At 35.6% G+C, this 144,179-nt stretch overlaps 1 long non-coding RNA gene and 1 pseudogene across 1 annotated transcript; both read left to right on the forward strand.

The window, feature by feature from the left end:
* Positions 1 to 882: 882 nt before the first annotated feature.
* On the forward strand, positions 883 to 96,920 carry LOC109246968 (uncharacterized). Its single transcript, XR_002071525.2, has 4 exons — positions 883 to 1,519; positions 56,868 to 57,109; positions 75,160 to 75,387; positions 96,675 to 96,920. It is a non-coding gene; the product is annotated as an uncharacterized LOC109246968 (long non-coding RNA).
* A 10,879-nt stretch (positions 96,921 to 107,799) lies between these two features.
* LOC109246704 (nucleoporin p58/p45-like) lies at positions 107,800 to 117,048 on the forward strand (annotated as a pseudogene).
* Positions 117,049 to 144,179: the final 27,131 nt, after the last annotated feature.

Consider the following 144,179-nt stretch of genomic DNA (forward strand, 5'->3'; position numbering starts at 1 on the left):
GTCTATAATTTCTGAATGAGAAGGGGATCTATAACCTGTTGTAACAAAGATGAAAAGCTTCCAGAATCTCTTGTGTTAAAAATACGCAATCAAACAAGTAAACAAATAGTACTTCAAAGTGTGAAATTCGCCTCAAAACAAATAAGACCACATATGTTATTTTTGATCCATGAAATTAGAGGAAGAAATGCCAGTAGACACAGAAATCATGTTTGAAAGACAAATATTGCCTAAGATTTCACAAGGATTAAAAATAAAAACAAAAATAAGAAAGACCAGACAGGAAAGGGAGTGGGTTGTCTGAAATGGCACAGCTGTCTCCAGAGAAGTTGCAAGTTTTTCATTATCACACAGTCTTTAACAGCCAAAATGTGCATCTCAACATGAAAATCACACAGCCCTCTAAATACAGGATGGGAAGCAATTTCTCACTCCAAAACTCTGCCTTTGAAAAGCTACCTATTAAACAATTTGAGTTCTAGAAATAGAGAATGTGTGTTTGTTGTTGGCTCAGGCTCTGCTTTATTTCTCCAAGGTCAGACTTTAAAAAAAAAAAAAAAAAGGATTAAAGGGACACTGAGGTGACTCAGTTAAGCATCGTACTCTTGATTTTGGCTCAGGTCACAATCTCAGGTTTCGTGAGTTTGAGCCCCACATCAGGCTCTCTGCTGTCAGCAACAGAACCTGCTTCAGATCCTCTGTCCCCCGTTCTCTCTCCACCCCTCTCTGGCTCATGCTGTCTCTCTGTCTTCCTCTCTCTCTCTCTCAAAAATAAACAAACATTTAACAAATAAAATTTTTAAAAGGCATTAAAATCAACATTACAGCCATGGAACTTGAAAATCTGTTACTATAAGAAAGTAGTATGCATGAAAGAGAATCCTCATGTATAAATCCATATTAATTCTATTAAAATATGTACATAATTACATGGAACATAATTTTACAAGTTGTTTTAGAACCTATTTTATCTTTGTCTGGTAATTAATTCTTTGGAAGTACCACAGTCAGAGTTTTTTCCTCAATAAGAAAAGCTTCATCCATACATACTTACCACCTTTTCATTCTCATGGTTCCAGGTGACTATAAAAATCACATATGGCTGGTATCCTAGGATTAGAATATAAAGGGGTAGATACAATTTCCTTAGCCACATGGCTAATGAAAACTCCTTCCTCAAAATGAAATTATACTCCTCTTCCTCCAGTCTTAAAGTATTTACTTGTTCAGTTGGTGTGAGTATCAACCACTAAAAGGCAAATGGGAGTGGAGGCAAACGGGAGTGGAAAAGGAGAAATTTTGAAGAGAAAGAATAAAGGAAAAGGAAGAAATAAAAAATGGAGGGGAATATTTGCCTCCATTGTGACAAACGTCAACTAACAAGACTCTTCCCTTTAGGATTACTAACAACTACTCTTCATTTTTATTTTAGATGCTGTTTATTACTTGCATCCTGGTAACATGGTAATCCTAAAACTTCAAGAAATATTCTCCAAAATGCTGAATATGTCTGGAATTAGTAAGTAAAACCAAATGTTATAAATGTGTAGCTCATTATCATATAATTTGCGTGATAGTGAAGATCAAATCTGATGACATGTATCCACATACCATTAAAATCTGCTATGATTAGCTTAACTATTACAGTTTTAGTATCATTTCATGCCTATGGCACTATAAAGATGACCATAACATATAAATATACTCTATTCATTTGAATGCCCTAATCAGAATAATGAAAACAACCCAAACTCAGTAGATTTATAGTGGGGGATAGGAGAGAATACTAAAAACTCTCAAGCAATAATGATGCATCTTAGTTTTTGAACGTTTTATTAAGATACAATTTATGTACCATAATATTCACCCACTTAGCTGAACAATTCTATGGCTTTTATGTATATTTACAGAGCTGCACACCATAACCATAATCTAATATTAAAACATTTTATTTATAACACAAAGAAATCTCATAACCATTTAGCTGCTGCCCCATTTCTACCCCTACAGAAACCCCAGGAAAGGACTAATATACTCTCTGTCTTTATAGATTTGTCTATTCTGGACATAGGATCATATAATAGATAGTTTCCCATCAGCTGCTTCCACTTAGCATTGTTTTTGGAGGTTTATCTATGTTGTAGACTGTATGTGCACTGTATTTTTTATTACTATATTCTTTATTATTATTATTAATATTATAAATTGTTACTAAACATCCTTCCCTATCTATTTATGTGGATTATTTTCACTTTTTTAGCTATTATGCATAATCCTGAATAACAGTTACCTTGAAGAATGAAACAATAGTAAATTGATAAATAGACATATGCTGGCCATCCTGGAACAGAAGCTTGTTTCCCAAGAAAACTGTTCCAAAGACACAAATCAAGGTTATATTAAGATATAGTTGAACTTTCTCTTGATATGATCCAGTTTCTCCTTTTATAAAGCATATGGACATAATGTTATTTGTCAAAGTCTTTATTTGTTACCAATTATTTGGTGTTACACTGGACATCTGAGAATTTAACTTTTAGGCTAGAATCTAATATTTTTCTGAATCCTTGATTCTATTAATAGTGTCAAAGTATAATTTTCAAAAGTTAAAGACGTTAAACTCATACAAATATAAAACCTGTGTGTGTCAAAGTTGTACTTTACTCATGAATGAGGGAACAATAAAATAGTAAAAGTGGTTCTAAGGGCATTTTAGAAACATAATTTATAGGCATTAGAAAAAGAAGAATGTTAGAATTAGGATTCTGTCAGACACTAAGCTAAGGGCAATAAAATCATAACCTTGGGGATTGTTACTTTTTTTCCACGACAAAAATCTTTAGGTTAACAAAACAAATCTGTTATCTTGACTTTAATCAGCATGTAAATAAAAAGTCAAACACTGGTAAATTTTCCTGTAGAATAAAATAATCCATGAAAATGCCACTGTAGGACATTAAAAAAACATCCTGACACATTTTCCACCCTTATCTATTTTCTGACTTTTGGAAAAATTTTCTTAATAACACTGTGCTACAGGAAGTTGGTAGATGTAGCTAATGTGAAAAACTTTGTTATTACTGAAAATATTTTTCATCTTTGTGTCGTATGTGTTTTGGTAATCACTGAAAGAGTAATATTGGGGCACCTGGGTGGCTAAGTTGGTTAAGTGACCAACTCTTGATTTCTGCTCAGGTCATGATCTCACTGTTCCTGGGATGGAAACCCACATCTGGATCCACCCTGGGTGTTGAGCCTGCTTAAGGTTCTCTCATTCTCTCTCTCTCTTTCTCTCTCTCTCTCTCTCTCTCTCTCTCTCCCTCTCCCTCTCCCCCCCCCCGACCACCCGTTTTCACACATGCTTATATGCTTACACACGCTCTCACTCTCTCTCTCTCAAAAAAAAAGAGTAATACCATATTACCTTGAGGGAAGCACAATTTTATTTGCTAAGTTTCCATGACTTTTTTATTTTCTAACTTTGTGTGTTTGAAAATGTTCCTTTTAATAGTTAAATTTAGTTAATATAATAGAAGGTTTGTCTTATCTATAGCTAAGCAACAAATCTTAGCATAAAAACAAACACATGAAACTATTGAATAAATTGGAGCATGGCATGGGAAAACCTCTCTATATGTTTTAATTGATCTCTCCATTATCCAGGGCATTATTAAAGACCTATCCTATCATGTCTATTTAACAAGAGAATCAGACAAAATTAATAACCTGTGAAAGTAAAATGCCAAGCATTTATTAAATCAAGGTACTATGTGTGGTTACTTTTATATTCCTGCCCTGAAGAATGATATAAAAAATTATAGGAAATTTTAAGATGTACACCTAAAAAGTTATTGATTTGGAAAGTACAACTGACAAATTATAGTTTGTAAGTCATATGGAGTCACATAAAAATCACATGGCATGAGCTACAGTCTCCTGTATGGAGGCACACTTCTCCACACAGGCTATGCTCTAATACTAACAGAAATTCCAAATACTGGCCTTGATCCATTCTCCACTTATCCTGAAATTAACAATAATGCAAGCAATAATGGTGATATCCATTGATTTAGCTAGTTTCTGCTCTTTTTTTATTTTTTTTTAATGTTTATTTATACTTAAGAGAGAAAGAGAGTGAGAGTGAAGAGGGGAGGGGCAGAGAGAGAGAGAGAGAGAGAGAAAGAGAGAGAGACAGAATCTGAAGCAGGCTCCAGTCTCTGAGCTGTTAGCACAGAGCCCAACCTGGGGCTCAAACTCATGAACTGTGAGATTATGACCTGAGCTGAAGTTAGATGCTCAACCAGTTGAGCCACCCAGGTGCCTGGCTAGTTTTCTTTTCTTAAATTGACAGGCTTACCCAACTATATTTAGCAGAGGAAGTAAACTTACTCTTTAGACTCCTCAGCTATTCTGACAACTTCATTCATTTGACTACAAACCTTTTTTAAGTAAACTTGAACAAAAAGCCAATTCCTCATGAAAAGAACTACAAAAGAAAGTCTTGGAGCAACACATGTAACCTACTCTTCCAGCAGCCAGACAAATAGACACATCCCAATTAGTCCCCAAGGAAATTAGACATTACTTATATATGGGGGTGCTGATGTACCATCCAGAATAGACAGTAGGAGCCTGTGCTTAAACTGATATGTTATTTAATGAAAAATCATATATTTAATATGGAGACACACTGTGTCAGAGAATTAAATAGAAGCTATAATTTTATTACCTTACTTTTTCCCCCTTTTTACAGTGGTTTTAGGGAATTATAATTTCCTCAATTCATTTTTTCCCCCAAAGTAATAGATTTATATTAAAAATGAAAAAAAAAAGGTGTGAAAGGTTATATTTTTCTCCCTTTGGTACCACCATTTTGTAGCTACTGAGGGACTATAGAAGAGGGTGGCTACTACTGTTTCATTAAACCAGGATCTCTGTGAAGTTCAGCTGCAGAACATGTGTTCTACTTTTCTTTTGAAAATGTGCTCCATTAAAACCACATTCTTTTGCCAGTCCAAATTCATGAAAGTCTACATGTCTCTGTTTGAATTATCCAAATTCTGCCTGTGAGGCAAAGGATGTAAAGTAAAAATGACGAAGCCACAACACAACAGTCTTGAAAGTTGCCAGTTGTTGTATGGCTGATTGAGATTCGGCAACTGCACCAGTTGAGAAAAGAGCCAAGACAGGTGATAGTGACCAGTATACAGCTGTGTGGAGCCAGCACTCATAGGCTGGTGCCTGTTAAAGGCTTGAAAGAGCCTTCCAGTAATTTTATTGGCCTCAAAGCTGGAAGTGGCATCTTGTATTCTTCAGTAGAATCCGGAATTGAGGCCTTATGAAGGACTTATTACAAATAAATAATGATATAATATAAGGAATAATATCATACAATTATAATACAATAATAAATAAAATAATTTGTCCCTATCACAGGTAATCTTTCTGATCCCCCAGAACAAATGGGAAGAGAAATAACTATCATGTCGAATCAGAAATCACTTGCAATTTCAAACAACTATTTATCAGGACCTCTTGAAATAAGACATTGTAATCCTGGAAATTTACAAAAGATGCAATGAGAGAGCATCTACACTACTTTCTGATAGAAAAATTACACAGGTAGAGTAAAATTGAGTACTTTTTCAGTGGTATAAAATATGTTTGGTCAAGGGTCTGTGGTAGCGGTGGTGGAAAGATGTGGCAGGAAATGAAAGGGAAAAGGTAGATTGCTACCAGATCACAGGATTTTTGCTTTCCTGAAAATTTTGGAATTATTTCTGGGAAGTCAGAAGGATTTTTGAAAAGGGGAAATTACATGATCTAAACTATATTTCAGGAACATAACTGTTGTGCAAGGAAGAATAAACCACTAGCAATATTTCAGGCAAATGGGCACTCTTTCTCGTAAGCAGCATTGCAAATCGCTAAGGCAGTTCAGCTCGACTACTGAAAATAAGGAAAGCATTAAAAAGTTGTGGGTAGGTCCCATCTGAAGAGGGGATTAAACTATCAAAGGAAAACAAAAGGTTGTAAAAGCTTTGATCTAAAGAATGATTTTAGATCATTCTCACAATGTCCCAGAGATCAATTAATGCAATTCCCCAAGAAAACTCAGAACAGACCTGGCAATCTCCCGGGAGTTTTGGAACTTTCACCCTTTGGAGTTTCGGAACCAGCCAGATTAGAATCTATACCTGTGCATATGGAGATCTGTGATGCCAAAGTCATCTTTACCATACATTTTCACATTCTACAAGCTTAACAACTAGTAAAAATATAAAGTTTAAAGACAATACCTCTTCAAAGTCGCATTTAATTGTTAAACATTTATGTAAGCTGGGAATTGAGTAGGCCACCTGGCAATTTTACAAGGTGAAAAAATGCTTTACTCAAAATGACAGTTTTTGCTTCTATTTCCCTGGTGTGAGAGTTCACTAATTATTTGCCACTGTAAGTAAGTTTCACAGTGTTAAGAAACTGTTTGAATTTAAAATTATTATTGTTCATGTTGGACATTCAGAATCATCCCTGAAGTATTTGTAATTTCAAACACATTTGTTATACCAGTGTGAAACAATGTTTATTCATGGCACTATATGTATTAGTTAGGTAATCTTTAATTTTAGATGAAAAAAGCCAAAAAAAAAAGCATATAAAAGTGCACTTTAGAAGCCAAGTGGACAATGACTTGAAAAGAAGTCAGTTTCAAAGATTTCAAGTCAACTAACAGTTACAAAAATGTCAGAAATACTAACTGAACCAGAGTGACAACACTTTTGTTCTAAAAGTAGAATGTTTAAACCAAGGCTGATCCTTAGATGGCACAATTTGAAAAAATAAGTTAACAAGACACAAAATGGATTTCTAATACTATTAAAATTGCTCTAAATTCTAGCTATGAGAGTTAGAAACAGGATGGTAATAAACGTTGGATCGTTCAAGTTGTCCCAGTGTAATTAACAGTTTTTGCTTTCACTGTCAAAGGCATCCCAGTTTGAATAATAAACTATATGAACACCTGAGTCATAACACATCCCTGAAAATTATCTTAATTATCCAGGAAGAGAAATGTAATTGAAGAAATAGGCTTATCAAAATTGATTATCAGTAGAAGCGGAAATTTTAAAAATATATGTATTTCATTAAAACCTGACCAAAAAACCCAACATATACATGCAACCATAATTTGGTATTTCTTTATTTACAAATAAGTACATTCAGTGTTATAAAACTACTTTAAGAATCACTTAGCTGCCTCTTACAAGTTTAATATGCTGAAATCAGCACATTTTTCATTAGCTATGTGTTGTCTGATATTGTAATTTTGCACCAGTTTTCTTTTGAGTAGGCTTTGTATGTTCCATGGCTTTTCATCTTCCCCCCCCAATCTCTTTCTATAAATTAAAAGACTAAACAGAATACCCTTGAAGTGTTCAGATAGATTTTTATTTCAGTAATCTACTATTCTCTGTATATCTATGGATTAATCATCTATAATTTTTATATTTATTTATATATTTGTACTTAGTACCATGATTTTTTTTCAGTTTCATCTACCATTTTTTCCATCGTTGTGCCTTCTATTGCATTGAGGAAGTTTCCACATTTACTTCCTTCAGATAATTTTGAAATAACAGACTTGATTTTTATCATATTCTGAATATTGTTTTAAACATAACATAATTAGTGTCACCTAACAAATGTGCATTACTCTAGCACGTTTACCTACTTCTAAAATTCCGTCCTCACATTCATCTATTTACATGGTATAAAGCCTTGAGTTTAAACCTTTTTTAGCCAAACTCGAAAATAATAATTTTAATATTTAACAGTTGTATTTACTACTATTTAATCAATTACTTTGATCAACTTCCTTACATTTCTTTCATACCATAACTGGATTTTACTTTTTCCTTCTAAAATAAATTATTTTAAAGTCATAGTGTGTTTTTTAAGCTTCAAAATCTTTATGTAGTCTAAAACTAGTCTTATTTTGCTTTCACCTTGAATGATATGGTATGTCCACTAAATATTAAACTTTAACTTGACTATGATTTACCTTCAATACTCTGAAGATGTCACCATCGGTGGTACAAAGTGTGCTGTATGTTTCCATCATGAATTTTGCAATTTACTCTTTTATCTTTATTTTTCAGTTTCAATCTGTTGTGACCAGATATAAGGTTATATATATATATATATATTTTTTTTTTTTTTCTTACAACTTGCATTGAATTTTGTATCTGGGAAATTTTATCAATTCGGAAAACATCTTGGTGATTCTTCAAATATTGACTGTATTATTTTTATTCATTTGAATCGCTTTTATATCTCTGGTGGGGATTCTGAAACAATGCATCATGTTACATATATAAAAATTTCTTTATGCTGGTTTGGAGTTGACTTTCTTATATGTAGGTCACACAAGGCTGATACTGACTATATTTAGAATTTTCCTTTCAGTAAACAATTTTTATGGAAAACATTTCTAATTTAGTAATTTATTCTTTCACATATTTACCATTCTTATTTATGACTGCTTATTTTTGTTTCATGCATTTATTTGTGTTGAGTATATCACTTTTTTTGAGCATCCCGACGTTAATTATTTCAAATTCTCAGACTGATTATAACATTGATTTCTCCTGGAGTGAATGTGTATTTGGTTGTTTAATTTGATACCCTATCATTTATTATTTAATTGCTTGAATGATCTAATAATGCAGATTGTAAGTACATCTGCATTTTGAACTGTAAGTACTTTGGTAGGAAAGTTTTAGGGATTTTGATTTTGTTTTGTTGTTATTGGTATGTATGCATGTATATGCATTTGCTTGCTTTTCTTTGATTTTTTTATTTTATTATTTTTTCCCCTCTTCAGCAATCCTGTTGTTTTGAAGTTGCTTCCTTCTAATCCAGATAAGATGCAGTTATTAAAATAGAGTTTGACAATTTCTATTTTTATAAATACTTCCAGCCTATCAGAGATCCAATCACAGAGTCAGATGACAACTTGGCTCAGTAGTAGGTTGAAAGTTGTGGTTTTTGTCCCTATTTCCTTAGGTCAGGAGCTTTATAATGCTGCTGTGGTATCATAATGCCATATCCCAAGCAGCAAGTCAACAGCCATTTTTTTCAGCCCCCTTTCACAATAGAGGGGAAGGGGATCTATTTCTTCCCAGTCCCAAGCTTTAACCCCGAGAGGGAACAGGGAGAACCAAGTCACAGAGGGCAATCTTAGTACTTTTCTTTTCAGGAGCCCCACCTCCTTGCTTCCACTCCCATCTTCCAATTGTTCAGCCGGCCAGTGGCATACACCATAACAACTTTGCAATTCTGGGGACTCACTTCCCATGTATGAAAATATTTATCATGTCATTGGATCTCAGCTACTATATATCAATACATGGTATATATGTCCAATACTTGTGTGAACATATATATTTGGTAGTTTTGGATTAATGGGTCTGTTTAAAACCCATTGCATCTTTTGGGGCACCTAGCTGGCTCAGTCAGAAGAGCATGTGACTGTTGATCTCAGGGCTGTACATTGGAGCCCCGCATTGAGTGTAGAGATTACTTAAAAATAAAATCTTAAAAAAAAGCGAAAAACAAAAAAACAACTCATTGTATCTTTTGACCAGTAGTTCATATTTTCAATGAGAGAATTAGTGAAAAACTTACTTATGATTTCTATAATATCTCCATGATAAACTAAAGCCCACTCACACTGTAAAAGCTGAGAGATCTGTTTTATCATTTTTTAAATATCTTTATTATTATACATATAAAATAACAACTAAAAAGTAGAAAAACTTAAACATTTATAAAATAATATAAAATGCTATTAAGCCCTTTTGATCAAAGGATATTTTGAAGGTATTCAAAAGTTCTAGCTTTTAATTCAGTACTGAATTCTTCAAAATTTTAAGATGTTACTAGACTTGACCTCTATTTTGGGATCTTTAAATAATGGATTAGAAGTATCTTATAATTGTTCTATCATGTCTAATTCTAAGAGAAACTATCCCATAACTAACACTTATGGAGGGCTTATTTTGTCCCAGGCTTTGTTGTATGCAGTTTACAAATATTGACTTGATTAGTCGTCACACTTCCTATGAGGTAATTACTATTTCTGAGTGTTCAGAAAAGCTTAAGGCACAGAGAGATAGTTACTTAATGATAGCATAGTATGTAATAAATGACACAGTCAGAATCTGACTCTTGGCAGTCTGACTCCAGAAGAAGATTCTATGTAGTTTTGCTCATTTGACTTTCAAAGTAGACATCATTAGTTACCACATGATAATGACTGACTTCTTGTCTTTGTCTGGTTATGAATGAGCTGTTTGACTTCTGCATTTTTTCCCTCCCCAAATGGCCTTTCTCCATTATCAGATGAAGATGCCTAGCTATACAACTGATTTGTAGACCTTTGAAGATATCTGCTTTTGTATTTGACATGGTGTATTTTAATGATATATAGCCTTAAACATTCTGGCTACAGATGACTCAGTGTAAAAAAATGCATAATAAGTTTTAATTCCTGATATATGTTGTAGAACAATATCTACACATGAAAACCAGCCAACTATATTTCTGGTATAATTCTGACTATAGATTACTGTAAACAAACAGATTCTCAATTGTGACAAAGAGTACATTAGTACACTGTATTTGACATTGAGGGTTTTTTTTAAGTTTATTTCTTTATTTTGAGAGAGAGAGAGAGAGAGAGAGAGAGAGAGAGAGAGAATCCCAAGCAGGCTCTGCACTGCCAGCATAGATCCTGATGCGGACCCACAAACCATGAGATCATGACCTGAGCCCAAATCAAGAGTTGGTCGCTTAACTGACTGAGCCACCCAGGTGCCCAAACATTGAGGATTTAAAAGCCAAAGTGAAATTATTACCAACACATTCATTACCAAAGTTCAAAAAAAAAAAAAAAAAAAACAAAACAAGAATCAACAAAACCAACTTAATCTTTGGAGCCCAGTAGATGTGGCCCAATATAAGTGGTTTTATTCCTCTGCTATAACAAGGAAAAATTAAAAAAAAAGTTCCTACTATTTTGCCATATCGTTTAAACTTCACATTTCCATTTACTGTCTTCATTAATGTCTATGTGGAGAGCATTCATGATTTCATTTTACTTTGAGCAGCTTTGCTTCCTTTGCTCTCACTGGACTTTAGTCAGACCACCCTTTCATTAAATAGTTCAGTAATTAATCCACTTATTAGTTATAGGCTCTTAGAGTAAATCTATATAGAAGCAATATTGTTTAGGAAAGGGAAATATTGTGTAAATTGCAACAAGGGGCTTCCTAATTTAAATGAAACAAATAAGTGTGTGTGTGTGTGTGTGGACGTGTGTGTGTGTGTGTGTGTGTATACACAGTCAGGACCTTAACTTGAGAACACGTGATACTGAAAAATGTATTTATGTGTCTTTTGTTTTGAACTCAAAATGAATTTTTCCTTAAAACAATATGATTAGATTTCTAGGTTAGCCTAATATAGACTTCCTGTATTATAGAAACATATAACCTGACTGATGAATTTTAGGATTTGAGAACCACGAGGAAGGAAGATGGGGAAAGTAGAGTCAAGTACAATACAAGTCAAAATATTGTGACAGGTGAACTTTTTCTTTAGGCTGACATCATTTGTGTATGACTTCCTGTCTCTGGTGTACATCTCCTCACATGCATAGAAGTAGGTCCATTGAATGTGGAAACCATTGTAGCACTAAATGAGGGATAATGAGTAAATATCCATTCCTTAATTTGCAAAGGGATAAAGATCATAGACTCTGGAACCTGATTTCTGGGGCCCAAATTTTGTTTTTTTCCCCAGTAAGTTTTTTGACCTTAAGCAATTTACTCACTCACCCTGTGTCTTAGTTTACTTATTTGTAAATAGTACCACTAACTAGCTAATAACTAGCTCATATAGTCTCTATGAAAATAGACTGGGTCATGTATTTAAAACTTTTGGAACAATGACTGACAAAACACAAGTGGTATGGAATTTTAGCTATTAGTATTAATATTGTTATTATTATTAATAAAAAAGACAAACATGTATTAGAGTGTCAATTTTGTGTTAAACACTATAACAGAGGATAAACATGTAAGATAAATAAGAACAGTTCCTGCACCAAAGAGTTTCAGGTGAGAGAAAACAGAGATTGGCTCATTTTAAAGATGACAAAATAAGAATACCAGGAGAAAATTTTATGGAAAGATATTTAAAGAAGGTGTGAATGTTTCAATTCAAAAGTACCTGTGTCGAAGACAAACGTGACTATCCAGACATTGAAGGTGTGAGCAATTGCAAGCAACCAAAGATTAAAAACTCAATTTAGATATTGAGAGATGCACACAGAAGGTGGCATTCAAGAATTTTTTTTTAAAGTTTATTTTTGAGAGAGAAAGGCAGAGCATGAGTGTGGGGAGCTGGGCGGTGCAGAGAGAGAGGGAGACACAGAACCCAAACCAGGCTCCAGACTCCAAGATATCAGCAAAGAGCCCAATGCGGGTCTTGAACTCACAAACCTTGAGATCATGACCTGAGCCAAAGTGGGACACTTAACCAACTAAGCCACACAGGCGCCCCAGAAGATGGCATTTTAAATGTTAAGCAACAGGTATTAGGATCGCAGTTCGAGGGAAAGGAGTCCAAGCACCAAAAGACTTTGAAGTAAAACAAGAAGCAAGCGTTAAGAAACCAGAAAACTGAGAGAAGCAAACCCCTCTTGGAGCAACTAGAAGCCAACGTGGCAAGACTAACCAGATGCAATTATTGAGCTACTTTCTCTAGACTTGAATCATTCTCTGTGACGAGGGACATGCCTAGTCTCAGAATCTGGGAGTATAGTGTAGAAGTGGGAGAGTTTAGAGAAAATTCACAACTGACATAAGAACACTTGGCCCAAAACTAACAGGTATACAATCTTCCTGAACAATACATTGTCTATTTACAACATATAATTGTACTAAAACATTTTTTAGTCTCTAAACAGAGAAAGAACAAGTGAGGAAAAGAGTTTTAAAGTGTTGTATAAGCCATACATATATTACTTAATTATCATATGACCATGGCCACAAACCTAAATATATTGGAAAACTGCAATACGGGACTGAAATATTAGGGTGTGCCAATATATTGTAGGTCCTCACTGTACTGCTTCAATGCTACACTAGGTTCAAGACATTCTCAAGCCTCTTTATTCCTCTAAAATGCTTGAAGTATAGCAGGAAATTAGTCAATGTGAATTGATGAATAACATGGGGACTGGCCAAATTAAATCACATTAGTCTGGGAAAGATTGTCAACACCTGACTCCTTGTAAAGCTATTTGCATTTTCCAAAGAAGAGCTTGCTGATCCCAAATTAATGTCTAAATGGTAGAATTTCAAGTGATGTGGCAAGTTTTACATGAAAAAAGAAAAAGTGAAAAAATAAAATGGAACAATTATGCATGGGAGCTTAAACAAGAGATTTGGCACTTTTCCAGTTTGACAGTTCCTTTGTTTCTTCCAAACTTGAGCACAAATGTTCTTTCAGAACTCCGTGATTTATTTTGGCTTGTATCTCATTTCATAGCCATTCTTACGCTATTTACAGGAGTGGGGATGGAGGTAATTGGTCAAGGGCAGCTTTATACGTATGGGTAAAAATCGCTTTACATATTAGACAGGGTGCCTGGGTGGCTCAGTCAGTTGGGTGTGGGACTCTTGATTTCAGCTCAGGGGTCATGATTCCAAGGTCGTGGGATGGAGCCCCGATGGAGCCCTGCATCCAGCTCCATGCTGAACGTGGAGCCTGCCTAGGATTCTCTCTATTGGCCCCTCTCCCCCACCTGTGCATGTGTACACACACATACACACTCTAAGTAAGTAAATAAATAAATAAATAAATTGCTTTACATATTGGAAGTGAGAGCTTATTTGTATTAAGAGAAATATTGGAAATATTAGATATGAAATAATAACAAAATTAATCTACAGCATGGCAGTTCTGATCTAAATATTTGGCTCATTTAATAATAGACATAGTTTACCAAACTGATCAGAATTTTTTCTCCAGATAAATTTAAGCAATGAAAGATCTTTCACCTGAAATGTTATTTCCCTGGAACTTATATCTTCTTAAATGCTCTAAAGGTAAGACATCTAACATAGTTAATATGTAACGAATATGTTGCAGTTCAGGAGTATGTCAACACTATACACTTTTAAAACACCTTAATTAGGTTTTTAAACTCTTCAGCCTATATTCTATGTGTAAGATGCTAATTGTTAAATGATACATTCTAGAATTCCCTCAACTAGGTGATTTCTAGAATTTTAGATTGGGTTTATTGGCAAAATAGGGATCAACATGAGATTTTTTATTTTTTTCATTGTTTAATCTGGACAGAGAGTCAAAAAAAAAAAACCCTACCAATTAATAATTAATTTTATTTTATTTTTGAAAAAAAATTTTTAACATTTACTTATTTTTGAGAGACAGAAAGAGACAGCATGATCAGGGGAGGGGCGGAGAGAGAGAGGGGGAGACCAGAATCTGAAGCAGGTTTCAGGCTCCGAGATGTCAGCACAGAGCCCAACGTGGGGCTTGAACCCATGAACCGTGAGATCATTATCTGAGCTGAGGTCAGATGCCTAACCAACTGAGCCACCCAGGCGCTCCATAAATAATTTTATTTTAAAAATATAAGTACTTTTTCAACAAAAGAAATTAAAATCCCATAAAGTATAGGAATTATAAAAATCATTGCTTTTTCTAATATAATGGATATTGCCCTATAATAAACTCACTTAATACAAAAATTCATTCTGTTTTAATAGCATTGCAGACAACACATGGGAACAACATTCCTCTTCCACTGAAAGCAATGAAAAAATTAATGTGATTCTAGTTAATTTTAGCTCTATCCCTACACAAATAATCTGGTATAGACCTTGTTAATAAAATAAAATGTATCTTTGGGTTACTGAAATAAATTTTTGAAATATACATTTTTTTTTTTTTTTTAGCAAGGGAGATGTTATTTCTGAGGAGCTATTTGCATGGTACTTTTATTGTTAAAATGATTTATGATTGCTTATTTAAATTATTCTGGTGCCATTAACTATCATCTTTGGTGCTACATACAAAAACAAAACTGAGATATATCTGAAAAATGTGTACTTTTCCACTTTATTAGCATCTGTAAAACACATTATCATAGATTTATTATTAACTCATTAGAATTCTAAACATGGAGTTATGATTTTACTCTAGATATTTACAGTATGCATATTATAGCACTAGTAATATAAAATATAAAGTAACTAGGGATATTAGCATGGAAAAATATACAGCTATATATGCCTTATGTGTAAAAGTAAGCCAAAAATAACTTTTATCATGTGATAAACAATTTCATGTTTACACTAGATATATACCATGAGTCATTTGGATCAACTTCTTGAGGCATTTAAGAATTTCAAAAGATGGATAATTAGTGGAAAGAACACAGTTAATTCAAAGGAGAGGTAATGTTGAATAAATGTCTTAATCTAAGGAAGCTTTAAGTGACCTCGAGCAAAAATGTAGTTAGCCTGGTCAAAGTGAAAGGTAGAAAAGATAAGTAACAAGGGAACAAAGGTGTCACTGGAAATAGCACAGAAAATTCACCGGAGAGGAGAATTAAGTGGAGAGAAGGTTGAAATGTTCAAATGAGAAATGAATAGTATTTGACCTAGTCCTATCTTTATAGATTGGAGAGTGTATTATGTTTCTTGGAGATTCCACAAAAAAATTACCACATACCTGGTGACTTATACAAACAGAAATTTATTCCCTCACAGTTCTAGAGGCTAGATGTCTACAGGGCCACACTCCCACCCAAAGCTCTAGGAGAAAATTATTTCTTTCCTTTCTCAGCTCCAGGAGGCTCCATCAGCTGGTAGTAAGGAGCATTACTCGAATATCTCCACCTCATCTTCACCCAGGCTTCTTGTGTCCTCTGTGTATTCTTTTCTGTCTCTTATAAGGACTCTTTAGATTTAGGACCTATCCTAATTTAGCAGGCTCTCATCTCTATTCATTCCTTAATTCCATCTACAAAGACTACATGTAAGTAATCACATTCTGAGATTCCAGTGGACATGAATTGAGGGATGGAGAATGACACTATTCAACCCACTATAGAAAATAAAGAATTTTTGTTAGCTTATGAAAAAGAATGGTTGAAAGAAAGTAGAAATATTGAGCACAGCATAGTCACAAATGTAACGTAAGTCTTGGTAATGCCAATATATACAGAATGACATTTGTTATGAGGACCTGAGACATATGTATCAAGTAGCAGTGAAAATATCAGTCATCAGGAAAGAATGATGAATAATATCCGTCAGTGTATCCTCAGTTACAGGTGGTAGAATTGAACACATGTATTGTCCCTGTCCCTCATGATCCCTATAAAATGACAGAAAAGATGTAAAAATACACAAACTAAAAGATAGATAACTATAGGGTACCCTGTAATATATGCAGCAAAAGATACCAATGAGGAGCAAGTTAATTCATGCCTCAAAATCACAGAAAATATGTGAATGGGAGCTAGAAATGACAGATCATAAGATGAGGTGTGGGACTGGAAACAAGCAATAGATAATGTCTAAATTAAATCAAATAGAAATAAAAGCATATTATTTAGAAGTCAGAAATCACATACCAGAAGAAACGGCAAAGTATTAAGGGCAGGTGGTGCAAAGACGAGGTAGGTTTCAGCAGAATACTGCTGATTTTCATTTTATACCTGTCAGTATACTTAATTTTTAAACTAGAATTATGAATAATGTTCATAAAGACTTAAATGTCATTAAAAGCAAATACAAAATAGCGATGAATAACTGCATACATTCAACATTAACTTGAGACAGGCACGATGCTTAGCACTTTATCTGTTCTAATTCATTTGGCATTTACAACAATCCTCGGAGGTAGATGACATTATTTTTGTCTCAATTTTATACATGAGGAAACAAGATAATTTGCATAGATCACACAGTTCTTAAGTGACAAAGATGGGATTCAAACCTAGGGCTTTCTGCTTCCAAATGCTCTTAATTGCTAGACCATAGAATACTGTGAACTGAAACCTTTGAAGACACTGAACTCAGAGGTTGTGATTGGGGTATATGGCAAAGCAATCCTCTGGCAGCATCCTATTAACACTAGGTTAGAAGGGAAGGAGGCTACGTCAAAATGCCCAACAGGATATTCCCAGTTAAGAAACAATAAAGATGGAGAAATTTTAAGCCATAGATCATTATGCTATAAAATTTAAGTGTATCTTATATATTGAATATAAGATTCTAAAATACCCAATCATCATTGTCTTAGAAAAGAGAAAGCATGACTAATAAATATTCTTCCTGTTTCTTCCTAAGTGTGACCTAATAGGGGATCCTTAGTATTTTCCAGTTTTCACTGGGCAGCCCCACTTTATGTTTCTTATGCTATAATTTTTACCAGTTTAATAAGTTGATGTCCCAGCATAATTCTTAATGCATCCTCATTCATTCTCAATAGTGTCATAATATATGATAAATTATATAGCTCCCTATATAATTTATGGAAGCTGCAATCGTTGGCACTTAAATATTGACCATTTTGGAATTCTAGAAGCAAGGCACTTGTTCTTCCGAATCATCTGTATAATGTAGAACTTCTACCTGTTCTGACAATCTTCTGGCCTTTAATTTAAATGTTTGATAGAAAATGGGACTTAGGCAGCTCAATCACCTCTCCCTCTTTTTTTTTGGGTAGAGGGTTTAAATCTTGGGATCAGGCCAGACATCTTCCTACTCCCCCTTCTGACTCCCAATCTAATTAGGTTTCAAACAGAGGAACACCTAGGTGTCTCTTAGCTTTAAATATTTAAATATACTCTTGGGTTTCCCAGCAATTTACACCCCAAACTTCAGCACAGACTTGTAAATCTCTAAACTGTGTGACATTCCACCCCCCTTCCCTTCCTGTGAGATTAGTGGCTCCTGTGGGGAAAGGGACACTTGTAAGTTCTAAGATTTACAAGAGTGCTGTGCTTTCTAAGGTGTAAATTGCGAGGAAACTCCTGAGTGCCGTTAAACATTTAAACTTGGTAAGCATCATGCCCCTTTATCCTCTGGGGCAGCAGTTACTGAGAAAGAGCAAGGGGGAACAAACAGTTGGGTCTCCAAGTCTGTCACTTAAGTGTGAAACCAGTATTGGAGGCATCCTGGATTCAGTAGCAGAAATACAAGCATAGCCTTAATGACTTGTTCTTTTAGTTGTCATGTTAAGAATTTAACATGATCAATTATTTAACACATAACTGGCATGAGCCTAGTTTTTAAATGGTTGAAGCACATATATCATTTAAACAGTACAGTTATTAAAAATGTGCTTAATGTCTATTCCCTCGCCATTAATTTCATCCATATTATTATAAGTACATGTAATAACTGAAACTTGAAGCAAATTTATAAATTGCTTCGCCTTAAACAATATATCTATAGATTGAAAATAGAGAGGACCATGGAGAGTGGCTTGCCAAAAGTCACAAAGGTAGCGAGCGCCAGTTGCATTAAATAAATAAATTTCATAAGGGAAGGTCTTTCTAATTTATTTTGACTTCTGGAGTAGAATACATTCTCTCCACAAGATTTTCACAGCCATCCAAGAGAATGTTGAAAAGGCTGTGGCCAAAAATACTGTTCTTGACCCAAAGATATTCATATAAAGACCAAAATGCAGGTGTTATTGTCCCAGTGCCCATTTTGTGCTGTGAAGTTGGGCCCCAGGATTTTCTCTAGAAGTCATAGTTCTACTTGCCAAATTTATCACCTAAGACTCCCAGGTGCAAATATATACACACAGAGAAATAACCAATTTCAGCTGAAATGTTTCTTGCAGTTAAGTCAATGTTGTTGCCTTTGGCTCCTAAATCTCCATTTCTCCTTCACCTACTTTGAATGAGAAGGAGGTGACAAACGGTACTATTCCAAATGATGAAATCCTAACAACACAATTTCTCCATTCTGGAGAACTGGATAGAATGACTTTATTTTCAAATAATCATACCCCCCTTTTCTAGGCAGGATTACCAAGGCATAGGACAGAATTTACTGGAGGTTTGGAGTTTCAAATCCAGCAGCACTAGAAGTAAAGGGAAATGGAAAAACAGATGTAATTGTGAAACTTCTTGTTGCCAAAAGAAACATGAAACTACTGACATGTTCTCTCTCTTTCTTTTCTTCCTTTGTGTCTTGGTTTGCTCCAGGATCTCCTCATGTCAGCCCTGGGGTCTTCTAAGATCTTGGTTACCTTCATGTACAAAGTGTGTGTGTTCCATATTAAACCCTTCTTTGTTCCCATATTGTCCCTTCCCATGCCTTAATCTCCAAACTATTACTACTTCTATTCGGAGCTTCCAATATTTATTTCAGTTTTCCTTCCTTCTTTTCTCCTTTTAGTTTAGTTGTTTATGCAACTTAATTTTTTTTTTCTGTTTCATTGTTATTTTTAACTTTTACTTTCTTCTCTCCTGTTTATGCTTTTTGGAAACTGTTTGAAATAAATTTTAAAATATGTATTGTAGCCTTTCTAGTTTAATTTACTTTTCTACAGACTACCTCATCATTTTTTCCTTACGTATCTTTCTTTCCATTTTCATTTTTCCAGATGTTTTGGAGGATGTTTGAGAACATGGAATTTGGAGTTGACTAGTGTGGTTCAAATCTCTTAGCATTCTCCAATTCTGTAATTTACTTAACCACTCTAAACCATATTTTCTTCATGTATTAAATTGAGATAATGATACTTGACAGTGCTGTTGCAAAGATTAAGTATAATAATGTTTGAAACAGTTGATCAGAATAGTTGGCTTGTAGTAGACACTCAATAAATATTATTACTATAGTAATCTATAAGACAGAGGGAAAGAGGGAGTATATTTTTTATTTCCAAGGGAAAAGAGTGAAATTTGGGAAATGTTAACATTTAACTGGAGATGAAAAAGTCTTACAGTATACATGCAGTGTAATTTTACGAACACGCCTTGAAGGTGTGCTTGGAATATAACTTGCAAAAGGTATCACAGTGCTAAAATAAGAACTTGAGTTGTAGACCCAGGAAAGTTTTTGTTCAAGTCACTATTCCCTCCCTTAATTTGTTATGCAGATGTAATCAGATTACTTAACTTTTTGATCCTCAATGTTACATATGTTAAATAGATAATAACACGTTATCTTGTGGGTTGTAAGGATTACACACAAGGCTTGCAAAGCTTCTATCACGTTGTCTGATCTATTATATATATTATTGACTTGGGAGTGAGTTTGAAAAGTTTTCACTTGTATTAAGAAAAACGTACATATCCATACGAATTTCATTGAGCCAAGAGGACACATTTTCTTTCTATATGCATTGACATTGGTATTCCTTCCACACATTCTGTATAGAGGCAACTGAAATGAATGAGTTATACTCAAACTTGGAAGAACCATTTAATATCTTTTTAAATCACGTTATTCAGTATATGCTTCAAATTGGGCATAATCTAAGTGTATATACATGGACAGTCAAAAGGTTATACAATGAATCACTTCTAGTGGTTCCTTCCTGTGGGTTTCTGGTTTATTTTCAAGAGAAATTTCTATGGAAGTGCCCAACAGGTAGGCTGAGCTTTCTGAATTTGTCAAGCAGATCACTGGTCTATAAACCTATAGACCAAGTCTTAAGTGACACATTTTAAGACTAGTCAACACCTAAAGGATGAACTATTGTCTTGGAGACATCTTAAAATCACATAGTAGCATGTAAACCATTGGACACTAAGTTGAACCACAAATTTTTGGTTTGTTTGTTCTTTTTTAAGTCAAAATTTGGCCTTCACATTTATGCTGAAAATGACTTCACACATGTCTTTTCTTGTACCAATATTTTACTGCCTTAAGAAAAAATAAGTATTTCTGAAATGGGTGAATTAATATTTAAGATTTTGTGAAGTCATTCTAGTTCTGCTGATTTTGTATTAAAAGTATAATTAGATGATAAAATTGGCTTTATAGTGACAAATATTAAATATCAATCTTCTGTTTTTGTATGTACTGGGAATTCAAGGATGACATAAAGATTTTAAGGTTTTAATTTTGAAATGAAGTGAGCAATATTATCACTCTATGAAAAAGTAATCACATGCCTGCCCCTCTTCTAAAAGCATCAGTTATTTTGATTAATTAACCCTCAAAATATTTTAACTACCTACTGTGTCAAATTCCTATTATTCCCATTTTCACAAAAGAGGACACTGAGGCAAAAGAGTTGAAGTAATTTCTCCCATGATTACACAGATGAAAAGCAATATATGGGGATTCCAATCCAGTCAGTCTGGCTCCAGAATTCAAGATAATAATAATATAAATTTACACAGAGCATAATCCTTAAAATTAAGATGAAGATAGTCCTTTTCACATACATTTAAGAAAAATAACATTTAATATAAATATAAATCTTGCACAGTTATATGCCTTTGAAATGAAAGAAACCTTAAAAGAAAATTGAAACAATATGCCTCCCAGGATTGATAAATTAATGCAACACATGATCTCTAGGTCTCTTAAGCCTAATTAGACAGTACCAATATCATTTATCTAGTATTAAAATCTCTAAGACTGCTAAGAAAGCTTGTTAGTGAGTGAGTCAGACAACCCAAGATCAGGAAGAAATGGTACCTCATTAGTTGGTACCAAGTAAGTTAACATACCTATTATTACTGTAGCAAGGCAGTTATTCTTCTTGGTTAGAGAAATGCCCTTACCTAGAAAATTATTACTGATGTTTCAACCCATAGATGACTTAAAACCTCATTAGATCATAGGCTGGTTTAGCAGCAGATATGAGAAGGTGAGATATGCTGGTTTGGAATTATGAAAGAAGACATTTTTAAAAAAATAATAGCTACTATGCCAACTGACTTCTGAAGCTTAAGAAAGCCATGTCTCTCTTATTCTTTTACAATTTATTTAGGATTTGTGAACTATTTTATAAAAGTGTTTAATACTTCTACCTGACTGTCATCTATCTGGGCCTTAATTTTTTCTCCTCCCTTTAATGATTATTAATGAAAATCTCCTATAAAGGAAGTGAATTCTTTTCACTGACAAAATCTGATGTAAATAAAAACATGACTGATGATAGAAGAGGTGTAGAGATAATTTTCATATATAGTTAATTCTCACCATACTTTCCTGATGATGAAATTTCCTCCTCCTTATTCCATGGAGGGTAGGATATTCCCACAGTCCTCTTCATTATGGCCCTTAAATTCATCCACTATTGTGTGCATATGATGCCTGCATGTTGGAAGCACTTTCTGATATAAGAGATTTCTTCGTGGAGGATGAAAAGAGGTTATATCCTTCATTGTTTTCATCTTTATCCTGAGAAAATATGGAAGATATTTACCATGAGAAAGAGCAAAAAAGACTGACTCATGTTTCACAGATAAATATCTAGTTTCCCAAGCTATTATATTTTGCATGACTATATTTTTTACCCTCTGGAAGTATATCAGGATTTTATACTGCATGTTTTGGGAAGAAAGAGGGTTGGCACATTGTGCTGTGGAAGGAAGTAAATGTCTTTAACACTCACTGTGGGAAATCAAATAGCTGTGTCCTGAGTTGGGAGATTATAGGGGACACATTCCAAAGCAGAACACTGCTTTCTGGACTTGCTGAAAACAGTGGGCTGTGTTTTGCTTATCTAGTTAATATATATCTAGCGGTTGAGTCCTGCCTGTGCTCATGAATTCCTTAGACCTTGTTATGTATGGAATATCTTATCTTGTTTTCCACCCTGCTTTCTACATCTGCTCTATTGTAGTCTTGGGAATGCCTTAACTTGTTTCTCTGCACGCTTTCAATACACTCTTACTGGCACATAGCCCTCTGATGTACTGAGCATTATTTCCATAAATATATGCTTAATAAATATGGGAGCTTGAGAGCAGCTCGGGGAGACTTCCCTTAACCTTCCTCTCACCTCTCTTGACTTGCAGAGTCTTGAATAATCCTTTCTGCCACTCTCAGCTTTGCTGGGGAAAGCTGGAAGCCAAACCCACAGCTCACCATCCTGTAATATTGGATAGTTAATATGATAGATATAGATGGGGAATATGAGGAGACCTAGGCATACTTTATACTCTAAGGATGCTCATATTTAAAATATTTTCCTGACTTCCTTTGTCTCTGTGATAGCTGTGTAACACTGACTTTCATTCCTTCCCCTGCCCCCCAAACTAATACCTGCTAAAATAATGCCCACATAAACTAGGTAAAAACTGTTTTTGGGGTGCCTGGGTGTCTCAGTTGGTCAAGTGTCTGAGTTTGGCTCAGGTCATGATCTCACGGTTCGTGGGTTCAAGCCCCACATCAGGCTCTGGGCTAACAGCTCAGAGCCTGGAGACTGCTTCAATTTATGTGTCTTCCTCTCTCTCTGCCCCTCCCCTGCTCTCTCTCTCTCTCTCTCAGAAATAAACATTAAAAATTTTTAACAAAAGACTGATTTTGTTTATACAAAATTTTTTATACAAAATTGTTGATAATTACATTTGAGTCTCTATAACGGTTTCTGGTATAAAAGAAGCATAATAAAATTATTGTCAGTAAATGAAAATTCCTAGAGAAAAACCTAACAATATCATTTATCCTAACATATCTTACAATTAACAGACCACAGTACCAGAAATGTTTAGAAGTAGACCATCTTCTTACATTAGGTTCATTTTGTTTGTTTCTTGCTATTTGTATATTATAAGAATATATCTATCCCATGTTATTGGAAGAGTGCAATTCATGAGTGAAATTCATTTTGACAAAAAACAAAAATATTGATTCATGTGAAACTAAAGAATAACAACCAACAAAATTCTCAAGCTTAGGTGGACTAGTGTAGCTGAGATACCAAAGGACTATCTCTGGCTGGCAGACACCAAGCAAACTTTATGTTCCTGTCTAAATTTTACTAGATTTCGTACATTTTGCCTGGTTCTAGAGTCTATATGATTGGCAGTTGCCCTGGCTGGATTAGTTGTTAAATGCTTGACCTGTTACCACTAAGGAGCTGAATTGATAGCAAAGAGAATTAGACACTTAGGGGTAGGTGTATGAAAGAGTAGGGTGAGTGGTTTGAAAAAAAAAATTAAAAACATTGAGACAGATATACTTCTACTACATAATATTGTTAACCCTAGCACAAGGCTATGATAAAGCTGTGCTTTTTGGTAGACATTTGATTTTTTACAAAATAACCATCCATTAGTACCATGCATGGTGTACTAGATGTGGTTCTCACATAGTATAAGATGCCTAGAATTCCTCTAAAGACTAAGCTTCTGAAAATGAATTCAAAAGATCACCTCCATCAGAAAGTCTTGGGTCAGTAGTTACAATGCAAACTTCTCTGTCTTACTCCAGAAGCATTGAATCAGAATTTTGAGGGTGGAGTAAAGAAATCTATATTTTAATAATTCCCCAAATAATTTTTACACACTTTGAAATCTTGTTCCGAGAAAGGTCAAACATACTTCCTGGTTCCTGACATGTGTCAGGACAAGCACTCAATACAAGTTGAAATGATACAGTGTTTTGGTATTATCCAAAGTGTGATCATACACCTAGGCATTGCCTGAATCTATCATATATCAGATGGTAGCAAATGTATACTTTCAGAACGTGTGCCTTCAAATATCTACAGAGTTAGATCAGATGATCTTATTTAATGCTAACATAGAAACAACATTTACAATTGTTTCTTATAAATGTTTAAAATTTGAAATAAGTTGATATTTTAAATAATTTCTCCTTTTGTTTTTTTCTGTTTCTCTTAGGAATTACCTCAATTAATAGATCTTACTCTCAGTTGCAAAACTAAACATTTGTAAACATGCCAGGCTGTGTCTCTTTTCCAGCTGAATCCATTTGAATCCATGAAGTTATTTGGCTTCTACTTCAAGTACTCAAGCAGCACAGGTCTTGTTAAAATTGGCCCAATCATGTACAGAAGTTTGTGAAGCATTCAGTAAATCTAATTCTATTTTAAAATTTGTAACCAAATCCCTCATTGGGTGTGTCTCATTTAAATTGGTTATATTTCTAAACAAAAGTGTTATATGTCCCAATGAATATTCTAATAGTATGTAAGCCAAAACCTAAAGTATGGTGCAAAAGAACCTTGTTCTCTGCTATTTCCTAAGTATACAGATTAAATTTTCTTATCTTGAATTTCATATACTTTTCTAATAATAATAGAGAAACTAGCTTATACCACAATCAGTCCTACTTTTGATAATACCACATTCTGGATGAAAAAAAAAAAGTAAGCATTCCTCTAAATCCACTGAATTACAAAATTAAAATTATAATTGTGTTCCACAGTAGATAGAGGCACTATTTCCCTCTACAGCTAAGTCTACAAAAATAAATAAACAAATAATAAATAATAAATAAATTTTCTTATTAAAATTTCAATGGAATATACTTAGAAAGTATATATAATTAATGTAAATTAAATATAAACATAAATTTAAAGCCTTCCCTCTGACCTTCGGATATTCGATGTGACTGAAATGCTCCAAGAACACTCATGATGCAAATCAAGAAGAACATAGAATAACATATGCCATACCACATAGTTGGTCTATGCTACTCTATGCTACAAAATTGTACAGCTCTCGTATTTTAACCACACTTTACAGTAAGGGGAGAATAGTACATGGTGAAAATTCACTGAAGATATATGTCAAAATCACCAATAGGCCAAATATATTGAAAAAGTATCCATATATATATATATATATATATATATATATATATAATTTGTATACATACAATTAGTATATGTATGTATAATATATTTATATATTATGTATATATTATGTATATATGTACATATTATGCATGTATATATTATGTATATATATATACATAATATTATATATATACATATATTTGTATGTATGTATAATATATATATATACACACATAATTTGAAGTAAAATGACAGAGTTTTACTGGCTGGTGTAATATACAGAACAAGAAAGCTTTAGAGGGTCATGGGTTTAAAATGTTTGAGAAACAGGGTTTCACAGGGTCAAGTTAATTACAGGCATGGCTCCAAATCCACCTCATTAAGCATAGACATTGGCAGCTCTCAGAGTGTGAAGTTGGGAGATGACTGGAGTTGGCTTCACCTCCTAAATCATCCCTCATTAGAGCTAGGAAATTCAGGCTGTATAAAAGTTCTTCCCTAGAATATGAAAAAGTCAAATCTGACTGTTTAGAGCATCTGTCCACTGCCTTGTGAGAGGAAAATTTTTCTCTTTTTCCATTGTCTTAACATGCTCTTTTCACTTTTAATATATCTCTCCAGTTTTTAGGGAGAGGAATTACGCTTCACTTTTTTCATTCTTTTTTCTCTTTCACATATGTGGGCTTTTTTCTTTTCCCAGTACATTAAAGTTGATAATTTAAATGCAATCGAAATTATACAAGCAAAGCCTCTGCTAGTCATTTGAGTTGAACCAATTTACATCAGTCAACTAAAAGAAAAAAGGTGGGGGCAGGGAAGGACATAGAATATTCTTTTCTCATCTCTTTCCTATTATAGTTGACATTTTCCAGGGAATGAGGAGTAATTATAAACTACAACTTCAAGAAGAGTTTAGAGGGAAAACCGCTTAATGCTATAATTTGTCAGCTCAGAACTACCAAATTCTCAATAATATGAATGGAGCTGGCCCTTCAGGCAGTTTTCCAGGGATGGCAGACCTCCTCTAATACTTTTTTTTTTTTTTTTCACATTAAAAATGTCAGATTACCTAAAAGACCAACAGACAAATGTTTCAATATGACTTGGGGATAGTCTTACCTTATAATCACCTATATAATTATTAATGCCATATTTTTATATTGCATGTTAGTCAAAAGGTGGACAAGACTATATTTAAAAATTTGGGGGGATAAAATTTATAGTGCCTTTTATGAAAGGTGTTTCACTGAAAAAATGTAGATCCTTTCCTTTCATATAGCATGATGAATATATCTGTGACTTTTCTTATGGAACTTTAAAATACACAAAGACCTGAGCTAATAAAATTGCTTCAGAATAACAACTGGGCAGTGGATTATAAAGTTTGCACCAGTTCATGCAGTCATTCATTCATCAACATTAAGCACCTATCTTACGTCAAGCACCATGAAAGCTTTGAAGATTTAAAGAAAAATAAGCCATGCACTTTTCTTTAAGAAGTGCATGATTTATTGAGATAGACAGACACATAAATAATTATAGTCACTGTTGTAAGTGCTATAATGCAGACATTGGAAAGTTTTATGCAAGTCCAGAAGACAAGGCGACACATTTTGTCTGCGGAAGTGAAGAAAGTCTTGGGAAGTTCTTAAAGAGAAAGGAGAGATGCTACATTAGTGGTGGGTGTGGGAAAGGGGGAAGGCAGCAAGGAGGCACAGAAACAGAAAGATGTAGGGAAAGGAAATAGGACTTCTGAAGACATGTTTGTGTTTAGCATGGCTGGCATGTGAAGAGGAATCTTACAAAGGTGACTTTGGTAAAGAAAAGTTGGATGGAGCATTCTTGTGAATACTTGGGAAAGACTGCTAATATAACAGAGATCAAGGACCAGGAACAGAATTATGAAAGAGGCCAGAAGGCATTCTGTCACCATCATTTTAGGATCAGGCTTCCATTCCTAAGCCTCATACATAAGAAAATCTACTTTTGGAGGTTGAGTGTTCAAGAATCTTGACCCATGTCTGAAAATTTAGTGAGAAAAGGAGAAGTCAAAATATTTCTTTTCAAAGCAATAAGGAGATTTTGGTTTGGTTTTATTTGTTGAAAGAGGAAACTTGTCTACACTGTTAGAGAAAATTGTTTCCTTGTGCTAAAATCAATTAAGCAGGGTATTAGTTTGGCAAATGAGAAGAAAAACTACAAGCTGAAATGTATTTGTTTGAGACTATGTAGATCAAAGGAGCATTTTACTAGACAATATAAGGGATGGTCTGGAAGGAAGGAAGGGAAAGAGTCTATGAGATACTTTTTTAAAGTAGGGATTAAGGTTCACTTGTTGCTTTTCAAGTATGAATCTCAGCTCAAAATTTTCTTTTACTTGTGTTACTCTAATTTACTTTAGACTCTTAGCTCTGGGATATCAGAAAGCTAACCTTTAGTCTTTTTGATGAGCTCCCTTCCCACAACACTATGCTTTATTTCTGGGGTTCTCTTCACTGTTAATTTCTGGGATCACATCTTGGGTAGGAGGAAGGAGGTGCAGATAGGAAGGTGTCTCTAGTCTTTGATCATCTGTTTACACAAGATTTTAGAGATGCCTGCTACCCTTGTCCACCAAACTTCTTCAGGTTGGTGACTGCCTGATGCTTCCAGGTCACCCCAGAGGCCTGAAATTCATACACTGTGGTCCAAACTATATCATAAAACTATTTGTTTCTAGGGTCTTACTCTCTCATTGATGAGTTGATTGTCACATTCTATGACACAAACACATTTTTTCTAGTTGTAACATGAAACCATTTCTCTCTAGAGTCTTGCTACCTCCTTAGTGAAGTTATTGGAACCCAGCTTGGCCTTTTTTGGCTCCTGAGATTTTTCTATTTTGGAGAAACTCACTTCCTTATGTAGTTGGGAAGCTCCACTCATAAACCAATTTCCATAGCAAAGGTTTAAATAATCTTTTGTGTTTTCTCTCAAGATCATCTATAGTGATTTACTGCTTAGACCATTTACTTTGGCAGTTTACCACCCACCATATACTATCCCTTGGGCAAGGAAGTAGTTAGCATATCAGCGATCTATTTGAATGGGGAAAAGTGATAGGGAGAAACCTGTGAGGTGAATGAATTAAAATCTCAAAATACTATTTTGACAACTCATCTCCCAGTAAAATCCATGCTTCCTTAAAACAAAAATGATATTTGCTCCCACACCCAACCCCTAAATTGAAGATGGAATTTATATTCCTGAACTCAATGGATTATTTAGGAAAGTATATCCTACATTTACAGCATCACCTACTTTGAAAGCTGAGACTGTTCACAGGGTAAATTATTCAACTTGCTCGCCTGGGGTGGAGGATAATAACACTGCTGTATTGAGCACACACTCTGTGCCATGTACTCTGCTGAGTCTTTTACATGAATGATTTCATTTAATTATCACAGTAGTTATATGAAAAAGGTAATATTATTATCCTTTTTTTTTTTTAACAGATCAATAAATGAGACAGAGACAGGTTACATAATTTTTCAAGCTCCAGCGCTAGAAAGTATTGTAGTTACTGGTTGTGACTCCAACCAGTTAGTCTCTGGAGCCCATGGTCTTGACCACTATGCTATGCTAAGATATGCACTCCACACCTCTCAGGGCAAAACAGAGATTTAAAAAAAAAAAACAAAAACAAGCAAACAAAAACAAACAAACAAAAACCCAACAAAACAAAACAAAAAACACAGAATCAGTAGAATTTTCTCTGAGACTTGATAAGACAATCAGCCATCTTTAGTTTCAATTCTGCTGTGTGAGCATTCAATTTTGGTAGAAAGAAGGGATTTAATCCCATCAGTTTTTATTATGCCCTCTTCATACTCTTTGTTGTTTTTCTACAGTTTGGGTAGACTTTTACCCCTCCTGTCTAGAGGAAAGCCCTACTCTCTACGCTCACAGCTACTGAGTTTCTCCAAATAACATTCTCCAAACCCATACATCTTCTTCTCTTGGTATTTCTTTTAGAAACACTTCACTTAATCTCATCAGAGTACTTAAGACTTAAAACAACCTATTATCCTAGAAACATATTACCCTTAAAACATATTCAGAAAGGCCTGCTATCCTGTTAAACAGGAGGAAGTTAAAACAAAACAAAAATAAGACAAAAACAGGAAAGTAATTAAAAATAATAATAATAAACCCACACTTGTTTTAGTGGAGTATGTATGAAAGTGTATTTTTGTGTTGTTTGATCATTTATTAATGAGAACAAAAGGAACGATTGTCATAGACTCTGAGTCTAAAGTTCTCTCTTGTCTAGCAAGAGAGTGGGACACATGATGAAAAACAAGAGATGGCTAATGTCTGGGAAAAGACAGGAGCCCCAAATAAGGGTCCTTGCCCCATTTTTATTAGGATCAGAAGGCTTACAAACATGACAATGGACACGCACAAAGAGACAATGTATCTATGAACATTAACTTATGGACGTGAGGGAAAGGGGTCTTGAAGATATTTGGGGTTAGGGGTTTGGGTTAATACAAAGCAGAATGCTGATGCTGGGCAGCAGGGTGGAAGGTTGTTTACAGTGGACATGAGGCACCACCTCTGTTTATCTTAGCTAGCCTAGGGGATGAGACAGGTAGGGGAAATAACTTCAGAGTTAACAAGGCACCTTTTCTTTCATTAATCATCTCCTCTCTGGGCTGCTTTACCTGCATCACAGCAGGTCTATAGTCCAATTTACCTGTTTACCTAACTTGCTTGTTTCTTCCTGTGAAAGCAGCTTTCTGCTATAGTACTAAATTGGGGGTGCTTCCATCCTAAATATCTAATCTTGTTTATTTCATTTACCTATGTATTGGGCACCTTTGTGCCCTTATTTTTGGGCTTTGCCCCTCCCTCTCTATTCTGGGGGCTCTGCACCCCTTCTTTATTCTGAGTGCCTTTGCACCTCCCTATTCTTGGTTTCCTTGTCTTGTTTACCCAAACTCGGGTGTGAGCATCCTATGGCTTTATAATTCTTTATGCCTTTTTAACCCATTGATGTAAGCCCAGGGAATTTCTAAGCTTATTCCCCACAAACGATGTTCAGAATTTTGTGAGAATTAGGACACGATTCTAATGGTGCCATTTCAATTCTAGTGGTGCCATTTCAACACCAAGATATCAAAGCAGCTCACCAAGTTGGAGAAGAAAGGCTTTTACATACTTCCAGGTTGAAACCAGAATTTCTTTACCAACCCATCCTGTGACAAATGTGTGTGCACAGAGGGACAGCATCCAGTAGAGGCTGTGCCAAGAAGAGTAACATTATCATAGAGAGCTCACATCCCCAGGACATAGAGGGGAGACCAAGCCAGGCTTAGTTCTGGATTCATCTGAGACCCTTCATTCTGGATACTCTTGAATATAATGGGAGTAGAATGAAGGAAAGTGGACTTTGAATATTAGATGGAGGGTTACAGTCATTTCAATTTAGGCCCTAAGATAAAAGTGGCTTTCATTAGAGTGCAATTCTTGTGATGTACACATTATGCTATTGGACAGAGGAACTTAAACTGCTCTAGAAAAATAGCATCTGATGTGAGACAGCATTTGTGTTTCAGGAACAACAGAAAAAAAATCTATGAAATGATGAAAATCTGTACTAGGAGAGTAGTAACAAAAAACAAATAAATTTATAATTTAGAGACAGTTGTGAGATGTTAACTTATTGCATGTGGAACATCAAGAAGAGGAAGAAACTGGAGGTGATTGCCATGGAACTACATATATGGTGATGCTGTAAACCAGTATGAGAAATATAAGAAGTAAAGGAACATAATTTCCAGAGAAGACAATGAATTCCATGTGGGACCCATTTATTTATATTTCCTGTCCAATATCCTACAAAAGATAGAAATTGGCAGTTAGGAACTTGATAATTAATAAGCTCAGTAAAGAGATCAATGGTAAAAAATTGAGTGATAAGAAAGAAAATGTCATTGGTGAACAAGTGGGTTAGTAAGCTACCAAGTTAATTATATAATCAAGAGAAAAACCATGTAAAATATAAGAAAATGACCCAAGATGGAATGGTAGGAGATGAGAACATTCAAAGAATGGATTTAGGAAAGGAAGCAGAGGAGGACTGCTCACAGAGAAAGTTGTGGGTAGGAGAAGGCTAGGAAAAGAATTGGAAACCTGATGCCACAACATGAGCATTTAAAGAAGTAGGAAGCCGCGATACAATGTCACAGAGAGATCAAATAAGATGAGAAGTGAGAATGTGTGTGTTAGATTTTGGTGGTCGTTAAATCAATGGGAGGGGGTTTTCTAGAGTGATGTACATAAATGAGATTGTAAAAAGTTGTTGAGGTAGTAAAGATCAGACTATGGATTGTACTTTTAAGAAGTCTGTATATGAAGAAGAATGATTTGGGAATCCACCAAAAATACTAAGAGAATTTTGAAAAAAATTAATAGTTTTGAATATTATTTTTGAAATAGAAGCTAGAAATTTACCCACTTCAGATGGAACATAGAAAGAATAAATCCTAAGAATAAAATTTATTCCATAGATTTATTTGATTGTCATAAAAGCTAACTCTATACCACCACTTTTCAGAGGATCAGAAACATCTTGCCATAATACATTATAATGACCAACATATTTGTCTTTGTAGCTCTCTTCCATTTCTCTGAGTATACATATTCTTAATCTTCAGAATCTGTTTCTGTATCAGAAATTTATCCTACCCCAGGGAAAAACCTATTCCGGGGACAGTGTTAAAATATTTAAGAGCTTAAGTGACCCAGTCTAAACAACTGTATTGCTATTTTTTTCTACATTGGGTTTAGCTCTATAAGGTGCTGTAACCACATTCTTACTTTACCTGCCTCGTCTAGTAACTGATGCTCTTTCTTGAATACCGGAGTGTCTAAGAACCCATGATAATTTCTTGCTAGATCTCCCTGAGTGTGTTTTGCTTGAACTATTGCCAGCACACTCTTCAGATGACTATCTGCCTGCATTGAGAACACCTAAATTCCTGCATCTTTTCAAACAGCTAGTCTCATTTCTAAATTCTAAGATTTCCCATGCAAGCCTGACTCTAGTGGTTCTGAACCTGGAATCTGACTTGTTCAGACTCTTTATGTCTTTTTCCTCCTTTCTTATTCTATAAGTTTTCAGAATGATGGGTTTAGTGATGAACTGGGAGTGGAGGCGGTTGTCATATTTCTAGATGGGGCGAGAGGTCAAGTTCCCTGTTGTTCATGACGGTCATGTAAGTAAAGAACAGTTACTTTCTAGGCCATTGTAAGTTATTTTCTTCACCATTTTTTAAGCATTACAAGGAAAGAGCAAAAAGTCCAAACTTGAGAAAAGAAAACCTAAAGGGTCAAGAAAAGTTGCACTTCTCTGCAATGTAGAAACGGGGAAATGTAGAATAAGGAGATGATTATAAGTAAGGGAAATAGTACACGGTATTAAGAAGTGGTAGAATAATATCAGCTGTGCTACAGCAGACTTACTGTATATTGACACTGCTTTATTTGGTATGCCATATTTGGAAAAATAATCACCTAATATTGCTAGACTTTTGTAAAGTGAAAGGAAAAAAAAATATTTGCCTTCATTTTGGAGTCTTTGAATGAAGGACCCTATTATATGCTCACATTATCATTAATGCACAGGAAAACATATCCCATTACTTCAAGTGGTTTAGTGGCCAACATGTACATTTAATATGGGTTTGTCTAAATCAGTGTCCATGTGCACTGTTAAACAGGAAAAAAACAAAAAACAAAAAATGAAAAACAAAAAAAACAAGAAAACAAAACTTCCACTAGTTTGGGCTAGAATAATTGAGCCCATTTATACTCAACAGTCTACTGGCAAGTGACCTGTATAGCCTGCTGAGAGAAATCAGTTTGATGTGGGCCTTCTCCCAATGTATGTAGTTATTGGAAATACTTCCCTGTTGTTATATCTCTTAGTTTTACATCCCATGTAGAGCTTACTCTCTCTTAACTCTGCATGGGCAGGATGAATTTTGAAAAAAAAAAATTAGTTTGCAATCTGACCATCCTTTGGTGGATAGTCATCATATCTTTTTCTGATTTAGTCATTTTATTTGTCTGTTGTCATGGTACTAGGGTCTTCTCTATCTTCATGGATGATTAAAAGTATAATCTTCTCTGAAAACTGTGTGCTAAATTTATATCACATTTATAATCTAGTAATTATTGCGGCACCTGGCTGGCTTCGTCAGTTAAGTGTCCAACTCTTGGTTTTGGCTCAAGTTATGATCATATGGCTTGTGAGTTCGAGCCCCTGTGCTGACAGCACAAAACCTGCTTGGAATTTTCTCTCTCCTTCTGTCTCTCTCTCTCAGAATAAACAAATAAAATAAAATAAATAAGTAATTATTATTTAAGGCAATTACTGTATCTTAAAACATGAAATATTCCCTTCCATAGAAGGGTGCAATTGAGCAAAAAGTTAATTAAGAACAAAAATGATGAAGTAATGATTCAATACTTCAATATTTTAATCAATGCAGGCTCTTAAACCAAATAATCAGACCCAATACAAAATTTTAAAGCTCAACTTACATGATTTCATAAAGAAATATATTAATGTTTAATGAGTCACATACTTTTAATTGTCTTACCAAAAGAAAAATGTGGTAGTCCACAATTAAGTGAGTAGATCATGTTTTTATAGAATGCTTACAACTCACACTGGGGAGGCTGTTTTGAAAGGATTACCTAATAAAAAGGGAGAAAGAACAAGCGGTTACTAATGTATATCAATACCAAACATAACTCAGTTACCCTGTCTGGAAGTCAAAATCTATTACACTCTCATGAAACAGATGGATTTTCTATTTTCCAATTATAGTCATGATTTTTACTGAGGTCAATACACACAAATGTTATGGGACTTTCATAATATTTTTTCCCAGAGAAATATATGGATTTTAAGTGCCACACAGTACATTCCAGTATATAAAAATGGTAGCAAAGATAAAAATTTATGAGAATCAGAAGCAACAGTCGCACTGAGGAAAAAATGTTATGCATGGAATTACATCTTCCTACATTTAATTATTCCTTAGGCATCCTAATGAAATCAGAATCTTCCTCTCATAATTCATGTCTGCTTTCTAAAAATGCTTTCTTCGGTATTAAAAAAACCTATTGATTTCATATCATTATTTTAAAGTTTAATCTTAGGCTTTTAATTATTTACGTATTTACTTATTTATTATTTGTGTTTTGCATTGTAGTTTAGAACTAAACAAAATACGGTGCAACTTTTCACGAGCTTATAATTCTAAAATCACTTTTTTAGCTTTTAATTTTTTTAATTTTTATGACAATTACCAACCTCTTCTAAACTGAGAAGAAAAGTTCAAAATTAGTTTTGAAAATAAGTTGCTGACCTAATAGCCCACCGCCATCAAACAATTTGAGTGTTTAACTCCTACAGACAAAGCCAATCTGCTATATAACCACAGCACAGAGCACACCACCGCCAAAACCAGAATACTATTTATGCATGACTGTCATTGAATCCTCAGATCCCATGCCAATTTCTTCAGTTGCCCTAATAATGACTTCCACAGAAAACTTCCAGCATATCATCATAGGCTGCATTTCATTGGCATGTCTTTTTATATTCCTTGGTCTTTCTTTGACTTTTCATGACCTCGATATTCTGAAATTTGTAAGCTACTTATTTTGCATAACGTATTCCAATTTGCGTCTAATTAGATTTCGGTTATGGATTTGGGGTGGTAATATCACGCAACGATGTTGTGCTTTTTCTCACTGCCTCTTATGAAGTAACACACAATTTCAGTCTGTCCCATTACTGCCGATGTTCAGTTTGATCATTTGATTAAGAAAATGTTAGCCAAGGCACATGAAAAGATGTTCAACGTCGCTCCTTATCAGGGAAATACAAATCAAAACCACACTCAGATACCACCTCACGCCAGTCAGAGTGGCCCAAATGAACAAATCAGGAGACTGTAGATGCTGGAGAGGATGTGGAGAAATGAGAACCCTCTTGCACTGTTGGTGGGAATGCAAATCGGTGCAGCCGCTCTGGAAAGCAGTGTGGAGGTTCCTCAGAAAATTAAAACTAGACCTACCCTATGACCCAGCAATAGCACTGCTAGGAATTTATCCAAGGGATACAGGAGTACTGATGCATAGGGGCACTTGTACCCCAATGTTTATAGCAGCACTCTCAACAATAGCCAAATTATGGAAAGAGCCTAAATGTCCATCAACTAATGAATGGATAAAGAAATTGTGGTTTATATACACAATGGAATATTGCCACTACGTGGCAATGAGAAAAAATGAAATATGGCCTTTTGTAGCAACGTGGATGGAACTGGAGAGTGTGATGCTAAGTGAAATAAGCCATACAGAGAAAGACAGATACTATATGGTTTCACTCTTATGTGGATCCTGAGAAACGTAACAGAAACCCATGGGGGAGGGGAAGGAGGAAAAAAAAAAAAAAAAAAGAGGTTAGAGTGGGAGAGAGCCAAAGCGTAAGAGACTCTTAAAAACTGAGAACAAACTGAGGGTTGATGGGGGGTGGGAGGGAGGGCAGGGTGGGTGATGGGTATTGAGGAGGGCACCTTTTGGGATGAGCACTGGGTGTTGTATGGAAACCAATTTGACAGTAAATTTCATATATTAAAAAATTAAAAAAAAAATAAATCTACTTTAGACCTGTTAAAAAAAAAAAAAAAAAAAAAGAAAATGTTAGCCAAGCTTTTCTACTGTTCAGTTATGCTATAACTCTGTAATTAATACATGCTTTATGCGGAAGTATTTTGAAATGATAAATATCCCATTCTTTATCAAGTTTTCAATATACCCATCATTTTATATTTCTATTGACTCACCATTTGCTGTTTTGTTCAATGAATTAAGTCCATTATTATTGCTGTGTATTTTGATGATCAAATCCTTCCTTATTTTGTCAGCAGGATCCCATTTAAGCAGACTTCTGGGGGTTTACCCACCATTTTTTAAGCCCTTTTTGACACTGCATACATTCCAGACTCAATTTGTTCTTTCTTTGCTAAATTCTGATTTAAAATATAGGATGCTTCACACTACATCTATTTATAAATGATTTATGCAAGGAAGAGAAAAGTTTTCCCATTGAGAAGCTAAACCTCCAGAGCAGATTCACACTTTTGATACACTTCATTTTTTAAATTGTTTTTAATGTTTATTTTTGATTTTTGAAAGGGAGAAAGAGAGAGAAAGAGGACAAGAGGGAGAGGGGCAGAGAGAGAGGGAGACATGAATCCAAAGCAGGCTCCAGGCTCTGAGCTGTCAGCACAGAGCCCTACACACGGCTCAAACTCACACACTGCAAGATCATGACCTGAGCTGAAGTCGGATGCTTAACCAACTGAGCCACCCAGGCACCCCTGATATAATTCATTTTTCTCCATAACACACAAGCTGTATAAGACACCTAAATGAAATTTGAATGAGGCATTTTTTCTATCTATCTGGAATTAACAGTGGAAACAAACAAAACAAAGCAAAACACAACAAAACAAACAAACAATATGTTACCAAAAAGAAAAGGTCAAGTTCTAAATGCCAAATGACTTATGAAAACTGTTTCAGAACTCTGTGTAAAAGATTAGAAACATGAATATATGTTTAATTTTGAAAAAAAATTACTCAGACACTGGAATATGTATATAAATATTGTATAAAGAATTAGTTTCATGTTGCAATTCACAAATAATTTAGAGTAACTGATTTACATGCTACTATTGTCAAGAAGAGTCAGCCAAAAAGGACACATTTGGAGAAGACATCATGCAAGTAAAAAATTTTGCAAAATATCTTAGTTTACACTAAAATATTAGACCTAAGTGTCCAATAAGCCTGTTATTTAGTTTATGCTTGCTGTGTCAAAACACACTTCTCAAGAATTGGCAAACCTAATCTGAACCTAATCCAATATGCTAATCTCTGAGTGGAACCAGTTTACTGAGTGATGAGTAAATCCCTGAGAACTGAAGTCTGAATAAGCCTGCAAATAGGAAGCCTAGGACCCCAGGCTCCACAGACCAGTGGCCAGACCTGCCACGAACAGAAATAACCATTATGTACTCATCAGGCTTTATGAGACAGTTCAGATATAAACAGCACGAGTAGCAACAAATCCAGTCTTTCCACGCCTCTCTTCTCTGTATCTGTGGCTAAAACCTGAGCCAATGACCACTGAGATTTGTAACACCCTTGTGCAGTAACAGAGGCCAGACGGTCATTAAACTGGATATAAACAAGGCAGGAATTAAGAATGGGGCATGGGCCCTCTGGACCTCCTATGAAACCATCTGGAGAAAACCCACATTTCCCAGATTGTAATCTTAAACCCTAGAGTTCATATCAGCAGCTCTGCTCCAAAATAAATGAAGATAAGCACATTTGTGTGAGGATAGGGGAAAAAAAAAAATACCACTAAGCAATAGGACACATACGGTACATTTCGAATTTCCCAGGCTCACTCTAACTTTGCATACGTTTATGTGGGTATCTCTCACTCTTATTTTGTCAATATATCTGTATATTTACTCACACATGAAGTTGACGCAAATTAATTTTAACAATCAGTATATTTTTATTAATTAAATTTTAATTTTATGCAAGAAAACTAAAGAAATCTACCTAAAAAGGACATTAGATCTCATAAAGTTTTAAAATCACTCTTCAAGTTAAGTCCCACTGTGTTTAATGGAAACAATTCCTCAGGGCACATCTCCTCAGTGGAACCCTCTGTGATCTCATCTTTCTGGGTCGGTCCAGCCCAAGGAGAGTCGTTCAGGTAACAGTGACCTAAAACAGATTATAAATCCAGCCACAGAGAAGACCTCAGTGCTGCTCCATTATTACAGTACATTATCATAGTATTAAACACAGAAGCAAAATTTTCATATAATTAATGAATCTGAGGCTTTAGAGATGCTCATTTGCATGGACCACTTCCACAGCACTGAGAGGCCCCCACAATTTCATATTTATAGTTTATTATATATCTTAAATGAGACCCCTCAAATTGCATAATTTTCAAGCCCCCGAAAGCATATGTGAGTAAAATTATCCTATTATCTCCTAACCAAATTTGTTTCTAGGCAGGATATACAGTTGTTCTTTCATACACTCAAATGATGTATAATCAGCACTGACCTTGTATTAGGGAGTGAGGCCGTAAGCTAAAATGTGTGAAAAAAAGAAAAAAAAGTCACAATTGGCTATCAAAGAGTTTATATTCTAGTAGAAGGAGAAACAAAAACATAAAGAATAGGAAGTTAAATTATTACAAACAGTGGCCCCTTACGTTTGCAGAAAACTAGACGGAGAGTTCAATACAAAAAGGCAATAGGTCATTGAAACACACGTCGAACTTCGGAGTATGCCAGGACTATATTTATATTGTTGTTAAGATATCTTTTTTGGATAGTGCTGTCTAAATTTACTAGAGGTCTTTAGGGGGATGTAACATAATGGGCATAAAGACAGGAAACGTTTGGTAAACTAACGTCATTTAAACAAGAAAAAAAGTTATTATTCATACTTGAATGCCACATTGTGTATTGAAAGCATAATGACCCTTCTTAATCAGGTTGTGGAAAGCCATAAAATGCCACCCAAATTTAACTGTTACTTCAAAGCTAAAGAGGATGTGTGTGTTGTGTGTGTGTGTGTGTGTGTGTGTGTGTGTGTGTGTCTTCTTTGGTATATAGACTTTTCTCTGGTAGTCTGAAATCTCAATCACTCTAGTGTATACACTTTTCTTGATAATTTCTATTGAGTTCTTAAGATGAAGTTAGAAATAGAGCAACATAATATTAGACTTCTTTAAATGCCATGTACTTTAATTTTGCTAATAATTGATTAAAAATTTCACAAATGTGTCACATCAGGATTTTATTCAAACAGTGTGTGAATTGCAAATATCTTCTAAAATAACTTATATGTGATACATGCACAGTATTTGGCCCTCTGTTGACATTAAGAACAAATTTAGATTAAAAGCAATTCCAATAAAAGTTGATAATTTTTTATTTCTGTTGTGTTGGTTGTGATCTCTCCTCTTTCATTCTTGATTTTATTTATCTGGGTCCTTTCCTTTTTCTTCTTGATCAAACTGGCCAGTAGTTTATCAATTTTGTTAATTCTTTCATAGAACCAGCTTCTGGTTTCATTGATCTGTTCTGTTTTTTTGGTTTCGATAGCATTAATTTCTGCTCTAATCTTTATTATTTCCTGTCTTCTGCTGGTTTTGGGTTTTATTTGCTGTCCTTTTTCCAGCTTCTTAAGGCATAAGGTTAGGTTGTGTATCTGAGATATTTTTTCCTTCTTTAGGAAACCCTGGATTGCTATATACTTTCCTCTTATGACCGCCTTTGCTGCATCCCAGAGGTTTTGGGTTGTGGTGTTATCATTTTCATTGACTTCCATATACTTTTTAATTTCCTCTTTAACTGCTTGGTTAGCCCATTCATTCTTTAGTAGGATGTTCTTCAGTCTCCAAGTATTTGTTACCTTTCCAAATTTTTCTTGTGATTGATTTCAAGTTTCATAGCATTGTGGTCTGAAAATATGCACGGTATCTCGATCTTTTTGTACTTACTTATGGCTGATTTGTGTCCCAGTATATGGTCTATTCTGGAGAATGTTCCATGTGCACTGGAGAAGAATGTACATTCTGCTGCTTTAGGATGAAATGTTCTGAATATATCTGTTAAGTCCATCTGGTCCAGTGTGTCATTCAAAGCCATTGTTTCCTTGTTGATTTTTTGATTAGATGATCCGTCCATTGCTGAGTGGGGTGTTGAAATCTCCTACTATTAAGGTATTACTATCAATGAGTTTCTTTATGTTTGTGATTAATTGATTTATATATTTGGGTGCTCCCACATATCTACTCCTGAAATCAATGTTTCACTATATGCTAACTAATTTAGAGGTAAATTTTAAAAAATAAAAATTTAAATTAAAAAAAATAATCAATTGAAATTGAAAAAAAGATAATTTTTTAAATATTTATATACAATTAAACTCAACTTTAAAACAAATTGCTTACCACTGCCTCAGCTATTCACAGCAAATATGGCATTCATAAACTTCAACTATGTGAAGAATACGTTTGTCTCCCTTATAAGAGTCATGTTCTTGTAACAGAGGTATACTCTGGGCTAATTACTCATCCAAGAATCATACATTCAGTACCTAAAATGCATCAGGTAATAGGTTAGGCTCCTCTCACAATAAACTTGAAAACCTGTGGAAATAGATACATAAACACAAAAATTAGAGCATGGCATAGAAAGTACCATCACATAAGTAAGAACAAAATGTTGTCACAGAATACTGAAGATAGAACCAGTCACTCCACCACTGGCCATGAGGTGAATCTCCAAGAGGAAATGTCAATTTCTATCTTTTAAAGAAAAAGTTGGAGCTTTCAGCTAAAGAAGGAGATGGATTTTTCAGGCAGGGGAAGCAGATGGCAAAGTGACATGAAGTCATGGCAAAACCTGGTGTACTCAGGGAATGACAGATTCTGTGACTGGATTTAAGAAATGGCTCAAACAGGTGCTGAAGAGGTTGGTAAGATAAACCGCAGTCAGATTGTGGAGGGCAAGACACAGTCCGCTGGACAACAGAATGCCAGGAGAGGTTTGAAGCTGGAAAATGACATAATCAGAATTATTTTGTAGATCTGCAGTGCTTTGGCAATGTGGGTAATGAAATATAAGTGGGAAGGGGCGCCTGGGTGGCTTGGTCGGTTAAGTGTCTGACTCTTGGTTTTGGCTCTGATCATGGTCTCATGGTTCGTGAGTTCGGGCTGAATCAGGCTCCGCATTGACAACACAGAGACTGCTTGGGATTCCTCTCTCCCTCTCTCTCTCTGCCCCTCACCACCTCTCTCTCTCTCTCTGTCTCTCAAAATAAATAAATAAACTTAAAAAGAAGTATAAGTGGTAAAAAGTGATGAAAGGCATGACCAGATGAGAGGCATCTGACTCAGACCGTATAAGAGATGGCATGGCTTTGACATAAAGGCAGTGGAAATAAGGGCGGAGAGGAGACGTTAGGATTTTAAGACGATGCTGAGGTAGATTCTCTAGTATTTGATGACAAGTTTACACCAGTCATGAGAGTAGTGGAAGAATTCATTTAGATTATATCTGCTTGCTCAAAACATTTAGAATTCTCTTAATTGAGACATAGAGGGCAATAAGACTAGAAAGAAAATCTATTTTGAACATACTGAGTTTGAGGTTTCTTGAAATATGCCGGGTAAAATAGAAATTTGTCTCCAAATTGATAGGCTGATATGATAGCCTACCGGTTCCTATGCATACTCCATCAGATCCATTTTCCGCATTGCTGTCAAAATGACTTTACAAAGTTTCAGCTCTGAACATGCCATTCCTTTCCATCTTTCACTGGCTCCATATTAACGTAGAAAAAAAAGTTTCAGGTTCTATTCGGAACAACACAATCTGGACTCACTGGCTTCTCTACCCTCTCCCTTGCTGGGCTCCTTTAAAAACAAAACAAAACAAAAACAAAAAGACAAAAATAAAAACAAAGAAACAAAAAAAAAAAAAACCATTTGCTTCAGGTAAAGTGATTTAATGCTCTTTCACACTTTCCTCACCTTGGTTTTTCTGGCTGTTCATTCTGCCTGGAATGCCCCAACAAACAAAGACTTTTTGTAAGACTCAGATCAAGAGTTGTCACCATCATGCCTTTGCTAAAGTTAGAACTGAGCATCCCTCTGTGCAGTGGAGGTGCCCATTCGTGCACTTCGCATGCCTGTAACCCCTTAGTGCTCAACATGTATTCCACTAGGACACCAGGTACAATAAAACACTGTTTTTACTTCTCCAGTGCATTGCACAGTGGTTGCGTTTGGAAGGAAGGAGAGAAAAAAGATTAATAGAATGAAGGGGAGATATTAAAGTGCACATGTCTTCAAAAATAATTCTACTCTGAAAAGTGTATTCTACAGATGGGACATCTGTGCACAGACACATGCAGAAAAATGTTAACCGTGTTGGTGTTAGTGGTACCAATCAATGAGAAATGAGCTAAATGACCTTCAATGGAATATTGGTTAAATAAATTTTGATACAGCCAAATAATGAAATACTTTTTTTTTTTTTTTTTTCAACATTTTTTATTTATTTTTGGGACAGAGAGAGACAGAGCATGAACGGGGGAGGGGCAGAGAGAGAGGGAGACACAGAATCGGAAACAGGCTCCAGGCTCCGAGCCATCAGCCCAGAGCCTGACGCGGGGCTCGAACTCACGGACCGCGAGATCGTGACCTGGCTGAAGTCGGACGCTTAACCGACTGCGCCACCCAGGCGCCCCGAAATACTTTTAAGTTATTCATAGAATGTGGTGCATTTATGTGTGTCAGGGTAAAAAAAAAAGAGTATGAAATGAATAGTGAAAATTATTGAGTACAGTATATTCCTGTTTTTGGTTTTTTTTTTAATATTTATTTATTTTTGAGAGACAAGGAGACAGAGCATGAATTGGGGGAGGAGCAGAGAGAGCGGTAGATACAGAATCTGAAACAGGCTCTAGTCTCTGAGCTGTCAGCACAGAGCCCCATATGGGGCTGGAACTCATAAGCTGTGAGATAATAGGCTGAGCTGAAGTCAGCGGCTTAACCGACTGAGCCACCCAGGCACCCCTAGTATGTTCCTGTTTTAATTAAAGATCAGGACTGTCATAAAAAAAATTACTATAAATGTTGTGGCTTAAAACCAGAGAAATTTATGGGGCACCTGGGTGGCTCAGTCAGTTAAGCATCAGATTCCTGATATTGGCTCCGGTCATGATCTCACACTTTGTGGGATCAAGCCGTGTGTTGGTATCCGTGTTGACAGCACAGATCCTGCTTGGGATTCTCTCTCTCCCTCTCTCTGCCCCTATCCCACTTGCACTCTTTCTTTCAAAATAAAGAAAACCACAGAAATGCATTGTCTTCCAGTTCTGGAGGCCAGAAGTTTTAAATCAAGGTGTCAGCAGGGCTGTGTTCCTCCCAAAGACTCTAGGGAAAATTAATTAAATGTCTCTTTTATCTCTTGGTTGTTACCAGCTCCCTTGGCTTGTGGCTACATTACTCACTTTAATTTCCCCCTCCATCTTCAAGTCTCCCTTTTTTGTGTGTATCTCTTATAAAGACACTTCTCATTGGATTAGGTTTCAACCAGATAATCTAGGATGGTTTTATCTCATGATCTTTAACTTAATTATATCTGAAAAGTCCTTTTTTCCAAATAAAGGAATATTCACACTTTCCAGGGTTTAGATGTGGAGACAGCTTTTGGTGGGCTGCTGTTCAACCGACTACAAGCAGCTTCTTGTATTTGTTTAAATATGGAAAATTTCTGAAAGGACATGTAAGAAATAACTGAAGGTTGGATTTTTTTCCCCTTCCACTGAAAGGTGAGAGTAGCATGGAAAATAAAAGTTTCTTTGTATACATTAATTTATTGTTTGAATTTTATTTTTCACTACGCTTAAGTTTTTACATTTGCAATGAAATGTAATCTAAATCTTAAAACAGTTACAAAAATTACCTGATTTGATGTTAATTCATTTAAGAATTTCAACTATGCTGAAATCCTAATGCCCAATGTGATAGTTTTAGGAGGTGAGACTTTTGGGAGGCAAGTGGGTCATGAGGCTGGAGCTCTTATGAATGGGATTAGTGCACTTTTAAAATAGAACCCACATTGCTCCCTAATCCCTTATGTTATGTGAAGATACAACATAAAGTGCCCAGAATAGGGCACTCATCTGACATGCTGGCACCCTGATCTTGGATTTTCAGCCTCCACTACCGTGACAAATAAATTCCTGTTGTTTGTAAGCCACCCTATCTGTGGTATTTTGGTAAGGCAGCCCCATGGGACTAAGACACCCCTTATATGAACAAACTAAGTAAAATAGAGGCAGAGTAGCCGAGGGGTTTTGTTAAGACTAACATACCCTAAGACAAAGACAATCTAGATATGTTGAGTTTTACTGAATAAATACACTCTTATCATTGGGGAAAAAAAAAAGGAAATACTAATTCCAGAGGATCATATTATTTAAATATATTTCCATCTTAGCTCCTTAAATATTAGAACTCTAAAACACATTCGTACTCTATCACAAATATCAGTGTTTTGGCATCACAAAGGAGAGCGGTCATTCTCCCACCTTAGTTCACTATAGAGTCACTGCTCTGGCCTCTTGTACCTTAGGGTATCCACCACTGGAGATGTACTGTAACTGTGGAATTCTAAGAGTTGCTGTGGAGCAGCAGCAAGTACTTCTAGTATCATCTGGGGTGATGAAAGTGATTTGCAGAATGACTTTAATTAATTTGGTGGAAATGACTAGCTCTTGAACACATATGATATTTGTTAACTCCCAGACATAACCAATGTAGTTTTTTTTCTCAGAAACAGGAGGTCTTCTAAGAGAATGAGCTAATAAGTTTTCATGATTAATTATATTGTTGACTGGTTATATTTTGCTAAAACAGATTGAAAAATATTTTTTCTGCATTTTATATACTTTGCATATGTACAATTAATTAAAAGAAAATAATACCAATTATTATGTGCCTGTTTCCTAAGAGAAACAAATGGTTCCCCACTATCAACTCATTATATATACATAAATTTTTAGAGCAGTTTTATATTCATAGCAAAATTGAGAAGAGCGTATTGAGATTATCCATATATACCTGCCACCACACATGCATAGCCTCCCCCATTATCAACATCCTCCACCAGAGTGATATATTTGTTAAAATTGATGAACCCCTATTGAAACATATCACCCAAAGCCCATAGTTTACCTTAAGGTTCACTCTTGGTTCTGTACATTCTATGGATTTTGACAAATGTATAATAATATATATCCACATACCATAGTTTCACTGCCCTAGAAATCCTCTGTACTCTGCTTATTCATTCCTCCTGCCTCCTTAATCACTGGCAACCACAGATCTTTGTATTATCTCCATAATTTTGCCTTTCAAAGAATGTCATAAAGTTGGAATCAAGACAGTCCTTACCTTCTACAGACTGACTTCTTTCACTTAGTAATACATATTGAAGTTTCCTCCGTGTCTTTTCATGACTTAATACCTCATTTCTTTTTAGTGCTAAATAATATTTCATTGTTTGGATGTACCACAGTTTGTCCATTCACCTACAGAAGGACATCCTGGTTGCCTTTAAGTTTGGACAATTATGAATAAACATCCATGTGCAGGTTTAATTTTCAGATAGTCGTGGTAAATAACAAAGAGCATGATTACTGAACTGTATTTTAAGACTATGTTTACTTTTGTCAGAGACTGCCAAAATGTCTTCCAAAGTGTTTGTACCGTTTTGCATTCTTGCCAGCAATGAATGAGAATTTCTGTTGTTCCATACCTTCACTAGTTTGTGGTGTGGTTTCTGTTCTGGATTTTGGTCATTCTACAAGTTGTGTAGTCATATCTTGAATTGTTTTAATTTCCATTTCCCAAACACCAAATGATGTATATCTTTCATGTCCTTTTTTGCCATTCAAATATCTTTGGTAAGGTGACCATGGCTTGCCCTTTGACATCATTTCCCTGATGAATCTAAGAGGAGTTATGTATTTTTCAGTTTGTTCAACTTTTTACTTGTTAGAATAGTATGGGAACTTCCCAGCTTCTTACATGATTGGAAAACAGAAAATTGTATTTTTTTTTTATTTTAGTGTAAATTTTTATTCCTTTCAGGGTCTAGCCTTCTGCTTATTTGTATTAAACTGTAACTAAAGTAAAGGTTACACTGTATAGGGAATACCCATCCTATGAGTAAATGATTATACAATTCCAGACCTATTTTTAATTGACAACACTACACTAATTGGCTGGGCATGGGTCACACGCTTATCTGTGAACCAGAGTATAGTACTCTCTGGCCAGCTTGGGCCATGTGCCCAGTGCTATTGTGGTGGATACAGAGGAAATAGGGCTATAGGCCACTGGGTGGGGAAAACAAAAGAGTCTGGGTTGACTAAACTTAATATCACTACAGTTAAAATAAATAAATTAATCAAGGGTCCTTTACCAAGGTAAATATCAAACAGACCCTGTGATTTCAAAACTATAAAAACTATTCTTTTCATAAAAAAAGTGAATATAGCAGCACAATAGTGTGTGAAAAATAAAAGCTAAAAAAAAAAAACTTGACATATAGGAAGAATATGTGATTTTGTTATCTGACTCCAGATACTTAAATTAGCAGTTTTCATTTTTAGAGAAGCTGTTTAATTTTCCCCAGTCTTAAGGGAATCTAAGAATAGAAATGAAATATAAAAGGACAAAATTAAGTGAACACATCATGATTACAATACTGAAGTGCCAGCTGTAACCCCATATACTCAATGCATTAGTTCATTTCCCTTTGAAGCTTTCTGCACACCCTACTTTCCGTCTGTTATCACTTTTGATGACATCCTCATTCACTTTCCCCCAGCTGCTCTGTGCATGTGTAATAATTTCGTATCTTGGGAGTAAAGATTGATCTTTTAAAGTCAAAGAATAATTATTACTTTAAGCAGCCCTCCTTTTTTAGTGAGAATCCTTTGGGGTCAGTCTAGCTTCTAGCATTTATGTGAATGAGAACAACATTGTGCTTATTGGTGCTGAAATTCTGTAAGTTGCAGTGAGGTTTTGGATTCCATTTATTCCTTCTGCCCTCACTTCTTCTGCTCTTCTATGTAGAGCTCTTTCTTCTACACATTAGCTTGAGTATGTGGCGGTAAGATACCACATATGACATTAAAACTGCTTTTAATGTGATCTATAATTTTTTTTATCCTACATGAGCTGAAAATTTGACTTCTAAAAACAAAATTATGCCTTTCAGGTATAACTGACCAATTTCTTAAAGCTTATTTATTTTTAAGAATATTTATATTTTAAAAATGCTATTCTTAAATATTATTCTTCCTTGTCAAGATATTGGCAGAGTTTTTGGAAATTCTGAAGATTTTTTTTCTTTTGAATCCTATAGTTTTTATCAATAATAGGAAATATTATTTAAGGTTGGTTCAAGATCCTTTTTATATATGTATGTAATTTTAAATACAGCTATTTGAAAAACCAGATAAGCACTACAGTTTATGATTTTTCTCCATAAAAATGTCTAATTTCAGTGAAAAAGTATTTTTTAACTCAGCAACAGCAATACTTGTAAACAAATATTATATGATTAAATATTTTAAATTATTTACCTGCATTGTGTTATCAGTATTATAAAATTCTTGGTAAATCCTTTATGTCAGCTCAACTGAGAGACCTCTTCTAATAAGATATGAATAAACTGAAGTCTCTGCCATGGATATAAGGTTTCCTTAAATTATGAGCTGCCATTAGATAATGAAAGGAATGACTGGAAGAGAGAAGGAACAAAGTTTTCTGCCTATTGGTAGGATGTGCCAAAATCAATCAACAAGTGGGATTGAAAACAAACAAACAAACAAACAAACAAACAGCAATTACATATGCTTCCTCCAAACCCGGCAATGAGATTCTGATATAAAGGTCCCATACCTTGAAAATCACTGTCTCAATGAGCCACTTTACTGCTGGGAATGTATATTTCATTCCTCACGTTGTTGAGATGATGAAAAATTTGAGAACAACTAAGAAAATCAGGAAAATATGTTAAATCCAACTAGCTGTTTAATGGTTAGTAAATAAAACACTCAGGTAGATTTTTTTTTCTTTTTTCACTACATATTTTCTTGTGTTACAGAGTAGTCTGTATTCACACTTGCTATTCATTTTAAATTATGTACATTAATGTTTTCACAACAAATATCTAAGAATGAATTATCTTTCTTAGAATTTTAAACATTTTAAATTATCTTCTTAACAGAGTATGCCATACTGATTACAGAATGATTTATTTGCTCAAAACTAGTCTCCAGTGTAGATGATAAATTTAAGAGGTCTCAGGATCATGTGTGCTTTATGTTCCAACCTCAACACTGTGTTTAGTACATTAGGCACTCAATGAAATTTTTAAATGAAAGAAGATGTTGATTGGTGGAAAGAGAGAACTTCATAATTTATTTGGAATTTACTTACATTCGAAATAATCACTTATTATGTAGACGTTAGGATCATTATCAAAAGGATGGCTTACCCTAACAATATTTTTTAAAACAGACATATAGGAGGGGGGATAGCTATATCCCCCTAGGGGATAACTATTAAATGGAAATAGTATGAGGATAATACACAAAGACCTTATATAACACTAATAACAAATAAAATGATATAAAAGGTTTTTAAAATATGTATTAAGCCAATAATCTGTTATGATGAAAAGCCTCTTCTCCAGAAATACTTTCTACCAGTTTACAGAAATGTATTATTTCCCTCAACTGCAGTTGTATTTGTGGAAAAGTAAAACACTAAGGCCATAATCCTTACCTGGTAGAAGTAACCTGTAAATACTTTAAAACAGTCAAAGATCATATTAGTTAAAAGATGAGAAAATCTGAAACCATTTTATTAAACATTAGCATCATTTGTTATCACAAATAGTTTTTCAGGGAAAATGACCAGAAGCCTGCTGCTAAGTCAAGGAAGGACTGTTTCTGTCATCAGAATGGCAGTAAACAAGCAATACAAAATTACAGTTGTGTAAACAAGCTAAAGATTAATGGTTCCCACACTGTTTTCCTTTCATTGGCCCCTTTGGTAGGTCAAATGACCCTGTAGACCACCTACGCACAGTCACACCACACACGGACAGTAGCTCAAGTTTTCTCACTCCCTCACCCCTCAGCTTGATTTTTATCATTTAATGTTACAGGGCAATGAAAAATAGAGGAATCAATTAATGGAAAGAAGGAAAGAAAAAATCCAGCATCCTGACATGTGTTCTTTTGCAAGTTGCTAATCAGATACCTAACTTGTGTAATGCTTCAACCTTAATTCTCAAATCACTAAATAAATGGAGACTACAGAAACACTAACACTAATGATACTACTTCTCTAAATGCCATTGAATTTTTCCTTGTAAATCAGTGACGTTGATTCATACCAATAAAATGATACAGTAGAAATTGAGGTCTACGGTTTGATTTCTATGATATCTGTGATTTGAGATCTCAGAAACTTAGAACTTTAAACAAAACACTGGTACATATGATTCTACGCTTTCAACTCTACCCTTCTCCTCATCTTTAGTGATATTTTCTGAAAAGCTAACTGAAACCTTGAGCTGAAAAATGATTGTTTTAGTTATGTCTTTTTTTCCTAGATTCATTCTCTTCTTTTAAAATCTATCCTCTTTCCAGACAAATACTATCTAATTTCACTCATAAATGGAATTTAAGAAACAAAAGAGATGAAAAAAAAAAAAAAAAGAGAGAGAGAGGGAGGAAAACCATAAGACACCCTTAAATACAGAGAACAAACTGAAGATTGCTAAAGGGGTGTTGAGTGGGGGGATGGGCTTAATGGACAATGGACATTAAGGAGGGCACTTGGAGTGAGAACTGGGTCTTGTATGTAAGTGATGAATCACTAAATTCTACTCCTAAATCAATATTACACTATATGTTAACTAGCCAGAATTTAAATAAAAACTTGAAACAGACAAGAAAACAAAAAGGCTTCTCACCCTTACAAAGAAACTGATAAATCTATCTGCTTTCCTTTTTTACAAAGAAGAGTTTCTGACCTTTAGCCTTAATTTATACTTCTAACACTGAGGTTTAAAAACAAAATGGAACACTTTTGCTTAAAGAACATGTATTTCAAAGTTAAAAAAAATACATTAGTACACTGTATTGATTTAATATTTGGAAGATATTATCTTTTAATATTTTGTGAACATTTATGAAGCTTGCTCTACTGTTAACATATTCAAAATAGCATTTTGCTTAGAACCCACAGATCTGTACTTTATGGGACATATTTGAAAATACCTTTATCTTTTATAACTGTTAGGTCATTTTACTAAGCAAACATTTTTATTCAAATTCCAAAAATGCATTTTTCCTTTAAAGGTAGAGAATCAGCAACAATTTAGTTTATTTTGCAAAGTTCTGTGAGCCCTCTGAAAGGTTCCTTTCAAAGGCAGATAAAAACTAAAGGTGATAATGAGTGCATCCACATGCAGATATGTCAAAAGAAAAAAAAAACATAAAAAATATCTCTAGACTGAAAGGTATTTACTTTTCTAATCTTAGATGTGTTATAATTTTACAGATCGTTTTCCCCACAGCATCTTTTATCTGGTATCTTTTATTTTGGAAAAAAAAAAAGTCTGATTCCATCCATTACAAAAATCAAATAGTTTATAGTACTTGTCCTGCTTTTAGGAGATTTACAAATATTAAATAATTTTTGTTTTCTACCACACAGAAAATGTGTCTTTTTGAAGAATCCTGGAAGTGTTTTACAAATGCTACATGACAAATAAGAACAAAAAAATGTGCTAATAGATAAATAGTCTAAAACACCAATTTGGGGTGTTACAGGAGTATATTCCTTTTGTAGAGGAATCTGACAAGCCTTCCCTCAGAGGTATAAGAAGGCAGAAAAATGGATGTTACACAAAGAAAAATGAAGTCAATTGGGAGCAGAGTAGAGAAAGTGAAGCAAGCCAAGATAGGCCATTAAGTCAAGGAAGAAAGAGTATTAAGATAAATATATGTAATATTGAATACTAAAAGTAGAAAACTTATTTAATTATAATACCAATGTTTGAAATTAATTTTTCATAGCATTCAATATTTCAAAATTTGTGAAGGAAAAAGCATTAATATGTATATAAGGGAATGAATTATTCAAAATCTTTTGGAATGATCAGTTTTATTCCACTATGAAGGAAGCTCAGAAACTAGTTTAGTGAAAGGAAAGGACAGAGTTGTGCTTGGGCCTTCTATACACGTCTTGACAAATATACAGATTATTATTTCTATGAATATTTATTTCTCATAACTTTAGAAACCTTATATCCATGGCAGAGACTTCAGAGTACTCATAGCTTCTTAGAAGAGGTCTCTCAGTTGAGCTAATATGGAGGATTTACCAGGACCCGGGCCCATGACTTGAGCTGAGGTCAGATGCTTAATCGACTTAAGCCATCCAGGCGCCCATATGAATATGTATTTCAATAGATGTATGCATGTTAATTCTCCATGTTAGCTACAGAAGTTATGAATGATCTGCTTAAAATAGATTGATACAATCAAATATGTTCTAACTTACATATTGAGGATCACTCTAAATGCTATTTTGGGAGAAAGAGTAAGAATGGAACCTGTTACGGGGCATCTGGGTGGCTCAGTCAGTTGAGCGTCCGACTTTGGCTCAGGTCATGATCTCACTGTTCATGAGTTCGAGCCCCGCATCAGGCTCTGTGCTGACAGCTCAGAGCCTGGAGTCTGCTTTGGATTTTGTCTCTCCTTCTCTCTTCTTCTCCTCCCCTGCTCACACTCTCTCTCTTTCTCAAAAATAAATAAAAAAATTAATATAAATAGAATATAAATGGCTTTTAAAATTATGAGATCATCCAAGAAGAAAGAACAGACAAGAAAGAGTTCTAAAGACCACGCTTGGGGCCTCCAGCCTCACGCAGCTGGGCAGGACAAGAAGACCAGATAGAGGCCTCAGTGAGTGGAGAAAATCCGAGAGTATAAGGCCCCACCAGCCAAATGTATACTAAAAATTAAAATAGAGTAATCAGTTTGGTCAAATACCAGCGATGAGTCAAAGTAACATAAAAGCTCAGAACCAACTGTTGAATCCAGCAACCTGGGAGACATTTAAAATTTGTCATTTTTCCATTATAAAGTTAACACATGCTTGAGAAAGACTAGCTGAATACATTAGAAAAATTTCAAGAAGACCTCGGGGGAGGGAGAGGGAAATACATCTTTGGGTGGCCCTGCCACCAAAAGCAACTAGTTTAACATCTTACAAGAGACAAGGGAAGACACACATAGACAACTCTTTGCAGGGATATTACTGAAGGGGAACAGAAATGATGCAAAAGTTTATGGGCCAATTTTTGCAGAGTCATTTTCAGTTTGTTTCTCTTAAGATTGTGAAAACAATAGTATGCTGCCATGCAGACAAGAATGATTGATTAGAGGGAAAGTTGATGAGTTAGGAGAGAAAGTGGAACAGTGATAGAAGGATACAGTGGAGCAGGTTAGAGTAGGAGGAACCTGTTAAGCAGGAGCATGGAGAATTCACCGATGTTAATGGGCAAAAAGGCAAAGAATAGCTAACAGGAAGGTGGATGTGTTGTTGGGAGCTTTTGGAAGTTGATTTCTGGTTGTTTTTTATGCTCTCACTAAAATATTCATCAATATCATCAGCTAAAAGTGAGACTGAGGAGAGTTATTTTGGGTTTGAGCTTTGTGGCCACAATTTGAAGTTAGTGCAATCCACCTAGTTGAGAGATTTTACCCAGCTATTTTCTGCTACTCATATCATTTATATTTTCACAAAACAATGTTGTCATGTCTTTTCAAAATTGGTTTTCAAAATGAACTGTTAAAATGAATCTTCACCTACTATCTTTCACTTTATCCTTTGAACTGATTTTGTAATGCCTATAGTTCAGTTATATATATTTTTGAGGTTAACAATCAGAGCAGCATTTAGTTCTTTCAAATTTTGTAAAGCAAGGTAGGAATTCAGTAGATTGTTAGAAAATATCCAGAAAAGGAATGCCACACATGCCGAGTATTATCCATTTACTCCTTAATTCAGTGTTTCTATGTGTGTGTGTGAAAGGGATGTATGTAATAAGTGTATGACACTCATATGTAATGGAATATTTCCATTGGTACACAATTTTAACCTATTTATCTATATAATCTTATAAGGCAGAATCATTCTAGAAACCAATGAATTCCTACTTAGGCTGGAAGTATACTGACCTCTGGAGTAGAGGTGAGGCATAATATTCCTCTAGTGGAAAACAATACCGAGGTAGTCTTCATTTACTCCTGTAAGGTCCTAATTGCCCCAAATTCAATCAAGGAGAACTCCTTCAAAGCATATGATATTAAATAGAAACTAAGTTCATGGGGCATGAGAATAAGTGATCATTTGCTATTCATTTATTGACTTGCTCTTAACTTTGACAAAAATTAAATTTAGAAGTTATAATTTTCCTCCTTTGAAATACTGAGGTATTTTGAGCAAAATATGGTCACAACTTACATTTTTTGCAAAGTGTTAATATTTATTTTATCCAAGGGAGTTTTCTTAGCCCGTATTTAAAGAGCACATATGGTCTTTTTCTGTGGAAAATATTTAATATATGTTTTTAGAAATTTGAACACAATAACAATAAAAGTCATCGATCAATCGTGTATTTCCATGTGCTCAGACACAAAAAAGAAAACAAAATACAAGGAGTTTTATTTTCTTAGATTTTACCCCGCAGTTGTGAACCCCATATTACATTTAATTTTGGAATTTTTGTTTTACCATTTTGATTCATTAATTTTCTTTGTTGTTTTGATGTTCTTACCTCATTTCTTCATTCAAAAAAAGTAATTATAATATTGTTTTTAGTTGCCAAGATAAGCTAAGACATAACCACTACTTTTTAATACTTAAGTTATTAAATATATAAAATGCATTCACTCATTATAAATATCTAGGTTGCAGATAGTGTATATATAAAACCAAATATTTCAAGTTATCAAAGTTAAACTTTAATAAAATACAAATTAGAATTACAAGGTTTTCTACAGTTTTTGCCAGTTTTTTTGTTTATCTTTTCATTTTTAAACATGACATTTTATTTATCTCCAGATGTGAAGAACTGGGGACCTTATTGAATAGCATCAACATATTTAATATTTATTTTTGAGGGAGGAAGGGAGAGAGAGAGAAAGAGAGAGAGAGAAATTGCACATGAGTGGGGAGGACCTGAAAGAGAGAGAGGGAGACAAAGGATCTGAAGCAGGCTCTGTGCTGACAGTGCAGGGGGCAGAGGGCTCAGACTCAGGAACCAGGAGATCATAACCTGAGCCAAAGTCTGAGCTTAACTGATTGAGCCACCCAGGTGCCCCAATAGTGTCATCATTTTTAGTCTAATCTCACTTCATCAAATTTCGTTGATAACAGTGGAAAGAAAGATAATTCAACTTAGAAGCACAAGACCTACAAAGATTAATATGAGAGCATTTTCAAAGAAGTATATCATATGCATAAGAAAATAGAAAAGAGTTAGGGCCTCTCCAAAGTCCTCTGCATAAAAGATTCCCTATTTTGGAATCTTACCTCCTTGATTCAAACGGCACCAGAAATTCCATGAATTTTTTAGGATCTTAAACATGTTTCTTTGTAATAAATGAGTATTTCTATTAAGTCAGTGCATTACTTCAGGAACGTAAATGTAAGAGGGCTTAAGTGTTTAAGGAAAACACATGTAAATAAATTTTAAATATATGCACTCTGGGAAAAAGTTTATAGCAAGTAATAATGGCAGAAAGTAGTTAGAATAAATGTGATACTCAATCATGCATAACAGATTGTAAAATTCTCTCAGCAAGACTCTATGTCTCATTCTGCATTCTGCTTACCATATCCTGAATGCTTTTTTTGATCACTTCTTTCTGCATAAGATCATATTGGGACAAATGCTAGAATCCTTAGAGACAGCCTAAAATGGATTAAGAGAGGAAAAAAGGAAAGAGAAAGAAAGAAAGAAAGAGCTCACACATTGTTTGTATTAATAAATAAAGGTTGGTCACTGATGAGATTACCATTTAAATATATTACATTATTATTTCAATAATTTAACATAAATACTATAAAATCTTATTTAAATTCCATTCATTTTCACAAACAATATAAAAATCATTATTTTGCTCTTCACTGTTACAAAATCTATAAGGAAAGATTATTTTCATAGTGTCTGAATATGTATTTATTGATAAAAATAAATAGAAACAAAATATTGTGAACAAGATCATGTAACCTAGTTTGAGCATTGACTTCTTAGACATTTTAATTTGATATCCTAAGTATAAATATATTTTTTAAGTTTTATTTATTTATTTAGTTAGTTAGTTAGTTATTTCGAGAGAGAGAGAGAAAGAGTCTAGAGAGGGCTGGGGGCCAAGAGAGAGGGAGAGAGAAAGGATCCCAAGCAGGCTCCACACTGAGGGGCTCAGACCCACAACATGACCTGAGCCAAAACTAACAGCCCAACGCTTAACGGACTCAGCCACCCAGGCACCCCAATATCCTAAGTATAAATTTAAATAGAAAATATATCAATAGTTTAATGTGTACAGTAGAAGTCATATTTGAAAAAATAAAATATTAAAAGATTGTTATCCTGTGCATTTTCATGACATGACGTTCTCCCTAGTCAGCCCAGACACATCTGCTTCAAAGTGATTAAAACGTTAGAATAGCAGTATAAAAGGAAAATAAAACACCAATATTTAGGTTATATTACAAATAAGAATTTTCACGAAGATATTAGGTTTACCAGTCAAGCATTGAGGAGGAAGAAATTAGTTTTTAACTTTTTTTACCTCCCATTTTAACCAATCAAGATTCAAGTTCTGTGAGCCAGACAGCAGAAGGAAGTCTTAGGCTGGCAGGAGTAAATTAGCAGACACTCTGAATCTGGATTATTACAGGGAAAGTACTAGGCAAAGAAGCTGTCAGGTAGATGTCTTCATTTCTTCTCTCTGGGTTTGGCCTTCAGGAGTAAATGTATCAATTAGTTTGATCAGGTGAGGACCTCTTGTCCAGTTGTCCATTTGGGACACTTGGAAAATACTGCCATGCCAGCTTGAGGTGCAGCATTTTGGTTACGAACATGGAGGAAAAAAAAGCCATAGGGAAAAAGAGTCTCAAATTAACTCATATGCTTATGTTGGTCTCCACATAGCAAGAACCTTCTGTGGTGGAACAGAGTGACTGGACCAAGGATCCAGATAGAAACACTGCCAGAGTCCGCAACACAATAAGAGCTAAGTAGGGAGCCATTGATCAAGCAGAGAAAATTTTCAATTTGTGTTCATCATCCCCAGATGTCAGCAACAAATGCCAGCTGAAGATCCTGAAAAAGACCAAGCCAAACAAATACTGCAGCAGACACAGAACACCCAATCAGCAGCAGACTGAAAACCAGTAACTGATCGATGGATCCAAAGACTCTCCCTTTTTCCTCTGTGTGTTTACAAAGGTCCCCAACTGGCTCTGTCCCTGAGCTCAATTTAATGCCATCCTTAAGAATATCGAGTGCATGGGGAAAGTGGAAATAACAGTCCATATCTCATTTTCCAAGGACTACTTTCTTAGAGGACTGTTAAAATTATTGGATTGGATTAAGTTTTAAAGCAAATTGGACTAAATGTAGCTTTTTATTTTCAAGTAATCATAAAAGAAGTCAGAGCAATTATAGACCAAATAAAACAAAGAAACTACTTTTTTTTTTTTCTCTTCTGATTATAATGTGAGTAACAGTGGCATCTCTGGGACACAAATATCAAATGAGCATAAAAAGGTATTGATATTGCAGAGGTTAAAGATTAAAAATACTCTAGAGGAACCAGAAAGGAGAACTAGAGAGTAACAATTATCAAGTTTTTTGGCCAAACTAAATCCTGTTTTAAGTATTTTACATACATACATTTTTTTTTCTTTACCCGGTTACCTTTACTCACTTTTACAACTGAGGCTATAAGAGTTTAAGTGACATACCTGGTCTCAAGCTTCAAAATATTGACCTCGATATTCTTCTTTATAAACTAGTCTGCTAAGGGATTATGTGGTGTCAATCAAACACTTTATTTATATTCATATTTTCGTTGCTTAGTATATTGTTATTTAAATAACTGTATATATAGGGGCGCCCGGGTGGCTCAGTCGGTTAAGTGTCCAACTTCAGCTCAGGTCATGATCTCACTGCTGGTGGGTTCAAGCCCCGCGTCCGGCTCTGTGCTGACAGCTGGGAGCCTGGAGCCTGCTTCAGATTCTGTCTCCATCTCTCTGCCCCTCCCCTGTTCACACTCTGTGTCTCCCTTTCTTTCTATCAAATATGAAATAAAAAATAAAAGAAAATAAAAAAATAACTGAATATATAATTCAAGGTGTAGGATTTAGTTATTTATAGAATCTTCTTCTATAAAAAAGTATACAATTGGAATGAAGTATCTCTGCCTATTATGGGATTCAAATAAGTAGATGAGTACAGGCATGAGAAGTTGAGATTGTAATTTGTTAGGAAATGTGAGTTGTAATTATTTTAAACCTAAACGACTATAAAACTAACTTTCATAAAATTATGTGAAAACAAAAAACACATTTATCTCTCCCCAAAGTTATAAGATAACTATATTGGAGGTTAGAGAGATGAACTAAATTTATTTGAGAGAACTTCAGTTCCCTGCAGTATTAGGGAAATAATACAATAAGCACACCAAACTTGCAATAGCATAAATTTAAGCTGCATGATGAAAATGAAAATAATTCCTATTGACTTTTATCAATCTTAATCAAATATTTAAGACTGGTGCCTCAGTCGGTTAAGTGTATGACTCTCTTAATTTAATGTTTATTTATTTATGAGAGAGAGAGAGGAAGGAAGAGGCAGACAGAGAGGAAGAGAGAGAATCCCAAGCAGGCTCCACACTTTCAAGCACAGAGCCTGATGAGCTGTGAGATCATGACCCGAGCTGAAAGCTTAACCAACTGAACCACCCAGGCTCCCGCATCCAACTTTTGATTTCAGCTCAGGTCATCATCTCACGTCAGGTTCTGTGCTGACAGCATGGAGTCTACTTAGGATTCTTTCTGTCTCAGGGCCTCTCTGTTCCTCCCCTGCACCCCTCCTTCTCTCAAAATAAATAAATGAACTTTAAAAAAAGAGAATATTTAAGACCTCACAAAACAGCTTTTGATATACTCTTCATTCACTGAATCCTATCCTATCGGTAAAAGGTTTCCTTAAGTGGCCATCCCAAAGTTATCTATTGCACATGCACACACATACTTTCAAAATAGTAATCAAACAGTAAAAGTGTTTTATTATGATCATAATTGCAACTATAGCTGGCATACATAGGTTTAGGAACAAACACAAATTACTTGTTAAGCCTCTAACTAAATTTATGGAAGTAGAAGTACTCAGGCAAATTTTAAACTGGCTACAAAGCATTCAGAGTGAAATGGTCAAAGGTCAATGTTTTTCCGGGAAAAGTTAATCATTTTGGTTAAGAGTGTCTCCTATAGCTTTCTATTAGTTTTTATTATATTCAGTGCATATATTAAGCTACTGTTATTGATATCTTTCATATCCAAAAGGTAAGGTACAAACCGAATTATTATAGAGCATGTAAAAACTGTCTTATAAATAGTTAATAGAAGACGGTGTTGAGATTTTTCAAAGTTAGGGCTTTTGGAAGTTAAATCATCTGAAAAAAATTGGAATATATTATAAAAATTATTAGTTTTTAGAAGAATGCATGTTTAGTAAAATAACTAGAAGAAACAAGATAATATTAGAAAAAAAACCTACTAGCTATGTTAGAAAAGTAACTTGTAGTTAGTTCACAAAGATTATTTTCCAATGTCAGGAATATATATATCTACATATATATAAAATATATATATAATTCTTTTGTAAAAGAACCTGATTCCAAGCGAAAGAGATTATATAGGAAAATATATTGTTTCTATTCTAACTTTAAGTAAGTAAAAAGTCAAATGTAAAGTTTTTGGATTGAGACTTTGGAAGCTGAGTTCAAATTCTGATTTAGTCACTGAGTAGCCCTGAGTAAACAACTTAACCTTTCTGTGCCATGCTCAGCAAAACAAAAGTGTTTAGTTAGATCATCATCAAAGTTGCTCCCAACATTAAACATCTATGACTCTAGGACTTCCAAAAGTCTGGAAAAAATGTAAAAATTCAGCCTAATGATTTAACAGTGAAAGCAAATATATAAGATAATGATTTTACTAAAGATTTCTATGACTTCTGTAGTTTGCTTATGGCAGAGAGTGTGGGTTAATGGTGAATCAGCAACATTTAATTTAATCCTCTCAGACAAACATGGGTAACAAAGTGCCAAATAATTTCCCCATTTCATTTACTGAAATTTTGTCCAGATGTACAGTTTCATCCAGATGTACAGTACAGACAGTTCAGTTCTGGCTGTGCAGAGAGCAGTTGGTGACGAGAATGGCATAGGCCCTGTAGCCCAATCCTGCACAGAACAGCTTGGAACACTGCGTGTGCATTGAGTCTTCCCCTTTGCGGTAGGCATGCTCACATTTGATATTTCAAAGGAACAGAAACTGAAACTTTCTCTCCCACAACACACACACACACACACACACACACACACACACACACACACAACTTTGCTTTCCCTGATTCAGATTCTTCTGAAATATTTTGGGCCATTTCAGCTGAACATTAAGAATCATTCCATTATCATCATCAGAAATTAGATAAATGTCACTCTTGTAAACGACCAAAGAATGGAATTAAAGAGATTTGTGTTCATTATTATTACACCAGGCAAGACACAATAGTTTTGTTCTCTGGATTCTTTAGTCATTTATTGAGAATTTACTGCAGTCGATAGTCTGTTGTATGCCTGTGGGGAAGAAGACCAAGGGAGAGATGGCCCCTACTAGCAGAGAGTACCCTACTCATGCGTTACATAACATGTATTAATAACACACATGCATTAATAACAAAAAAGTACTTAGTAAAGTAGTAGTTAAGATGGAAGTGAAAGAAAACCTGAACCTAATTAAAGGTAAGCACACACAAAAAAAGGAATTGAGAGTTTCACAAATTCAAAGCATCCAGGGCCATTGGACTTCAGGTATGATTTGGTTCAAGGCTCAAGCAATGGGACCTGGACTTGGGTTTTCTCACTCTGTTTCTTTCTGTTTCTGGCTTTTTGGATACTGGTTCTGATCTCATCCCTCAATATAAGATAGTTGTCAATAAATCCCAGCGAGTAGAAGAGTTTCTGCCCCTTACTGCAAAACAAGTACCCATGGACTGACTCTCAGTTGCCAAATTTAAATATGCCCATATTGGAGTAAACAATTGTGGAGTGGATTAATTCAATACCAAACAAATGATTAAAATTGAGAGAGAGAGAGAGATATGCCAAAGGAAATTTCTGGAATTCCTATACAAGGAAAATTGATGTTGAGTGATGGCAAAAAAAAAAAAAAAAAATCCAAATGCCCCATTTAAGGAGCAGAGTAAGAGATAAGGCCCTCGATCTAAATCAGATTGTCTAGAGTTAAATGTGCTCCAAACTAAGAAATATTTTAATCTCGATAAGCCTTCTTTTCTCATGAGTTGAATGATGATAAAAACAGTATCACTAGCCTAAAATCATTTGAGGTTTTTATAACAATCTCTGGTAAGAGTTATCACAGACCTGGTATTTAGTAAGCAGTTCATAAAAGTAAACTATAATTATTCATTTCATTTTCTAACTGCTTCCTTTTCTGCAGAGTAAATTCTGTCCTTTATTGCCTTCAATGATAACTTAAGTTCATCTATTGAATTTTAATTCCCTTATCATTTCTCCTTATCACAAACACCCCTATTGTCACCTAATTTTGAGATCTCTTTATCTTACTCTTGCATCTCAACCTTAGCCTGCATTTCTTATGACTGCTACATCATATTTCACAGAGTTTATAGCTGTTCAGACTAGATTATGCAACATTAAAAAGCAATCCTAAAATACTGATGGCTTTCAACAATAAATGTTGTTTAAATTCACATTGTATGATCACTTGGCTTTGCCTGGATCTGAATACTCTTCACAGTGGGAAACTGCTGGCTTGCAGTCAAGGAAAAACAGAAAGGTGAAGTTAGGAAATATCTTTCAAAGTTTCTTTCCAGAAGTGCATCCATCACTGTTCATGTTTCATTAGCTAAAACAAAGCATGGTTAAGGCTGATGTCAACAGAGCAGGAATATATAATCCTTCTATACAGAATAAAGTTAATATTTTGATAATAAAATATGAAATCTGACACAGCAAGCAAGTTTTTTTTTTTCCTTCTTTCTCTCACCACCTGAGAATCATTTAGGGGTAGTTTTCAATCTAAATTTCACCCACAATACCTACTTTATTAAGATTCATTTTGTGTGTTGGTTCACCAACTGTTCCTGTACACAGAGGTCAAGGAGAGAATGAAGACAGAGACAGGACACTCTAGATTGATAGGTGGCAGTTTTAGTAAGCGAGGACACTTACTTATGAGGCTTATCTTGAATGGCCACAAGGTGAGTAGATCTCCACATCTACTCACCAGAATCTTACAAATTTATATAGAAGACTAATTGGGTTAAGTCACATATACCATCCAGATGGCCTCAACACCTTACTCTCTCAAGACTATATCCTTGGAACAGCTCCCACTGTGGTAAAAGTAAGCAAAATGTACATTCCAAGAATAGAGGAGGGGGTGAGGAACCTTTGATTGCCTGGGTCTAGCTGTAGGTGAACAGGTGGTCACCTTTTCTGATGACTTCCTCCTCCTTTAGTAGGTTTGATGAGATCAAAACTATTTTCATAATATTCTATGACATGAACTACCTATTTCACTGTGTTGACATTTGTGCTAATTGTCTAAAAGCAATGGTGGATAAAATGTCCAGTGCTTTATTACCAATCAAGGCAGTGGAATCAAAATATTCTATATATTAATTCTTTTATTCTTCATTACCACTCTTTTTTTTTTTAATATTTATTTATTAAAGGAGGAGCACAGAGCCTGAAGTCTTGAACTGAGATCATCAGCTGAGTCAAAATCAAGAGTTGGATACCTAACTGATGAGCAACACAGGCACCCCACTACTCTAATTCTTTTTAAATCAAATTACACTTTAATATACCCATAATGAAGTAGTAAATATTAGTAGTTCTATTTATTTAATTAATTTTTTTATTTCATTTTCTTGAAGTTCTTCATCTGAACTTGAGCATACATCTATGTAATATTTTTTGGGATGAAATGGAAAGTTCACACAAGCATTTCTGCACATTGAAGTATGATGGCCTTCTTGAGGAAAAGCATTTGCACAGTTGAGTTGTGAGCTGAGCTAGCTGTTTTTTTCTTTTTCTTTTTCTTTTTCTTTTTTTTTCTTTTTTTCTTTAGTAGAATCACCATTTTTACTTGAATAAATGGCAGAAAAACAATGGTTATTGAGATTTGCTTATTTGGCAGACATTTTCTCAGAAATGAATGAAACAGGACTATAATGTTAATCAACTGACAACCAATGGCAAAATGTAAGCTTTAAATGAAAACTCAAGGTTTTGGAAGACTCCCATATATTATCGTAAGCTTGACAGCGTCCCAATAGTTCAACTTATCTGATGAGGTTGATAGTGATATTAATAAACATGAGTTTCAGATGGTGAAAAACAAAATGTGTAAATATCTAAGGATCTCCTCAGCTTGGCAGACCAATGTTTTACAGGTAACATGTTTCATACATGGGTAAAAGATCCATTCAAAGGGCAAGATAGACAATGGGATTTAAATGTGACGGTACTAAAATATAATATATTTTCAGGTTCTACATTACAAATGACTATTAAGAAATTACTTGTTGGGGGCATGTCTGAGTGACTCGGTTGAGAGTCTGACTCTTGATTTCGGCTCAGATAAATGATCTCACGGTTCCTGAAATCAAGCAGTGCATAGGGCTCTGAGTTGACAGTGTGGAGCCTGCTTGGGATTCTCTCCCACCCTCTCTATCTGCTCCTCCCTTGCTCATGCTGTCTCCCTCAAAATAAATAAATAGACTTTAAAAACTTACTTATTAAGTTGTTAATACCTAAGAAAAATATCCACAATTATCTGAAATGGCTATTACAATTCTCTTACTTTTTTTCAGTTGTGTAACTATCTTCCTTTCGTCCTTCCTTCTTACCCTTTCCCCTTTCTCCTTCCTTCCTTCCTTCCTTCCTTCCTTCCTTCCTTCCTTCCAATCTCTCCCTCTCAACTCCCCCTTCTCTTTCTTTCTTTCTTTCTTTCTTTCTTTCTTTCTTTCTTCCCTTGCTTCCTTCCTTCCTTCCTTCCAATCTCTCCCTCTCAACTCCCCCTTCTCTTTCTTTCTTTCTTTCTTTCTTTCTTTCTTTCTTTCTTCCCTTGCTTCCTTCCTTCCTTCTTTCTTTCAGTGTTTAAATTGAGCAACTAAAGATGTATAAATAATTATTGCTGACTTAAAAAAATAATTTAGGGATAAGCAGGTATATTATTTTGTGTCTATTACACATTTATTCCATATATAACTATAAATCTATTTTGTATATCATTTTTATTTTGCATTTTAAATAATGTTAAAAATTGAAAGAGACTTTTATAATGAAAAATACACTAAAGAATCTGAGTACAGTTGTGGACTTGACAAATAAGCTGAAGACTCAAAGATTATTTGAGGCCTGTCAACATGTGTCAAAATACTAGTTGGGTTTTATCCTGTGGAAGTTTAAACACTAGAATTGTAGAAATCCAGTACAAGAAGGGACCCAAGTGGAGACTTGTTTCTCTTTTGTCACTTTATGACTGAGGAGTTTGACTGAGGATGTTTGGGTAACTCATTTGAGATTACACAAATGGTATCAGAGTGAGGACTAGAAAGTAGTGTTCTGACATCAATCCAAAGCTAATTCATTTCCAGTCCAGCATAGGCCTTCCTAGAAGTTATTCATTACACTATGCTTCCCACTACTTTCAAGCACCCCAAATACTTTGTATGTAGACTTTGATATCTTATCGCAGTGATTTTGTCTGCCAAACACTGGATCAGCACTGGTAGTGTTGTCATCTTTAGATACGAGGGTTATCCAACTATTTGTATTGGAATGTAGTACTATTTTGTTACTATCTAAAAGAACAGAATTAAAAAAAAAACAGGACAAAAATACTACAACTAGTAATTGAAATCATTGGCTCATAAAATTAATCAATTTGAAGTAAGGAAAATTGCGCTTTTCAATCTGCAGCATCAGTGTTCACTCTGTTCAAAAAGTATTCAACGAATTCTTGTGAAAATGAATTGAACAAAAGTGAATTGAACTGAATTGAGAAGTGAGCTGCCCACACTGGAAATTGTGGTAACTCTATGAGATCATTAGGAGGAGTTGCAATTCAGAACATTGAATTATTTCTAAGAAACTACAAATGCTGACGTTTTTCCAACCCTGAGTTCTATTTGAGTGCTGAAATTTAAACCCATGTTGTACTTAGCATTCCAGAAGAAGAGGAGAATATCCCACTATCAACTTTTTTTTTTCTTTCACTAGGTTAGGTAAAAAGATACTCTTTATTTTGAATAAAAATATTCGGTGCTGAGGGGCCACAGTAGGTTTATTGCGGGAAGGAGGTGAGAATAAGGGGTGCGGATAGTCTGGGAAGGACCTTGAGAATGTCCTCACCATCCAAGAAAGACAACTATCTTTCTTTTTACAATATTCTCCGGAGATGGGAAAAACCTATCTTGGTCTGAATTCCCTATAAACAAAGAAACAAACAAAACCCTGACTGCTGTTAATCTTAAAATGTTTTACACAACACAGATGGTGGTAATGAAAGATGCAGTTGAATGCTTCTCTATTATTGAAAAGTTTTAAACTGTGTAATTGCTGTACTATTTCATTTCAACCATTTCTGTCACTTTAACAATATTTCTAAGACAAACAAAGAAATGTCTATAATAAATTATTGCAGGAGTATACTTGGTTTTCTCAAGTACAAATCTGATGAGAATGGAACTTTAATGATTCTGACTCTGTCTATTCAGTCTTACATGGAAACATTAGATCAACAAAGCCAGCTGTTTTTAAGTTCCATTAGGAGCCAGTATTAAAATAAAAGTAAATATTAAGTCTGAACCTAATTCTATTTTACAAATATTGTCGTTGATTTTTAAAAATACTTTTCCTGATTTATCTTTTCAATTTTAACTTCTTCAACTTGAATGTAAAATATTTTTTCCTTCTCACTTTGTGTGTCAAATAGTATGTGTTTCTCCCTGGAACTAAGATTCTTTGGGCTACCCTCACTACTTCAGCCACTACTTCCTACCCTCCAAGGACTCCAAAATATCTTAAAGAAGTATTATGGTAGGCCTATAGAGTGATTTTCTATTAATTTATTCAAGTATTTTATAAAAGTTCTATATGAAGTTTTGCTACTTCAGTAGCATCCTCAGAATTTGGGGATGCTCCAAAACATTTGGGTGGATGGAGATTTACACTCCTATCATATCAGATTTCAAAACCAGAAGGTCAAAAGTCAGCTTATATTCAACAAAAATGCAGAGAATGTGGAAGGCGTGTATACTTAGAACTTACTATTTGCCACGTATTTCATACATATAAACTCGTATGATATCTTACTGATATCATGATATCAGTGTTAACACCATTTCACTTTAAAATTCTATACCTTCGCGGGGAGTGGGGGGGCGTGTTGCGCCTGGGTGGCTCAGTCGATTAAACATCCAACTTCCTCTCAGGTCATGATCTCACAGTTTGTAGGTTCGAGCCCTGCATGGGGCTCTGTGCTGACAGCTGGGAGCCTGAATCCTGCTTCAGATTCCGTATCTCCCTCTGTCTCTGCCCTTCCCCTGCTAGTTAGTTCTCTCTCTCTCTCCCTCTCTCTCTCTCTTTTAAAAATAAATAAACAGGGGCGTCTGGGTGGCTCAGTCAGTTAAGCGCCCGACTTCGGCTCAGGTCACGATCTCGTGGTCCGTGAGTTCGAGCCCCGCCTCGGGCTCTGGGCTGATGGCTGGGAGCCTGGAGCCTGCTTCCGATTCTGTGTCTCCCTCTCTCTCTGCCCCTCCCCCATTCATGCTCTGTCTCTCTCGGTCTCAAAAATAAAAACGTTAAAATAAAAATAAAAAAAATAAAAATAAATAAACATTTATAAATTTTTTTAACGTTTATTTATTTGTGCAACAGAGAGCCCCAAAAATAAATAAACATTTAAAAAATAATAAAAATAATAAAATTCTATACTTTGGGAAAGTTAAGTAATATCTTCAAAGTCTCCCTGTTATTAATCAACAAAGCTAATATTCAAATGATTTTTTATCTTCTATTCATGATCTTTATTGTTTTCTCTACTATGCTCCTTTCTCTGTTGACTTTATAGTCTCCAAAGATTCTCTTCGCTCATTAGATTTGGTAGCTACCTGTTTACCAGCAGTAGTGAGGTCCCTACTAAGTGTTCAAATAGAGCGAAAAGCAAATGACTATAGTTTTCTCTAAGAACCTTCTGACTTCTTCCTTTTCTAGCCCTGGTCTCTGAAGACTGCAAATGCCCTTTATATATCATTTACTCATAGACCATCTTCTGACCTAACCTATCCAGTTTAGCCCTTTAATTAGGAATTTTTACTTCAGCCCCATTGTTTTAGCAATCTTCAAACTTTTTGTTCACATAAAGGCGATGCAGGAAAAAAACTTTTTTCCATTAATATTTAGAAGGCTTAAAATTAAATTTCCTCATAAACACCTAGGAAAATTAGTCTAGGCCAAAAAAAAAAAAAAATGGTTGGCATTTGATGCATTTGAAATTGAAATTAATTTATTTGCAACTTGAGCCTGAGGAGATTTTTATCTTTTTGTGGTAGGAGCCATATATGTGATCAAGCTGACAGAAAGAAATAATGCGAGGCAACAATAGTAGTGGCTTAGTCAGTTAAGCAGCTGACTTTGGCTCAGGTCATGATCTCGCTGCTCGTGAGTTCAAGCCGTCGCAGGCTCTCTGCTGTTAGTGCAGAGTCCACTTCAAATCCTCTGTCCCCCTCTCTCCCCTCTCTCTTTCTCTCTCTCTCTGAAAAAAATAAACAACACAAAAAATTTAAAACGAAAAGGAAATCTAAGTGTCCAAAAATGTACAATTAGCCCATCCTGCATTCTCCAGAATATCTTGATATAGAGCAAGCAAATCAACAAATGATCAATTACAAAAATTAATTCCAAGGCACATATAATCAACAGCAATTTCTTGGCAGCTCTAAAATGTCCTAATTTTCTGAAAACTTGTAACTATTTCTATGAGCTTTGTTCCACTAACCCTTTAAAAAATATTTTAAGCTCCTAATTGCATGTATTAAATACCTTCCTGCTTAAATTATGTATAATAATTTCTGTTTCTCTGGACAGACCCTGACTGTTAAAATCTGCTTGGCTTTCTTATAATTAAAACCACCTACTAAATCACCACTTCACAGGTATATATTTAATGTGATTACATAATCATATTCTCTAATAAAAGATTGGCAAATTGTAGTGAGCAGACCGGCTGAAAAAAATACACCAGCCAATTTTTTTTTTATCATTATTGTTGTTTAACATCATCTACATTAAAGAGCTATTTTCAAGCCAAAATAGCAGGACACCAAAATGGATTATAACTCCCAAGATTTTAATTTCTACTGCCTTAATGTTATTATAAAATGCCTCTGGATTACTAAAATGCTGTACATATCAATTAAAACAAAAAACAGAATTAATGTTACTAACTAAATTCATCTAAAAGCAGTTAATAACATATAGTCATCAATTCCTTACGAAGTAGGATTATTTCTATATGCTGGTAAGATTAAATTATATTATTAATTGCTTTAAGACATACTTCTAAAATCATGGTTTAAAATTTGGACATTCTTTAAACCAAATAATATTGACTACTATAAATAGACAAAGATGCATCTTAATTGCCTTCCAAATATTATCCAAAATAAAATATTATAAAATCCTCTTTTTCACTGCTTTATCAAACATATTCAATATATAATTGGATTTTTCCCTCTGAATATTTCTTGAGGTATTCTCACAACATCTTTTAACGTCACTCTCAACAGTCTCTTTCTTTACTATCTTCCATCCATAACCACAAGCAGAGTGATTTTTCTAGTCAAACAAGATTATTTTACTCTTTTCTTCTAAAAGAAATCATTTCTAAGCTAGAGTCAAAATTGCCAGGATCATAGCCCTTCTGCAAGGCACATGTCAGCTGTGCATACAAAAGAGGCATAGAATATTTTCAACATGACAGAAGATGGATGAGTGCTGAGTATATGACAGGAATTTCCATCTCCTTTAAATGCATAATATGAACATAAGTGGCATATTTGTGAAATATTTATCTAGTCTGAGTTCCACTTTCTTTGGTCAGAATGTATTTTTCTCTACCTCCTTATATATAGGAAGACACAGAGAGAGCCCCATTAAAGATAATATCAGAGCATATCTGAGTCATAATTACCCCAGCACTGCATCAGAATTCAACTGACTACATAATGAAATCAGTGTATGTTTCCATGTGGAAAGAGGCATGGAGAACAGTGCCCACCACGCAGACATTCTGGCCTAAATGATCCAGAGCAAGGGAGACCAGCAATTGCCTGAAGATGACCAAATGCCACACAGCATTTGAGAGAGAAATTGTCAGCATCTCTATCACTTAAAGATAAGACATGAGATTGCAAGATTTATCATGAATAGATATTTTCACAGGTACTTCTTTAATAAAGATTTATTTTGTCATATATCCTTCTCTTCTTCCTGAGGGGGGGTGGGGGGGACCACAAAACTTTTCCTAACCACACTTCAGGAAGATTATAAGAGCTAGTGAATTTTATGAGAAGTGGAGGAGACCTATCTCTATCTCTATCTCTGTCCATAACTTTAAATATATACTTAATAAATACATTAAATTATTTATTCTATCTCTGTCTCTCTGTCATATATCTATTTCTCATAGGAACTCAGAATAGAGAGCAAGGCAATATTAGTAAAGATATTGCTTAAATGAAAAGAATTGTTTAGAAGTCCTACTCCTGTCCTGACTATAGGGGGAGTATATTTCTAACCAGTTAGTCAGTTTTTCTAATTCCACTGAGACGTTGGATTCATTGTGCATAATAAGGAATGTCCTTACTCAAAGCGATTGTGACGTCACAACCATTCCATTGTTTCTGAGCAATGTCTATTTTAACTCAGCACATTTCAAAATCAGCAATTATTGCAAAGGAAATCTGTATTGTTCATGACAGTTCCACTATTCTTCTCTAAAACAACAGAGACTTTATTAAAAGCAAAGTTGTATATGGCTATTTTTTTGAGCCTTTATTTTATTACCAGTAAAAGAACAAAACATCAGACAAGACTATTGTCTGATCCATCTGGTGCTATATTTCCTCCACACAAGCCTTGTATAACACACACAATATTTCAACCGCAAATGTTGTTTAGCTTTTAAAACAATTGCCTATCAAAGCATCCAGGTCCCATTGATAATGTAGCAAAGCCTTTCCTGCAATTGTGAGTCAGGAAATGCTGGCCCCCTTGGCAAGTCTCATATGTCCTGTTGCTTGTAATCTCCCTCCCTCCTTGCTGGAATGTGTTATTTTTAAGCAGCTAGACTAACAGGAAGAGAAAGTTGTTACTTCTTTTCATGTGATGGAACAACCAGGGGAAGGCAACTGTGTTTTAAGAATATGGGCTGATGAAATCTTAAAACCACTTACCAGGTACCAAGCTACCGCTGTGAGGGAAATCTCCAGTTCCAGGCATACTTTTGGATGGATGGTAACTTCCCCATTCCATAGCCCCAATACATTTTGCAGGCACCTGAAAACTGAAAAATAAAGACACAAACTGTATTGAAGGTGCATAGAACTTCATTGTTCTGTATTGCATGGATGAAAGAATGTGTTTCATTTTGCAGAGAACTACTCTGAAAATAAATCACTTTAAAGAGAACCACAGAAATAGAGACACATTTTATTTCATGATGATTACTGAATGTTGAAAAAATATTCAATGGAACATTTTACTGACCACCATAAACAGAATTTCATAATTTGAAAAAGAAACACACTGTCTCATACTTACCTATGTAAAAACTAATATTATAGATTTAACCTATCAAATCTACTTATATTAAAATTAATCTGTAGCCTTACTTAAATAATCCCTTTTTTTGCTCTGTAAGAAAGTTTGCTTTGATAAGTTTTGGGGTGCCTGGGTGGCTCAGTCAGTTAAGCTCAGGCTCAGGTCTGACTTCGCCTCAGGTCATGAACTCGTGGTCTGTGAGTTCAAGCCCTGAGTCAGGCTCTGTGCTCTGGGCCTGAAGCCTGCGTCAGATTCTGTGTCTCCCTCTCTGCCCCTCCCCCGCTCATGCTCTGTCTCTCTCTCTCTCAAAAATAAATAAACGTTAAAAAAAATTTAAAAAATAGATCAGTTTTGGGGTACCTGGGTGGCTCAGTTGGTTGAACATCCAACTTCGTCTCAGGCCATGATCTCACAGTTCTTGAGTTCAAGCCCCATGTCAGGCTCTGTGCTGACAACAGGGAGCCTGGAGCCCATTTCCAGTTCTGTGTCTCCCTCTCTTTCTGCCCCTCCCATGCTCATGTTCTGCTGTCTCAAAATTAATAAACATTTAAAAATAGAAAAATAGGGGCGCCTGGGTGGCTTGGTCTGTTAAGCGTCCGACTTCGGCTCAGGTCATGATCTCATGGTCTGTGAGTTCGAGCCCCGCGTCGGGCTCTGTGCTGACAGCTCAGAGCCTGGAGCCTGTTTCAGATTCTGTGTCTCCCTCTCTCTCTGCTCCTCCCCTGTTCATGCTCTGTCTCTCTCTGTCTCAAAAATAAATAAACGTTAAAAAAAAAATTAAAAATAAATAAATAAATAAATAAATAAATAAATAAATAAATAAAAATAGAAAAATAAAAAATATATCAGTTTTAAAAAAGCAGAAAATATCCAAGGACATGTGGAATATGAAAGACATTTTTCCTCGCTCTTGAAGAGACAGAACATGTTTCTGCTTCAGATCCTTTGCTCTTGCTGTTCCTTCCTTCTAAAATGCTCTTTCCCCAGACTTTGGCGAGTCCCCTTCTCTCCCTTAATTAAGCCTCTGTTACAATGTGACCTTCTGATGACTGTATAAAATCACACACCCCACCCTGATAATCAGTCACCTTTAACATCACTGATATAGTCGATACCTTTATTTGTTTATTTATTTACAACTTCTCCTCCTAAGAATGTCATTTCCATAAGAGTGGAGACTTTGTTCTGTTCACTGCGGCATCCTGAGCACCTATGAGAGGGCTGGACCATAGCTGACAGTAGACATTCAATAAGCAAATGTGGAATGGTTGAATGAATTGAGTTCTAGGTACTTCCTCATTAAATTCTCATGGTGTACTTTTGGTTCTATATGTCCTACACATCCAAATAGTTCAAATAAATTGAGACTATGATATGGAACACTGTTGTCTAGTTTACATAAAAGATGTCACCAGGGGCTCCTCGGTGGCTCAATCAGTTAAAGGTCAGACTCTTGATTTCGGCTCGGGTCATGATCTCATGCTTTGTGAATTTCAGCCCCACATCGAACTCTGTGTTGACAGTGCAAAGCCTGAGTGGGATATTCTCTCTCTCCTTCTCTCTCTGCCCCTTCAGTTCTCGCTCTCTCTCTCTCTCTCTCTCAAAATAAATAAACTTAACAAACAGATGTCACCAGTATATCATAAATCCATAAGTCACACATGCAAATGCTTATGTGTGCATGTACCCATAAAGGTACTGAACATTACAAAAGGATCTTGGATGTAGTTAATTTAGAATTATTCTTGCCCTCTCCCACCCTTTATTTTCTCTGGTAATTGAACATTAAATCATTATTGTTAGATAATGCAGCTGTCTACATCTGCATACCAAGGAGCCAACACCCTTTTAATTCTACAAACTTTGCTAATATTCATCTTCCCTCCATTGCTAGTAAAGGCCTTCAGCATCTAGCCCAGATTTAAAAATCCATTCACAGCACTGTTTTTTATTTTTTCTTTGAGAAGTCAGTTGTAAATACTAGTAGATTCCAAGCTAATCGATTAGCATTTAGAACATTTCTAATATCTCTCTTCTGCCATCCCTTAGCACTTTTTAATACTTTATCTTAGAAAGTAACAGAAAGGGGTGTAGAAATAACAAATAAGTATTGAAGAGACACTATTTTATTGAAAGTGAATTCTTAACTTGATTTTTAAGTCTTCCGTATGGGTTCATCATTAAGGGGAAAAGAGAAAAGGCAATACTCCTTGCAACATTTTACCTATTTCAACCCATAAGGCTGGTGATCCATTAATTGCCTCTGGGTCCTCTTTCCTTCATATCACAATGAGGCAGAATTCAATATGTGGTGTGGTGCAAGGAGGACAGTGAGTTTGGTGTTATTCTACCCTCCTCAGCAGCGAAAGGTTCTTCATTAGAAGTCTCAAAGGAGTTAGAGGTTCTCCCAAATCAGCCATTGCTATTGGTTTACCTCTCCACACTGTCCTCATTCTCCCATTCCCACCCCTAAATGATTAACCAAGATTTCCTGCAGGGAGAAATTAAAGAAATAAAGAAAATTTGCAAGAATGAGTTAAACGTTTCTATTTTCTTCAGGAATCTCCACACCTGAGCCTTGGTTTGGCAAAACCCAATCTCTAGGATTCAGTATTGTCATTTCAGTCACATGGGCCTCCAGCCCTCCCAGATGTTTGCACTGAAGACGTACGGTTATTGAACAGGTCAAGTGCCTGGAGCACCCTTACAAGACTTCATTTAGTCATAACCCAGTGTGAACTCGTATGCCCACACCTATATCTAGTCCCTGCACAGGAAGCCAGTTTCAACTAAAACCTGAGAAAAGAGCAGCATCTTTTTATGCATCCATTGATTCATCAACTCTGAATGTTAAATGCCTAACACTCTCTTTTCTCCTGGCCTTGTTCTGTGCGTACTGTCTACAGAGCTATGGTTTTGTTCACTGTCTCTGTGTTTTGTGTTTTCTTGTTGTCTTAAACCCTGACCAGTCAATTAGGATCCATATATCACCTAACTGACCACTCGTCATTTCCCCTTGACTTTCTCACTAACACCTCAAACTTAACATGTCTCAAAGTAAAATCATAATTATCTTCTTCCCTTCAAAAAATGTTTTCTTGGAGCCCCTGGGTGGCTCAGTCGGTTAAGTGTCCGACTTCGGCTCAGGTCATGATCTCACAGTCCATGAGTTTGAGCCCCACGTCAGGCTCTGTGCTGACAGCTCAGAGCCTGAAGCCTGCTTCGGATTTTGTGTCTCCCTCTCTCTCTCTGATCCTCCCCAGTTCGTGCTCTGTCTCTCTCTGTCTCAAAAATAAATAAACATTAAAAAAAAATTTTTTAAATGTTTTCTTCCAGTGTCCTCTAGGTCAATACAAAGCACAACTATCCATCCAGATGTTTAATCCAAAATTCTAACTTGTCCTTACTTCCTCTCTCTTATTCATCCCATTGACAATCAAACACCAAGTTCTGTTGTTTATGTTTCCCTTATATTGCCAGAACACGTTCTCTTCTTTCTTTTCTGATTACTAAAAGCTCTCATTGAATTTTTTTTAATTCCAGTATTTACACCGTTTCTTAAATTCACTTTGCATAATATTTTCAGGACATATCTTTTATAAAATACAAATCATGTCTATCAATTCCATTGTATAAATCCTTTGTTTCCAATTTACTATGGAAACCAATTCAAAATTCTTAAAATGGCCTACAATACCCATTACAATCTGGCTCTCCCTACTTCTTTAATCTCACCCCTTAGCACAGTGCCCTATATTCTCTCAGCTTTCACTATAATTCCATGAATATTCCAAACCATCTGCTGGAAATGCTCTCCCAGGTTATTAAGACCTAGGTAATCAGCATGTATTGTTCAGAGGTCAGCATTAATACCATCTCCTTAGAGAAGCCATGCTGATTGCTTATGACATAATTTGCCACTACATTCTTGATCTTGGTAGTTTTTGCTTTGTTTTATTTTTTAATTTTTTAATGTTTATTTATTTCTGAGAGAGAGACAGAGACAGAGTGCAAGCAGGAGAAGGGCAGAGAAAGAGAGAGACATGGAATCTGAAGCAGCCTTCGGGCTCTGAGACTGGAGCACAGGCTCTGTCAGCACAGTCTGATGTGGGGCTTGAACTCAGGAACCACGAGATCATGACCTGAGCCAAAGTCAGACACTTAACCCACTGAGTCACCTAGGCTTCCTGGATCTTGGTAGTTTTTAAAATTCATAACAATTGAGTATGTTATTCACAGTTTTGCTTAATTCCCAATTTCCCATTCTATTGCAAGCTCCATGAAGACATGAAATCATGCCAAGCCTGATCACCTGAATGCCTCAAAATATCTGCTGCAATGCCTGATATCTAGTAAAGACCCAAATGTTTGATAATTGAATGAACAGAAACAATCAACGAACAATTGTTAGAGCCAAGTCTATGTTCCCCAACTGATATTTCAATTTTATGAAGTCCATTCAAAATTCCAGCTGCTGAGGGGAAATTTGAGTAATGTCTCTTGGTGAGTCACTATACCTTTTTTTCATTTCTCTCTGTTTAAAAGTGTTTTCAGTCTCAAAAAAAAAAAAAAAAACTTTTCAGTAAATAGTCCTAATAAATAGCAGCTAATAAAAGAATGAATGTAGCAAACAAGCAATTGAGAAAGACAGACAAACTAAAGATAAATGGAGAGAAAGAAAATCTAAAATGACATTAAGAGACTCCTTGAATTTTGAATCTAAGGAAGGTCTAAAGAATAAATATTCTATTGGAATGTAGCAGAAAGAACATTAGATTTAGTTATTTAAAAACTAAAGATAAAACAGGCAAAAACAGTGCCTTCCTAGCTGGAGGAAGACAATAAGCTGGAAAATAAACAGATGGTGAGTATACCAAAGATCTAACCTAGAAAGGTGTGTATCAATAGGAAGAAAAGCATTGTGATCTGTTATATATTTGTCCCATGTCTCAAGACAGAAGCATCCATTAGCATCCTCACAGTGGATAATAAGTAGCCCAGTAGGAATGTCAAACCAGGAGGATGAGGCTTAACAGAGCAACACTATGCAGGACCATCCAGGCGGTTGTGTTGTTAGAAAATCACACAATGGCAAAGCTGATAAAAACACATCTGCTTTCTTTCCTTGAACACAAGACAATAAATGTTTCTAGCTGACTTCAAGTCTTACCCCTGGAAACTTTGATATCACATATGTGAAATAAATTAAGACAAGACAAAAGGAGGCAAATTTATTGGGACCAAAACACAAGCACAAATTTAGAAAGCTCAGCATGTAGATAATTGAAAGCAGTGAAGGAAATTGTTTCTAGATAGTGTTCTAATTCACATGGTTTAATTTTCAACTGATAAAGTATGGCACAGCCTTGACCCTGAAACATTTGATTTAACAAGCAAAGTGCTTTGGAGGAAAATGATGTCTTTTCGTGGCTCTCATAGGGAGCAAGTCTATTATACCACTCAGGTAGACTTTTCTAGGTATTAATTAGTTTTTAATTAATTTATTTTCATCATCAGGCTTTCCAAATTTTCGTAATTTTACTTCCTTATTTTAAACCCTTTACTAGTTTCTCATTGGGTATGTGCACCACGATGTGGTGATCTGGGTTTCTACCCCCCCAACCCTTTCCCTCCCATTCCCCCAACTCGTTCCTTCTGCCTCTTCCTTGCTGACCTCTGAGCTGTCCCTTGAACACATCAAGTACATTCCTAGAAAAGGGTTTTTTATCTCCATTCCCTCTAACACAGGGGATCTTAACATTTCCCGCCCCGGAGCCCTCTCTGGAAGTCTAGCAGTCAGGCAAAGCCTAGAATGATGTTTGATAATGCATAAAAAACAATTCACAGGATTTACAAGTGTAGCCAAGTATATTAAGATGAAACTACCGAAATGATTTTTAAGCTAAATGTGTTTAATAAAAACATATATGTTTCTGTATTAGTTTATCAGAATAACAAAGATCCAGTAGCAGATATAACAATGACCATAGTGTCAAAATAGTAGTGAGTGTAAATATTTTTTTACAATATCCAAACACTGTTCTCTAAAATGAAAATGGCTTGAAGTTACTTGGGTAACATTACCGCTGTTGCTATGACTCCTATGGATTCTTGATAAAATTCAAAATTAAACAGAATAGTAAATTGCAGTTAGAGATTAATAAAGTGACATTTTAATTTTTTTTCTAAATCAAGTTCATAGACTACCCAAATTCTAGGGGGACATCCAGATTGAAAACTCTTGCATAACAGAACATTCTTTTCCAAGGTATCTACTCTATTCGCATCTCAAATCCTTTAATTCTCTACCTGAGTGTCCCTTATAATGACTTTTTCCCTGAGCAGCTTAGTAGAACAGCACCTTTTGTGTTAAGTTATTGCCTAGCAACCTAAAGTTATGTTATTTTTCTCGGTAGGATTATTGTCCCACTTTATATTACTCATTTATTTAGTATTTCACTAGTATTTCAGCTATGTACGGATAGTGTTTTTCTTCCTCCTTCAATCGCTGCCATGCCTCCAGCACTTAGAACAGTGCCTGAATAGATTGAGCCTTCAGTAGACATTTGTTGAATGCAGTGGATGAGTGAATGATCTTTTAGCATGCCCTATGAAACGCTTTAAGATCTCACTTCTGATAGTTTTGCTAGTTTCATCTGGCACTGCTCCCTTTCTGTCCTACCATGTCCCAGCCACCCTCATCTTCTGCTTTCAGGAAGAAGCAAGTACCATCCTGCCACAAAGCCCTCATCAAGTCATCTCAAGCTCCCCAGAGTGGTTCTCCTTCCTCCATCCCTTTTTCACTCTACTCGGCCTGGTGAACCCCAAATCACCCTCAAGTCTGCGAACACTTTGCATGAGGAAGATCCCTCTTTATAGGTGTAATTGAATAATTATTTGCATAATCTGTCATTTAGTGTCTGTTGTTTAAGCTACACTATAGCTCAGTGGAAGCAAGTCACTAGCATTTAGAAGTGCCCAACCAACATTTTTAGGGGTGCATAGGTGGCTCAGTTGGTCGAGTATCTGACTTTTGATTTCGGCTTGGGTTGTGATCTCATGGTTCATGAGTTCAAGCCCCGTGTTGGGCTCACACTGAGAGTGTAGAGCTGCTTGGGATTCTCTGTCTCCCTCTCTCTCTCTGCACCACCCCCCCACCTTGAGGACACACATGCCTGCTCTCTCTCTGTCTCCCAATAGATAAATAAGCTTAAAAAAATAAAACCGAATTGCCCGATCAATGTTTTAAAAAATAAAATGAATAAACCAAAGAAGTCACCGAGACCACCCTCTACAAATTCTTCTAAATGTAAAACTTGGAACACAATAACAAAGTTAGTTGGCCTAGCTTGAGCAATCACTGCTTGCACCTGTTGTCTTTGAATTAAATTCTAATGAGATGGCAGAGACCACTCATAAATATTTATGAAGAGAAGGAGTTTGGCACAAACTGCCACTGGGCTGCAAACCCCAAGTGATGTTATTTCTTGTTCAGTAGCTTTCCAGTATCACAGCCACCAGTTCCATCCTAAAGTGTTGCCAAAAATTTGATCTCCAGAAGGAGCTTCTTTTTTCTAGCTTGATTGTAAAGCCTGAATTTAGAACAGACTCAACATTTTCATATAATTTTATCTTAGGGGCAATAAGCTTCTTCGTTTTCTCCTAAAACCACTAATTTTTAGTAAACAAAATACTATGTAAGAGATATGTTTCATATAAAGTAAGCAGTGTAAACAAAAGGAACAGCATTCTCCTTTTTCTTAGTCCGATTGTTTACAATCCTGGTTAGGAGAGTGATGTTGGATCTTAGGAGTGAAGAATATTCAGTGCAGATGTCTGAGTTAAAGAAGGATTTGTAAAAACCCAAACCAAACCAAGTTAACAAAATCAGAAATATTGTTGGAGTCCTCAAGAAGTGTAAGTTAATACATTTGAGGGGCAACTTCTAAATACAATTTCATGTCTTCAGAACACACTTCCAGGTTTTCTATCATCAATACAGATATTTTATCACATTTCTTGAATATTTCATTACTATCTGTCTGGTTGTGATTAGCTGGTTAGAATGTTTTTTTTTATGCCAGTCCACTCTGTCCTTATTAACTGTCATAAGACTGTACCTCGGTGCCAGTATTTGGCTAGCGTTCTCACAAAGTAGTGAAAAACTGATAGTCTCATCAACGAACAAGGCAGAAGATGTCAGTATTTTTATAATACAAAAATAAATTCAGGAAAGTTAAGTAGATTATTCTGAATTTTAATTCCAGGTAATTATCTGAGAGCAGAAAAATAACTTAATTAGTGTCAACATTGTTGCCTGGAAGTAATTTTTGTTTATATCTAACACTCTAGAAAATGAAGCAAACACACCCAAGTATCTCTTCAAAGTCACAGAAATATTGATAGTTATAAGTGAGAATTTTTTTTCACAAATTTGGAGCTATTATAGAGGGTTATTTTAAAAACACATAAGCCTGTTATTGAGATGGTTACTAGTAAAATGAATTAAAGCACTGAAAAGAAAGAAATTATTTTGGATAAAGATTAATTGATATATTCATGAATTATTTTTGTAAGAGCTTGGAGCTTTTAATAAAAATTTCCATGACAAATGGTATACCCTGTCAGTATACCTATAAAAGAGAGATGGTGATTAATGATAGAATTCTACATCTCGGACCTGGGTTCCATTGATCATAGTAAAGTCATGACACTGTTTCATTTCACTAGAAGGAGCCCCATGCTTGGCCTGTTCATGTGTTTGCGTGCACATATATAATTGGCACTGGCCATTGTTTAGCGAACTCTATAATGTGATCACTGAAGCAAGAGGCAATTTTGCTCTGTATATTCATACCCATACTCAAAAACATTCCTTCTCTCTTCACTCTCTGTCCCTCTCACAGATACACACGTAGGTTCACAAAGCTAGTTTTGAGAAAAGCCAGGCAACAACTTTTGTAGTTAAGTTATCTACACTGCACAATATAAACAACTAAGCTTCATACCAGTAGGAAACAAGTGAGCAGTCGTTTCTTAGCAATGTACTGATTTTGAAAAAAATCTTTTTGGTTCATCTTTGTAAAAAAAATATTTGCTTATGGATAATTTTTGCAAGTCCAACTGTGAGTTTTGCTCACTTGTGCCCATCTGCATGCAATGCGTTTTGCTCATTGAGTAAGAAATCAGTTGCAAAACAGCTACTTCTTGAAATTAACATCTGAAAAGCCAAACCAGTAATCTCTCTCATCAGCTTCAATATATTCCATTAACATCAATCATGTTCTATGTGGCAGATATTTTTTAGGCAACAGGAATATAAAGCATCTGTAAGAGTGGAAGAGAAGGAAGTTTATATTAAAATAATAGGAGAAGCAAACAATTCTGAAGAGGCAGTGATTAACTCATCTTAAGCAGGGAAAGGAAGGGCTCAGAAAGAATTGTACATTTGAATAAGAGTATATATTTTGGGGAAGGATAAACTGACAACAGGGTGATAAAGCATTAAGACCATGAGATCATCATATCCCCTTTTGAACCAAGATCACAGAGTAGCATCCGGATATGCCAGAAGGAAGGGAGCGGGGAATAACATATATGTATGTGTGTATGTATATATGTACACACACACACACACACACACACAGCATGTCAAACTAGATGACATGTTAAGGAATAAATCATGAAACATGAATACACATTAAATCACCTATGTACTTTTCCAGAGAAAAAAAGTAAACCACAGTACTATTTATTCTTCATCCATGTAAATAGCAGACCAACTTCATGAAGAAAGACATTTAAATTAGAAATCAGCTTGAGCACCTTCTCATCCTGTTTGATCTTGTTGCCTCTACTTATGCTGGTGGCTGGAGGGCCTGGGCACAGGTTGCACAGACTCTTCAGGGCCTCCCAGACCCACTCTGATGCTGTTTTACCCAGGAAGACACTCAAGTAGAGAGAAATAGAACAGTATGGTCAAAGCACGTGAATAGGTTGAAATGGCCATAGCTTCAAACATATTTCATAAGGATTCCTATTATTTCTGACCAAGGCAATTTGATTGGAATAGGTTGCCTCTGTCAGGGTGGGAATGGGCAGGAAATGTTGGAGAAAGGGGACTCAGCGCTTTCTTTTGTCTGTGCTGTTTTCTAAGGAAACTCCCCTAAGAAATGAACTAATTTCAGGGTTTTGTTTTGCTATGCAGATTATTTAAACTAAGGTTGGAATCTCTGGAAAATAAAAAAAAAAGATTTGGAGAGATTCTCTGGGGAAGAAAGGAATGAGACTGCTAATAACCAGGAGGGTTTCAGTGGGTAAAACTAACAGAATTTCAAAATATACCTTAGAGAATTTTCCTGTAAGGTGGGCATCTCTCCCTGAAATCGTTAGTTACATCTACATTACTTGCCATAACATACTATGGTTGGATTGTTGGCTTTCTAACATGTCATTGTACGGACCACAATGTGAAGTAAGAGCTGAGAGTATTGATGGGAGGCCAAGCAAATATGGATTTTAACTGGATTTTGTAAATTATAAAGTATTATGTTCTTTATTGAAAGAAATATAAGCTGTTAATTAAATATGAACAATTATATATGAAGCTTTTACTAGACACACGTTAAGAAAATAAACTCAATCCTGAACTGTTTAGAATATAATTAAAAATGCTGAAATAAGGAATTCTAATGATAAAAAATATGTTTAATTTTAGCCATTTTTGGTGGGATAAAGAGATTTCTTGCCTTTTTTTTTTTTACTTTTTTCTTTTCAGAAGGAAATATGACGATGCTACATGTAGCCAACAAGTCTTGTTTAGAACATGGCCACTTTGGGGCGCTTGGGTGGCTCAGTCAGTTGAGCATCCTTCTCTTCATTTCAGCTCAGGTCATGATCCCAGGGTTATGGGATTGAGCCCCCTGATGGGCTTAGGGTGGAGCCTGTTTAGGATTATCTCTCTCTCCCTCCTTCTCCCTTGCTCACAATTTCTCTCTCTCAAATTAAAAAAAAAAAAAAAGTTAATTAAAAAAATAATAAATAAAACGTAGCCATCTTGTTTTGTTTGTATTATAATTTCTTCGTGAGTACTTATTATGCTCTTGTCAATATATCCTGCAATTTTACACAGGGATTTAATGAAGAGCTTTGAGACACATCTGCGTTTTATAGGTGTGGATGCTGAAGTACCCAGAAGAGAAGTAGGAAGCATTCCCACCATCCCAGGGAGACAATACTGCTAAGTGAGGATTCACACCTAAGCCGTTCACCCCTAGTCCACATGCTTGCTCCAACAGTGCTCTGCCAGGTCAGGAAGGGAGCTGTGGTTGGGGGCTGGGGTGCGGCCAGGAACCAGCCAGGAACCAGCCCCGGAGGGGAGCTGCAAGGCTGCCTGTATGTGAGGCTTGAAGAGAGCAGCCCAATATCAAGACTCAGGTTCACAGTCAATATACATCCAAAGTTTAATTGAAATTGTAAACGCAAAATGACATGTTTTGTTTTTTCCCTCTAGCGAATGCTAGCTATCTCCCATGCAGAGTGACTGGTACAACTTCAGCCAAGTTATCTACAAATAGAAACAATTTCAGATTCCTCACGCGTTAGTATTTCACAATAGAAATTTTGTTTCATTTTTCTTTTATTCCATATACATGTATGGTGCACATATACATTTTGTATTTGTCTATGTTGTGGGTTCCATGTCCATTACTGCCAAGCTGAGCATCTTTTCTGAGAGAAGTATCTCTAAAAACGTAATTCCTAAAGTTACTTTTTAAACAGTCTTTGGATTTTAGTTATTTTTTCTTAATCTTCAAGGAGGTTTGCTGGTATTTCTCTTCTGCTGTTTTTGTGGGGGTTTTTTGTCTCTTTTCGCTTCCTATACTGTAAAACTAACTTGTAGATGTTTCTCTCTGCCTTTTCAGAAACACCATGACTCCTCTCTGCTACCAGTTTTTCAGTGTTGCACTAAATTCTCGTTTGGGGCGGTCTTCATTCCTGCTTTCTTTGGGTACAAACCCCGAGTACACCACTAACCTCAGACCTGTCCCAGACTGATTTTCAGCTCTCAGCTCTCTCTCACTCCCAGAGGGCTGAAAGGGAGAATTTCTTCTGCCTGATGGTTTGGGTGAAATAAGGCATATACCACAGGAAACAGCATGTTCATTTTCCTGTGACCTTTTCCTGATTTCTTTTCCAAAGATTCTTCGGTCCCTAATGTTTCCCAAGCCCCATTGCTCAGTACATTGAAGATGAACTTTAATCCAAATTATTGCTCTAATCCCTAGCCCTCCCTTTTGCTTTAACACATTTTATTGCTGCTCCACCAGAGACCCTTGATATTAAGAACAAACTTTTCCTCAAGGCAAAGTCATAATTAAGCAATAATATAACCAATGTTTTCACCAAAAGCCTGGATTAAGGTGCCCTAGAAAGCCACTCGGTGCATTTACTGGAAATATCTTTTTGAGGTGGAAAACGTTACAAGTATATAGTTGCAGTCTTCAAGATGGAGACCACAAAAAACATTTCTCTCATGAATCAAAATTAGAAATTATTCATCGCACTTTCATCTCTTGAATACTGATCCGTCTGCCTGATTGTGTTTCTCTCTCCACATTAACTGTTTAAATGGCTTTGAGACAAATAATGTTTCACTTCTAGAACATGCACAGAATTTCATGACCTCTCATCCTGCTGCACCTTGTTTTGCTATCTCACTATAACCCCATCAGGTCTCATTTTTCTCACCTATTTTAATTTTATTTTGTCCTGCAGACATCTTTGCCAGCCTCCATTAAAATTTTGTACAATACAACAGTGTATATAAATTATACTTAAAGAAATTCAACAAAGGAAATTCCGAGAGGAGGTTCCAGTTTGAGCAATAACAAATAACACTTACATATCGTTATATCAATAGTTTTAAATGTTTAAAAAAGTAACTAAAAATATAAATCTAAAATGACACTCAAATGTATGGGTAAATATAAGCCAAACTCCTTAATTTGGGCGTGGGGGTGGGAGGGGGGAGGCTTTATGATGTCTATATTAAGTGTTGGTGGGCTGAATCTACATAAAGTTTTACTGGAACTCAGCTACATCCACTCATTTATATATTGCCTGTGACTGCTTTCAGACTACAATAGCAGAGTTAAGAAGTTGTGACAAAGAGCATTTGGCCTACAAATTCGAAAATATTTACTATCTGACCTTTTGAAAGAAAGCGTTTGCTGACCCCTGGTCTAGATGATTGTGTTAAATTTGCTGAGCTATCTTCAGTCAGTGACTGTTGCACCTGTGCGGTGCCACCTATGGGGAGCTGGCAGGCCGAAGCTGGACATGTGCTATAGTGTATGTATCTGCTAAAGAAATACCGGAATCTGGTTTTTCCATCAGTATTAATTACAACACAGTCCTTTGGGGTCAAATATACTTATCAGGGACAGTTATTTATTTTAGAGCGTGTGTGCAAACGTAATTCACATATCTATCTTTGTGGGGTGAATGCCCAGGCAATATATAATAGATTCGTTATGTAACAAAACAATCTCCATGTACATGGAGAAAATATTCAATTGTCCTAACGGACCCACACATGATGCAGTTCATATACTTAAGATACTCTTCTACTTAAAAAAAAAAAAATGAACTAAATTTGTCAGGAGACCAAAAATTCCCTAGTAGAAACAAAATGGGTAACCTCTGTTTTGATCAGCTTAATCCAACTACACATCTCACAAAAGCAAAGCCATCTTTTTCCACCCATATCATATGTGTCTGTCTGCATGTTTGGGAAAGGGCTATGAAACCTAAGGGGAGTTATTATGTTACTGATGAAAAGCTCAAATCTGTAACACATATGTGCATTTCAGTATATAGTATCTGCTTATTTTCATTAAATTGCATTAAATGCTTCAATATGTAACGGAGTCATCTTCCTTAGGAAGCATACACTTGTGGAATTCTTTGTGGTATCCTTGGGAATCCCTTTACCATGTATCCATGGCATTCTGCCCCTACGAGGCTCATTCCTTCCTGTCCCCTGGTATATTTATTAAGACAGGGGAATTTTTCCTTTCTTACTCAAAGATTTTGCTCTTGTCCCCAAGCTACTGTTTTTGAACTGAAAGAAAAGTCAAAGGATGATATATCTGAGGAAACAATATAACACTACTAGAAATTACTGCATGATATCTGTTTTTTTACTTAAAGACAGAAACAGAAGTTTTCTCTCATTTTTTCCCCCTTAAACTACTGTACTTCAGACCTAAGCTGAGGCCTGAAGTAGCGGAACAAAGAAAGCTGGTATTTTCCAAGAAAGGGGAATTCACTGTTCATACACATTCACTACAGTAGGTCTATGGAAATGAATAATTATTATCTTACAAAATTCTATTCTCTGCTGTAGGGCATGCAACCCTACATATGAATGTTTTTAAAAAGTAGTTGATTTTAAAATTTCCTCTTTCAACATTCTTTGATTATGTTATTACCAGAAAAAAAAATAAATGCAAACATACCTCAATATTTAAATATTACTTTGTAAATATGCTTTTGTAAGCATCTGATAACGCACAGCAGTTTATCTTTTTACTTCTTCTAAGTTAATCATTTATCTTTATATCCACTTTGACATTAGTGTGCCAAGAGAGGTATTAGATACCAGATATAGAGTTTCTTTCTTTTTTTTCTTAAAGTTTATTTATTTTTGAGAGAGAGAGAAAGGGAGACCGAGCGAGAGCAGGGGAGGAGCAGAAAGAGAGGGAGACACAGAACTGGAAGTGGGCTCCAGGCTCTGCGTTGTCAGCAAAAAGCCAGACTCAGGCTCAAACTCACAAACTGTGAGATGGTGACCTGAGCTGTAGTCAGAGGCTTAAGTGACCGAGCCACCCAAACGCCCCATACAGGGTTACTTTTTTTTGACATTTATTCATTTCTTGAGAGACAATGTGAGTGGAGGAGGGGCAGAGAGAAGGACACAGAATCAGAAGCAGGCTCCAGGCTCTGAGTTTGTCAGCACAGAGTCAGATGTGGGGCTTGAAATCACGAGCTGTGAGATCATGACCTGAGCTGAAAAGTCAGACGCTTAACCTACTGAGCCACCCAGGCACCCCTACAGGGTTTCTTTTTACCCAAACTTAACTTCATGTCCCCAAATCCATCTTATTTATAAGTTTTCCACTTTATTAGCTGAAAGTCATCTTCGTGTTAATTTTGAGGGCAAATAACCCATTTTTCTGAAATATAGAAATCAGAGACACAAAGTGCTATTTATTTTTTTGTGCACAGAAAAGCAAGTGAGATATCAGGAAAAGATCATTCTAGATAAACTTTAATTATTGCTTTTTAATTTCAATTACAAATATATTGCCTCCTAGAAAGAATAAAAAATTGTGTGGCTGGGAGGCATATATGATACTGTGGTATATACTATATGATCAATAAGTGTAATCAGGAAAATACCTGTAATTGTGAAAATCAAGGAAGTGCAGAGCTTGATAAGACTGTTTTTCTCATCTGGGTGAGTCATTATAACCAGCAAACTTACACTTAATGGTTTACAGACCTGTGTTTACACTCATCCCAGGATTGATGTAGCTTTGCCACATTTTATACCCTAGTGGGGGATTCCCAGGAAGGTAGCGGACATGAAGAGATGACTATCACAGCACTAACCTGTAGGCACTTGTCAGTCACAGTCCACATAACTTTCTGATTTTTTCTATTCTACTTTTATTTTTTTTTTTTAACGTTTATTTATTTTTGAGACAGGGAGAGACAGAGCATGAACAGGGGAGGGGCAGAGAGAGGGAGACACAGAATCCGAAACAGGCTCCAGGCTCTGAGCTGTCAGCACAGAGCCCGACGTGGGGCTCGAACTCACGGACGGTGAGATCATGACCTGAGCCGAAGTCGGCCGCCCAACCGACTGAGCCACCCAGGCGCCCCACTATTCTACTTTTAGAAGAGGAGAATCAGTATCGGAGAGCAGGAACAGGAAGAATTTTGTCCTAAGTCTAGGTGCTTATACCAAAAGGAAATAAGCAAGTCTTCATCAAGTTTAGGTGGAAGAAGTAAAATAAGTATTAAAATAATATTTGTTTTTATGTATATAGGTTGAATGTCTTTTAGAATAGCTCACTTATGTAAAATATAATTCAGAATTTATTATTGGTAGTAATGGTAATGATAGTATATTTTTAAAGTTTATTTATTCATTTTGAGAGGGAGAGAGAGGCAGAGAGAAAGAGAGAGAGAGAGGAGAGACAGAGGATCTCAAGCAGATTCTGTGTCATCAGCACAGAGCCCTATGCTGGGCTCGAAATCTTGAACTGTGAGATCATGACCTGAACTGAAATCAGGAGTTAGATGCTTAAAGACTGAGCCACCCAGGCGCCCCAGTAATGATAATAATTAATAGCATAATAAGAGTATATATGTCAGTCACTGTTCTAAGCAATTATACATACTTAACCTGTAAAATCTTCAACCCTTCATAAAAAGTCTGAAACAAAAGAAAGTAAATAATTTGTCCAAATTGACACAGAAAGGGCAGACACTCCAGATCCAAACCATCTCTCCAAGCTCTTATTCAAATAAACATGTATGTAACTTGAAGTCTTAGATTTTTATCAAAATCCTTCCAGCTTTAGTATTCCACACAGTTTCTACTGCAAAAGAGGTACTCAAAAATATTTGCTTCAGTGAATGAGTCACATATTATTTAAGAGGCTATAGACTGTAGTGTTTAAAAGCACCAACTCTTCACCTAGGATTGGAGGCCCTGAGTAAAATCTCTCTGCTCTGCTTCACTTTTCTGTTGTGTGGAGATAATAATAGTACTTACCTCATAGTATCATAGATGATATAATGAACTACATTCACAGAGTGCTTAGAATAGTACCTGGCACATAGGAAGCACTACGGAAATGTTATTCATGATTATGATTATGCTTTTGTGAGTTACATGTGTTGAAGTCCTAATACCCAATGAAGATGACCTTGAAAATAGGATCTTTGCAAGATGTAATCAGGTTAAAATGAGGTCATAGTAGTATTTAGAGTGAGCCCTAAATTCAATACTTGTGTCCTTATAGAGAGAAAGAAATTTGGAGTTACAAAGAGACACAGGGAAGAAGGTCATGTAACGACAGAGGCAGAGATTGGAGTTACAGGGTCACAAGCCAAGAAAGGCCAAGGATTGCAAGCCACAAGCTGGGAAGAGACAATAAAGGACTCCTCCCTTCAGAGGGAGCATGGCTCAGCCAACGCCTTGATTTTGGACTTGTAGCCTCCAGAACTGTGAGAGAATATTGTTATTATTATTATTGTTACTATTATTTAGCCTCAGGACAAAATTTATTAATTCAGTCTGAACTCTCTATCAGCCATTGTATGTTTAAATTTAGTCTACTCATCATAAGTCTTGAGTGTTTCAGAATCAGAATGCAAAATTTGGAAGTGAAAGTGAAGTTTGTGAATTTCAAGTTGTTCACACCAGGTAGTGTGAATATTTTATTACTGGTCCCCACCTTACATGTCACAGATGGTCATTATCAGCCTCTATCACTCTGAGAAACCACCCGAAGAATTAAACTAGAAGGAATTCAGCACATATTCCTAAAGGATTGTGCCATTTTGAAATCTGGAAATTCATTTTATTACTTGGTTTCTTCTGGTTAAATTATTTTAAAGATTTATTCTCTTATCCATGTATCAAGAATGTGTTTTCTGCTGCTCATTCCCAGAGAAAAGGCAATGAACAGTCCTGGCAAAGCTTATCACTTTTGCTGAATTATAATATGGTAAATTAAATACTGAGATTTAAATTAAACTATCAGATGAGATGATGGCATGGTTTCCAGACCTGAGAATGAGTTCATGTTCTCTTTTTGGGCCATGACCGAAGAAAAGTATTTCATCCATGGGGAAGAGTATGGAGAAATAAACTTTTTATGTTATGGAGCAGAATTTGCTAGCTATGCACTCCTATTTTGTTGGAGCCAGTGTATGTTTCAGAGGTATATGTGTTATATCACTTAGTCTACTCTAAAAAAGAGAGAAGGAAAGAGAGAAGGAGAGAAAGAAAGAAAGAAAGAAAGAAAGAAAGAAAGAAAGAAAGAAAAAAAGAAAGAAAGAAAGAAAGAAAAAAGAAAGAAAAAGAAAGAAGAAGAAAGAAGGAAAGAAAGAAAGAAAGAAAGAAAGAAAGAAAGAAAGAAAGAAAGACACATTGTAATGTGTCTTCTCAGTTGGTCATGACATCAAGTAAAACAAATGATACAAAAATAGCTAGAATAAGAAAAATAAAGATAGAGAAAATTGATGTGAGTATTTTGTATTCCTGTTATGAGTTCTATTTCTTTCAATTCAGCCTCAAAGGGCAAACACCATTACATCAAAATTTTAATTCTTGGAAAGATAAGAAAGGAAATTTGCTCACATATGTGTAGGATATGTGTTTATGTGTGCACTCTATCAGGTGATTCTAAAATCAATACTGTAAGTTGATATGTGCCATCGAGAGAAAAGATGTAATTCAATCTGCTAACATAGCAATATATATATATATATATATATATATATATATATATATACACACACACACACATACAGAGAGAGAGAGAGAGAGGAGCACAGAGAGAGAGAGAGCCTTTAGCAGGCTCCACACTCAACACAGAGCAGACTTGATCCCACAACCTTGGGATCCTGACCTGAGCCAAAATCAAGAGTCAGATGCTCAACCGGCTGATTCAGGCTCCCCTATTTTTCTTTTTACTAAAAAGTAGATTATCAGTCCCATTTTCTCATTCAATTCAGGTTTCATAATAATGATAAATCACTTGAAATTAAATCAGATAGATGACAGTCTTCAGAAATTAATGTTGTGAGAAAAGAAATATGCATAAATCATATAAATATAGGGGGAAATATGTTGTTTTTTATTTTTTATTTAATATAAATAAATATCTCAGATCAAATTTCAAGACACATAGTAAGGAGTATGGTAGCTAAGCGGTCAATTTGGTTTTGCCAAACACTACATTCCCTTACATAATTCTCTCCTCATCATACTCTTTATAATCCACTCACTCTTCCAGAAACTGAAAAATAAAGAAATAATGGCAGTCATCAAGTTATTTATCCTTTGTTCATACAAAACTCTTTCTGAAGCCCCAATGCATACAGTGCATTAGGAAAAATGAATAAAATAAGACAACTAAGAGAACAGGTACTCATTCAATAGGTTTTACAGGAACATACAAGACAATCTGTCTACAAGTGAACAGATATTTCTGCTTCCCTGGTGGTTTGGCCTTGACACAGGTGATCTCCCCCTGGCTATCTCTTCTCTCACAGCTATTGTCTCCCTGAAATTCACATATCTGGAAAACAAGGGCAGAGATATATGCTCCCACATTGTGAAGCAGATGTGCAGACTACTGTGAATTGCAATCACATTAAATGCTACCAAGTACACATATTTAGTGGCTTTTTAGGAAACACAAATGAGAAATGGGAACGGTCTCGACGATCTAGCATTTGAATCTCGATCGAAGTCATAGGTAAATTTCCTTATTATACCTTAGATAGTTTGCATGCGGGTCATTATAGGATCATTTGATCTGAAGCTGATGTAATTAACTAATTGGCAATTATTTAGGAATTAAAAATACTAATTAGAAATTAGTATTTTTTGCTTTTAAATGAAGATTATAATAAGTTAGAGTGTGAATTTAAATTTACTTTTAGACTAAATGGTTGTGTTAATCTACTAGAACTATCATAACCAAGTAACACAGGCTGGGTGGCTTAAGCAACAGAAATTTATTTTTTCACAATGCTGGATGCTAGAAGTCCAAGATTAATTAAAGGTGTTGGCAGGTTTGATTTCTTCTACAGGGGATGGAAGATTGGCTTGCAGATGGTGATCTTTTCTCTGTGTCTTCTGTAGTCTTCCCTCTGTCTTTGTTGTATGTGTCTTAATCTCTTCTTTTAAAGGACACTGATCATATAGGATCAAGGTTCACCCAAATGCCCCCCCCTTTTTTTTTAACTTAATTGCCTCTTTAAAGGCCTTTCCTATCTCCAAGTGCAGTCACATTCTGAGGAGTTAGGACTTTAACATATGAATTCTGAGGAGACACAATTCAGCCCATAACAAAGGTGTAACTCAAACATTCAGATATTACCGTAAAGTTAAATTTAGCTAAGATGTGAAACTAAGTACCCCTCTGAAACGTGAAAGATGAAATACAACTTTCTACAACATTAAATTTAATCAGATTTCAAATTTGGTAGCTAATTAGTTTAGCTAGGTTTATATTTTTCGTGAAACTCTTTCTAAGCTGTAAAGGATCCACTCCAGACAAAAATGAATTTCTCATAATATCTAAAATGAAAAAAAAAAATTCCCAAACCTACCAGATCTGTAGTACTTGTTTGCATATATAGAGGACTTTTATTTTTTAAGATGTAAAGGGCCAGAGGTGGGGGAAGGAGGGGGAAGGGGGGAAGAGTGACCCTCAGGCTCTTCCCTACCAGCAGCTGGTGTCTCTAAAGAGAGGGCTTTTAAATGCTGTGGTAATATTTTTAAACTAATTTCCTCCTGCTTCATAATTAGAGATACTCATTTCTCATGTAATCTCTAACCAGTCACAATTATTTGAGCTGTTTTATGACAATGATTATTTTGTTCAATATAAAATACAAATAAAAGAATCTCTAAAGATTGAACTATGCTGCTAAGAATGAGGGGCATTTTTGAGAACAGAAAAAGAAACAAAAAAAGTGGTATGTAATATGATATGCTTTTGTCTCTCAAATATCTCAACTGTCCACAGGGAGAGGTTTGGGGCAGTAAAATTATAGAGTTTAATTTTTTTAAATTATTGCTTTGACCTAAATCAAGTTGAAAAAACTGCTAGGGTAAGAACTTAGGCTACTTTCTGTCATGTGCTTTTTTTTAAGGATACGTTTTATAGGAAGGAAGAATGAGACATTAACATCCAAGGCCTAAGTGAATATGTGTTTGATGGTGAATGGAATGGTTGCCAAGGGTTGAGGTGTCTAAGAAGAGTTGTTGGGCAATATTGGCTGGTGGGTGAAATGGAAGAAGAAACATGCTAGAGGAGCAAGTGAGAAAATGTGAGAATGTTTGAGACGCTGAACAAAATACTCACTTAAGGGTATTATTTCAGATCAGCGCTTTAATCATACCGACCTAAGAGTACCAAACATTATACTGTGTTCATTTTTTTATCTTTAAAAGTTTCAAAAGTCTCTCCTCCAGTTGATAGTTCCAGAGTCCTTACAAATTAATTGTAATCAGTTGAATCACTGAAGATTAGGCTCGGTCATTAAAAATTTTTATTTTTATTTTTTTAAGTTTACTTACTCATTTTGACAGAGAGACAGAGAGACAGAGAGAGAGCGTGCTTGTGCATGCGCATGAGCAGAGGAGGGGCAGAAAGAGAGGGAGAAGAGAGAATCCCAAACAAGCTCTGTACTGTCGGCACTGAGCCCTGTGCAGGGCTTAAACTCACAAACTGGGAGATCATGACCAGAGACAAAATCAAGAGTTGGATGCTTAACCCACTGGGCCACCCAGGCGCCCCAATCATTAAAAATTTGTAAAGAAAGATATTCTGGGGATACAAAAGTCAATTTATTTATTCAAATAAATACATTAAAAACAACAACAGTAGCATTTTGCTATCAAAATTCTGCATAGCCCTTCAGACACCTGCCTTCACAAGCATGTTTCCAAATGCTTTAGTACTTTTTGATGCTCTTATTGGTGGCTTTCTCAAAAGTATTTTTATCTTGTGCAAATTTTAGAATCTGAAGCAGAGCCTTATTTGAATGAAATTCTTACTAAGAGTAAAAGGTTTTCTCCTGATTCTCCTTGATATTATCTTTTTTTATCCTAAGGGCATATATCATAGCAATTGAAATTAGGGACTTTCCAGTAAAATAGACATGGCTCAGGGAGCCCCTCTTCCTTTAGTTACATGTCTGATTTTTAAGCAAGTTACTTAACCTATGTTATTTAAAAGGGTTATTAAGCGGATTCAATGAGATAGTGGTGGTTACATTCTTTTCAGATCACGTTACTGTTTTCTAACTGCACAGAGTTTATTCTACATATGTACATTGTTTTAAGATATGTTTTCAATAATACATAAAGTGACAGAACTGTTTGCTCTAAGAATTCCTTCAGCAGAAGTACAACTCAGCTTATCAAACACAATTAAAACTGCACTTGATACTGATTTAAGCTTGATCTATGGATGATAAGAGGCTCAGGAAACCATAGGGAGATTTTAAGGTGGACTCTGGAAGGTTATTCCAGATAGGACCAAGAAGCACATGTCTTTTGTGACTAACTAATGGGAGCCAATCCCCAAAATAAGCAGCAATATGGAAGAAGATGGCTGTCCTTTGCAGCCTTAGACTCTCAGTGCACATGAAGGAAAGGCTTTGAAAGCCACGGTGACAAGCCTCCATCCTGGTGTCAGAGTTGCTGCAAAGGCTGCGGTTGTTTGCAACCACGCATGTGTTTGAAAGTAACAAACACTTATTAGACGCCCTGTTTAGTTGCTGTAGTTGCTGGCGTTACAACAGTTAATACACAGTTCCTGCTCCCCAAGGCTTTAGTTTGGCCAAAAGGAAGACAGTAACATTGTAAAACCAATGGAAGGGCACCAGAAGGTAATGCTTAAAGAAATAGATTAAAAAAAAAAAAAAAAAAAAAAAAGAGGGAAAGAATTGGTAATCTTAAGGTTGAATTTATTCCAGTGTTTTTGAAAATCTGTCTTAAATATTTTATTTTCCAAAACCCTATTCAAGAATGTAATTAGTATTCATATTAATTGTCTAATTAAAGGGAATTTTTTGTTTGTCTGTCTAGAAAAGTCTGTACTAGCATCCTTGCTTTTCAGACTTCAGTGGCAAGGTGAAATTAATATGCCTGGTTGTGAGAGAAGTTACCTTGCTCTCCAGTGGACATTAATTACTTGAAGGCAAAAAGCAGAAGTTCTTATCTTGGGCCTATAGCCTTCCAGAATTTATTAGTTAAATGATGTGTTTATGTAAATATTTTAGGTAAGAGGATCTTAACTCTTACCAGATTTTCCAAGTGATGACCAAAAACTAAAAAGCAACATTTACTTAGGGGGATAATGCAAAACTAAATGCCAAGCCTTTAAATTCTATTTTTCATGATAAAAACATCACAATGACTCATAGTAGTTTTGCTAACCTTTTGTCCCTAAGATCATTTTTACACTATCCTCAAATGAATCCAACTTTCCCTCATCTTTATTTCTGGAAATCGCTTTTCTTAACTAAAAAAAAGTTGCATTTTCCATAATGTCTGTCTACTTCCTGGAATATCAAAGTCATTTTTCATTTCAACACTATTCTCTAAATTTAATTCCCACCACATTCTACTTTACAATATTGTGGCCATAATCACTAAAGCATTTTAACAATACTGTTTATTCCAAAATCAAGCTACAACCATTATTCATTTCCCCAAAAAGAAGAACTAAGAAGAAAATTTGAAATTTACTAATTTATTTTACAAAATTTTATTATGTCTTATATAAAATAATGCATTAAATCACAATATGGCTTTTTTCCCTAACTTGCATTGTATGAATTCACCTATGCAAATTTTGACCTCTATCTTTGTTATAAGCCCTTGTCATCTCTAGAGTGTCTTTTTGAAATATACAACACAATTTTTAAGTGTACCTTGTCTTCATTTACTTCTAAAATGCTTGGAATATGACAGTTTTGAAACACGTGCATGTTGAATTACAAATTTTATCCCACACCACAAATATCCACTTACATTTGTGTACTCCACCACCTTTTTACTACATTTCTTTTAAAATGACTGGCAAAGGGGTGCCTGAGTGGCTCAGTCTCTTAAACATCTGACTTTAGCTCAGGTAATGATCACTGCAGTTTGTGGGTTCATGGGTTTGAGGCCGTGGGGCTCTGTGCTAACAGCGCAGAGCCTGCTTGGGATTCTCTCTCTTTCCCTCTGTCTCTGCTCCTCCCTGACTCATCCTTTCTCTTTCTTTCAAAATAAATAAATAAACTTTAAAAAATATAAAATAAATAAAATAAAATAAAATAAAATAAAATAAAATAATAAAATAAAATATTGGTAAGAGGCATCCGGGTGGGCACAGAGCCTTGAGATTCCCTCTCTCTCTCTCCCCTTCCCCACTCACTCTCTCTCTCAAAAAGAAATTAATAGACTTTAAAAAGAATAAAATAAAAAAAAAATTAAATAAAGTGACTGGTAAAAGACTTCTTTGCAATATTTAACACTTAATAATTACTATATCTATATCAAAAATTTTTTTTTTTACTTTTTTTAATGTTTATTTATTTTTGAGAGAGAGACAGAGTGCGAGCAGGGGAGGGGCAGAGAGAGAGAAAGACCCAAAATCTGAAGCAGGCTCCAGGCTCTGAGCTGTCAGCACAGAGCCCGATGCAAGGCTGGAAATCATGAACCATGAGATCAAGACCTGAGCCGAAGTCAGAAGCTTAACTGACTGAGCCACCCAGACACCCTATTTTATTACTTTTCTTTTATGACTACTTCAGATGATGTCTATAAATACCTAAATATATACCTAAATATCTGAATATCTCTATATTTGTGCTATAAATATATACAAATATATTATATTAATATAAATATATATATTTAGAAACTAGCAACAGTATGAGCCATTTTCGGCTGGTGTGTCTTCCCTGAGTGGTACTTTTTTTATTTACAAAAAGTAAATAAACAGATAGGAATTTGAGAGATTTGAAAGGACATTAAAAAGTAATTTCATAAGAATAATTGTGGAAAAATACAACTTGGTTTACTTTGTGATGCATAAAATATATTAAATTCGGCAGTCACTTTGCTCACAGTATAATCCTCCGCTAGTTGTAAAACTGTCTCTTACAAATTATTTCTTATTTTTCACACACAGCAAAATAATAACAGTAAATTATAAATGTATAGAAACTGATCTACTCAATATTCTAGAACTAACTTGATTGATACTCAGATACTTACCTAAGTAGCACTGGGGGAAAGTAGACCATGGAGTACTTTTGAGTGTAACAGAGTTAATCATCCATGATATAGTGCTCAATGTGGGTATGATTTTTTATTATGTTTCCATTTTGCAAAAACAAAATTCATACTTCAGTTATTTTCCTGATTATTGTCTTAGTTTCTTACATTCTCTGTAATTTTTTAGAATATTTTGAAATCAATTATAGTTTCTCCCTAGTTTTTCCCTTTTAATCGTTCCTCACAATTTTACATGGCTTATATTTTTTTCAATACAGTTTTCTAATGGTGGTAAACACTGGGTCTACCAGAATATACTTCACATTCATAATAATCAGTTTTAATCTCATCCACATTAGAACATCAATCAAGCAATACATTTTCTAGTAGCCATTAACACTCAGTAATTCAGTCAATACTTCCACTTTCCTTGCAATTACAAAGCCGGATATTCCCTGACAATAATATATTTTAACCTTTAGTTCTTGTTAGTCTTCATATTGCAGGAAAGATTACATAGTACTGTGTAAAACCACAATCAAGGTATGAGGTGATTTGGGCCATAATAAAACACTATATTTAGTAATGCCAGTGAAGATATGGTGTGCTTATGTTCTCATTTTTAAATTTCAGCCAATACAATTATTTTGAAGTGTAGAAAATTTCCATGTAAAAATGTTTTCTAATTTTCCTTCAGGTCATCATTTCTATCATCAGAACGAGAAACCAAGAATGAGTCACAGACAAGAGGAAATGAAGACAATTGTAGCACAGTTTATATGTCAGATTTGTGGTGCCAAGTCCTTTACAAGCCTTTTACATGTGTTCTGGTATTTTGCTAATGTAGCTACAATATCTCCAGGGCCTTAACATCCTTTCTTTCGTCTCTCAAATGACCTATAAAAGATGGTTAGAAGAACATAGAATAAAAAAAGAAAATGACCAGAGGGGTTTTCTGGTCACTTTTTCCAGTTTGATCATTTAAACAAATTCCTTTTCGTTTTCATTGGTTCTGCTTATTTTAGAGAACAGTTTAAATATTACAGAAACCCACAGGCTAACCAAATATCTAAGAAAGTTCCACTCCCTCTTCTTGATGTTGACAGTGATTTTAAAGGACCCCCAGGTATAGACAATGATATTCTTGAGTTGGATATTTTATGAGCAAATGGAATATAAGCTTCCCTCTTTCTCTCCCATAAGCAATGAAAATAAGCCTAAAAAAGGACTCAAGTTCAATTAGGGATTGTTTAATTGACCTACTGTTGAGTCAATCCTGATTTTCTTTTCACACATTAAACTACAAAATTTATAGCGTCTGAAAATGTTGCTTTTTACAATGTGTGTGAAAACTGTGAGCCATATCCTCCAGAGCTGCTGAAATCATACAGACTGAACATTAAGTTTACCCTCCTCAGAGAAAGGAATTTTCTTTCAATGGATGGCTTACTTACTTTTACACATCAAAATGGTTACATTTGGTATCTTTCTTTCTTTTTCCTTTTTTTTTTGCCTCTATATTTTAGATTGAAAATAAATAAGCAAACCATACAGGCATTAACATCCAAAAGCACTCAGAGAACTGTAATACAATAATGAAAATAAATATATAAATTCTTTTTCTCAAATAAGAATTCAAGTTTCATGACCTGAAGAACTATATACTATGCACTTGGTCTAATTTCCCTGATGAACCTTACTGATTCCACTGGACTAGACTTTAAAAAAAACCTAGTCAAGTATACTGTTTACAAATAGTTAGTGAAGACAAAGCTATTCCTTCATTTTAAGAAACTAAAAATAATTATTATATACAGCATATACAAATTTGATTTGTATTCATTATTATTCTTCAATTTTAAATATATTACACCATAGGAAATGTTTTGATACAGTTTGTTTTTCCAACTTAAACTCCCCCCCACAACCAAAATGCTGACATACACAAATGAATAATGGGCAGTCTGTATCAGCTACCCATTACTATACAATAAATCATCCCACAGTGTGGTGGCCTAAGAGGTAAGTATGTATTATTGCTCGTATTGAGACAACCAGTCAGCAGGTTGTTCAGTCTAGGCTCAGCTCCCTCATTTGTGAGTTTCTGTGAATCTCCTCTGCAGCTCTGCTTCTAATACTTTGCTGGATGCTGACCTTGTTCCTCTCCCTGCTGGGTTAGGCTTGTTCATCTGCTAGCTGAGCAGGATTCAAGAGAATGAAGCTCTTTTGCAAGTACAATTTAAAAACTTGTAAGTTTCCTCTGCATCTGACTCAAGTCCATTCTAATGGCCAAATACACAATTATTCAGGAGATACTTATCTCTTTGTAAACTCACAGTTGCTTTGGCCGTGTGAGAAGGTTACTGGATAAGACCCTTAAGTTTCTTAGAAACCCTTTTATCTAGGGGCACCTGCATGGCTCAGTTGGTTGTACCTGATTCCTCGTTTCTGCATGGGTCATGATTCATAGGATCAAGCCTTGCATTGGGCCGTCAACATGGAGCCTGCTTGAGATTCTCTCTCTCCCTCTTTCTCTGCCCCTCCCCTACTCATGCTCTCTTTCTCAAAATAAAAAACAAACAAACAAACAAACAAGCAAAAAGAAACCCTTTTATCTACCTGAAAGGGTATCCTCAATCCTTAGGCCTCAATAAAAGGTCTTATAATAATAAACTTGATTTGATCTTATCTTCAGAACTTGTTTTATGTTGGGACTCTTACTGGTTGGGAAGACAGAAGATGAGAAACAATTTTGTTTTCTTTTTTTTTTTCTTTCTTTCTTTTTTTATATCCCTCAGATTTCTTGAAAACTGACCAGTTCTTTCTCTACCTCGGAGGTTAGCAAACTAAGACCTAGAGGCCAAATCCAGCCCACATCCTACTTTTGTATGGACTGTGTGCTAAGACTATTTTTACTTATTTTTATTTAAAAAAAAAGAAAAAGAGGATAATATTTTGTGATACGTGCAAATGACATATTCACATTTCTGCATCCATAAATACATTTTTTGAAACACAGCTACATTCATTCATTTACATATTGGCTCTGGCCGTTTTTTGCATGACAATAGCAGAGTTGAGACAGACACTGTTCAATCACAAAGCCAAAGTTATTATCTTGCACCAAAGAAGAAGTTTGGGGACCCCTGTTCTAACTCAAACTGTTCCTGTATTACTCCATCACATAGAGCTAAAAGAAGCCCACTGACACTTTCAGCATTTTGTCTGGAAAGCATTTTGTCAAAGTCCAACAATTTATTAGGAACATATCTATTGGTATAGTCTTGCCAATTGTTTTCTTATTTTATAATCGCGCTCTGTTTTTTCAGCCTCCGGTGGCAATCTTTCACCATTTTCTAGCCTCCACTGAATATTTGCTTACCAAGTTTCCATTATCTGTTCATTGCTTTGCTTTCAAACCAGAGTCTCATAGTTTAAGTCAAAAACATTCCAGTTCTCTGTACCCATTTCTATATCGGTTACCTCTTGGAGTAGAAATAAACACCAAACTCTGTTGCTTAAAATAACAGGATTTAATATTTTCAGTGAGTCTATGGGTCAGGTAGGCAATTGTACTGATCTTGCCTGGGCTTTTTCATGTATTTAAATCAACTTGTAGGCTAGCTGGTGTAGAATGATCTTTTTCACAGATCCTTTATTTGGCTAGCTGTTGACTAGGGCAGCGGGAATGATGAGGCTATGGTCCTCTCGTCCTCAAGCAAATGACCTTGGGCTTGTCCTCATGATGGTGGTGGGGATCCAAAAGAGTGAGTGGGAACATGCAATATTTCTCATGAAATGAGAAATGCCTCCAAAAGAGTGAGGCATGGACTAGGAACTAGCACTCCATATTTCCTCCACAGTGTGTTAACAAAAGCAATCCAGCCCAGATTTAATGAGTGAGGAAATAAATTCTGCCTCTTGATGAGATAGCCATAAAATTTATAATACCATATTAAGAAGCTTTTGGTATATACAGTATCCTGGCATACAAAGTGTACAAGACAATTTTTGTATTTGCTAATAGTCTTTCCATTCTGAATATATTATACACAAAAGAATCGTTCTTTTTCAGTCCCGACATTGTAACAATGACAAATGAATAATGAAACACTCCCAAAAAGTTATTAGCATTGATGAAGATCATATTCCAGACAGAGAATTGGGGAAAGAACATGTAAAATAACCAAAGAAACATAAATCCAGGTAATTCAAAGGTCACCCTTTTCTAGTGTACATTTGGGAGGAAGGATTTTTTTCTTTTAATTCCCTTTAAGTGACCCACTTAGAAACTCTTCCTCTCTATTTTGGGATTTCCCTCCCTGCTCTTGGTTGTGATGTAGGATGCTCCTGATTCTGTTGCTAGTTATCCCTTGAGTACCTTTGTTATCATCTCCTTTTTCAGGATTATATGTTCTTTTGGTATGTGTCGCTAAAATAATAAATATTAGGTCACACAATTTTACTATCTTGTCTCTTTATTGTCCATAATATTTTGTCCAAGTACTAATATGAGAAGATTACTATTTACTGATTGGTGTAATGATTCAGAGGAGGGTCGTAAAGTTTGAACAAAGGAATAAGAATACTGAGTGAGTTTTCGGACCTAGAAACTACTGTCTATGAGCCTGTTGCTTACCCATTTTCAAAGCTTTCATACCACCAAAATATAAGAGGAGGGGCGGATGTGACTTGATTTTAATTACTTATGGTTTTCAGATAGAAGAGGAGGCAAAAACATATAGATAAACAAACAAGCAAGCAAACAAAACATACATTTTATGCCAGCCTTGTGAGACCCAGGCCAGACAAATTTACTACTGAGATTGTTAGGACACTTTTTGGTTAGAAAAATAAATCAGAGAATCAGCGACCTGGGGTCAAATATTAGGTGGGTTCAATGGGCTTTCCCAACTGGGTTTCTTGAAGGGCCACAGAGTTCATTCTGTTAGCTTTGAATGGTATTGTTTTCTTCAAGCATAGCATTGTCACTATGCTGGAAAAATCACTTTCATTTCCTGGAAACTCATACAGGGAGCTCTGTCTGGGCTTTGTAGGATGGCTTCAAAGGCATCTGTGACTGAGAGAGAATCTTTTTCTAAACTTCAGATGGGGGGAAAAGCAAAGTTTGAAAAATGTGTTTTATCTCACAGTCACCAAAGTGAATGTATCCAGAGAATTCGACATTTTGCAAGGGGTTGCTTTTCATAGAAAGCCTGATTCATAGCCTGCTTCTTTGTAACCAATGGTTTATCTCTTTAAAAAAGAAAGGAACTTGCTTTTGGGGCAGCTCCACATCTTACATAATAAGTCTCACCCTTTATTCAATTGCTAAGTCTTACTTATTTTGAATAATCTAAAATGTTACTTCCTTAGAAAACCCTTCCTGCTCTCTGATTCTTTAAAAAATGCTATTTGTTTACTTATTTATTTTTAAGACGTTATGTAATTTTTAGAGCGAATTTAGTGATCCTTTGTGTGTTTGTGTGGAACAGCCCCCAACTTCCTGATGGAGTCCTACTTTCTCCCACATCCAGAGCCTGGTATTCATTGGTTACTTTAAAAAGACCCAGCAGACACATTTATAGTTTCCAATATCTGAGGCCAAATCACCTCTCCATGTAGGGTGTTTCCAGACTAGTCTTTACAAATGAAATGGAAAGAGTGAGCGGATATATAATTCTCCTTTGTGAGATACCTCAAACATGGGAAGTGGGCATGTGACTTGATCTTCCCATTAAACTCTATGTACTTCCCTTCTAGTCTAATTCAGTCACATATGTATTCAATTAACTGCTCTATCTCACTCTCCCCATCTCCTTACCCATCCCCACATACAAGCCTTAATCTGCAAGGTCATCGGAACTCGAAAATATTTCTGTGAATAATTCATTTATCACTTCTATGTACAATTTGTCCAGTCCAATGGAATCCTGAGAATTTTAATGTGATTTATGATCCTTGTTTATTCATAAGGTTTATCACATTCTTCAAATATGTACTAGGAGGTCCAATACCATATTCATTTTTTTTCTTCTCTTCATTATTAATCTTTAAATAGCCAAGAACCTGTACTTGGAGACACCGTTACATAGAGTTTTAAAACTTACTTAGAAAGAAGGGATTGCTAAATTGGATCAATTTTAGCTGAAAATGTGCTGATTAACTTAATGACTCTCACTCTTAACAATTTAAATAACTTTAAAGATATATATTTAAAAAAAACAACAGAAATATTGGTTTTTTTTTTCTTTCCTGTCCATTGTTATTTACACATTTACTAACTTTTGTTGAAGGTAATCGTCAAAACAAAAATGAAAATGTCATAAATGTATAGCTTGATGAATTTCACAAAATGAACACACCTGTGTAGCCAACTTCCAGATCCATAAACAGAACAGCATCAGGAACACCTCCTTTTCAGAAATCTCACGTGGGGGCAAATGTAGGGGCACCTGACATCCACTTGAGCTTTCTTTTCTTCATCTGTAAAGTGAGTGGAATAACAAATATGCCGAAAAAGTGCTCTATAAATGTGATCAACTCCATTGAAACATGTTGTAAACCACAGCAAGTTGCACAAATGAACAGTACTATTTTAATTTTCTGTTACTACAAAGTACCCATTGCAGAATTCACCTTGGAAAATGATTAGACTTGGCTCCACCATGAAGAAGAAGGGGTGTTGCTAGGGAATGCCAGCAGGCTGCCTTCCAACAGACCTCTTAGAGTCTCATTACCTTGGTAGATTTGCCTGGCTCTCAGTCTGGCCCTCAGCCGTTCCAGACTCTGAAATCTAGTTGTCTATTGCTAAGGGGCCTAGTGATATTAAATAAGCTCAAGAGACTGATTTTAAAAATCAAAGCCTTGATTTATTAATTTACAATGAGGGGACCAGGCACTTGAGTCTTCTGGCCAGAACATTCTCTCCCCGCTGATACTCCTTTGGGGAAGCTACACTGTATTCATTAGCTTGCTTAGAGAGCATGGTTTCGGAATAAGAATTAGGTGAGAGGAATCTCCTTCCATACTGTGTGATATTGGGTCAGTACTTTTTTGTACCAGTGCAACCCTGCACTTTGACTATTCTCTTCAGGCCAACTCAGCTGCCAATCCCATGAGGAAGCACTCTGAAGCCTCCAGATTCCAAGAAAGGAAAAATGCAGTATTTTAGATTCTCAATTTAAAAATCAATTTAGGGGCACCTGGGTGGCTCAGTTAAGCCTCCCACTTCGGCTCAGGTCATGATCTCACAGCTCGTGAGTTCAAGCCCCGTGTGGGACTGTGCTGACAGCTCAGAGTCTGGAGCCTGGTTCGGATTCTGTGTCTCCCTCTCTTTCTGCCTCTCCTCCCCCTGGCTCACACTCTGTCTCTCATGCGCTCTCTCTCAAATATAAATAAACATTTAAATTTAAAAAAAAAAAACAAATAATAAAATAAAAATTGATTTATAAGTCTCATGTGGGCTCACTTGCAGCACAACCTCTCTGACCTGGTGACCACCCTCCTCTCTGGCAGAGGGTATGCATGCCTGACTGGAACACCCAAAGGCTCTATTTTCCTTTCCTTCTCTTCCTCGATGTGGTACTTCCGAATGTTTACTTTTGGAGCTAATCTTCTTTATTTTGTATAATTAATAGAGGAAGAGTAGAGGTTCAGATACATAACTGAGTTCAGATACATAACTGAGATGGAAGCTTGTACCCCAAGTTCAGATACATAACTGAGATGGAAGCTTGTACCCCCGAAGGTAAATGCCAACTGCCATCAAAAGCTCAAAGTTAGAGAAGTGCTTCAGAGACTTGCTAGTAGAATCACTAGTAGATCACTTCTCAGACTCAGCACTTCGGTGGGTAATGACCTCCACCTTCTTTTGCCTCTGACCTCTCTTATTTGTATGCTTCCCTGCTTTAGCAATCCTCACCCTATCCCAAACCCTCAGCTAATTGAGCAGCTGTTTCCTTAATAATGTTAATATTTTCAAACTGTCATGTACTTCTGGAGACATTCTTGTCCTTTGTGATCATTATTTTTTGAATGTCTGAACATTAGATGTTTGTTTTATGTTCATTATATATTGACTCTGAGTTTTTGAGCTCACAATTGACAATACCAATAATACTTTTAATCTGTTCTGTGGCAAACCTACACTTTTATGATATTTATGTATGTATGTATGTATGTATTTCAAAAATTTATTTAAATTCTGGATAGTTAACATAGTGTGTAATATTGATTTCAGTAGTAGAATTTAGTGATTCATCACTTACATGTAACACCAAGTGCTCAACACTAGTGCCCTCCTTAGTACCCATCACCCATCTAGCCCATCACCCCACCCACCTCCCTCCATTAGCCCTCAGTTTGTTCTCTATTGCAAAGAGTCTCCTATGGTTTGTCTCCCTCTCTTTTTTTCCCCTTCCCATATATTCATCTGTTTTGATTCCTAAATTCCACATATGAGTGAAATCATATGCTATTTGTTTTTCTCTGACTGACTTAGTTCACTTAGCATAATATACCCTAGCTCTACCCACATCATTGCAAATGGCAAGCTTTCATTCTTTTTGATGGCTGATGGCTGAGTAATATTCCATTATATATATATATATATATATATATATATATATATATATGCCACTTCTTTTAATCCATTCATCAGTTGATGGACATCTGGGTGCTCTCCATAGTTTGGCTCTTGTTGACAATGCTGCTATAAACACCAGGGTATATGTAACACTTTGAATCTGTATTTTTTTTTTTTACCCTTTGGGTAAATACCTAATAGTACAATTGCTGGATTGTAGGGTAGTTCTATTTTTAACTTCTAGAGGAAACTCCAAAGTGTTTTTCAGAGTGGCTGCACCAGTTTGTATTCCCAAGGGAGTAAGTGTTCCCCTTTCTCTGCATTATCACCAACACTCGCTGTTTCTTGTGTTGTGAATTTTAGCCATTCCCACCGGTGTGAGGTGGTATCTCATCATGGTTTTGATTTGTATTTCCCTGATGATAAGTGATGTTGAGCATCTTTTCATGTGTCTATGACCTACATTTAGATCATTTCTAATACAGAGCTCTTAGAGGATTTATCACCATAAGTGTAGGGGCACCTGGGTGGCTCAGTCAGTTAAGTGTCTGACTCTTGATCTCAGCTCAGGTCATGTTCCCATGGTTTGGGGGTTCCATGTTGGGCCCTGTGCTGACAGTGGGGAGACTGCTTGGGATTCTCTTTCTCCCTTTCTCTCTGCTCCTCCCCTGTGCATGAGCACATACATGCATGTTCTCTCTCACACAAAATAAATAAATAAACTTAAAAAAATAATAATAAATGTAAAGCACTTAAGATGGAACCTGACACTATTCACGGATGTGCTCCAAAACCACAGTTTGATCAAATGCAAAATGGCTAATGTTAAAAATCAATACTTGGTATTTGTGATTTTGGATTTTTTCCTCTTCATGAATTTTTGAGCCATTAAATTTGATATTTTTCCTTAAATTCACCCTCACAATATGTTAAGAATACCAAAATCAGATTGTTCTTGAGAGAATCACGACCTAAAAAAATATTCAATGACAAAGTATTAAAAGCAGACTTTAAAGGTTATTTTTCCACCTATAATGCTGATATACCAAGTAATTCTAAAAGATTGGAATTATGATAAAACATATTTGGTACCATACCATTTTAAAACAAAAACTTTTAATGGCTCAAAAAGATTGAGATATTCTCCCTAATTTTTAAGCTAATCCACTGTTGTCACTTTAATCATAAAATACTTGTCAGGACGCCTTAGCCAAGTCGGCTAACTCTTGATTTCAGCTCCGGTCGTGATCTCATGGTTGTAAATGGAGCCCCACATGCAGCTTCCCACTGAGGACAGAGCCTGCTTGAGATTCTCCCTCTCTCTGCCCCTTCCCAACTTGTGCTTGCACATACATTCTCTCTCAAAATAAATAAATAAATAAACATTTAAAAAGTCTCTACTTATCTAATTTAAAGCTCTTAAATTTTTTAAAACAAAATTCACAGCATCACAATCATCAAATATGACAATATTTTTTTCCTTTTGCAAAAAATATACATGTATACTAAAAATGACGGAATTTCAACATAAATATACATAATGAGATTTTTCCCTTCAAGTTATACCAAGAATGCTTTCAAATTTGAAAGTACATATTTAATTATTAATAATATACCCAAATAACAATAAATATTAATATCATTAATAGTAATTAGATATGATCATAATTATTATTGATCATAAACAAGTTCAGAGTTGTCAGAAAGGAACTGCAGTGGGCAGTCAGCTGTTTGGCAATCCAAGGGCCAGTGCAAAAGCCATGGTCAAATGACAAGCTTTTGCTAATTTCCTCGGGGGGTTTGGTTAATTTTATCCACAAAGCCAAAATTCAGAGAATCTCTAAGTAAGAAGCATTCAGGAAGCTCTCATAATTATCGGTCTTATATATGTGTTTCTGCATGTACATAACATAATTTTCTATTAATACTTAAAAATTAAGCAATAAACATACATTTCAAAGCACCACATATTTTTTATGTTGGTTTGAATTCAAGATTCAAAACAATCAAAATGTTACAAATCTAAAGTAAAGTTTAAAAATACTAAATCCTAAGTGTTTTAAAATACTATCCCTTAAAAAGAAACTAAAGTATTTCAGAAAGGATTATTTGCAGACCGCACACTACAAATAATTTTAGTTGACCCATTTTAAATGTTTAAATCTGAGAGAATCCTATAACTCACTTAATATTTAAGCATCCAAGGCTTTCCTTCTCCTCTGGATTCCTCTTATTTGAAAACAGAATGTCACTCTTAGGATAATTCGATAAATGTTGTGTCAGCAGTTTTTAGAAAAAGTCTTCTGTTGTAACAAAACTGCCAGACGCTAAACAGACAAAGTCTCAGAATAATTGATATGGACAACAGAAGTAAGAATTTTGACTCCCAGTGGGCAAGCCACCTGTACAAACAACACTTCTAACTTCAATTTGAGTTGCTGGCTTCTGAACACTCAATTATTTAGGGCATTCAGAGGATTTCATTAATACAAGAAATGCCTACAGGCCTGCATTACAAAGGTGGTCTTTATCATTAAAGATTGGGGTTCAGTAATAAGAATTGCTAATGCTATGTGGATGACAAATGATTTTTCTCCACCAGAACTAGAATTCTTCCCTTTTTGAAACTATTTTAATATGTTCTTCTTCAGAATGTTTTAATGCTATTTTGCCTTGAAATCCTCAGTCATTTTTAGAGGCAGAATATAAAAGGACAGAAAATGACCATCCAGATGTTTCCACATTCCAAGGTTGTCACAGCATTGCCATCCAGACAAAGTCTGTTCTGGATTCTTAAGAAATTAGTTAGGATTAGAGGGGTGAACTACTTGCACAGAGTTCTCTTTTAGCATTAATATGCTTTGTAGAGCCTCTTATTACAATGAATTGACTTAGATCTCCTGTCTCATATTTAAAGCGACAAATAATTTGTTTGGTTTTGTTTCGCTGAAGAGTAAGGATTTAAGTACTTTTAGAATCCAGTTTTAAATTGTAAAACAATTTTAGATTTACAGAAAATTGTGAAGGTAGTACAGAGTTCCCAGATTTTGCACCCATTTTCTCTTAGTAACATGTTACATTAGCATACCACATTTGTTATAATTACCGAACCAGTGGAGATATATTATTATTATTAACTGAAATCCATAGCTTATTCAGACTTCCATAGTTTTTACCTAATGTTCTTTTTTATGTTCAGGATCCCATCTAGGATCCTACATTATATTTAGTTATCATGTACCCTCATGTGCTCACGGCTGTGACAGTTTCTCAGACTTTTCTTGTCTTTGATGTCCTTGACAGTTCTGAGAGTACTGGTCAGGTAATTTGAGCATGTCTCGCAACAGAAATTTGTCTGATTTTTTTCTCATAATTATACTAGGTATGGAGTTTGAGGAAGAAGACCACAGCAATGAAATACTATTTTCATATCTTATCAAGGATACATGACTTATTACTGCTCATGTTGATCTTAAGTTCCTGCCTCAGGCAGAGTTTTTCATGTTTCTCCAATAAAATGTTACTCTTTCCCACCCTGTCCCCTTTCTGTACTGTCTTCCTTGGAAGGAAGTCACTATGTGCAGCCTGCATATGAAAGGTCGGGAGTGATTCACCAACTCCTTGAGGGCTCGTTATCTATACAAATTATTTGGAATTCTTCTGCACAAGAAATTTGTCTCTTCTCATTCATTCATTCATTCAATTATTCAATCATTCATTTGTATCTGTATGCACTTTTTGTACTGGGTTATAATCCAATACTGCTTTTCTTATTTTGTTGCTCAAATTGTTTCGGTCCTGGCCTTTAGAATCTCTTCGGGTGTCTAATATACCTCATATACCTCTTATACCTCATGTTTGTGCTTGTATATGGAGGTCTTTTCTTAGTTTCTGATGTTACAAGGTGCTGTAGGCTCATCATGTATATTTTCTGCACGAATACTAAAAATCAGTCTTTCTTCAAGGAGTTTGGTTTCTGTTATTGGAGAACAGTGTTAGAAACTGAGATCTGGGTGTTATGTATGCACATAGCTATATATCATTGAAACCAGGTCCTCTCAATCAACAGTGTAAGGAAATGTATTTATGTATGTATGCTAACCCCTGAATCTATACATATCTGTACTTGTATATGTAAATACCTGCCTATAGTAAACTAAATCTGCATGTGTTTTGAGGACTCCAAGTCTAACTCCTTACCAGATGGATCATTCCAGCCTCCTTCTCTTGCTTGTCTGCAAACTACCAATAAGAAACCTAGATTCAAACCACCTTTATCCATTGACTTAATCTCAGTATACACAGAGTGGTTACAGAATTGTTAACCTGTATACCTATAGGAAACAAAGTGTTCAACTAGACCGCAGTGATGATGTATAATTCCTCTTGACTTTAGTCATGAAAACTTCACTCATTTTCCAAGTTACTCAGGCTACCAACGTGTTTGAAGTTGTTTCATATATTTGTAATATGTGAGATTCTTTTATAGCATTCCACATTTCATCCTGGGAACTCCCAGTCTCCTATTTTTTTTTTTGAAATTTACATACATTAAGGTTTATTTTTTATGTTGTAAAGTTCTATTTTAACAATTACACAGTTTCATGTATCTACCATGACTGTATCATTTAGAATATTTTCACTGCCCTAAAAAAATCCCCTGTGCTTTACTTATTCAACCTTCTTCTCCCCCACAAACTCCTGACAACTACTGGTATTTATGCAATTTTTATAATTTTGTCTTTTCCATAGGTCATATCATTAGAATTACAGATTTTGTAGCCTTTTCAGACTGACTTCTTTCACTTAAAAATATGCATTTAAGTTGCATCCATTGCTGAGATGCCTAGCTGTCTCAGTCAGTAGAACATGCAACTCTTGATCTCAGGGTCATGAGTCCAAGCCCCATGTTGGGCATGAGGCCTACTTTTAAAAACTAATTAATGTGGGCACCTGGGTGGCTCGGTGGGTTAAGCGTCCAACTTCGGCTCAGGTCATGATTTCACGGTCTGTGAGTTTGAGCCCCATGTCAGGCTCTGTGCTGACAGCTCGGAGCCTGGAACATGCGTCAGATTTTGTGTCTCCCTCTCTCTGCCCCTCGTCTGCTTGTGCTCTATCTCTCTCTGTCTCTCAAATATAAAACAAACAAAACAAAACAAAACAAAAAAACCTAAATAATGTAATTCACTTTAATTAATTAAAGATCAATTAGTCAATTAATCAACTGGCTAATTAGTTAAGTGATTGGTTATTTAAACGAATTAATTAGTTGATTAATTAATTAAACATAACTAAAAAAGATTCATTCATTGCTTTCCCTGCCTTAATAGCTGATTTCTTTTTATGGCTGAATAATATTCCATTGTATAAATGTAGCAGTTTATCTGTTGGTTGCTTCCAGTTTTTGGCAATTATTCATAAAGCATGCAAGTCTTAGAGTGGAAAAACTTTTCAAATCATTAAGCTAAATACTTTAGAAAAGTGGTGCTATATCATACAGTAAAATTATGTTTAGATTTGTAAGAAACTGGCAAATTTTCTCCTATAGTGGATGTGTCATTTTCAATCACTCCCAGAAATGAATGAGAGTTTTGTTGCTCTGCTTTCTTGGCAGTTATTGACATTGTCAGTGTTTAGGATTTTTGCCATTCTAATTAATGTGTAGTTGATACCTTGTTATTTTAATGTGTAATCCTCTGATGACAATAATGTTAATATGTTTATATGTGTATTTTGCCACCTGTATATCTTTTTTGGTAACGTCTGTTCAGATCTTTTACCCACTTTTTAAAAAATGATTATACATTTTCTATTTGTTGAATTTTAAGAGTTCTTTGTATATTTCGGATATGAGTCCTTTATTAGATATGTGTTTTGCTCCTGGTTTCTCCCAGTCTTTGGCTTGTCTTTTCATTCTTTTAATAGTGTCTTTTGCAAAGCAAAAGTTCTAATTTTCATAAGGTACTACCTATTCTTTTTCATGGACCAGATGTTTGGATCACTTTTTTTGGTGTTTTATCTAAAAACTCATCACCAGAAAAATATTTTTAATAGCTATGTATGGTTTTAAATATTAGATAGTTACTTTGAAATAGTAACTTTCAAATCTTTTTCTCTTTTTATTTATTTATTTTAAAGAGAGAAAGTTTGAGTGCAAGTAGGGGATGGGGCAGAGGGAGAGAGAGAGAGAGAGAAAAGAGAGAGAGAGAGAGAGAGAGAGAGAATCTCAAGTAGGCTCGGTGATCTGCACTCTGACACAGGGCTTAATCTTACAACCTTGAAATCGTGACCTGAGCTGAAATCAAGATTCGGATGCTTAACCAACTAAGCCATCTAAGCACCCAAATCTCTTTCTCTTTCATTTTTCTTTCACTGCTCTCTTTTCACTTTCCTCACTCTTTTTTGTGTTCTCTTTCTCTGTTTGCCTCTTTTCTCTCTGGCAATAAGTAGGCTAGAACACAAAAAATGAGCTTGTAAGTCAATTATTCTTTAATTTATCCATTTTCTTCTATGGATTTAAACAAAATATTTTATTTATTTTTGAGAGAGTGTGAGCAGGGGAGGGGCAGAGAGAGAGGGGGAGAGAGGACCTGAAGTTGGCTCTGCACTGACAGCAGTGAGTCCCATGCTGCGCTTGAATGCACAAACCCTGAGATCATGACCTGAGCTCAAGTCGGACGCTCACCTGACTGAGCCACCAGGCACCCCTCTTCTGTGGAATTTTTACATACATTTTAGAAATATTCTTTTGTGATCTAAAGATCATCTGTATGCTAGTTGGTTGGTAGTAAACTGTAGCAATAATTAAAGGATGCTCTAATAATGTGCCAATTAATCAAAATCAATATTTGATTAGTTATCAATGTAATTATCATTATAATTAATTATCAATAGAATAAATACATGTTATCCTATAAATTATAAATACTTATTCAAAGACAAGTATGTTCTCAAAATGAATTCCCTATGAATGAATACAAAGCTAGTATTTGTCATGTCCCCCCTCCTAGTTTGGCTCTCAAAAATCTAATTGAGGATAGAGTGCAATTAGCAAATTAAAATGAATTAAAAAAACTATATTACATTATGTGTAATCAAATGTAAGAACACCATGCTAATGCCATATACGGTGTAATGGTTGGTGAATGTGAGGGCAATGAGCACTGCTGTATTGGTGGTAGGTTTCTGTTCATTTGTTTAAATGTTTATTTTTGAGAGAGAGAGAGAGAGAGAGAGACAGAATACAAGTGGGGGAAGGGCAGAGATAGAGGGAGACAGAATACAAGTGGGGGAGGGGCAGAGAGAGAGGGAGACACAGAAACCGAAGCAGACTCCAGGCTCCAATCTGTCAGCACAGAGCCTGATGGGGGGCTCGAACTCACAGACTGCGAGATCATGACCTGAGCTGAAGTCGGCCACTCAACCTACTGAGCCACCCAGGTGCCCCTTGGTGGAAGGTTTTGAAGAAAGCAGAGCTTGTGCTTGCCACAGAAGATGATTATAATGTAGATCGTCCAAGTTAAGAAGAAGGGATGCTCCAAACGAAGGAAAACATGAACAAAAGCACTGACTTGAAGTTGAAAATGCGATACTCATTGGGCAGGTATAGCACAACTCCAATTAATCAAATGGCTTTTAAAATCAGTGTGTCAAGTAGATTGGTAGATTACATGTGTTTATGTAGGAGCCTGAAGTTTTTTTTTAATCGATGGTTAATGCAACACAAAGAATCTTTAAGACACACTTTGACTATTGAGGCCTCTGTTATGACAGTTAGGTCACTGAAACCCTCTGACAAGAGCATAATGGCATTCTCTTGTCCCCTGTGATTGGCTCAGATGTGGAAATATAATCTAATTGATTCTAGCAGAGGGAAATTTATGATTTTAATTTGATAGTATTTGGAAGAAAATTCTCCCTTCTGAGTAGTATGATTACAGATGGGGCATTTGAATTTCTCCAGTTACTTTAGCTCCGTGAAAGATCAGACCAGCCAATAGAGAAAGGTAACACCAAGAGGATCACAAGGCAGCAGAGCCAGAAAACTGATCAAAGGGTACTTGGAGTCTGGCCTACTTCTGGATTGTTGTGTTAATTGAGCCAATAAATCCTGTGATGTGCCTTCTTCCAGGTACTCAGAAAATCTTTTATTTTCTCTCACATCCCACATATAGCCTCATATTAGGAAATTATTTTTGTTCTACCTTCAAAATATGTTTAGACCCTACTACTTCTCACATCTCTACCCTGTCTCCCTGAACCAGATCAGCATCAGCCATCACCTGAGTTAATACAACCGGTCCCTAATCAGTCTCCCTTTTTCATTACTGTTCTTTCACAGTCAATTAACTACACAGGTGGTAGTGATCTTTTAAACACAAAATAAGATCTAACTACTTCTCTGCTCAGCATTCTCTAAAAGCTCCCCATATAGGGAATAAAATCCAAAGGCAAGACAATGGCCTGCTAGGTCTCACAAGCATGGGGCCTTCCTTAATTCTTTTGCAGTATTATCTCTTACCAAAACCCCTTTTTACCCTAGGCCAGGTGGCTTTTTTTTTTTTTTTCCTGTTTCTCAAACGTGTAAAACACACACTCACCTTAGGGCCTTTGCACTTACTGCTTCTTCTGCCTGAAACCTAGTTTCACAAAATATTGCCTTTTCCCTTACTTCACTTGTTTTCCTTACTAGAGAGAAATTGACTTCCATTTAAAACCACACAGTGTCCTCACTGGTACCAGATAATATTTTCATCATCCAGCTTTACATTTATTCAAAGTTTTTGTCACTACTCAAGACACTTTATTTGTTGATATTATATCCCCTCACCAATCATGTAAGTTTCCTGAGAACAGGATAGCTCTGTTTTCTTTGATGTTTCTAAAACCTGCAGCAGAGAAGGCAACACATAGGATATTTTTTTAAAGTACGTCAAATCATTCTTCAAGGTAATTAGAGTTGTTCTTATTTCTGTTAATGTCATTTGCTACTAAAAGCACTTTCATTAGATAAATGACAATCTAACTAGTGTTTACTAAATTTAATAAAGACAATATACCACATCTAGAAGAAAAAATATATTGTAAATTATGTGATAGTGCTTTAAAGTGACTCTGTATTTAATATTTTCCATTAAAATTAGTATATTATACAGCTAAGAAAAACTGAAATCATTCACAGAAATCTTTTGTATTGAGAAAAGAAAAATAGCTAAGAATGAAACATTCCCTGTTGTAAAAATATGGTGGTTTTTATTTAAAAAAAAAAAAGAAAGAAAGAAAAAGAAAAACCTACCACCTTTCTCTAGGAGTACAGTTTTAGATTTCACAACAAAATGTTAACAGTGATATAATTTAAGAGGGATTTGGTTACATAAAAGGTGGGAATTGATGGGTTATATACTTATGGAACTCATCTTAAGTCATCAAGCTCTTTCTTGGGTGCTTTACAAGTATTATCTTATTTAATATTTTCAAACCTCTTTCTGATAAATATTAGTTATTATTTTACAGACGAAAAGAAAAAGAGGTTCTGAAGGAAAAGAAAATTCCCAAGAGCCCACAATTCATACTGACATCCAAATCTAAAGCTTCAAGCATCAAAACTCATTTTAAAAAAATGCTCTTTCCAATAAACATGTAAACCTATTGGTATGCACACAAATATTGTTAAAGTATTGTCTGTGAAGCCCTGTTTGGAAAATATTAAAATCTTTGTATGGTTTATCAATCTGTCAACTAAAATTTGAAAAAAAAAAAAAAACCCTAGCTCAATGCATTTTTTTATTGAAAAAAAAGAAACTAGCTCAGTGATGTTTTACAGATGAATAATGTTAGCACTGCTCTAATTACTTAAAAATGCATGTAATTATACGAGCACGAAGACTAATAATAGCAAATGATACTTACATATAAAACTACATTAGCAAGTGCTACAGTCACTTGTTAAAATAAATCATATCAAAGGGAAGGGGGAGGAATAGAAAGGCAGACAAGAAACGACAGTGATATTTAAAGTTAACGATGACTAAGAGGTGAACTTTAAGTCTATTTACATATTTCTGAAAGACTGAAACATCAAAAACCACTAACCTGAAATATAGAGGAAACAGGAAGAAAATCACTCCACATCGAGAAAACGTTCCTTATAACATTATGTGATAACAGAAAATACGCCATGAACTAAAAAGGAAAAGTATGCATACACACAACAATGTCATTACGAATGTGTGACAGTAACACTATTTTAGAGACAGGAACACTGAGGTGTAAGTGATAGCTCTTGTTAAGTGGTTACCAGCAAAGTAAGATACAAAATAAAATCGGCATGTGTCCCAGGTTGTGGTTTTCTGTTCTGGGGCCGGAAGGTCCTGCCAGACGGGGTCTGAAGATGACCGGCATTTGAGCTTCCAGCCATGTGAATATCTAAAACTCCCTGGCAGTGAGAATTCAGTCGAGAGCCAGACACTAGGCTCCGGCACCAACAGCCACCAGTGGTATGGCCACAACCAGGCCAGAAGAATCTAGTGTCACCACCCTGCCCCCGTGCTATAATCATCGAAGGAGTAAATGCTTGTTGAATAGACTCCTAAGTTCCAGGTGCTGTATGAGCCCCTTCTGAGGGGCTCAATTTTGGAACTCCACATCTGCAACATCACCCCCATTTGCTCCTTCAGAGATTTTGGAACCAGACTTTTGGGATATAAGCCTGCCACTGAGTTCACTCTAGAAGGGGAAAAAAATACAGGAACGATAATAACGGTAACTACCGGATGAACTCGAGGAATGCCAGAGGCATCTGCAGCTGTTAACAGGCTCCAGTTTAGAATTCAGTAGTCCTGAGGTGGCTGGGTGGCTTAGTCAGTTAGACGACTGACTTAATTTCAGCTCAGTTCATGATCTCATGGTTCCTGGGTTCAGGCCCCACATCGGGTTCTAAGCTGTGCCAGCATGGATCCTGCTTGGAATTCTCTTTCCCTCTCTCTCTACCCCTCCCCCACTCATTCTCTCTCTCTCTCTCTCTCTCTCTCTCTCTCTCAAAATAAATAAATAAACTTGAAAATAATTGAAGGACCACTAAAAAAATTATAATAATACAGTAGTCCTGCAGCAAATGCTACACCATTTACTCTTTTACTTCTACTCAGCTGGTGGTGGCACCGTTTCGTCTGCTCTGGTATCAACCCAGGAGCTTCCATGGGATTTACTCCAAATAATTTGGGTGGACCAAGAGCAAAAACTACAACTGCATCAACAACCCTTCCTCTAGGATGGGTTAGACTTATACATAGACCCAGACTCAGACTTAACATGTACACTGAGACTTACCTACACATAGCTGGTTTGGGAGGTTTGAGTTTCCAAAGTTCAAGCACAACAATCAAAACTTGAACAGGAGGATATGGGCATGACTTTGGCATCTACTGTAGCTACTTCAACTGTGGCCAGTGAAGAACTTAGTGGTATAGATTTTAGTAGCTAATAATATAAAAAGAGTGAGAAAAGAGGAGGATGACCAGAAGATAACAAAGCACTGAAGGATGAAAACCTTCCTCATGTCCTTTGCCAGGATATGGAAAACCTTAAGAAATTTGTGAAGGAACAAAAATCAATACAAAAAAAATAAGCAATGATCAGAGTTTAAGAAGTATTAAGGCTCTGGGGCACCTGGGTGAGTCAATCGATTAAGCATCCGACTCTGGATTTCGGCTTGGGTCATGATCTCAAGATCGTGGGATTGAGCCTTGCTCAGCATGGAGCCTTGCTTAGCATGGAGCCTACTTAAGATTCTCTCTCTCTCCCTCTCCCTCTGCCTCTCCTGCACCCCCTCATTAAAAAATAAAAAAAAAGATATTAAGGCTTTAAAGTACCTTCTGTCATTGGGTACCTGTGGATGAGCAAAAAAATACTCTTGATATCAACAACTTAAAAATATAAGTTACTCAGGAGTTAAATAAGGCACATATAGCATTCAGAACCCAGGAACTACTGCACAGACTTCAAAATAAAAATACAGCTTCTGCCGACTATGTCCCAACCACAGTTCAGCACTTCCAGCTATAGCTTCAACAGTACAGACAGCAGATTGAACAACTAGAAAACTGTCTTGTCACTCAAGCAAATAATTGACCTATAACCACTCAAGATTTATCAAGGGTTCTGTAGAAAACTTACCAACATTTGTAGCTTTGGCTCTACAACTTCGGTCTATTATTAAAAGTGTAAAAGTGCTCAAAGAGTAATACCTTCTCTATAGAAAAATGTTGGAAAATGGTATAGACATGTTTGAAGTCAGGCTAGCAGAAGCTAAGAAATGGCAGAATGCACCCAGAGTTCCTACCAGACCCATGCTTCTCAGTAACATGCCCGTGAAGCTGCCATCACGACCTTGGCGACACTAAGCTTAGCAAGGATGGTGACAGGTCCAGAGTTTAGTACAGATTCAACACAAGTATTGGGAATGATCTGCAAGCAAGTGGCGTAGGGTCTTCACACTGAAAATTTTGGAACGAGCTTTTGCTTTCGAAATGCCACTGCCGAGGGGCGCCTGGGTGGCTCAGTCGGTTGAGCGTCCGGCTTCGGCTCAGGTCATGATCTCACAGTTTGTGGGTTTGAGCCCCGCGTCGGGCTCTGTGCTGGCAGCTCAGAGCCTGGAGCCTGCTTCGGAATCTGTGTCTCCCTCTCTCTCTGCTCCTCCCCTGCTCATGCTGTCTCTCTCTCTCCTTCAAAAATAAATAAAAACATTAAAAAAATTAAAAAAAAAAAAAAAAAAGAAATGCCACTGCCGAGGCCACATTTGGGTTTTGGAAAAATAAATGAACCTTCAGTAATCCCAGGGCAACCTTTGGCACCTCTGGTACATCTTCATGTAACTTCAACAATTCTAGCATTGTGGTCCCCATGGATCAGACAAACAGGGTACCCAGTCCTGTCTCTTGGATCAGAAGGGGAAATCTTTCGGTCGAAGAAACCTCCAACTGGAAACAAAACAAGAAAAATAATTAATATATGAGTTGATGTGTTAGGGGAATCCATGGCAGCATTGTTCATTATGAGCCTCTTTTCCTAACCTTGATGCGGTAAATTGCACCTCAGGAGATTTATAAAGTTTTGATATTTTTCCCCTACTCTGGAATTTTGAGTTCATACTGATAAACTGTTTTCTTGTGAATATAAAGTCCAGTAGTGTATTTTTCTTTATTTTGTAAACTATATTCTGCTTACATCCCTGACTAGTAAAGCCTATTGTTTAGCAAAGTGTTAATAGCTGTGGTTTTTATTGATAAGGTTGACACTACATAAATATATACCTATTTGTTTCTCTTAGAGTAGAAAAGACCTCTAGTGTTTATAGTTGAGTCAATTCTTATTTTGATAAGAGTCTCTTGAACTACACTGAAGGACATCTTTTATACAGAATAATATTCACACTTGTGCGTATGCATAAAATATGAATTTGTAGAAAGAAACTCTTGCTGTTTCCCTTTTTTAAGGGTATTTTGTTTTTCACAGTTAAAACTTCACATCTCAGTGCATGTAGATTGAAAGTCAATGGAATTAATTGCTTAAAAACTTGTTGCAGGAGTTATTGGCCTGTTTGGCTGACTCAATTTAATTGTCTCTAGTCTTCCACTTTTCTTCCCATGCTGATCTTTGACAGCCTCTCCATAAGAAGAATGCTGTGTATCTTGTCAAACAAATGTTTATCATCCTATAATAATTACCTGTAGGATATTTATATAATATTGGTTGTTTTTTTCCCCACATCTCAAGTGAACCTCCAAGAACCTATTTCAACTCTAGTGGGATTGAGTGTATGCACGTAAAAGATTTTCTATTACTTTAGTGAAAACTTTATGAGCTCTTCGAATGCAGAGTTAATTCTTACATGGCTATAAAAGACACCTAGGTGGCTCACTTGGTTAAATGTCCAACTCTTGTTTTCAGCTCAGGTCGTGATCTCAGTTGATGAGTTCCAGCCCTGCGTCAGGCTCCACACTTGTGCAGAGCCTGCCTGGGATCCTCTCTCTCTTCCTCTCTCTGCCCCTTCCCAACCTTTGCTCTCTCTTCCCCCTCTCTCTCAAAATAAATAAATTTAAAAGCAAATTCTTACATAGCTATTAATACCCCAAATGGAGTGGCTTATATGTCTCTTAATATATTAATGGTTTAATATAAGCTACAGACACAATACATTTAAAATCTGGTTTGGGTACCAACTATGCACTCTTTCCTGTCTTATCTGTGACCACAGAGCCATAATTACGCGCAGGCAGGCCAGGCTGCCTCTGTGTAATGTGCCTGTAATAGCATTAATAGCGGAATGAGAGCCAATAAAAAGGAAAGCCCTTTGACAGAGAACTGCCTTACCCCTAATTTAAGAGAAAAGCAATTAGATTGATGTATTTACCTTTCAAATACAGTTTCCAGATGTAGTCTGAGTATGGAATGTCATTGAAAATTGTGTAATTTTTTATACAGATTTAATAGTATGTATTAAGTGAATACTTTCAGAATCATCTTCATCCAGCCACTATTTTGCTAAAATAGAGATTGTACATATGTATATATTTTCAGCAAACATTGGCTGGTTTTGATTATAAGTGTTGTAAAACTGTTTTATCTGCTTATAGCAACAACTGATTTTTCTGTCATATAGTAAAATTCGAAAAGATACTTGCTTTCTGAGCAATGAACTTGTTTTTGCTTTTTCATACTCCTCTATTACTGAAATTCCCAAGTTCAGATTGTGAAAAAAGGCAAGAAAATGTGTGATTTTTGTGTTCTGTGATGACTGTCAGTTAAGTGTGCAATTACATCTTTTTTATTTATTTTTTAAAAATTATTTTTAATGTTTATCCATTTTTGAGAGACAGAGAGAGGGGTAGAGAGAGAGGAGACACAGAATCTGAAGCAGTCTCCAGGCTCTGAGTTGTCAGTGCAGAGCCCAATGCAGGGCTCGAACCCACAAACCGCAAGATCATGACCTGAGCCGAGGTCAGATGCTTAACCGATTGAGCAACCCAGGCACCCCGACATCATTTTTAAAAAGGACTTTTTTTGGTTTGAAAAAATCCAAATATATTTTTTAGTTTTCAAAATGTAATTTGCATCTTAACATATTAAACTACTTGAAGTTTTGTAATATAGAAATTTGCGATAGTTTAATTGGGCTGTCATTTTTCCTTAATGTCTTCACTTTGTCCAGAGTCTGCCTTTGTGTAAATAATAAAATTTAATGAGTCAATTACTGTTAAAAACAAATCTGTTGTATTCAAAAAATATATGTTAAAGGATTTGAAAGTCATTGAGATAAATTATGCTACTTCAATATGACTTTATAATCTTTACTTTCTGATGATGGGGCACTCATCTTAGTGACCCATGTCACTGGTCAGGGGACCTGTAGGGCTGATGTAATTGATCACCTTGACTAAGCACCTTGATTGATGTAATTGACTACCTTCACTGACCTACCACGGGTACCATAAATCTCTTTACCATTAACAGAGGCTTTCAGCACTGTTCCACCATAAAAAAGTCAAAGAATTATACAGTTCAGAAAACTTGACTTATCTCAAACTGATACATTATTTAACACAGAAACACCTCTTTTCCATTACAAACTCTACAATGCTCAAGGGCTCTTGGCATCTTATGACATTTACTATGACATCTACTCCAGAGGGTATTGCTCCATTTTCCCTTATGTCAAAAATTATATAACTTCTGCAGATGAGCTGAGAGATTTGAAAAAATCTGTGACAAAATGAGTGTGGTTTATCAAGGGATGCCCCCGCCCCCACCCCTGTTGAACAGATAACAACCTGCAAGGTGACAGAAAGCTGTAACATGGGCTAGTTCTGCATAATCATGGGGAGAAAATTACCTAGAGCAGCATGGCCTCCAGATCCCTGCTGTCTAGATAGTTCTTCCAATTCCATCTGAAGTCACTCTCAATATATGCAAAGTTTCACTTTCAATTAGGAATGATCAAGGGAACAACAAGAAAGCAGTGCCTAGCACAGCCTTCTCTACTAAATCCTAATAAGGAAGGCTAAAGTGGGTCTTTCTGCTGCCAAAGTATCAGGACACAGATGCACAGATAGGTCTTGATTAGAGAAAGGAGAAGGACTTTGCAATTTATATTACAAGAGAAATGGAGCAGACAGTCTGACCATGGTGATTTGGGTCAAGTGTGGGCAAACATGTCGGGCAAGAGGAAAGTCCTTGCTTCTTTATTATCTGCTGTTTCTCTGTTACCAGCCTGCTTTTTGTTTGTTCATTTACTTATTCCACAAATGTTTATTTTTTTTAATGTTTATTTTATTTTTGACAGAGAGAGACACAGCATAAGCAGGGGAGGGGCAGAGAGAGAGGGAGACACAGAATCCAAAACAGGCTCTAGGCTCCTTCCTAGCTGTCAGCACAGAGCCCGATGTGGGGTTCAAACTCACAGACTGCGAGATAATGACCTGAGCCGAAGTTGGACGCTCAACTGACTGAGCCACCCAGGCGCCCCCTTTTTAAAATTTTTTTTTAATGTTTAACACAAATGTTTACTTTTTTAATTTTTTAAATTATGTTAACAGCTGCACATCAGGACTATTGAACATATCATTGAGTAATTTATAATAAATGGTGTGCCATTGCCAAGGAATTTTTTAACATGATACCGTAGCATTATCTTTTCTAATATAAATCAGCTATCAGTGCTCTTCTTAACTTTTAATGTGTGTGAATCATATGAAGATCTTAGATGTAGCTTCTGATTCAGTAGGTTGTGGAGGATAAGGGGGCGTTGAGTTTCTACATCTCAAATGAATTCCCAGGTCTGTTGCTGCTAATTGTCTATAGACTACACTTCGCATAGCAAAGATTAAATTATTTTTTCATCCTCTTTTACAACTTCTGAGTTTAGTAACACTATAATCTCAAGACTCAGCACCTCACTATGACCTTTGAAAAGGTTTATCTTTTACTTCCCATATTCTATTAGTCCTCAAATTTGCTATCCTTTTACTTTGCAATGCTTCATATGCCTGTCCTTTCCTTAACACTATTCTCTTCTAATTCACATCACTTTACGTTAGAAATGTTTACAAATCATCTATAGCATCTCACTCAAACCATCAATGTCCCTATTATCCCAGATTTCAGTCTTGTCTCTCTAATCTCTAGTGTCTATGTCCAATTTCTTTCTTTCACTTATTTAACTCTACCATATTGTTTTGCTCATATCAAACAGCTTCATAACTCCTTCCCATGCATGTGTCTCTCCCCCCACTCCATTACAAATTTAGAAATTTAATAAGTAGAAATTAGGAGTACTTTTCATAATCAAATGAACATTATAGCAGATGGTCAATATTAACAAGAAACAGGATGTTTGGTTTTATCTCCACTACTCTGAAGAATCTGAAAACTTTCAGCATCCTCCTAAAATATAACCAAAATGGAATTTGCAGCATATTGTACTTTAAGGAAATTCATTGTACAGGATAGAAACAGGGATGGTGCACAAGGAAGAAAGGGTATTAAAATTAAAGAAAAACAAAGTTTCATAGAAATAGTTAAGAGGGGAGGATCAAAGAAAAGAAGAAAAAGAAAGTATTTCTGAATTTCCACGAAAAGTAGACTCCTGCAAAATAGAACTTAGAGGTAACTGAATTGGATAGATCAGGGAATATTTATGCAGAACATTCTGAACTATGTAAATTTTTATAGTAGGCAAGTCTGCAAGACCTTTAACTAGAAAGTAATAAACAATATAATTTATTTAATCACATCACAATTCAATGATATAGTAAATAATAAAAATGTTTCAGATAAGTAAACATGGCCCTGGATTTGAGGACATGATATATTTTCTAAGAGTTTTAATATTTTTCAATGTTTATTTATGTCTGAGAGACAGAGAGAGACAGAGTGTGAGTGGGGGAGGGGCAGAGAGAGAGGAAGACACAGACTCTGAAGCAGGCTCCAGCCTCCAAGCTGTCAGCACAGAGACTGATGCGGGGCTTGAACTCACGAACTGTGAGATCATGATCTGAGCGAAGTTCGGTGCTTAATCAACTGAGTCTCCCAGGCACCCCTGTTTTCTAAGAGTTTTAAAGAGAAAGAGCCCAAGGCTGTATCCTGTTTGAAGTTCTGTCCCCATTATCCACTCCCTGTTAAGTAAAAATTATTTTATCTCAGCACAGTTTTTCACACTCTCTTCCAGAAAACAGAAGGGGAGATAATACTTTCCAGCTCATTTTATCAGGGTAGTAGTACCACGATAGCAAAACCAGACAAAGGCAATGCAAAAAAATGAAAACTACAGACTAGTATCTCTTATGAACTTAGACTCAAAAAACCCTCAACCATGACCAAATAGAATTTATTCCAGGTGTACCAGGCTGGTTCAACATTTGAAAACCATCAAGGTAATTCACCATATCAATAGACTGAAAGTGAAAAATCATATGATTATTTCTATTGATGCAGAAAAAAAGCATTTGACAAAATTCAACTCCCACTGATGATTAAAACAACAAAAAAAGTCTCAGCAACTTAGGTAGAGAGCAGAACTATCTCAACCTGGAAAAGATCACTCACAAAAAAACGTGCAGGATTCTTAAAGATGAAAGACTGTGATCATAAAGAAGCGTGTTCAAACTTATCACTTATTCAATATAGTACTGGGAGTTCTAGTCAGTACAATAAGAGAATAAGTAAATAAAGAAGTGTCACACAAATTAGGAAGAAAGAACAAACCTTCCTCTGTTTGAAGATGATGATTAACTATATAAAAATACCAACAATTCTAAACAACAACGACAACAACAATAAAAACAACAACAAAACTCCTAGGACTAAGAGGTGAGTTTAGCAATTTACATTTAGATGTAAATAGATGTAATTCTAGAGAATTATAGAATGATAGATGATTCACGCACAAAAATCAAGTACTTTTCTACAGACTAAATATAAATATGGAGACAAAATTTAGAGGCATAAAATCATTTGGCATCACTACAAAAATATGAAATACTTAAATATAAACTTAACAAAGAATGCTTAAGACCTATATGCTGAAAATCATAAATAAATAGAAAAACCTACCTTTATCATGGATTGGAAGACTTAACACAGTAAAAATGTCAATTCTCACTGAATTAATTTGAAAATTGAAAGCATTTTCTATCAAAACCCCAGCAAGATTTTTAATAGACATAGACAACGTTCTTCCAAAATAAAATGGAAAGTCATAAGTCCGAGAATAGATTTTAAAATCCTGGGGAAAAAAATAAAGCGGGACAAAGCACTTTAACTGATTTTAAAGTCTAATATGTGTAGCTACAATAATCAAGGCAAGTGTGATATTGACAAAGAGAAAGAGACCAATAGGGAAAAAAAAAAACTCATAAATAGACCCAACACAAATTATCCCAACAGATTTTTGACAAAAGTGCAAAAGCAATTAATGAACGAAGGATAGCCTGTTGACATTACATATAATGCTGGAAGAGTTGGATATCCAAAGGTAAAATATAAATATATAGTAATAAATGAAACCCCCCAAAAGGAGCATAGATGTAACCATAAAACTCAAAACTGTAAACATTTTACAAAAAAAATACAAGAAATTTCTCAGAATCTTGGGCTAACCAAAGTGTTCTTAGATTTGATTCAAAAAATCATGATTTATCAAAGCAAAAGTGATAAATTTGACTTCATCAAAATTAAGAACTTTTATTCTGTGAAAGCCCATATGAAAAAGATGAAACTGGAAGAAATTATTTTCAACTGTGTATTCAACAAAGAACCATATCTAGAATATATAGGAACTATAAACACTCATTAAAAAAATAGAAAATGGGGAAAGAGCATGGATGAACATTTCACTGAAGAGGATATAATGATAGTAAATAAGCACATGAAAGATGTTTAACATCATTAGCTGTCATGGAAATGCAAAATACAACCATAATGAAACATAACTACACATTTATCAAAATGACTAAAATAAAAAGTGGTGATAATACCAAATGCCAGAGATGATGCAGAGAAAGTGAGTCACTCATATTGCTGATGGAAATGTAAAGTAGCATAGCCACTCTGGAAAAGATTTTGATGATTTCTTATAAAACTAAATAGTTAACTATCATGCAACTTTCTTGCACTCTTGGGTGTCTTTTCCAGGAAAAAGAAAACTTATTTTCAGAGATAAAAGATTACTGCAGCTTTTTTCATAATAGCTCAAAACTGAAAATAACCTAGTTATCCTTCAATAGGTGAATGGCTAACAAACTATGGCAGATCCATACCATGGGAAAATACTCAGCAATAAAAAGAATTAACGATTGATACATGCAACATCTTGGATAAATTTCCAGGGTATATTGCTGAGTGAGAAGTCAATACCAAAATGTTATATGCTGTATGAGTCCATTTATAACATTCTTGAAATGAATGACAATATTTAAAAATAGAAAACAGGTTAGTGGTTGGGAATAGTCAGAGAATTGAAGACAGGGGAAGGAGGTAGATGTGAATATAAAAGTTGTTTTTAGTATTAGAACTTTTTTAAAAATTTTTTTAAAATGATTATTTATTATGAAGAGACAGAGAAACACAGAGTGTGAGCAGGGGAGGGGACAGAGAGAGGGGGAGACACAGAATCCAAAGCAGGCTCCAGGCTCTGAGCTGTCAGCACAGAGCCCAACATGGGGGTCAAACTCACAAACTGCAAGATCATGACCTGAGCCGAACTTGGTCATTGAACCAACTGAGCCACCCAGGTGCCTCTGTTTTGTTTTGTTTTTAATAATGGAACTGTTCTGTAACAATATCAATATACTGGTTGTGATACCATAGTATAGTTTCATAAGATGTTACCTTTGGAGAAAGCTGGGGTGAACATGTGTATACTGTCTGTATTATTTTTTATAACTGTAGGAGAGTCTAAGTTTATGTCAAAATTGATACTTAATTTAATAAATTATCTTTCCTTTTTGCATTAATTATTTTATTTTATAGCAAAGAGAAAAAAATATTTTTAATATACTTCAATACAAATACAGGACTTTGTCCAGCATTGTGATGTAGATAGGTAAATAGATACAGATATCAGAAAGAAAGATTATATATAAAGATCGAAGATTGTTTGTTGCCAACACATATACTGATTTAGTCTGAGAACACAAATATCTGTAAAATGGGCCTTTTAAGTGATACTTAATGAAGAAAAAAACAAATTCGTGGGACATCTCAAAACGGAATGGTCATGATTCAAAACTTAATCTTATGATAACTTAGATTATTGACAAATGTCAACAACTCTTCTTTACACCTTCATGAATAAGCAGTAACTAGCTATCTGCTGCTGGCTTCCTATTTCCTAGAAAAATCCTTTGTTTCTTTTTGAATTATTACCGCTATTTGTCAGTTTTCCTCTGAATTTAAGTAAATAATGCCACCTGTGCTTCACCCCCTACTGATTTCTCAATGCTTCCATATGAATTTCATTTTTCAGTATCTCATCTCTGCTGTAAATCTAAGTTTTGGAGGGCACATGGATACTTTTTGTGGTTGAGAAATGATTCTGAGCTATTTTTGCTTCTGCTGTGTCACTAGAGATATACATAAAAACCAAAGTTCAGATGAAATTATTAATTCTCTCCTTTACGTAGTAAGGTGAATAAAACTGGGATTACATAACACAAAAGAAGCCAGTTTGGAGGAAGGGTGTTGGGGAGGTTGTATGAATATAAAATTATTCTAGCATCATCAAGATCCTTCCATCAATTCAAGAAGAGACAAATTCTGAAATCTATTAACTGACTATGATGCTAACACTAATATCATTAAAGAATAGAGAGTATTCCATCTTCTTTATTTTGACCATTCCTATCCTAGAAAATCTGAAAGAAAATGATGCTTATTTTAACAGATGTCATTCTGTCAAATAATTCTAGAAAATCAATTACATTCAATAGCTAATTTAAATTGTGTTTTGTGGTAGTTTACGAAGACAATTCCTATGTTCTTATTTGTTAATAAGTAGTCCTCTTAAAAAATTAAATGAATATTAGAATGCCCATCTGCATACATAAACAGATCTTCATGCTTTAAGAAACGTTGCATATAGTATGGTTAACATGCTTATCTTTAATTGTCACATATGTGTTTATATTAAAGTTCACATGTAGATGTTCATTTCAGAGTTATCTTGTGAAACTCCTACAGGAAATTTAGAGATATAATTTTATTCTGTGTAGATTTGAGACATTATAACATGACAAATCATAGTTTTTTGCAGCTTTTCCCAATGAGTATTCCCTGAATATTAATGAACATTATATATTCAAAAATTACAGATTAAATATACATGATTAATAATAATATTCTGTTTATGAGATGACATTGCAAATAAACCTGTTAAAGGGTATTAAAATTTTGCCAAAAATGTGGAAAAATCTTTTTTTAGGTTTATTCATTTTTGAGAGAGAGAGAGAAAGAGCACACAAGTGGGTGTTTGTGACTGAAAGAGTGAAAGAGAGAAAAACAGACTCTGAAATCAGGTCCAGGCTCTGAGCTCTGAGCTGTCAGTGCACAGCCTGATGTGAGGCTCAAAGCCATGAACTGTGAGATCATGACCTGAACCTAAGTCAGATGCTTAACTGACTGAGCCACCCAGGCATCCCCCAAAAACGTGGAAAAATCTTAAACACCCACCTCCCAAACTTATTTGATTATGATTTTTATCATCAATATTTTGTTTTAAGTCTTAGAGAACTCCATTTGGAGCTCATCTTCCTCCTATGAAATTTCCTTTAGAAAACACTTTCCCGGAGTAATTAAATTCTTACACTAAAAAAGGACTTTGAAAGAAAATATTCAGCCTAGAAAACTTTTACATATGTGAAAGAGTATTGCATTTGTGTGTGCGTGCGTGTGTGTGTGTTCCTCCCTCATCAAAAAGTTATTTATTCAATCTCTTTTCCTTATCACCCACACCTTTTCAGCAGATGCTAACAACTCTGCCTTGAAAGTAAATCAGAAACTCAAAGATGTCTCCTAGTTCCACCGTTTCCATTTTGTTCCACTATTAATGCCTAGATATTTGCAAAAGCCCACCTAACTCATCTCTTGCTTCTCTACTTTCCATGTTCCTATAAAGCTGCTACAATAGAAAAGAAGTATCATATCATTTTATCAGTTTACAACTTTTAATGGTTTTCAATCACATTTAGAATGAAATTTATACCCTATACCAGGTTGACAAGACCCTATCTGACCTAAACTCATTATCTCTCTGGTCTCTCCTCTGACCCCTCTCCATCTCCTTTATTGTATACTATACAAATGACCTTTGTGTCATCTCTCAAACACTGCAAATTTGTTCCTTTTCAGGTGTTTTACTTACTATTCTCTATGCCTGGAAGCTTCTTTACTCAATGTTTATATGACTTGGTTCTTCTTTATTTATACCTTAGTATCTGTTCAAACATTTTCTCTCAGAGAGTCAACAACTTATATGGTAGACATTGACATATTTAAAATATTACCCTTTTTCTAGTCACTTTCTTTTCCTGTGCTCTTAGTTATTTTCTTCAGAGCACTTGTAAATATCTGAAATTATGCCACTGACTCCTAAATCTATTTTCTTATTGTCTTCATCCAAGAGTCTAAAAGCCCAGAAGAATATGTATGGATCTTGCTTGTTTTTCTTACCACACTATCCCAGAGCCTAGAAAAATGGCTAGTACTTATTAGGTGTTCACAAAATGTTTCTGAGTTAATGATCATTGTAGGAATGATGAGAAGAGATCAACAATACTTCTCAGCAAAAGTGACACCAAATTATTCAGCAAAAGGGAAGAGGTGGGCTTGATGTAGTGATTGACTTTAAAGTAATTTTGACATTTATTAGCCTGCTGATCTCAGGAAATAATTTCAGCTATAAAAAAATATTGTTCCTATCTTGCGAGGTGAGAATATTATAAGAAAATTATGAGAAATAGTAGTTATTCAATAGACATCAATTGTAAAAGTTAATGCTGTTGTAGTCCTGGAATGGAGACATAATATGTCCAGCAAGGATTCCCATGTGATATTGACAGAATGAGACACAAAGTGTAATTTAAGTTTTCAGAGTAAGCGTGACAATAGAGTAAATTGCTGGGTAGAGCCAATAAGTAGGTACTCATTTAACAGACCTGGGTAAAAATTTCAGCAACTCCAGGGTGGCAAAGAGTTGAAGTTAGTAACAGAACTGCACATTGGTATATCACAGTGTTACAAGTGAGTTTACATATATATGATTGGATGTTTGTCTCATTTAATAAATTACATACATTGGTTTCAGAATTATCAAATAATCATGTTCATCTGTATAGACTTTTATTCTTTTCAGGGATTAGTAAAGTCCCTGAGCTCAAGTTGTCATTAATGAAATGGACAACATAGTTTTCACAGACTAATATTCTTGAAACCCATCTATTTCTAATTAGGGGTATCCTGGGTCACACATTATTTAAGTCAATCTAGAGTAAGCCATTTCTGTACTAATTTCTTTTACCCTCTTTCCTTGAAATGTTCTGTTCTTTTGAAGAAGAAAGCTAGGAAATTGCTAGAATTCCAGCCCAAGTCTCTTGTCCCTTTAAGTTGTGCTAAAAGCTTAAGTAAAGTGATATTCTAAGCAAGGAAGTTATTTTAACTGCTGACTAAATTGGAGCAGCAGAATAAGATATTTTACTGTATAAAAAAATTACTACGGAAAATTTATTGGGTTTTCTTAAATACCAGGTGCTATGCTGATATATGAATTATCTTATTTAATCCTTACAAAATCCCTATGCATTGAATAACGTTAGTATACTCAGTTTTACTAATCAAAAGACTTAGATTTATAAAGGTCAATTAATTTGCTCATGTTTACCCTAGAAAGTGTCTAGTGCCAGAGTTTGAACTGAGAGTTCATAAATTTTATAGTTCGACCTTATTTAAATCTATAACTATTTTAGTTACTGCCAAAGAGATCTGCTGAGTTTATGTGTACAATCTCTGATATTTAGGTTACTCCGACTATTTCAAGCCTCATACATGGGTGAGAGAGAAAGGAAAACAAGATTAATATAATGAAGGCAGCTTGATTGCATTAAAAAAGGAATAGTAACAATGTTCTCACTTGCCTCAAACTCAATCAGCTCTGTATCAAGAAATCAGTAACATACTTTAATTTAATTTAATGATTTTTTTCATATGTGATATTCACAGTAATTCATCTTACTTCTTCCAAAAGAAAGGTGGTTGAGATATTCACTTTGAGATGTTAGTTACAAAGGGGTGAAAAATGTTACATCATCACAGGCCTCCAGTTGAAAGTGAGACTCAGAATTCAGAGGCAGGAGTTGTTAGGGAAAAAGAGAAGAGAGAGAGAGAGAGAGAGAGAGAGAGAGAGAGAGAGAGAGAGAGAGAGAGAGAGAGAAAGAAAGAAGAGAAGAGAAGAGAAGAGAAGAGAAGAGAAGAGAAGAGACAGGAAGGAAGGAAAGAAGGAAGGAAGGAAGGAAGGAAGGAAGGAAGGAAGGAAGGAAGGAAGGGAGGAAGGGAGGAAGGAAGGAAGGACTTGCTTTGGAACAAGCAGCAACATTAGTAGCATTTTGCTTCAAGAAAAAGTCAGAATCTTGACTTGGAATTCCTTTTGAAAATTGAGATGAAATTGCACCTTCTGCTAGACTATTTCTAGAGCCTGGAAGCTTCACAGTTAAATAGGTCTAATTGCTTAAAAACCATGCCTCATTCTAAATTTACTATGCCAGTCCATAAATTTCACTTATAAACCCTTAGAAACCTTACATCTATATTCCAGAAATAAACCAAATGAGTCCACTGACTCTTTCATATGACAGCCTTACAAACAGCTGAAAATAACTATCTTAGTCTTATTCTTCTATAACAGAGCTTTTCTTTAGGAGGGCTCTTCTAAATTCAAGGAAAATAAATTCAGGTGGAGTTCTTTATCAATAGTTATTAATAGACCCTTGTTTAAAAGCAGCTGAAAAGAAACTGAATACAAATGAGTCAAAATATTAAATATTTAGTAAGTCAGCTTTCTTTTACTTACCCGTTTCTCATTGCTCTGTGTTTGTATTTATGGTTGATGAAGTACATTGCATTTAACAAGTTCTGTGATAGTGAATAACTCCTCTGTCAGTGCACTGGTGTGGTGTTTTCATATAAATCCTTGGTTATTTTATTCCACAGCCCAAATCCTAAACATAGGGACTACAAAGCAACAAGTCATCTAAAGACATAAAACAGAAAAATCACAGGAGAAGAAATAGCTACACTTTCAGAACTTTGTTATTTATTCCAATTACTTCCCCAAAAGGTAACCTTTCAAACTTTACCCTAAACCTCAATTAGATATCATATAAGTGCTTCCTCCCCATCTTCTTTCCCCAACCTTACTTAAAATCCTCTAGTGGCTTTTAGATTAAGGTCAAAATCCTTAACATGGATTCCAGATTCCAGGTAAACTTCAAGGTTCTCCATAATCTAATTTCTCCAATTTTCACAGCTTGATTTCATTCAACATTCTCCCCAGCTCCATGTAACTCTGGCACACTGGCCTTCTTCTGGCCATTGTGGGTCTTCCCACAGCAGCAGGTCTTATGTATGGAACACCCACCCCTGGACTCTCAGCCTTTTAACCTGGTAGAACCCTCCTCATCCTCTAGATCTTGGTCGAATGACAATTCCTACTGAAATCCACCCTGGATCACCCTTCCCTTCACAGCACCATCATTATTTACTTGGGTAATTATTTAATTTATATTTTCTTCTCCCAGCAGACCTAAAGTTTGTCAAGATAAGAATATTGTCTATTTTTCAGGGCACCTGGGTGGCTCAGTCGGTTAAGCGGCCAACTTCAGCTCAGGATATGATCTTGCAGTTTGTGGGTTCGAGCCCCACATCAGGTTCTGTGCTGACAGCTCAGAACCTGGAGCCTGCTTCAGATTCTGTGTCTCCCTCTCTCTCTGTCCCTCCCCTGCTTGTTCTCTCTGTCTCTGTCTCTCTCTCTCTCAAAAATAATAAACATTAAAAAAAATTAAATATAAAGAAAACTGTCTATTTGATTTGTCATTTTATCTCCAGCTTATAACACATTGCCCAACCCATAGTAGGTACTCAATAAATATTTCTTAGAAGAATAAAAGAATAAACAAGCTAGATATTATGAATCCTGCTTGCTGGTTCTACTGTGACTTGATCCTCCATTATTCTGACAATCATGACATTTTATTGCCATATTTTCATTTTTCATATGAAAGTAGAAAAAGTGTCAGCAATCACATGACTCACTATTCTATGACGATATCATCTGGTAGCAGAATTTTTGACACATGTGTCAAATAGAAACTTAGATACTTTCAAATATGTCCTCCTTTTTTGGCAATTCGTTTATGTGCCATTTTACTTTTGACTAGTTAACTGAGCCATGAAGATGTCTTCATGGATATGTACACACACATGCATCACATAAGTAGTCAATGATATGCCTGAATATAATAGACCTTCAAAACAAATTTATCTTTCCTTTTCCTTTTTTTTTTTTTTTTTTTTTTAATGTAGTTTCATGCCCAGCGTGGAGCCCAGTGCAGGGCTTGAACTCACGACCCTGAGATCATAACCTGAGCTGAGATCAAGAGTCAGAGGCCTAAACGACTGAGCCACCCAGGCCCCCCAAATTTATCTTTTATTAGCCCCTTAGCCTTTGCCTGAAAGAAGCAGATATGTGTAAATTATACACATTGTGTAAATGAGTCGTCAAAGGAGTGAGGGAAACAGTAATGATATATTTATTTATCTACCATGTGTTAGCCACAATTTAAATTAGATTTTCACTATTGCTTATTTAATCCTCAAAACAACTTTATGAAGTGTGTATAAGCACAGAGGAGAAAAATGACAGAGAAATTCAGGACCCCATGCCCCCACACCTAGTCATGGAGGAGCTGAGATCTCTGTGCTGACTTTCTAACACCAACAGGTTACTTGTAGTTGTGAGAAAGAAATCATCTTTTCCCAAAACACAGATTTCTGTCTACATTAACATGACTTCACTATAATTTCAGGACCTCTTGCCTAGGCACAAGCAAATTGACTGTTCATTTTAGAAACTTCCCCCAAATCCTGTGAACTCTTTGATAGTATTCACTGACAGTTTATGCCCCAAGATTATTTGAACCCCTTGCCTCAAAAATCCTCACTTTTCTCTTTTTACCAATCTTAAACTACTGTGTTAGAATACTTAATCCAAATCAATTCTCTGCATTTGAAAGAACGCCAACCAAACTTTAAATATTCTCTAAAATATCCAACCTCTCCTTTCTTCCTCCCAAGTGCTGCCAAAGTTCTGTTGAAGTTCTGTTCTCTCTTACCACAGTATTGGTATTGGTGATATTTGAGAAATTGGCAATCAATAGTTACCGTCGCAGGCAAGAACACAGATATTGAGATGACATGCAAACATCACCTGAATGTATTCCAATAAATCCCTAAAACTGTAATATTCATTCAGAAGAGTGAAGACATCCTTCCCACCACACAAAGATTTTTCTAGAACATAATTTTATTTAGCTATTGGAATTTGTAATTCCATGTCGCTGGAATCACTTATGCTGATTAATTCCCTGTATTCATATAGAAATGTAGAACTTGTAGCATAAAACATAAGACTTTACATACACTCTTTTAGAACATAAAATACTGTTTCTCTTGAACACCTGGACTATGTTTTTATTACTCCAGGTTCAAAATAACTGTACAGCTCTTGATTTAATCACTGCCAAGAAGCTAGAGAAGAAAAGTTTAGAAATATGTGATAGGCAAGTCTTAGATCCGGCTGACCTTCTTTCCATAAACTTCAAACCTTCAGACCTGTTGATATCTAGAGATGTTTCAAACCCAAACATCAAATTGCATCTACTCCTGCTCTTTTTATATGTAGTTGTCACTAAATAGACAGATACATATTTGGTGCTTTTTCTACATCTTTCAACATGTTCATCAGCTCGGAAAATAAGCATTATGAAAACGCCTTGCTACTACTGCTTGATTTTTGTAATGCGGACAAACTCCTTGGCTTATAGCCAAAGGCTGCTTTAACACTGAGTTCTAATTGAATTTATGAACGGAGAGCGAAGTCATGTAAATCAGCCCAAAATGATAGAACAGTTTACAAAATGCTAACATAAAGTTACAATCATGTAGTAACAGAGGAATAGAGTTTCAAATTATAAAATGCAGTATAAGTCTTGATACCAGCGCTTTTCACCTATGTAACTCCATGACTTCTGTGACGGATACTGTATTGTGCCACCCGGATAATCCGTCAAGAACAAAGGACTTCTTTTCTAGTTGCTAGGAATGCTACCACACAGCTGTCCTCTGTTGTCAGCCTCGTTGGGGATCATCACACTAGGGAGATCAAGCCTAAGGCCCTTGCAGATCTGACCTCTGAATAGTCGTGCCAGATGGACAATAGCCAATGATGTCTACTGAGGCCCTTATTAGGATTGCACTGCAACTCAAGTTCTCCCTCTGCCAATCTTGCTTTTCTTCTCCCTTCCACAGATGTTGATCTTAGGTATGCTTCCTAATAAATACTGTTCACACAAAGCTTTGTGTCCGAGTCCCAGGAAATTCAGCCTGTGCTAACCTTAATTTTCCCACCTGTGAAATTAGACTAATAATGTTACTACCTATTTTATAGAGTTTTGTTTCTCAAATGAAAAAGTGAAAATATTTTGAATGGGAAAGCGCTATTCAAAATTAAATCGTGGCCATTGTTATGGTTAGTTTTATCTAGGTGTTTTCCTAAACCAATAGATCTCATAAAGCCCTTAGTCAACTTAATAGGAATTCAATAGTTAAAAAAGTGTGGAGCTACCATCACCTATGAATGACACTTCTCATCAACATTTGTGTGCCTATGTGAACACTCAAATACCCTTAAGGTGTGTATAGTATGGCATTTCCCCTACTAATGAGTTAGTTCTCAAAACACAGTAAGTGTTTATTTTGCATCATTTTGCAGCACATAGAACATATTTTGCTATAGGCTATTTGACACAGTTTCAGCACCACAGAATTAAAATCATAGTTTTAAGGCAGAGCTAGTGTGTGATCTTTAGGGAACTTTCATCCCCTTTGCTTTTTTAATAAACTCTAGGATAGAGCCCCAAAGTCCTTAGCTGGATTTGGTTGTCTGCACCTTAGGGCACTTCAGTCCTCTGAGCAATAGTAGCAGGAGTCCCTTTCCTGATGCCTGCTGCGCCCTGGCGGATGCATATCGAGAAGAGAACATATTTGTGTGCATGCACGCTCTTGGCTAAAATATTCAGCTTTGAAAATACATAGCTCAGTCTCCAAGTCAACCATTTAGAAGGTTATTCTAAGAACTTATTCTTCTGTAAGCAATTATGTTCAAGTTGTAAGCCTGTTCAAATTAGTTTTTTTTTTTTTAAATATGTAATTCAATGAATCTCTGTTACCATGGTAATTAAAGATTTAATAGCCATTTGCATCTGCTTAATAATGAAGAAATAGGAACTAAGAACTGAAAAATAAATATTGCTGAGTTTTCATTTAACACAAAATGAAGATATTTTAGGGGCGGTTGGGTGGCTCAGTCAGTTGGGTGGCTGACTTCAGTTCAGGTCATGATCTCACAGTTTGTGAGTTTGAGCCCCTGGTTGGCCTCTGTGCTGACAACTCAGAGCCTGGAGCCTGCTTTGGATTCTGTGTCTCCCTCTCTCTCTGACCCTCCCCTGCTCACATTCTGTGTGTCTCTCTATCTCAAAAATAAATAAACATTAAATATATATATTTTTTTTTTTAGGTAAAGATATTTTAAGAGAAGTGAAAGCCTGGTACTTACAAGGTTTGTCTAAAACAGCTTTGTAAAGAAAATAGTCCCAAATACCAGACAACATCCCTGTTATTGAACTGCTTTGGGACAAAAATAAGCACACAGAGATACAACTACAATTTGTACAGGCAGATAGGAAAGCCCTCTCAAATGTTGTATTTAAGTGAACCATCATATAAATGCAGTTTTTTTTTTAGAGACCAAGGTGATGCTTCTAGACCACTGTGGGGAGATTCTGTGCCCTGAGTGCCTTCTCATATAGGAACAGACACCGTTCTAAACCTGAGTGTCTTGATAGGACTCCAGTGACAACCAGCATATCTATACTAGACTGATTCACCAGGACCAGTCTGCAGGGAAAACTATGAAAAAGGGTTTAAAAAATGAAGTTCTATACTATTTGAAAAAAAATATTATGGGGTCAAAATAAAACAGCGATGGATTGAGAGCAATATTAAAATAAAGCATTAGTTTGAAATGTTGAACAATTGAGAGTTGATAGAGAACCAACCTATGGTCAATCCCTGGCTCGGGAAGATGTGATCCTACTTGAAGAAATATGATAATATTATTATTATTAAAATAATAATGTACAAGAAAATGATACTATATAATAATATTTTAATGTGGGTTAATATAAAAATATAATGTAAAGATACTATTATTTGATGTAAAATTTTAAGGTTTACAAAGAACTTTAAAATACTTAATTTTGGTTTCAATGTCTCTAGAATTGAGTGGGCAGGTGAACGAAATCTATGAGAAAAATAATAAAAAATAAGTTATGTCTTGGGGCGCCTGGGTGGCTCAGTTGGTTGAGTGTCTGACCTCAGCTGAGGTCATGATCTCACAGTCTGTGGGTTTGAGCCCCGCATCGGGCTTTGTGCTGACAGCTTGCAGCCTGGAGCCTGCTTTGGACTCTGTGTCTCCCTCTCTCTCTCTGCTCCTCCTATGCTCATGCTCTGTCTCTCTCTCTCTTTCTCTCTCTCTCAAAAATAAGTAAACATTAAAAAAAAAAAGTTATGTCTTTTATGCTTTACTGAATCTCTTAGTAAACTGAAAATATTTAAATGGTCCTGAAATGAGAGTGACCAGCTGACACTATGCAGAGCATGATCTTATTGGACAAGTCTCAGCCTCTGACACAGAAGACCTAAAGGGACAGCCAAACTGATTGGGCACTTCCCAGAAATGGTTATTCAGTCATGCAGGTATTCACACAAAAAGTTCTGCTTCTGCAGCTAAAGATGACAAGTGCTTCTGAGATCTGACTTGCAGAGATAAAGAGTACAATTTAGATTAATGAAGGAACAGATTTTGACAGAATTGACATCAGAGGAGCTTGTGAGAGGAGCTTCAATTTAAAACAAATGCCTTGAGGGACACCTCGTTGACTCAGCTGGGAAATGTCTGACTCCTGATTTTGGCTCAGGTCGTGATCTCACAGTTGGTGAGTTAGAGGCCTGCATAGGGCTCAGTGCTGACAGTGTGGAGTCTGCTTGGGATTCTCTCTCTCTCTCTGTCTCTCTGTCTCTCTCTCTGTTTCTCCCCTGCTCATACACACACTGTCTCTCTCTCAAAATAAATAAATAAACTTAATTTTTTTTAATAAAAATTAAAAGTGAAACAAATGCTTGGATGATGAATAGCTAAGGGTATAACAACTTATAGAATTAAAAGGATTCCATAAAATATTACTGAAGCACATTTTAATCACATTAATCAAGTAATCAATTTATATGCTAGATTTTATGTGAGAATTCAGTTGGAAACGTGAGGGCTAAAAACCGTTAATGGAAAGAGTGAGGTGAAGGGACAAAAGCCACATAGGAATATGTTTTGTTTTACAGAAACAGCAGTTCCAACTAAGGATACACTCAGCTAAGTGTTTTACTTCATAGCCCCTCGCTATTTGTGTCTAGTCTGATAGCTTCTATGTGAGACATTTGGAGATGTGAGCCATTTGGAGCTGGGTTGGAGCTAAGGAACTGTATAGAAGTCCCCCTGAGTTATCCTAAAGTTATCATTAGCTCATCATAATACTGAGATCTCCTCCTATGGACAGAGGCTTCAACCATTTTTGGAACATACAATGTATGCACGAACATGTTGACATGCTCGGCATGCACAATTGAATATAATTGCTTATGTAAGCTCCCTGTCCCCACCTCCAATACACAGAATAAAGCTTCCTGTACTGGGGCACCTGGGTGTCTCAGTCAGCTGAGCATCTAACACCTGATTTCCGCTCAGGTCATGATCTTATGTTCATGGAATAAACCCTGTTTGAGGCTTGGCATCGAGCATGGAGTCTGCTTAAGATTCTCACTCTCCTTCTGTCCCTTTCTTGCACTTATGCTCTTTCTCTAAAATTAAAAACAAAAAAAAATGTTGAAGAAGCTTCCTTTACTAACCACTTAAAGAGATAGTGCTTTTGACATAGGCAGGCAGGTCAGAGGACCCACAGTGGGTCCTGCAGGACCAGCCAAGAGGGTCCTTGAATTTGTGCAGGACAGAAATCAGACATGATCCAAGAGGAACCGAAAATAGAGTTTATTGAATAGCATAAGTGATAGAGTATAGCAGATGGAGTGACTGGGAGAATCGGAAAAGAAAGGAGGGTGAGTCTGTTCAACGCTTGGGGTTAGGGATTTATTTGGAAAGGGGTCCAAGGTATGTGTTCCTTCAGGAATCCAGGGTAAGATCCAATCAAAAAGGTGAGTGAAAGGTGAACAGTAGGTGTTATTTCATAAATCACTTAAGGTAGGGGTTACTGATGCCAGCATCAGACAAGGTTTGTTGGAAGCTAATGTTCTGGAACATCTTTGGGATCCCATTCTTAGATGTTATCAGGTGTTTGAGGGCCCTAGGAGGAAATTCAGAGAATGATTAACTTTCTTGTTTCCCCCTTGGAGTGACAACACATCTTCTTTGGTTTATTCAGGTGCAATGTGAAATATAGAACATGAGTAAATGGGGTCTAGCAGAAAAGCAGCAGAGATGGAGCCTTTCTAAAAGTGGGGTCCTTTATTTCTCTATCTCAAGCTGAGAGCTTTCTTTCTGTCTCCTTACTTATAAGAACTAATGAAAAGTTCTTTGCTTTCAACACTTCCTTGGGTTGTGCTGAATCGGATGCACCCCAAGCAACACACCCCTTGAATTTGGTTACACTCTGGTTCTGTCACTAGGCTGTGTGACATTGGTAGAGTTAGGCAACTAAACATTTGTGTTCTGCTAATCTTGTAGATGGAGATAATATTATAGAACCCAGTGGAAATTATAACTCCTAAATTTAAAGCATCAGTTACATTTTAGTTAATTTATAAACTAATTATTTTTAACTATTTAAGTAATGGATTTACTTTGCCTTCCAGTGAACTATCTTTAATACCAATGGGGATTGTAGTCTTTCTTCCCTACTAGACTGATCCCTTAGACTCAGGAACAAAAGATCCCTCACAGCACTTTTGTAACACAAAAGTCCCAATGTTGTGTTTCAATGACTCACATCAAGATTAACCTGATTTGAGATGACATAACCTAGGGCTATTTTTCAAACCCTCAGAGAGTGTCACCTATTTAACCTTATTTGCAATTTCCTAGGACCACAGGTCAACTGTATTCAAATAGAATAAAATCATCATGCGAAAAAAATTGAAAAATGTAACAAAAACATTCTTCAAGTTGTCAAATAAGTAAGAATGCACATAAAAAGAGGGGAATTTTCTTAACTTGCTAAAGGCATGTACAAGAAAGCAAAGCAAACACTGTATTTCAGAGTAAACTGTTGAAAGTGTTTTCTTTAAAATCCGTCACAATTTAAAGATGCCAGTTATTATTTCTATAAAGCGTCATACTTTATAGTATGGAAGTTCATAATGATACAATACAACACAAAAGAAGCAAAAGATGAAAGGGCTAAATGTAAGAAACAAATTGCCACTATTTGCAAATAATAGCTCTTCATTAAAAATAGGGGCACCTGGATGGCTCTGTTGGTTAAGTGTCTGACTTTGGCTCAGGTCATGATCTCACAGTCTGTGGGTTCGAGCCTGCATCGGGCTCTGTGTTGACAGCTCAAAGCCTGGAGCCTGCTTTGGATTCTGTATCTCATTCTCTGTCGCTGCCTCTCCCCCACTGTCTCTCTCTGTCTCTCAAAAATAAATAAATGTAAATAAGTAAATCAATAAATAATCTACATATACCAGTTGCCTGGATGGCTTATTTGGTTGACCTTCGATTTAGGTCATGATCTCCCTGTCAGTGAGTTCCAGCCTCACTCAGGGCTCTGTGCTGACAGCTCAGAGCCTGGAGCCTGCTTCAGATTCTGTCTTCCATTCTCTCTGCCCCTACCCCGTCGCACTGTGTCTCTCTCTCTCAGAAATAAACATTTAAAAAAAAGTTTAAAAAAATAATCTACATATACGGTTCATCAGTAGCTGGATAAAGTATTGATATTTACAAATCAATGCCATTTTGTACACATTCAACTATCAGTTCCAATATATTTGTAAATTGAAATGCTACTTAAATCATCCATAATATATGCAGGACTATGTCTAACAAAAGCATATCTCCTTTATAAAGAAAATTATAAAACTTTATTCAGTCATTAAAAATACCTAACTAAATCAAAAGCTATACAATGTTCTTTTACATATTTTACTGAAGATTTTAAAGATGCTAGTTTTGTCTAAATTGCTCAATAGTATCAACGTGATGCAAAATCTCAAATAGGTTTTTTGGGGGGATGCACTTGACATATTTATGTAAAATCTATTCAAAAGAAAAAGGTCTAAATATAGTCAAAGGACTTTTTGAAGAAGACAATAGGATAACTTGCCCTTTCAGATATTAAGACCTAATACTAAAGCCATAATACACACAGTGATATGGCATTCAACACTGGGACATGTGAAAGCTTAGAAATAAGTCTTCTTATTTATTTATAATTTATGACAGAATGAACCTTCCAAATTACTGGGGAAAAAATGGGCTATTTAATATACAGTGTGGTAAAACTACATACATATGCATGAAAAAAATAAAAACGAATACCTATACAAAAATTAAGGTAAATTAAAGATTTACATGTCTAAGTTAAAACGTTTAAACATTTAGTTAGCAAGATCATCGGGGTAAGGAATGATCGCTTAAGTAGAGATCTGACAGCAGAAAACATAAAGAATGATTAATTTGACTACATTATAATTAAGAATGTCTATGCAACATAAAACACTATAAAAAGAATGTAAAGGGCAGAAAACATGAATAGACACTTCTTTTTTTTTTTTTTTTTTTAATTTTTTTTTAACGTTCATTTATTTTTGAGACAGAGAGAGACAGAGCATGAACGGGGGAGGGTCAGAGAGAGGGAGACACAGAATCTGAAACAGGCTCCAGGCTCTGAGCTGTCAGCACAGAGCCCGACGCGGGGCTCGAACTCACGGACTGTGAGATCATGACCTGAGCCGAAGTCGGACGCTTAACCGACTGAGCCACCCAGGCGCCCCGAATAGACACTTCTTTAAAGAAGACATCCGGATGGCCAACAGGCACATGAAAAGATGTTCAACGTCGCTCCTTATCAGGGAAATACAAATCAAAACCACACTCAGATATCACCTCACGCCAGTCAGAGTGGCCAAAATGAAGAAATCAGGAGACTATAGATGCTGGAGAGGATGTGGAGAAATGAGAACCCTCTTGCACTGTTGGTGGGAATGCAAATTGGTGCAGCCGCTCTGGAAAGCAGTGTGGAGGTTCCTCAGAAAATTAAAAATAGACCTACCCTATGACCCAGCAATAGCACTGCTAGGAATTTACCCAAGGGATACAGGAGTGCTGATGCATAGGGGCACTTGTACCCCAATGTTTATAGCAGCACTCTCAACAATAGCCAAATTATGGAAAGAGCCTAAATGTCCATCAACTGATGAATGGATAAAGAAACTGTGGTTTATATACACAATGGAATACTACGTGGCAATGAAAAAGAATGAAATATGGCCCTTTGTAGCAACGTGGATGGAACTGGAGAGTGTGATGCTAAGTGAAATAAGCCATACAGAGAAAGACAGATACCATATGGTTTCACTCTTATGTGGATCCTGAGAAACGTAACAGAAACCCATGGGGGAGGAGAAGGAAAAAAAAAAAAAAAAAGAGGTTAGAGTGGGAGAGAGCCAAAGCATAAGAGACTGTTAAAAACTGAGAACAAACTGAGGGTTGATGGGGGCTGGGAGGGAGGGGAGGGTGGGTGATGGGTATTGAGGAGGGCACCTTTTGGGATGAGCACTGGGTGTTGTATGGAAACCAATTTGACAATAAATTTCATATATTAAAAAAAAAAGAATGTAAAGACAAGCCATATAATTTTGAAGAAGATATCTGCATCACATATAACCCATTAAGAATTAATCTATAATATATAATCCATAACTATATAATATATATGATGTAATATAACATATATATATATATAAATAATAGTACATAAAAAACAAATTGCAGAAAAAAGACAAAATATTTGCCTTTATAGTTAACATAAAAGGGAGAAAATTAAACCATAAAATTTGGGGAGATGTATATTTATCTAATAAAACTAAAGAAATCAGAGAACAGTTAGTTAAGCATCCAGAATGATATTAACTTTTAGGTGAAGGAGAGAGGGGATTTGATCAAGGAGTGATATACTGGACCTCCAAAGTTACTAATAAATTTTAGTTTTTAAACTGACTGTAGGGCAATCAGTATTTCTACACTATTTTAAGAAATTGTACATGCATTTCCATTTCATGTAAAGAGTGTCTCACCAAAAACAACAACAAAATTTAAGATATATTTGTCACGGAAAGTGATAAAATTTGGTCTGATTGTCTCCAGAGAAATATCAACTTAAGTCTATGAATTAGTTTATTTTTGAACCCTAAATCAGGAATTTTTGAAAAAAAAGTTATTCTGCAGATAAAAGTCATTCTTAGGAACAGAGTCCTGAAATTTTATTCTCAGAGATTTGGATCCATGAGGAATACATGTTATGTCTTTTAACAATGTCCACCACTTTTGTATTCCTCTCCCTCATTTTCTTTTAACGTTTTGTTTTGTTTTTATTTTTGAGAGAGTGCAAGCAGTAGAGGGGCAGAGAGAGAGGGACAGAGCATCCGAAGCAGGCTGAGCTTCAACTCACCAATGGTGAGCCAAAGTCAGATGCTCAATCATGGAGCCACCCAGGCATCATTTCTCTCCCTCATTTTCTCACATGGTAACTGCAGGGAAGAAATACATTAACCTAACAGGCATCATCGAGAATATTGTGGTGTATTGCTTTTGTTTTTGCTTCATATCTTCCTCTTCTTTCTCTTCATCCTTCTCTAGACATTGTTTTTGAAAACACGTGACCTGTGGTATAAGCAAAAATTACCAGATCTGGAGGATTATTTCATGGTCAAGATCAGAGAAAACTTTGGTTTTTACTCTCATCTAGGTTGCAGGTACTCTCTGAAATCGTCCAAAGAAGGGAGAATCCTGAATTAGTAAATAATTCCCTGAAAAATTTACTTAACAGGTACTTGTCAAAAATGAAATATGGAAAGCAGAAGAGACAATTAGGAGGATTAAAGTGACATGAGTTCTATTGCAGAATGTTCACAGCACAAAGTTCCAAAATTAATACATAATAATATTTTAGACTCTATTAAAATAATTCAACCCTCTAAATCTTAAGACATGATCTGTTAAAAATAAGACCAATGAACAAGCAAAAACATAAACAAAGCAAGACAAAAAACCAAGCTTAGGCTGACCATATCTCCATCTCATTCAAGAACAAATAGAAATGGGGTAAGATATGGAACTTTTTCCATTTAACATACAATTCAGTAAAGCCAAGAACTAATGGGAGTAAGCACTCAGCTCCTCCCTTAGATAGTATAGGTTAATCAGCAAAGTATTTTAAAAATGTATGGCAAATGATTTATTTTTCTTCGTTCTCTATGCTCTTTTCTCCTTTCTTTATCTTTATGGAAAAAAATTAATAAGGAAGGAAATGAGTTATTAGCCTTCTAACATTTCATCCCTTTGGACTTCCCTGTACCTACCTCCAGCTGCCATACTAAGTAAAAGAATTTTTAATTGTTAGTTTTCCCAGCCACTCACAAGCTATATCGGCGAGTCCTAGTATCTATGACTTTATGAGAAAATGCCTGCCGAATGCACAACCTAATGCCTGGCTGTAATAGCTCAGTCACCAATCATCTTTCTTTCTAGCTTTTTGTTGTTGCAACTCTTTTTGTATTCAGTAACTTGAATATGTCTTCAGAGATTTGGTGTAGAAATTCATCCACCTCTAAAGAAGCTCAAAAGATAATATGAATGGAATATCTCATTTTTATTATTATTGTAAATAGGCCTCCCATAAAGTTTTCTGTTATTCTCTGGTGTATAATGTGTGATTTTTTGGATAAACAAAAGCATTTACAAGTAAAATGGATCACTGACACACACAAACCACTGAGCACACACAAACCACTGAGCTTGCCCAAAGTGTGACTGAAACCCAGGGCAGAGCAGCAAGATTGGTGTCTTTTCACAAGAACTCTGAAAACATAGGGGTGCCTGGGTGGCTCAGTTTTGCTCACGTCATGATCTCACTGAGTTTGAAACCTGCATCGGGCTCTGTGCTGACAGCT

The sequence above is a fragment of the Panthera pardus genome, unplaced genomic scaffold (assembly GCF_024362965.1).
Source record: "Panthera pardus isolate Hobbes unplaced genomic scaffold, ASM2436296v1 HiC_scaffold_13, whole genome shotgun sequence".
In the NCBI taxonomy this organism is placed as follows: Eukaryota; Metazoa; Chordata; class Mammalia; order Carnivora; family Felidae; genus Panthera; species Panthera pardus.